At 34.2% G+C, this 144,179-nt stretch overlaps 5 protein-coding genes across 9 annotated transcripts; 3 read left to right on the forward strand and 2 right to left on the reverse strand.

The window, feature by feature from the left end:
* The first annotated feature begins 1,769 nt into the window (after positions 1–1,769).
* On the forward strand, positions 1,770–37,895 carry LOC128683783 (ras-related protein Rab-37-like). 5 transcript variants are annotated; one of them, XM_053769732.2, is made up of 6 exons: positions 1,770–2,145; positions 8,102–8,266; positions 9,860–9,970; positions 34,659–34,767; positions 35,696–35,806; positions 36,504–37,895. In XM_053769732.2, the coding sequence occupies exons 1-6, from the start codon at positions 2,140–2,142 to the stop codon at positions 36,743–36,745; spliced, it is 744 nt and encodes a 247-aa protein (XP_053625707.1). In that variant the 5' UTR covers positions 1,770–2,139; the 3' UTR covers positions 36,746–37,895. The 5 variants fall into 5 exon arrangements, with proteins under 5 accessions (XP_053625707.1, XP_053625704.1, XP_053625706.1 ...); XM_053769729.1 differs by lacking the exons at positions 1,770–2,145; positions 8,102–8,266; positions 9,860–9,970 and adding exons at positions 13,928–14,141; positions 32,452–32,783; positions 33,363–33,473; XM_053769731.1 differs by lacking the exons at positions 1,770–2,145; positions 8,102–8,266; positions 9,860–9,970 and adding exons at positions 13,928–14,141; positions 32,540–32,783; positions 33,363–33,473.
* A 1,931-nt stretch (positions 37,896–39,826) lies between these two features.
* On the forward strand, positions 39,827–48,635 carry LOC128683433 (zinc finger protein Xfin-like). The gene is made up of 5 exons (XM_053769073.2): positions 39,827–40,118; positions 40,757–40,903; positions 40,996–41,076; positions 41,494–41,574; positions 44,204–48,635. Exons 1-5 carry the CDS (start codon positions 39,978–39,980, stop codon positions 48,494–48,496), a joined length of 4,743 nt encoding a protein of 1,580 aa, XP_053625048.1. The 5' UTR covers positions 39,827–39,977; the 3' UTR covers positions 48,497–48,635.
* Positions 48,636–52,049: 3,414 nt separating this feature from the next.
* Positions 52,050–94,042, reverse strand: Tob (Transducer of ERBB2). The gene is made up of 4 exons (XM_053769336.2): positions 93,756–94,042; positions 57,751–58,049; positions 54,725–54,816; positions 52,050–54,036 (listed from the first exon to the last, which is right to left on the reverse strand). Exons 2-4 carry the CDS (start codon positions 58,037–58,039, stop codon positions 53,659–53,661), a joined length of 759 nt encoding a protein of 252 aa, XP_053625311.1. The 5' UTR covers positions 58,040–58,049; positions 93,756–94,042; the 3' UTR covers positions 52,050–53,658.
* On the reverse strand, positions 93,794–104,671 carry LOC128683971 (uncharacterized). The gene is made up of 3 exons (XM_053770102.1): positions 103,343–104,671; positions 93,925–94,321; positions 93,794–93,867 (listed from the first exon to the last, which is right to left on the reverse strand). The coding sequence occupies exons 1-3, from the start codon at positions 104,669–104,671 to the stop codon at positions 93,794–93,796; spliced, it is 1,800 nt and encodes a 599-aa protein (XP_053626077.1).
* A 29,418-nt stretch (positions 104,672–134,089) lies between these two features.
* LOC128683526 (dynein light chain Tctex-type protein 2B-like) lies at positions 134,090–136,497 on the forward strand. Its single transcript, XM_053769243.1, has 3 exons — positions 134,090–134,383; positions 134,900–135,046; positions 135,599–136,497. Exons 1-3 carry the CDS (start codon positions 134,198–134,200, stop codon positions 135,833–135,835), a joined length of 570 nt encoding a protein of 189 aa, XP_053625218.1. The 5' UTR covers positions 134,090–134,197; the 3' UTR covers positions 135,836–136,497.
* Positions 136,498–144,179: the final 7,682 nt, after the last annotated feature.

The following is a 144,179-nucleotide window of genomic DNA, read 5'->3' on the forward strand; positions in this document are numbered from 1 at the left end:
ATGCGGTCGACTGTACTTCTTGCGAGTTATATTAGTGCGAGCAATAGTTTGAATTACTAAATGATCTATGTGATGTATGCGATACTAAATGATCTATATGATATGATAGTATGCGACTACTTGCCACTAGATGTTAGCAGGCAGTCGTAAATGTCATGTCAGATGCCTTTAGGCGACTTGAATAAAATCTGCCATCAGCGTTAACAATAATACAGTGAATAAGAAAGAAAGAAGAAAACAATTTTGTATTCTAATTAATGTGTGACACTATACCGACATACAATATCAGTCCTGAGAGACGCAATTCCAATTAATCGTTCAGACAGCCGATAACAATGTAAAGATAGGTCACGCACAGAGATGTCGGTCGCAAACCCATCTTCTAGTTGGGTATGCGCCCGACTGTTTGGGAAGAAACTGGGCAAATGCTGGGCGTAAACCTATCTATGTCACGCATCTGTATCCACCACCCACACACGAGGCCCAGCTGATAATGCATTATCCACTAAGGTATATTCCATCTCTTTCCCACCGATACACAATTCAATACAGCTAACCCTTTCCCACATTTTCACTCACCCTAAAACAAACTGTTAAATAGAATTTCATATCAATTTGCAACTTTATTTCTATTGATCATAAGGATGATTTTCCCTAGATGTGGCATAAGGGAAACATTGACATTTTACTGAATTAATGTCCATGTGTGCGAATTGACCATTACACGCACACATTTCTACCACTACTACGGTCTTAGTGAAATTTTTCATGAGCTTTTCCTGATGTTCTGTCTCACTTTGTTCATCGAGATTAGAAAAAGAAAGAGATAATAGAGTCGACATTTGGTAAATGCGTTTCCGTGGTAGGGGCTTTTCTCAGTGGGTGAAGGAACGCGATCGATCTGCTACACACGTCGGCTGCACAAGGGATACAATTTCGACGATAGATTATCCTAGACATATTTTATTATGCATATCATACTCTCTCTTATCTGAACGTTTTCTCTTTTTCATCCTCGGCCTCAAAGTATTGAATCGGAGTCCAGGAATCAATCGGGGTGCACGGAAATAAGTACACCAATTAAAATTAATACAAAAAAATACATGTTCATACGGCGGACTTATCCCATGTAGTGATCTGTTACAGTCAACCGGCGATAGGTTGAGAGGACATGCACACAATAGCAGGAAAGTTCTAACTTCTAGAATAGTAATCACAAGTTAATTTGTTAGGCATATTAAAAAACCCCCGTTTTCAATATTCATTTCGCTAACTTTTGAACGAATGAACCGATATTGATCAAGCAATTCACTTTCGGTTATTTTTATTTGATAGCTAATTTTTATGCGGTGGTTCTTAGATAACCACCGCATAAAAATTAGCTATCAAATAAAAAAATCGAAAGTGAATTGTAAAAGTATCCAAATCGGTTCACCCGTTGATGAGCGATTATGCCACGTACACAGACAGACAGGCACATCTAGCTGTCAAACTTATATTACCCCTCTTTTTGCGTCGGGGGTTAAAAAGAGATCGCGCTTACAAGGTATTATACTTCATGTTTCAGTATATGGATTTACCAAGAATAATCTCAAGATACATTAATTTATAATGTGAAAACCTCAATCTCTTGTGTAGCTGTGCATCTCACACATACGAATCCAATCATTCACCCTACTCACACAATCAAACCCTATATCTACTATTCTCTTGGGATTTGTTCCTACAATGCTGGATGTCGCACACAAGCGTGAAAATTCGCGGGAAATTCAACCTTAAAACTATGGTGTACTTCTCAATGTGCCCTACATTTACCGATCCGAAAGATAACCTCAAAATTTGAGTTTTTGACCCGTAGAAATCATGTTACGTTGTGTTGATCGTTACAGTTGCGTTTTCAGGTTATAAAAAATGATATTGTGACGTGTTTCAATGGTTATTTATAGTTATTTATCGGATTAACTTGTAAGTGTTAATGTGTATCGAATTTAGGGAGGTTCTCTCGATTCTGTGTTGGATGTAGCCTTTGATCTTGGATTGAGGGATGTGTCAATTACATTGTGGACTACTTGTGGTTGGTTTATGATACTGTGGTGTATATTGTGACCGACGTGGGGGTGAGGCTGATCGAGACACGAAATGAGTGTAAGTTCCTTATTCCTTTAGCAAAATTTTAGGAACCCTAGGTAAATGCCTATACCTATACCCTAGGTAAGTACCCTAGGCACATATTGTAAAGTAAGTTCAAAAAAGTATTGTACATACTTATTTACTAATTTTAGTTTAACTTCGGAATTTTAAAAATAATATGATAAATCTTTTAAAGGCTCTATCTACACTTTTTGTCAGTTTGGTATTACTTTTTCAAGGCCGTTGTACCACTGTCGACTTTGACGTTAACTTTCACCTATGTAGATAAAAAGCAAAGTACGCCATTTTATTATATAAACGGCGGTGCGCAGAATAAAGTTAACGTCAAAGTTGATTGGTGCAATCCGCTCTTCAAGGAAGTCCAAGGAAATTGAATAGTTAAATTAATCGTGCGACTTGTTTTTCTAAACTTGTAAGAAGTTTATTCAATATTCCATTAAGTGAATAAGAGTATATATTTATTATTTTTTAATGAAAAAAAAATACAAAAGATGTCATTTAATATAGAAACTTTTGTACTTAGTAACTAGTATTTTCCCTTTAGGCTGTAAAAAAGAGAAAGTTTCTTTTCAAAAATTGCGTAACCAACAAGAATTATCCAAACATTTTAAATTCGCCCGTATTACAACCGGATAGAGTTCATGCAGGGAAACTAGGCATTCGGTCGATTGTACATACATATTGTATGACCAATTTATTGCAAATAAAATAAGCTTCTATCTTATCGATAGCTATGAAGGATAAGCTCCGAAACCATTCATATTTATTCATCTATGAATTTTTTTCATCTACTTTTATCGCAAAAATGTTGATACAACTACTAAACTACTCAACGTGAAAGTTTAGGCGATAACTGCCTTGATAATGGTACATTTTTAGGCGAATTAACTGGATTAATATCTTTGTCAGTTAGTAAGAGCCCGGCCCATTGCTTAGTTATGCTCCGTCGTCCTTTATTGCGTTGACGACGGAGAACAACGCAGAAATTGTATCTTTTCGACGTACGTCAATGTCAAAACCTATAGAAAGCAACGGAGCATAACGGAGCCGCAACCCGCATCAAGTAGCAGTAGTTCGTCTGTCACCTGGCTGTATCTCGAAAACTGCGAAAGTTGAAAAATTTACAGATGATTTATTTCTGTTGCCGCTATAACAACAAACATTAAAAACGGACTAGGTATAACGTGATGTTTTTGCCACGGTTTTGGTACGGAACCCTTCGTGCTCGAGTCTAACTCGCACTTGGCCGGATTTTTAATGAGCCTCAGAATATCGAGATATATTCCCTTTGAATTTATTCATTACATTATCATCTGTCTAATGAATGTCTAATTAATAAATTCAAGATGATAAGAATAATGTTTCCACCCGGATAAATTAATAAATCATAAAATATAAGACTGATTATCATGACTTTGCTTGTTTATGTTAACGATAAAAAAACATTATAATTAGCGTATTTGGTCAGAGGTCGAAAGTGGTTAGGACAGCACGGAGAAGAGGTGAGGTGTGGTGGTTTCTGTTACTGTGTTAGGTTAGAGCTATTTAATAGCTATTTAATTTCCGTATCTTGAAATATTGAAGCATGAATTGAAAAATATAAATGTGTTAACCATTAACGTAAAATAGTGTTAACCATACGTTAATAATACGAGAAGTTGAAAAATATATACGATTTGTATCTATTCTATTTTTATTAGTAATAGTATTAATTGATATTTGTATATCAGTGGTATTAATTATTAGTAATAAATAATAGTAATTCTCCGTCTTACTATTGGTAGAAGTATGTAAGTATTCATATTTTTCAAGCTGTTTTAGCAATACTACTTACAAGTCTGCATAATCACTGAGAGATAGCGACTTATTGAACTTTTGATTATTTACATGGAATGAGAGCTTCCTGATATTGGAATTTTCATAGCTTTAAACTTATGTCATTTGTTATTATTGATTTTATCGAAGATTGTTAAATCATCCCAAACAAAAATACGTGTGTAAAATATTGTATAATTCTAAAATAATCAAAGTATTATGAGAGACTTGTAAAATTTACCTATTTGATTGAATTTCGTATTGTGTAAGTTCAATATTGATTTCCGTTCAATTTTCCGTTACATGTCTCGGCATATTTCCCACAACGTATCCTGTTCTATTTCCTGCAATTTAACGTGTACCGCTTCCAGCCAAAATGTCCAATCCCGTGTTTTGTGTCTCACTTTAAAAATGACGAAGTTTCATACGAACTTACACCCTCTATTTCTTATTTATAAAAAGTGTTTAAATTAATTTAATTTGTATCTATGTATGTATGTATAGATTAAGTTTAATTTTAATTTGCTATTTTTCCCATTTCCACTGAAGAACTAAAGATGTAATCATATTTTTTTCATTAAATATATTTTGCATTTGAAATAAAATGTTTGAAATGTTTTTTTTTATAGATGATTATAAAGACCTAGTTTTCCAAATACATACTGTATATGTAGGTATTAGTAATATTAGAAAAATCTTTGACCATTTTATTTTCAGTGTACGAAACAATTATTGTGTCGAGATCCCTCACCCTACAGGCGGTGGTTTCAACCCTTGTCTGTATTAGGACGGCGCGCGGCGTCGTGACTGGAATAGACAGCGCTCACCAGTTGAATGAGGGGTGACATTGACCTATTTCACCCCCACATCCGGGGGTGAGATGTATACCCCAATCTTAAAATGCAAAATGTCGTAACTGCTTACTCTATATGCATATTAGATGTTGATGGAAAACATTCTCGTATGTTTTTCCAATTTGTTTTATATTTGAATAAAAATGATAACGTGTCGTTTCAGTTTTTATCTACTCATTTGCGACGTTGTCGGTGTATATAGTTATTCAATATATATTATATAAGAGGCCTATGTCCCATGACATGATGGGGGAAAACTCCAGCAATATTGCTTAATAATAATTTCAAAAAAGAATTAACGGCCCGTCTAATCAAAGAAAATCATTTATCGCGTGTGACACCTTTCCGCACGATTTAGAACTAGGGAAAACTTGGTGAAAATCAGTGCGTCGTCGTATGGCGCCACGCCGGCGACTTTCCCATAACTTTTCGTTGCTATTTGCTATATCACTTTCTGTTGACTGTGGACAGATGGCGCTAAACGACCACAAAAAGATGCAATGAATGTTTTACAAGCTTTTGTTCTTGCAATGTATACATGTAGTACGTATGAATGTTTGGGTTGAAACTTGCAACTAAATTTTGATTTTCAATCGATTAGACCGATTTATGTATAGTTGTTTTAATTGTATAGCAATGGATTATTATGAACTGCATGACTTGTATCTAAGATCAGCTCCTGACGAGGGGACTCCTCAATGGTCTTATGCATACTATAATAAGACAAAAATTAGCTATTCCCAGAATACGCAGAAATTAAATTTCCTTGCACTAAAATGGTAGACGTATCTAATTAAATAGATTGTAATTTCTTAAAGACAACAAATAAATCAACATAACTTTGATAAAGCCCCGTGATCATAGTTCGCTATGTAAAGTCCAACATACGTGTCACAATTCATACATAATCATAACGCGGCTGTCTGTCCGTCTGTCACGCACGCACGTCACGTGTCACGTCCTTTGTCCCTCCGCATATTGTGTTATGAATAGATAACACACTGGGTTGAATTTAACCTATATAATATAAAGGTGTTATTCAAACGGACTACATCATAAGTTAATCTGTGTTTCATAAACATCGACCTTTGCTAATGTAATACAACATATAAAAAATATTTCACCTTTCCATAACAGAGGATTGGTCAATTTGTAGGTTTAAAAATATTACTTTTTTTATGTACTACCAAACAGGCCGCATGCCCGTTTGGGCATGAAGAAGAAATGAGAGTGCTGTCCCACTTTTTAGGATTTGCAGTGAGAAGCAAGAAAATCGCCATTTTTTGTACTAAACTTAACTTTAGTGTCTAAACTAACGTTATTTGTAAATTAGGTCATTTAATTTTTCAATATTTAGCTATTGAGGTTTTATTAAAAGTACTTATGAAAAAAAACTAATTAAATATTTAATTTGCGTTTTATTTTCTATTGACATTGACGATAGAATCCCTTTTTACTCATTAGGTTGCAAAATCCCGCTTTGCCAAAAAAAATCTGGCAACATTGTCTTTAACCCTTCAATCAAACCGCAACACAACACTGCAAGCACTGCTGTTTAGCAATAGATGGGAGTGAGGTACCCATGCAGACGACCTTTAAGTTTGTAGCAAGGCCAACTGTGATGATTTCGTTCCATATTTTCCAAACCTTCTGCATAAAAACTCAGACTAAGTAAACAGGTCACCATAAAGTGATCTTTTCATCACTACATCTGCACTGCATAACATATATCAGATGTCTCTCTTTCCACGTGAGTCGTAAATTTTACGACTGTGCTGTATATGGGGTAAGCTCCAGTTATTCCATCCATTACAGTATAATATTGAAACGTTGACGACTTAGGTTGACGATAAGAATAGTCATAATTTCATTCATAGTTAAAATTTTGTGAGAATCATGATGATCTGACAGTTGGCACAATGCCAGGATTTTTATCAATTTTTGTAACTTGAAACAGGTATAGCAGGAAAACCCATATTGAAAATTAATCCGGTATACAAGTACTAAAATATCTCTTTGACGCATCTCGATGTTGCAGAATTTAATATCCTTTAGATTATACTCGCAGTGAAGTACATACAACATCATGTGACACTGTACATTTTATTTTGAAAGCTATTACTACGAGATAAAGGTTAGTGTTGGGTAGCTTTGTGTAGAGTTGATAGTACTTTCGAATATATCCCTTAATTGCTCAATATGATCGATAGAGCCTTTGAAGGTTCATTGTATCAGTGGAATTTGATTACACGGAAGTAATATGACGCTTACCTGGGGTTATAGGTGCGCGAAGTAATGCTGCAATACGATGCGACGACACAATACTTGCATGAGTGATAATTCCCGTGAATTAGTATTAAGGAGGATTTATATGAAATGCTGGAGGGTAATAAAACTTGAAATAACACATAAAGTACACATCTGTCTATACAAATATGTACAAGAATCTGTTTACCTGTTTTTAAACCCCAAAGGGCAAAAACAAGAAGCGAAAGTTTGTATGAATGACTCCAGATGAACGGACTTTATTCTTATTTAATTCTTATTTCTCTTTTTTTATTGTACCTAAAATAAAATTGATTCAGAATATGTTCTAATTGAAGTTTTTAACTAATTAAGAGCTAAAACTTTTCTGTTCTGTTCATGAGTTCTGTTCACGTATAAAATCAAAAATATTCTTACACATTTTGTAAACCAGATCACAATTTGTAAATAAGGAAACGCCTGTGAAAATCGAACGTAATTACGTTTTCTGGAGTGTGACGTTCAACAATTTTCCCCTGTTTGAACTTGTCTGCCTCCATAATGTTGGATAAAATGAAAGGAGTGCTTCAAAGAATATGCGTTATTTGACACTCAGGACCATCGGCACTCAAATAATTTAACAGACTTTAAATAACACAGAGACAAAGTACACCGTGGCACAGTAGCACCCTCTCAGGTTTACAGGTTGTTACAAAATAACTATATACATACGAAGTGGTAATACCTTGGATAGATCCTTCATGCGAAGTTTCAAGTTAATATTTACACTTCTACAAAGAGTGCTCGTAAGGAGGTTATCATATTCGTTATAGTGGATACGGTCACGCGACTGCTAGCTGTCTTTTAGAAGTTTTAATGTTAATTTAAAACTTTGCATGACGGAACTTCCCTAGATACCGTATCTTGCCACTTCATATGTATCTATTTTGTAACAGTATTTGTGAAGATTTCGATTTCGACAATTAGATTGTATTTCGGATCGTACAATTTTTAAATACTTTTAAATTTCTCTCCAGCAAATGGCCACAGATGACAGTATGAGCGATGACGTGTTTGAGGACGACACCCTGAGGGCTCCAGCTCAGAGGGGCACCCCCTCCCCCACCGGCTACAGAGACTACCAACCCCCCGCCGAGACTCCGGCGAAGACCTACAACGATGACGATGTTCCTATTCATAAGGTGATTTCATTATTTTATTTATTTTCTGTCTCCAGTTCTGTGTGTAAATACGTCAGATTGAATGAAAATGTGAAGAATAACGGACACAGTTAATTTGCAAATCGTACTTGAAAGTTCATTCGTAACTAATTTTTTTACGATGACTATTCTATCACGAATCTGTAAAATCCAATTTTTCAAATTTGAAGTTAAATTATAGTAGTATATTCAAAAATCTTTATTCATCACTTATTGACGTCGAAAATTTTAGTTAACTTAGTCTATTGCAAACTTTCAAAGCACATGTGAAGAAAAAGCGGCACAACAAACTTCACCGCAGCCTTTTCTCCAAAGACGGCAATTAACACAATTAAATGTAGGTCATATAAGCATGAAAGATAAACAAATGTCTGTCTTTAATTTTGTGATACTAACGAGGTTCGGTAACTTGGTGGAACCTATTAAAAATACAAATTGCTGTCGATAACTTCGCCTTGATTCTTGTTAAGAAAAGTTTAATAGAAGTAAAGTCAATTTCTTTCTTCCTTTTAGGGTTAAAGTCAATTTTTTGATCCAAGTGTTTGTGTAAATATTATAAGGTTTTTCTGTAAAATTCGGGTAATTTTAGATTTATTGTATTTTTTTATTATTTTTGTTTATTTCTGTAATTATTTTTAGTAGAAAGTAAAACCACATATTAAAATATCAACACCTAAATTATCTAAGCATCCGACATCTAAAATCAATAATCAATGAAGTAAAAAATCGTAAAGAGTTATTATTTCTATGGTAAAAACGTCCAGATTAAAAATGGTTTTACGATGAGTAAACCTGGCTACTTTTTAGCCCAATTTACCCCTGAGCTTTTGCTCGGGATAACCCATGATTAGACACGGATTTCTTGAAGAAAAAAACGGTTATTTTCACACACACCTTACCTATGGATCTAAGAGGCTGCAACCCCTCGATCACTAAAAGTGCCAATAAACTTGGCACGGAACCCATTGCGCATGAATCCAATTCGCACTCGAGGAATCTTTATTAACTTGTGAATCTTGTTAGTAAAAACTCTGTTATTGCAACTTTAGCCGGAGCTTATTATTTTTTATATCCTTAATTAACTTTCCTAATTAGTTATATCAAAATTAGGAACATAGTTAATTATTTATTGCGAGTATTTTGTAATGCTGGAAATACCTTTATGCATTTTTTGTAATATAATTTTACTGAGTAGTTATTTTTCAAAGTAATTTGTTTTGTGTCTATAAGAATTATAACAATTTCTTGTACACCGAAATACTAGAAACAAGCAGTTTTGCTAGTCGAACGACTTATAATATATTAATCACTTATACACCATAGTTTCACGACAAATGGTGCGAAATTTGTGGGCCACTATATACCTCCCTCTCGATTGACTTTTACAAGCTATTTAATTTTTTAAGTGAATACTTGTTTAGCGGCGTTGTGCATTTATTGTGATGGGTAAAAATTAAACTCGCGTCAAACACGTAATGATCTAAAATTCGTAAGACGTCAAAAATGCACAATGTTAATATTCAAGTTTTCACTTTTGCCGACACTCGCGCATTACAACCCGTTTTTTTTTTTCAGACGATCCTACTGGGCGATAGTGGCGTCGGCAAAACGTCCCTCCTTGTCCAATTCGAGACGGGAAAGTTTCAGTCCGGGAACTTCTCCGCTACAGTCGGAATAGGATTCACGGTGAGTGGACATTAAGGCTTAGTTCCATTGCATGCAAGTACTTTTTATGTTTCCACATTTAACATTCTACTATTTATTTTCTATTTATTTTCAACTTTGAATGAAGTACCTATATCTCTTATTAACGTCGAGTACCTATTTCATTTACTGCCCCTTGCGTAAGCGCAAGGTATCCTCGTCTTACTTCAAAATGCGGTCTATTTTTACAAGCTTTTTTTTAACTTGCAATGTACTATGTCTCTATGTATGATCTTAGACTATTACGGAATCTGTCAACTAAATTTTATACACATGTTTAGTGGATGATAATGTATTAATAAGATTGACCAAGACCAGAAGACCAGACATGGAAAATCTTTAACGATTTACTGCACGCATGGGCATGCATTTTTTTGACACACATTGAAGACTATAAGATCTCACTGACAACAATAAAAATGTATTTTTTTTTTATAAAAAACTTATTTAAATACTACCTCGGTCTAAACTATCGACATCTATACCTACTCGCTTTAAACCTGTGATTTAATTAATATACTTAAAAATCAATTGTGTGCGGATGCACACATTCTAAATAATGGTCTATCAGGTACCTACTACCTATGCGGTTGTGAAATGAAGCATTAACTTCGCATAGCTTCTGTAGTCCTAGTACTTTCGCCTATATTAATATTGACGCTGAACTACGCGGAGTAGGAAACTACTCCCATATAAGGAGTGGAGATCCTTTGCTGGTCAGTATCCATTATCGTAAGTGCTTCAGATGTTTACTGTAGCTTCAATCGAATGTATGTACGAATGTTTTTAAGTACTAATAAAAATTGTATGTTTTCGGTAAGTTAAATTATATATTTTTTTAACAAGAAAACCTTGCCAATAATATGTTATATTTATAAAATTGTACAAAACTCTGTTGGTGATCGAAATAAAAATAATTATAAAGAAAACTGTTTGTTTTTACTTAGTGTTATTATGTACTTACTTTTAGTCTGTTGCTATATTGTTACCTACTTACTATATATTTATACAGTCGAAGTGTGTTATTCAGGCTATATTCTATCCATGTAGGTGGGTACCAAATTTCATTGGTACCTAAGTTTTACGCGATTGACTAACAAAAAAAAATAACTTACATATACAAAACTTCATATATTTATGAAATTATATACTTAGCTATGTTTTATACAAAACTAGCAATTGCTCGAATATTCGCAGCACGTATTAATCTCTCTGTCTGTCTGTTCGTTAATTACTAACTGTTAGGTTATTTTTGCAAGCTATTTAAACCATCTCCAAGTGTCATTATAACGCTGTAATAACACGAGCTGAATCGTGTAAGGGTGAATCGCCGCTAAATATAGCTCAGCAAAGTCGGTCGTCTATAAACACCGATTCTGCTTAAGTGACCATGCATGTCACCCTCACCCGCTGGGCTTGAGAAAGGGTAGAAAATAAATTCAGTGGGCAAAATATTTGTATTGAAAAAGAAAAATACACTGCACACAAATACACTAATATATTCTAAAGCTGTGAGTGTACACAGCTAATAGCAATAGAGCGCGAAAGCTAGTATTATATAAATGCCCCGCCCTCGAGTCGGGACTTAATCTTAAAACTAATATTAAACATATTTTATTAACATATTCAAAAAAACCTAGGTATATTTTTAATACGATTTGCATTTCAGAAATAAACGGTTATCACATTAAACATAATAATTTTCTTTAATTTTATCGTTATTCCCAAATTTCGGCGAAAACCCATCTATAAATTTGGTATGCGCCAGACATTTTGGGAAGAAAATGGGGAAAACCTGGGCGAAAACCCATCTTTGTTTAAAAATATTGTAACTGGTCAACGACTGGTAAACACCATAGCTTTTTGTGGTAGTGCCAATATTTTTCTAAAGGGCATGGGGAACTCATCACAATCTCTTAAATTGAGAGATCCTTAAAAATCGATTTATTTTCATTACAGACTTTTCAAATCAGATTACAAGATGAAAAACGAAATTCGATCTTTCAAGAGGCCACTTGGCTAAGATTTCTTATTTACGTTACCCCCGGTCGCCAGGGAAAACTTTAATCTGCCGAATTAAATGGACCTCATCAATTTACTAAGTTGTACGGCCTTCGATGGCTCTTCAATCTAAATACTTGGTATTAATGGGATTGGATCAACATTTTATATTAAGTACATATTTTTTGATGACGATAAATCTACCTATCTCAGATTTCGTGCTGCTGTATGAATTTCAGGATAAATAATGTCATATCGTACAGTCAACCACATTTACTACACTAGAGTGTAACTAGAAATAAATAAAAATGTCAAGTTACCTTGCACGGATTTCTCTCTCTCTCATCATGGTATCTTCCCCAGGAGTTGAGCGTCGGAACTCAGGTTTCGTTTTCCAACAGTTTCGTCTCCAATTCGCACGGTCGTCGGCATCCTGCACGAATATCTATGTCATATTTCTACCAGCGAAATAGTATATGGTTATGTTTTAGTCGTAAATCGAATTGGGTCAATCTAAAGTCGACCTTAGATTTTGCTAGATTTAGTCAAAAGCATAGTGAACATACACATCTACACAGATTATTTATTATTTAATATTATTCTATAAAAAATTATCGAAATCTAGAGAAGCTTTTTCATTTTCACAGTCATTTTGAAACATAAATACAACCTCCATTTTAGTTGCCTTTGTGAGCAACTGGAGCACTTTACTCGGCCAAAAAGAAAAATTATCTAATATAATTTTCTTTGATGAACCAGAGAAAGTTCACGATTTGGATTTACTTTGGCTAAAGGCACAACCTTGTTAATTTTGTTCAAACAACTTCTACTTACCACACTTTACGAGGTGAATTAGCTGGTATAGACTATGTAGAATAGATTGCTATAATTGAATTAGAAAAAGGTATTGTGATGGTTGGGGAAAACACTAAAACTTCTCTGAATATATGACACAATTACAACACAATATGATAAAATTAAATAGTCTTTATTCTAAAAACAATTACACTGTGTTAATAACTATAGAATTGTCAAGGAAGGAAATTTCTAGAAGAGAATCGCACATCATCGCTTCCTAGGAGTATATTGTAATAATTCCGGAAATCCTATTTCCATGGTGCACAGTAACATACATACAAACCATATACTCTATCATGCTGTAAAATAAAATAATACATGCAAATGCATGCAGCGGTCGAGGCAAATTGGATCTACTTATATGTACTTGTATACAATCAGGGCGATTTCCCGCCAATTTAATGGAATATCGATTGGAAAGGCTCGTGCTACTTGTGCTCGTTACATCATATAATCGATAACAATAGTAATAGTGGAGTGATAGGTAGTTATCAAATCAGATTTCGATTTTTACGTCTGAATTATTAAAATATTTTAGAACACATTTTGTTTTGTCCAAATGTCCAAAACAAAATTTGGCTTAAAATATTTTCTATATTATTATTAATTCAGACGTAAACATCTTACTTAAAATGAATGGGTTTGCTTTTGAAACTCGGTTAAATTTTAAACTGACTTTAATCTGCATGCATTAACTTAACCGTTATTAATTATTCTGTACCTTAATGGAAAAGATAAGTTTTCATTATACGTATGTATAGTGTTTCCAATAATCGTCATTATTGTATATAAACTTATATTTATTGTATTACTTAAAAAAACACGATGATGAAATAAAATTTCATATTTAATTTTAACGTTTCATATTTTTTAAACCACATTTCAGACAAACATTTGTCAATTTTAGCCAAATATACGATCTGTATGTGAACGTTAGACGCAGATATAATGAATTTTGCAACAATTAATTCTGTTACAAACCACATCCAATTTGCGTCGAGCTGAGGCAATAGCTCAATGCCGTATCCAGAGAGACGGGCAGGAGCGGGGGGAGCCAGGAGCGGTCCAGCATCCAGGACCGCCAGTCATAGGACTACGCGAAGTCCCGACGCACATACCCGGGAAAACGCGGGAAGTTTCTATTTTCGCGCCCATTGTTTTCAAAAGTTGACGTTCTTTGTTTAATTGCGAACTCTGCTGTAAAAGCTTGTCTTTGATTAAATTACAGTTTTTAAAATTGGAATCTGACTTTAGTGATTTGTGCTCGTATTTGTGACATTAATTGGTGTTGTTGGTAAACCAAGATTATTTATAATCTCTTATTAGTCTTAATAAATAAATTGGTTGTTGAACATGAGACGCATAATTGGCATTTGGAATAGAAGTACTTAATTTAATTAATTAAGAAAAATAAACAATGTATACCTAAGACAATTAAATTTATTTGGTAATTAAATAGCAAAAACCTGTTTGATTTTTCACAAAGGTGACATCGTGTTAATTACATTGGCTATGCAAGACTGAGCTAATTGGTCAGAGGATCGATCTCATACGGCTTGTTACGAAAAACATTATTACTGCTAAGCGCTATTGCAAAAAAAGTATATTAAATATTAACATGTATTTTATTATTAGTATTTTATTCTTCAAAGAGTGTTCGACAAAATCACAATGCTAACATTTTTTATTAATATTAATTGTGCAACTGAAAATTATAATTTTTAATCCGTGAAATTCTAATTAATGCTTATTCATATTTTTCTAGTATGTTTTAGCTTATTTAAGTTTGTTATGTTACTTTTTTGCGCCGCACAATTTATTTATTCCGTTTATCCTAATGGTTAGCTGGGAGAGAATGCTTTTATTTGTTTATTTTTGCTTGGAACAATAAAGTTTTATAAATCAATACATAAAAAATAAATATAGTCATCCTTTGTGAAATATAACCGGACCAAAGTACCTACATCACTAGTGCATTAAAATTATAACAGCTTTCGCTATAATCCGTCTGAGCTGCCGTCCATGCTCAATAGTCTCATCGATTACCGATTTACCCGCGTACGTTCACATATGTAATGAACATGAGAGAAAAATATACATAATATTTATTTAAATATGATTCAATGGAGGTCTTGAAATTATTCTTATTATCCTTACATATTTAAAAACAAAATCCTAAGCCGCGTTTGTCTGTCGGTTCGCGTTAAACTGAAAAACTACTGCGCGGGTTTTTATGCGGTTTTCACCAATAGATAATGTAATTCCTGAGGAAGGTTTAGGTGTATAATTTACTATGTTTTACCCGAGCGAAGCCAGACGGCCGGGCCGCCAAGCGAGGCGGGCCGATAGTGATGTATATGGGAGAAAAATCATGACATTTACATAATAACGCCTCTTAAGCTCTACTCCTGATATTTCAAGATTTAAAATTGGGAGACTGATTATTTTTCATTTGATAAGAGACAAAATAATGTGAAGACTTATCTAATTGATAGTATTGAACCGCCTGACCACTGGGTATTTGACTAAACTATTTTCAAAGACTTGGCCAATAGACACAAAGGTCGGCCTGACCAAAAGCCACAAATCTTTCACGGCTTGAGAAATAAGCACAAAGATGAGCAGTTAAATAACGCTTGGTCAATTGTTACTCGCTTTGGTATTACAAGTTTAAAACAAGTGACTTCATTAGTAATCTTCGGAATTATCTTATTTATTATATTTACCGATATTCAAAATTCTTTCATCGGTAGGTAGTAACATTATTGGTGAGTGATGTAGAGTATTTACATCACTAGGGAACTTTTTATCCCGATATTTCCACAGGAACGAAGCCTGGGACGCAGCTTGTAAAAGTCAAAAACTATAATTTCAGTAAAATATTAAGACATAAACAAACTTCTTGATGTAAAATAATGAAGATGTTTGAACAAAAAAGCAAGTACTTTTACATAATAATTGTGCATTTTAGTTACAAAGCAACAAAATGTTGAAACAAAATTAATCTTTTAGGATAACCATTTTATTTGATTCTCTTTGACGTCGAGCGCAGTCTTTCAGGCTCAATATAAAATTACATGACGCTTTTAAAGTCTCGTGAACAAATTGCAAGTTGTAAAAAAGTCAATTACTTTCTGGGAAAAGAAGAAAATAACGTTAAAATTTATAGGGATTTTATTTTCCGAATGTTGTTAGTAGTTAGTTGACAAATTGATATTATTTATTATTTACATATATTTGAAAGCATTGTCATTATCACAGTATTTTTCACTAGTGTTTCTATTAACATAAGGCCTTTGAATAGTCATCAATACAAAAAATTTACAACTAGCCTATTTTGATTGCGTTAAATTAATTCCAAATAAAAAAACCACGATAAAAATCGCGGTTATATATAGCATATGTAAATAATATCATTATATATGATCAATATACTACCAAAATCCTGAGGTGGAACCCGCTATATTTAAAACGAAACATCAAATTTATCTATTCCCTCGGGTGAAACCCACCCTGGGTTGCTAGTATTTCACAAGCTCATGCTCAATAAACAATATAGACTCAGTCACCTGCGACGCATTGTCTGGGCTCATTCGTGCGGCCTATCTGACGATACACGCGCGGCGTCATCATACTGTCCAGTCTGCGTGTTTTATATTCATTCATCGATTTATTTAACAGTTGATGTACCTACACAGAGAAACACGAAAGAAAAGTAAATAGGTTTTTTAAATTGAATTTACAAAACAATCACGTTTAAAAATAAAAAAATCAAAATTTCCCAAAATTCTTTAGTCGGCTGCATATCAAGTTACCCGGATTTATGCCGCGGTAATAGGTCCGAGTTTGCAATGTATTTAATATATGATATAAATAACATATAGGTACAATATTTAACATCATTGTGATAATTCGGAGACTGTAACAATGTTGCTGGAAATAACAAAAATTGAAAATTTGGTTACTATTGTTATAAAGATGTAAGCGTTTGTGAATTTCTATGTATTCGGAACCGATTTCAAAAAATTTTTCGCCATTAGAAAGGTACATTATCCAAGATTATATTTCATCTCAAAATTCCCACGGGAGTGAAGCCCCGGGCAACATCTAGTAAAAGTAACTAAAATTTTTAAACAACTCTTATTAAGAAGTCATCAGTATAGTCGCAAGAAGATTTTTTTCTTATATATACTCACTTCGCCGGCTGGCAGAGATTTAATATCCGTTATACAGGAGCTCTTCATGCCTGCAGGAAGTCATTAACTGCCAGGGTGGTTATACTGGTTTTAATATTTAAATTGTGAATTTATCGGACTGAGAATACAAGCAGGAGAATGGAAACTTTATTTTTTTTTAATATTAAAATTATTGGTGGTGCAGAAATTATGTATGTACCTACATATTTTTTATTAAGTTCTTTCACTAGTGGATATTGGACTAGTCTTGGACGTTTATCTATATATGTATTTTTATATAATATATGTTGAATTAAACGTCCAACGAGTATCGTTGAGTTAGTATCCCATAACACAAGTCTCGAATTTACTTTTCTCCTAATATATTTATTCATGTTATTAGTTCTTTCCTAATTTAGTTCTTTCTCATCTTCGCGTGGTAGGTACGAGTTGGGAGACGGGACGCCCAAACCCATACTCAACGTACGTAAGGCTACATATATATCTCTTACACTGACCTATAGGACAGTGTTAGAGATATATGTGTAGCCTTATGTATATATGCCTTGCTATTTATATTTTTATTTTATATATGTAGTTATTATTGTATTTTAGTATGTGGTAGTATTTGTGTTTTAATTACTTTTTGCGCCGCACAACTTTTCTCTGTTTCTCCTAATGGTTAGCTGGGAGAGAATGCTTATAGCATTAAGTTCGCCATTTGTTTATAAGTATGTTTTTACTTGGAACAATAAAGTTTTATAAATAAATAAACCAAAAATGAATATTTCTATTCTATGGGGAAGCACACGTCCGGAAAATGTATATTTCTCTCTTTTACCTTTAATCAAATTACTAAAGCCGGTATTCATTTTGTAAACATAGTATTGCCTACAAAACATGTAACTGTTTACAAAGCATACAACTTTCTCTAAAATATAAACCGAACTGCGTTTTGCAGCGAGTGAGTTGACCATCCTTGATTGCATCAAATCTGAGCATTTCAGGTTTTCCTGAAACCCCTTTGAACACGAATGTCTAGCAAACAAACAGCCGGACTAAATAACACAACTCTGAATGCCGCCTTTGACGTTACCAGCATTTCCTCTATTTCCACTGCACATTTCCCTGTGTCGTTTATTGTTTATCAACTTGTTACCAAGTAATTGTTTTGAAACATTCAAGTAATACCAGTCTCATTGATAAAAGACAACAAATCGATAAAGAGATAATCATGGATTTAGTAAGTACTTCCTTGTACCGTAGTACCTATTAATTCCATGGTAGATAATAACTTAAAATTTTAAGAAACTTCCGACTCCGAAGTTTTTGGCATCCTCTCATCTGCTAGAAAAGAGCTTATAGATTCTAAACACACATTTTTCAAACATAGTTAAGAACACTCTCGATTAAATTGTCTTTCAAATGAAAAAATCTAGATCAAATTCGATTCATTCTTTTTCCTTCTATGATGCCACAGACAGGCATACAGATAGACAGTAAATTTATAACTCCCTTCCTTCTGTCGTCATGGGTTAAAAACAATTTTATCGACTAAATTTTTCTTTACTTCTATGTACGTTTTTCGATAGATACATTAACCTTGGTGGTCGGTTGATTTATAAAGTTGATCACTTTTATGAGTGTTAAACTTATGACATAGGTACTTTGGCTTGTTGGTTGTATGGTAACTAAGTTATTGTTAAGTTACTCGTGTCACTAATGTGAAAATGGTATTACCTAATGTAGAAGGAAAACACTGATATTTTTGAAATCCCACGTGACCATGCTTTGGGCCAAATTATTTCAAAATATTTACTTGGAAACGGAAATTTTGATCAGAATCAATAAATTATTTTGATTTTTGATATTTTTCATCGAACGACGGTTGAACTTTCAAAGAATTCTCATGCACTACGTGCCCACATAGGTATCTATTATGGTTTTGATTAAATCGAAATAAGTACACTTATTTATTGCAAACGAACTTTTTAGTAAAATTTATTGTTAATACACGTTATGTAGTCTTGTGTTGTTGTTTAAGTATAAAAAATATACAACACTCTATGGCGGTTTAAATCATGTAGCTAATACACATTTATTTTAACCACTGATAAAAGGGTAAAACTTTCTTTAGAATGTATTCACTGAGTTTAATTTACAATTGAGCAAAACGCCACAAATTGGTCATAGTTTGATTTCAAAAAACTGTGTACCGAACTGACAGTTGCAAAATGGTTGCAAAGTATTTTGACAGGGAAATTAATAATTGGAAAACAAAAGTTGTGCGGGAACGCGTGGCGAGCGGTCAAAAGTCAACAGCCAAATTCGATATTCAAATTCAATTCAAAATTGTTTACTTTTAACTCAAATATTTTCAGCCAGTGAACGCTTATTTTTATTGTTCCATGTAGATAAAATAATGCTGAAGAACCAAATAATTTAAAAAAAGGCTCCAGTTTTCGTTACTTACTATCGATTTTCATGTAGTAAATTATAAAAAATACAATTTTAAACTATACATTACTTATCCCATTTACATAACATGCAATTACTTCTATAGATCATTATTTACATAAAAAATGTTATCTCATCAAAATTCTCTGATCAGATTATATGAATTTCAAACTGCCTTGTTGAGTTTTTATTAGCTATCCGACCAAGTTATCTTTTTTAGAATGAAAAGGATTTTTCCTCGGATCGTTATTGAGAAATTATATCACATGCACAAACTTTATGTTTAAGTAATTTATGACGGAACTTTTGGTGGATTTTTAGTAATAAATCTTTAAAAAATTCTTGCTTTGAATTATTAGATAACGTTGTTGTTAAATTTTGTATCAAAAATGTAGCTTTTCATATCCAAAAATGCCGACTAGCTTCGAACTGCCATTGTTTCAAAACTTGCAAACAATTGACGCTGAGAGTAGAACAAAATTAGTTGTTGTTAATCGAGAAGTTACTAGTTGATGTTGATCAATGTTAGCCGCCGCCATGTTGCTTATTAATTTTAGAGAAAAGTTTATATATTGTGTTACCGTCACTCACTACGCGGGACTCTGTCTCTTAGTAATTTAAGACTTATAATCTTTTAAGATCCATTTAATGTTCAGAAACAAAATTCTCGTTGAGTTTAGGCCATATTGATGGATAGGTATCAATTATTACAAGGTAATATAATGTGCAAAATAAATTCGTCTGAAGCAGATTATCTTCAGCCGATTGAGCTGAAACATACGCGTTTATTTTGGATGAATCACGATGAGAATAGCAATTTCTCTGAAAATATTTTTTTTTAAACTTTATTTGCAAGCAAATAATGGTACCTGCACTGAAAGTATTACGGCTTACTAGCAAATGTTGTTACTATTCCATACTAAAAAAGATTAAGCTACTCGTATGTAAGTATCTACTTACAGGATTTGGTTAGAGGCACGGTTTGATTCTTGCATGATCATAAATGATCAAAGGAAAGCCACATGAGCTGTTCACGTAATCACACAGATGTTACCTATTGTTATTTAGATTAGTGTGTTAATTAATCCGCCAAATTTAGCTACAGTAACTTGATATTTGTTCGAATCCCTTCTAGTTTTTTTTTTAAATATTTGACACAACAATAATCGGCCAATTTTATGGGAGAATAAAAAAATATTTAGTTAGTGATATGTAGATATTTATTGGATATCATCAGTTTCATAGGCTACTACTATTAGAATTAATTAGTGCAGTGAAAAAAATGCGAAAAATGCGAATACTGAGAACATCGATTTTTCTGAAGCTTACAAAATAAGAATAGCTAAGAATTATTTTAGGTATATTTGACATAACTAAATTAGGTCTAAATTTTCTCATGTAATTAAACACATTCTCAACCCGCATGTAAATAAAGAAAGCTGAAGAAACATGAGACTCTGCTATTAAACAAACATCCGCTGTAATAGATCCCTAGTTGTTTGCTCAAAAGAATGGAAAACAAAAGGTAATAGGTATTTTCAAGTCGTTATTTGAGTTTCTTTTTGTTACCCACAAAAAAGCTCAGCATAGCGTGCTACAAAAACTAAGAAAGCTAAGCTTAATTAAAAGAAATTGCCTCTAAGAACGCTCTTTGCTAAAAATGGCTCATTAGGAGAAACATTTTCATTTAAATAAATTAATAAATCTATGAGCACAAAGTAGAAGTCTAGACAGAGTAACTTAACAAGCAACAGAATGTACTTGGTTTGTAAAAAATATGGTCCAGATACCATTCCAAAACCCCAAACTTGTGAATGATTATTCTTTAAAAGCGTAAGTAACCAATAATCGATTTTGAAGTTTCCACTTGGGGTGAAAAGCGTCATTTACACGTGGCGAATACTTAATCTCAGTTGCTCAAGTCAACTTTAACTTTAAATTTAACTTGCGTGCCGCCGCCGATTAGACAAAATGGCTTACTTTGCGTTGTTATGTGTAGTTTAAAGTTAACGTCAAAATTGCCTGGAGCAAGAGAGCCTTGTCAGTATTCAAATTTAATAGACAAAATAAACTGACGTGTTACCTTTAACTGATAACATTGATATTCTTGGTATTATTTAAATGTAACGCGTGATCAGATCGATGCTACCTCTGAGATGTGTCAAGCACAAACAAGTAATTCACTTTGATCGTGTGCACCCCGCCGGGTCTATTTGAACAGGCTTTTCGGGATCAACCCGGTAAACATTTCGATATACCCGTTAACATAATATTATCTGACGAAAATAATATAACCCTTCGAAGCGATCCAATGGTTAAAACGTCCGTCTGTGATTGAATCGACCCAAATTCGAATCCTACACGTACCACGTGAGTTTTTATTCCAAACCGTCTGATGCATATAGTTTTCTTACATATTTTTCCGGTGAAGCGTAAGTACAGACATAAAAATGAACTAAATAGTCTGATAGTGTCTGTACACTATCAGACTATTTAGTTCATATTTGTGTCGACTACTTGCCACTAGATGGCCATAGTCGTAAAAGTCATGACAAATGTCAAAGCTACTTGAATAAAATCTGACACCACCACGAATTACTTAGTAGGAAATGATTCTGTCTGCATAAGCGGCGGATTGGGCGGAACCCTACGCGACGCGATACTGGTATGAATGATCACAGGGTGTCACAATAACATGAGTTCACACAAATGTAAATATTATACTATACATTCAATGATATTAATGTTGACTTTACGCGTCACATCGTGCTGCTTTGTCGCGTTTGCCGCTCACCTAGGATGCCGGGCATGCAAAATGTTCCATAATCGAAGTAATTATATCTATTCACGCGGAATCAATAACGTTTTTTTTTAATGATATATCAGCTGCCAAATAAATTAAAGATGGACTTGTTAATCAGCGAAAAGGCCAAGTGACTCCCGCTAAGTGGTTTACAAATAAGGCTATTGTGTCGACATTTTGCTCTGCTGCCTTACATCATAAAATAGCGACTATACAGAAATAGTACCTAAGTATATAAAAGAATATTCTACATTTTCCATTAAAACAGTTGAAAACCGATATTCAAATGTAAAAATATTTGTGAGACCCAGAGTTATCAAATATTAGGTACTTAAAAAAATTATTTTCGATTTTATAAGGATCGAGGAAAAAGTAATTAATACAATCTCATCTAACGTGACCGGGGTCAATTATTTTATTTATATATATTACTCGCAAATGATGATATTACGCGATGTCTAACATATTTAAATATTTATACAACCAAGTAGGCAATATACTTATAATGTAAACGAGTTAAAATTAATTCATTAAAATATGGGTACAGCGAGCTCTCCGTTTATACTCGGGATATTTTGTACCCCTGTCTTTACCCGGCGACCCCACTCAACCCTCGTTGGGTAAAAATAGCCATAAAATCAGTGGGCCGAGGCAAATCGGGTGCGCGTGCTTATGTGTGTTAGTTATAGCTATGATATATAATAGTATAGACTACTAGCTATGACCCGCGGTCTCGCCCGCATGAATTTCTCTGCGCTAACGGTACATACACGATTTTCATACATTATAGTAATTAGGGGGTTAGTATTTGAATAAAAAGTAGCCTATGTTTGAACGGGTGTCTTTAACTACATGCATACCAAATATCATCAAAATCGGTCCATCGGTTTAGCCGAGAAAGCGGAACAGACAGACAGATAGACAGACAGACCGTATGGATTTCTTTTATCTTTTACACTCAAGAATTTTGTGATGAAAAGAAATTTAAAAAAAAAACTTGATATCTCTATCGTATTTTCATTTCATCATCGCCATAAAATCCAGCATTTTGCCTTTGTCTTTGTGAAATTGTCTTTTTTGAAACTGGAAAAGGTCAAGCAAAATCTTAAATTAAACAGTACTAAATAATAAAAAAATAAATAAATACAAGACTAGCTTTCACTTTTTATTTAATGATTAACATTATTACCATCTTTCAGTTATGTTTCACAATGAATTATGAAATTATAGCAACTGAAAATAATTACTCGAGAAACAACGCGCGTAATTATTTAAAAAACCTAGTAATATCTGTATGTAGCGTCATAATCTACTTTATAAACCGCCATTGAATATCTAACTTTTTGACCAAATCCTGGGGAATCGCGTACTTTCAGTACTAAAAGTACCCTATAAATGTTGTCAGCTATCTGAATACCAAATTTCATAAAAATTGGCTTGGCAATTTGAGTGAACTAACATTTCAGCAGCGGATTGCTTCCCGGTTCCTGGAATTGCGCGTGCTTTTAATGAGTTCGGGAAACAACTTCGCATTCTGATTCAGTGCAGAATAACTGGATTGTTTGAATTAGTTATAGCAAAATCTATAAGATGGTCTCATAATCGGTACATATTATTAGTATGTCTGTAACTAAATATTTAAAAAACCCGCGTTAAAATCCGTTGCTAAGTTTTAAAGATCTAATTACATAGGGACAGAGAGGCAAACAGAAAAAAAATTGTTTTATATCATGTAGTGATAGTGATAATCATCACTAGTGAACATTATCAGGGTAAAATTAAAAGAAGTTCTATTCAAAGCTTCAGAATATTCTTATTTTTTAATTAGCTTCGGCTTAATAAATCTCTCACCGAAGTCGGAATCGTGTTGGAATGAGAACCAACTCGTTTTGTTTTACGATTCTTACGGTTCGATCCTCTACTATACGACTACTGCCCTGATACTATTTTGTATCTATATGGTTTTAGCATCCTAAAGTATTAATTAATTGACGAAAAAGTAAGAAAGCGGACCCTGGGCTCCTACGCTCAATGGCTAAGGAAGGAACCGGACTGCAAGCAACCGGGAAGCAAGCTTACTAGCAGACTAACGCTTCAAACTTAACTATGATAGTCTTGGCTAAATTGATACGAACAATGTATGTCAATTCACATAATGAAACACGATAATAAAATGTCTTTCTAATTGATCAGTTTTATTTTATAGTTTTTTTATTCCTCATTATAAATGTAACGATTTTTGGCCCCATACTTATATTTTTTGTTTTTGAAACACGAAAAAAAGTATCTGATCTGATTTGATGGCAACTAGCCTATTAAATATAGCATTACTTATCTAAATAAAAAGCAAATGGAGGTTTTCAAATATCTTTGGTTTGTCAAACTTATCTTCTTTTAGAGTTCCTTGCCATAAAAGGAAACGGAACTCTTAATATCTTATCGATTCGTGTGGAAGAATTTATACAAAGTTCTTTACTGCAAGACCGGTGGCAATGCTCGGAAATAAATGCCAACTATCCATTGAACTAGTACATACATTATATCTTGATGCCAAGTATCCCTCAAGTCACTGGGGATTATTTAGTTCTCTAAGGCTCTAAATTTATTTATAAACCCCATTACCTGTTTAGTTTCCGTTTTAATGTATAATGACAAATAAATAACCCAAATTACATCAATACATATAATAAAATTGAAGAAAGGTCAAATTTGTTTAATATACTTAGTTGCTGATATAGATGACGAAAATATAGTTTTGGAAATTTTTGTCTGTCTGTCTGTCTGTATGTCTGTCTGAACGCGTATCACTCGAAATCTACTTGACCGATTTGCTTGAAATTTGGTATGTAGGTACCTTATATACCGGGTTAACATCTTAGATACATTTCATCCCGGTAAATGGTCAGGTTCCCGTAGGGTAATTGAAAAACTAATTATGAATAAAAAATGCCTTAAAATCCCGGGTAAACATCTTATAGACATTTCATCCCGGAAAATGAGGAGGGTCCTGTAGGAAAATTAGATACATTTCATCCCGGTAATGGTCAGGTTCCAGTAGGATAATTGAAAAACTAATTATGAATCAAAAATTCCTCGGAATCCCGGGTTAACATCTTATAGACATTTCATTCCGGAAAATGAGGGGGATCCTGTAGGAAAATTAAAATAACAATCCACGGAGCCGATTTACTTAAAATGTTTGTAGAAAGGTGTAAACAGAATATAAACAAATTGTTTTTATCTATTAAAGTCTGATATAGATATAATGGGCGCAATATGTATCAATATATCAGTATAAAACTCTTGACTGACTGACTGATTGACAGACAACGTACACCCGAAACTGATGGGCGGGAAGCTGAAATTTGACATGTAGGTGAGTGTAGGTGAGCACTAAGGGAGGATTTTTAGAAATTCTACTCCGAAGGGGGTGAAAGGGGTGAAAAACTGTAAATTTGAAATTTCTACACCGTTAAAGTTAGTGACTTGAAAGTTTTGATGTTGGTTGTTTACAACAAAGTAATGAATACGTGTTTCAGGTTTATCTAAAAACCCTCAACCCCTTTATAAGGGAAGTGAAAGATTTTATGGGACTTAATACAATTCAAGATAAAAAGCTGAAAATTGGCACACTTACTTATTGTAGTAAATAACAGTAATAGTAAATACAAAAAATGTTTAATTTACGTTTGTGGTTAATAAAAAACCGGGACGTAAAACGTCATGGAAAATGGGACGGCACGCGTTGCAGAAAGCGGGAGTGGGAGTAGAAGCGGGAAATGGGAAGGAGACACGTAGTGGGAAACAGGGCGGGACACATTGCAAAAAACATGATGGCAGGAAACGGTACGGGATATCTACTTTACATTACATAGGATTGGACAAGTTTACGGGACGAAACACGCAGCGGGAAACAGAAAATTGAACTAAAGATGAGAAAAAATGCGAATTTGAATCATATATGTTTACCAGTCTTACAGAGTACGCGATAAAAAAAATACTGAGATTGTGCTATGAAATTCACGCGGGCGAAGCTGTGGGCAAAAGCTAGTATATAATATGTATATATTTATGCGTTTTGGTTTTTTTTTGTTGTTTTGTGTGTCAATGATTTTTTAGAACAATGATTAGAATTCAAAGTTTTGTTCTAACCTAATCAACCAAATCATCAGCGATTTATCTTTCTTTCTATGAAAAAAAAAATCATATACGAAGCCAAAAATTCATTCATTCCAAAATAATGTTACGTTGTTTTGTAAATTCATTGGTCCAGACCTCGCTAGTGGAGTGCATTGAAACATTTCGTGTATAGTGTGTACAGTACAACCGCCTCTCCATCATTGATAATAAAATAATATTATATTCCAAAACAAACGATAAAAAAAATAATTCCACGGGAGAGTCTTGCAAGTCTAGTCGTTCGAATGATGCTATTGAAGCACGATACTATTTTTTTTTAAAGTAGTGATCCGTTTCGGCTTCGCTCAGGTAAATCAATACATATAATATACATAATAAAAAAGTAGCCTTTTGTTTCCTGAAGTTTTGGTCTCTGTGTCTGAGTTTATTCATTACAAACAAAAATACAAACATTTTCTCTTTGTAATATTAGAATGGATTACTTACAAGCCAACAAAAAAGCTTGGTAGAAGCTGTCCCGCATTGAATTTTCAGAAAAGTGGCCACCTCATTCGTGTACAACCTACCAATATCTATAGAAAGTCCCTTTGCAGTCGATATTGAAAGCCGATCAAGCTGAAACATTTCAGCACTGAATTTTATTTTGAAATTTTCGATGACTCTTTTATTTTTCTTTGCCACATTTGAAAGTTTTGGTCAATAAAGTACCTATTTGAAATACCTTTGTTTTTATACGTATCTAGAATTAACATAAAATACAAATTTAGAACTGTACAGGTATCTATGGTATTATTTTTGATACTTGCTCTGTGTCATCATCCAAAACTACGAAAATTTGGCTGATGTGTAACAAGCTACCTGTGTATCGTGTTTAATATTACCACTGACTCGCCGTAAAATAATATTTCGGTAGGATTACACATGACTGCGTAAAATAATTAATGAACATACGAAAAGTCTGTTCATTAATGAAGGTGGGGTTACTCAGGGTGTATCGATGAAACCTATGTAGGTAAGTATTTAATCATTTATACCGTGCACCACTACAAATCAGTAAAATCTTGGCTTTACAAAATTATACCATAATAAGAATAAGTGAGTAGGTACATAAATGTGTACTTACTATTTTTCCTCGTTCCTTTCAAAATGCCATATTCAACGTATTGCTAAAAAAATAAAGTTATTTCTTTAAAGATTTTTTTGGAGAAAAGAGAGATTTACATAAGTAATTTCATGATTATCTTCCGTAACAAAAATAGTTATAATTAAAATAACTATATAAAATCGATAAGTATTATATACTTATCGATTCAATTTTCCCATCCCTAGTAACTCAGTGTGACTAGTTAGTGCCTAGTAAACAGTTTATCTTCGCTAAGAGCCCATAATTCGGTTATCGACCAAACTGGACCGGTACACAGGGTGTCTGTCTGTCACGCTTTCTAGTTAATCCCTTATTAACCTCCAACGACAGAAGAAGGGGAGTTAGAAGTTGAACGTGTCTGTGTATTTGTAGGTCTGTCCATGGCATCGTAGCAGCCAAGCGGCTGAACGGATACTAATATTTTTTTTTTATTTCAAAGAAACTTTAATTGAAAATGTTCTTGCTATGTTTGAAAATTGTTTAGTTGCGCTTAACGCGGTTAACGCTTCGAACGTATCCAGGGACACGCAGAATATAAGAAAATAACGAAAACATCATTCTTTTTAAACAATTCTAAGCCGATGTAAGTACCAACTTTGTTGAAACCTTTCATACATATTTATATACACTCAATTCACGAAAGCTTATTACACAAACTCGAAGAGAGAATATCATATCACATCCTCTTTTCCACACTTTAACCTCGGAAACGAAATTCGCGCGTCAGTAATGCATTTCAGCGGGCATTTTGTGAACGAATAATTCAAATTCAATATTTGAGGACGATAAAAATAAAACGAATATTCCAGATCCTACATTCGAGATTTCATTTATCGTAGTATCAGTTTTGTATAATCTATAAGCTAGACTGGGGTTTTGTTCCCGTCAGAAAAATGGGATTAAGTGTCTATTTGTTACCGTTACGGCTTTTTCAACAGTAGAACCTAGTTTCGGTGTACCAAATTCCATGAAAATAAGCCTAGTAGATATTGGGTGACAAAGTATCGAAATTCAATACAATAATTAACCCTCGTAAATTTATAACATGAATAATGTTTTATTTGAGTAGCTATATGTAGATAGCTATAGTGTACCACAATCTGGGGGTTTAATTAAAATTTTGTTGTATTCAATCTGTATAATAATATGCCTAATACGAAGTATTTTGATTTGACCTTTTGTTGGAAAACCTTCGCTTTTTTCTTTACGGTGGCTTCATTTCCCAGGATTTACAGTATCTTTTGTGTCTCAGATTATTTTTCGCAAACGATTTTTTGAAATGTACAATGCTAAGTATTTCGAAACTCAGTTTAATATAAAGTATTTTTCCTTTGACAATGAAACCATTACAGGTTTATATTCCTGCTTCATATTTCATTTCGTTTCTTCTGCAAATAAAACCTAACTACGTTCACCTAAAGTTTAATTAACAATTGAGTAACCTAATTCTCAAATATTTTTAATTTTCCTATATTTTATCAAAAAATGTATAAAGAAAAATGTAGGGAAGGAAAATGTAATTGAGTACTCAGCTCGTTGGTCAAATGACATATATTCAACATCACGGGAAAGCGATAGATGAGACACAGGAACGAAAAAAGTGACGGGAAAAGAGGGAGACCTATACCCAGCAGTAGGTTGATATAGGCCAAAAATGAATCGTGTACACTAAAATAAATCAAAGAAAATTTTCCGTACATAAGTTACTCGTATACAAGTTACTTTTGGAGTGATATACAAATATCATTAACTAACTTACACTCTATATACTTATATCTCTCTATAATCTATACATTTCAGAGTGGCTACAAATGAAAATTTACGTAATAGAGGGGAGAAGCGGGGGATAGGAGGGGGTACTATTGTACAAAGTAAAGTATCTACGATACGCTCTCGAGATTTTAAACAGTTTAGCCTTCGAATATTGAGTTACTCTGAGTTGGAAGAAAAAATGTACCTCTCCAAGAAATATAATAATATCAGGGGTAAAAATGCAATTTTTCACGGTAACTGTCTTATTCCAAAACAATAATTGAAATTTGTTTCAATTTCCTTTATATCTATTTACAGAATTAGTACAAATTTTCGAAACATTTTAATTATTAAAATTATAAGCTTCTGTTTTCGTAAGTATTACGGTACTTGCACCTGCCAAAAACTTCAGCATGTTAAACCTAATGTAAATTTTAATACAAACGCAGAGCAAACTTCGAATCCCTTTGAAAACTCCCCAACACATTATTTAATAACATTACATTGTTATGAAAAGTAAACATAAACATCCCTAAAAATGACGTAAAGGTAATTAACAAAAGGGATCCGCCACAGGAAAATTTGCCGTTTTAAGGGTTTTGGGAGAGCCACTTGACTGCTCCGGGGTATTATTGAATACTCGTATCTCCTTTTGAAAAATGTTTTGTTATGTAATGGCGGGAAACACATATATTTCTGCAGCAGTCGTATACATTGTTGCGTTTGTTTTTTAAACAAATAGTCGTTTTTGGTGAAAAGGCATACAAAATTATTGCATAGTATAAAACAAAGTCGCTTCCCGCCGTCGCGCGTCTATCTGTCTCTATGTATGCAACTATGTATGTATGTCTCTATGTATGTATCTTTAAACTAGCAACGGATTTTAATGCGGGTTTTTTAGATAGAGTGATTCAAGAGGAAGGTTTATAGTATATGACATACGCATAATACTGCACCCAGACTAAACCGGGGCGGGTCGCTAGTTATCGAATGCTAGTATTTTATTTGTAAAAGCTACACTCATTGATGATGTCTGGTAAAAAATATGTCCCGTAATTTCGGTAAAAATGGACCGTGTACCTTTGTAGGAATGTAGCCTAACACCTCTTTCCAAGTCACTTCACAAAATTTCATTTAAATTAGACATGGTCTTCATGCTTGCAAGTTCGTCTATACTATTATTATAAATAGGTAAGCGTTTGTGAGTTTGTATGTTTGAGGCAGGATTATAAACAAACAAATAATTGAGTAACTAACCTGACTTTAATAAAACTGTCATTAACCGCTTTTATTTCTATAAAAAAATAAATATATTAGGACAAATCACACAGATTGAGCTAGCCCTAGCTAACTAAGTTCGAGACTTGTGTTATGGGATACTAACTCAACGATACTATATTTTATAACAAATACATATATAGATAAACATCCAAGAACCTATAGATAATGAAATATAGTAAGTAAGTATATTATAGAGAGAACCCAGATTTTGGTTTCCTTTTGCACTTCGAAACCCTAAAAATAATCATAAAACAGTTGGCAATGTCACTCCACATGTAACATTACGAGGAATTTCGCTTAACCAATATTTCGTCTATAATTTTCCTTATTTTCATTTCGATAGGGACGTAATTTGGAATTCCGTCAATTCCACTTAACATAGAACTTAATATTTTTTTAAATATTGGAATAGATTTAATATTTTCTGGGGACGAAGTTAAATTGAAACTCCATTAGGCCGCGTCTGCCACAGACCTCTCTAAAATGTCGAATAAATTTGCTCTTACATTTTTAAAGCAATTTGTTGCTAACTACGCAATTTCTAACTATCCCTTAGCTCTATTACATATTAATTTGGGTTAGGCCGAGATATAAGTTTATGTTTATTTGATACTAGCCGCCCGTCCCGGCTTCGCTCGGGTAAAACATAAATTATACACCTAAACCTACCTCAGGAATCACACTATCTATTGGTGAAAATCGCATGAAAATGTGTGATCTGTGTTTTTGAGTTTATCGTGAACAGACAGACAGACGAGGCAGAAGACTTTGTATTATAATATGTAAGGATAAGGATTATATATATTAGATAATGTACTTATTGATCAATTATAAATCAAATGAATAAAATCCAACATTTCCTTCATCATTTCCTTTTGATTTTTTGGATAATACACAGCAAAATTATTGTAAGATTCTTGGATGAAGGTACTAAATTTCTCCATTGCTAGGTAAGTACTTAAAGTTCCTAACTACTCAAGTTTACTTGTGTTTGCGTAGGTATATCTCCTACACTAAGTTTACCTTCAAAGTATAATTGAAATAGTTTGATTACGAGTTGAAACTTGGGATAACGACACTATAGCTTTTTATGTTTATCTCTCGAAGCCTTATTGATTTAAACGATATAGTAGTTGGGATTTGTTTTGCCCTGCGACACGGCTATTCTGGACAAGATATCGTGTATATGTAAAAGAATAACAAAGATCTTTAGCCTCGAAAATATAATGCAAATATGTATTTACAATTCACACCCATTGTTAGAGTATATAACTTTTAACATACATTCTTGTTACATATGTACATTTAACATGTGTTCTTTGCACAATAAAGATATTACAAACAAACATTATTACATTTACCGTTTACCTATTGCTACGTAAATCAATTTTGTTAGGTATCTACGTACTTTCCTACGTGTGTCTCGCCTAAACAGAATATCATATGAACTTAATTTATCTTTAAGCTGTTTCACCCTGATACTCTAAAGGTATTATACGATATGATATAAGTACCGTATTATACGATTTGATATAAGTACCGTTTAACCTCCTCGATCGCCCGAGGCAGGAATTTAAATTAACCCTTAATGGCTTGGAGCCTTAATTAGAGGTGAACCTTGTTACCTTTGCGAAACAAATACACAAGGAGTTTCCAAATCATTCCTTGTTGAGATTACAATGCCCACACATATAATTTTATAGTTGTTACAGTGTAGCTACACTAAAACCAAACAGAACATTTTACATGAATGGTGCGTCCTCTGCAAGTTCTACAACCAATATATAAGTTACATTACAAATTAAATTTTAATGATTTTGGTGCCATTTTTTTTTTCTGTCGAATTATCTAGATGTGATAAATAAGTATACGGATTATAAGTATTTAATTTGTATTTGTGTGACAAAAAAATATTCTAAAAATGAAAACGTTTTAAATAGATATAAATTTGAATTCGATTTCAAAATGTGGAATCCTAACGGCATGGAAAATAGGCAGTTGGAAAAGCGAGTAGTGGTTGGTAGAGTGCGGCCTACGTGGGCTCGGAACTTACCTGAAGCGAGGGAGGATGAAGACAAGAGTGACCAGGAAGCTGGTGTCATGCCTCACAGTGAGCCCCCGTCACCCACAGAACCCTGGGAACATCCTGTGAAGCAAGAAGATAAATACGATGTTTTTGGGAAGGTAAGTGTCTTTTACTGATAAGTAGTTTATTGATTTATGATAGATTATTTGGTTTCTATCTATTTATAAGATTAAAATCGAGACCGTATTTTTAGTCATGCCAATAATCGCGTGCGGTAGATAGGTACTATACGTAGCGCACGCCATCTAACATGGGAAGATTTTTTTTACAATGTTTCTACAAAAATCACTTTTTGAAAGCTATTGCCAGTGGACAGAAATATAAGTATTAGTAACAAATAATATTCAAATTATAAAAAAAACAGAAATAAAAGTAACAGCTGTGCAAATTATATAAAAATTAATTAATGATCATAAAGCTTAGTTATAATTTAGTGACATTTATTTTCGGCAAAGACCGCATTTTTGATCAGCTTTCAAACTTCTAAGCCAAGGTCCGATAATTTAAAAAATATAAATAATTAAAAGATGTTCCTGAATTCTATTTTAGTTTTAATGTATTAACAAAAATCTTACTTATTTAAATTTTTATATTATTTACCTCGAAAATTTACTAATAAATGATGTTTCTAATTTGTATATAAAAAATAGTTGCAAATAAATATATATGATTTCCAGGTGATGCTGCTAGGCGACAGCGGCGTCGGCAAGACCTGCATGCTCGTGCGTTTCCGTGATGGCACCTTCCTATCCGGAAACTACATATCCACCGTCGGCATCGACTTCCGGGTACAGCTCGCGTCGTTCGATTCAATTTTGAATATGGAAATCCGTTTCCCGATGGTTTTATTCAGTTTCTTTCTAATCGTATATTCGTCTGGTTAACGACATTTTTAACGTAGTTAAAACATTTAAATTTTAGATTAAATTTGGATGAAAAATAAGATAACCATCGACCTAAAAATAACATATCTCGTGCGGGCTACCCACGAGAGAAGAGGTATTTAAGTACTATTATTATGATCTGAAAATGTTGTGCAAACATTTAAATTGCCTAAAAATATTGGTTTCTGAATCAATTAAGTAAAATCTTTTGGCTTTGGCGGAGATGTTTCAGAGTCCATTAATGCGTTGGGTAGATTAAATTGATGTATATTATCCACTGATACGATATAGGTACTTACCTAAAAATGTACAATAAATATCTCTGCCTTACTAATGAGACTTATTGGACTAAGGACTAAGGACAATATTTTATGCAATTCGGTATAATTTCAAATATGCATTTGAAGTTATCATGCTAATAAGGCAATAAATGGCTGTATTGTTTGTGTTTTATTTTTAAAAGTTTAATGACTGGTAGGGTTCCAAGTTCAAACGAGCCAGTCACGTGTTCGACCAACTTGTCGAAACGGCATGCCATTGGTGTTTGAAGTTCGCGCGCTTTTTCTGTTCCCGCCCTCCGCCAGTGACAGCTGTGATTGAATCGCTCTTTTAGAATGAGTGATTTATTGCTGCAACCGCACCCAATTTTGTTTTGTTTTTTTTTTTGCACTTTGATTTATAGCAAGTTATGTTGGTCGGCAAGATAAATGCGCAAGAAAATGATTTTATTGAGTCTGCCATCGTCTCTGACTAACCAGAGCCTGACTAAAATGGATAGGGTCATCGAAATAATAATATAGGTAGTACTAACTGCTACTACTGGTCCTATTTTTCAACAAATTAGGTACCTACATTCACTATACCAAATATACATACTTTCTCAATGCCTACTACCTACTAATCATATTAGTACTAGGTACCTATATAACTACATTTTCTGTGATGTTTTCTTGTGTTTAAGACTTACGTACTCTGTAGTAGGTAGGTTGTGTGTTCCGTTCCATTGGTTTTCTTCAAATGAATACTACTTGAATTGATCCTTTGATAGTGATAAAAACTTTTGTAACAACTAGCGCCATCTATCCACAGAATAAGGTGGTAACTGTAGACGGCATCAAGGTGAAGCTCCAAATTTGGGACACAGCAGGGCAGGAGCGGTTTCGCAGCGTCACACACGCATACTACAGAGATGCACATGGTATAATATATTTTCAATTTGATGCTATCATAAATAAAAAATAAACCAATCGAAACCATCTCATAGCGCCATCTATACTCCTTGTGTACTAACTATAAGTGAAACATGACGTTGCTTGCATGTGCTGCGTTTGTTGTTGTCATCGTTACCATCTCCACACTGTCACCGAACTCCTCAGCACATCCGAGTCGAATGCGTGAATATTGCGTAGTTAGTAAGTTGTTTTCTGTGTCAAATAAAACCATTATTTGACACAAAGAAAAACCAGCAATGTATACCGAATCCGCCAAAATTTAACAAACTGTTTAGCGACAGTGTGGCTTAAGTAGGACTTTGAAATAGGAATGAGTGAACGACCCACTTCTCACTACTGACTGTGATACTGATAATATAGCATGGACTATGAAAGAACTACATGACATAAATTCCGTCTGTCAGTTAAATTAAAATTAAATCGCTTTTCTTTGTATTAGGTACCTACTCGTAATAGCCAGAATTGTATCCCTGTATGAATTGTGTTTTTGTATTGTAATCCCTCAAAGTTTGACGACCTATTCAGCGATATTGTAATGTATTCTCGGCAATTTTAATGATTAAGTATTTAAGAAAAATTAGAAAATACGTAGGTTGGAACCTACTTATTTTATATATTGGTACGTATAATAGTAGATTAAGTAGGTACCTACATAGATACCTGGTTATAGTTAACCACTGTCTTCAGTGGCGTATCTATGTAGGATGCAAACAGGCTATTGTTTCTGGGCCCTTTAACTTCTGGATTATTATAATAATGTAAATATCTGCAAAATTTAAATTTTGTCGTAAAAATGGGGAAAAGCTAATTAATTTTATTTCCCATCAAAGTCAAAGTGCCTACTTTTACTATGATATAGGTATTATATTAATGTAAAATATTAATAATTTACAGCTTTGCTGCTATTATACGATGTGACAAACAAGACTAGCTTCGACAATATACGCGCCTGGCTTGGGGAGATCCGGGAGTACGCCCAGGATGACGTCGTCATCATGCTTTTAGGTTAGTTTGCATGGGCAAATACCGGCTGCCTGCCTAGGCTCTCTTCGCGTGTTACAGTTGGAACTGTGGCGCCGTGAAGTCAGCGGTCTGCGTAAAAAATTTACCGTATAATTTTAAAGATTCGGCTGTTATTTATCCCCTTGGAAATGCTTTTGTTACCTACTAGAGCTAGACGAGGCAACGACAGACATATAGCTACTAGAGCTATATGTCTGTCGTTGCCTCGTCTAACATTCTAGGGTAAGTTCTAAGTACGGGCTACCAGCTACCTTTGGCTGTTCGCAGCATCGCAATGTTGGATGGATATTGATATCTATCAATATCCATCCAACACTGCGATCTATTCAACTTTAAGTTGTGAGATAAGTTTGAAAATCTTTTTAGATTTGTAGTCTACCTCGTTTGAACTTTCTGAAGTTTTAACAAGCTAAAGCTCATACACAACAAAATCACAACTCAACACTCTCTTTGCTGACTTTACAACGCAGTTAAAAATTTAGGATTTAACGTTAGATAGAATCGATATTATTGATAGAATCGTAGACGAAACCCATTTTTTTACAATTCAGATCTATTACATTATCAAGAGAACAGGAGGAGAGATACACAAGTAAAGTTTTTTATCAAACTCTTTTTGTAGGTAAGTGTATGCTTTCCTTTTTGTTTAGCCATTATTGACTTCCATTCCGTCTTCTAGGAAACAAATCCGATAGCGGCCTAGAGCGGGCGGTGAGGCGGGAGGAAGGACAGCGCTTGGCGAGAGAATATCAAGTCGCTTTTATGGAGACATCAGCCAAAACCGGACTAAATGTAGAAGCGGCCTTCGCTCATGTAGCACGCTCTCTAGTCGCGAAAGCGAACCCCATCGACTCAGCGCGTCTTGCCGTGCGCGCGCAGCCCACTCAGGAACAACGGTCTTCGTGTCCAACGTGCTCATAAAATTTGCGCGCGAAATTCAAACTTGAATGCGTAATATCAGAACGTGACATGAACGTGGACCAAATAAAAATAGATGTGTTGTTGTAAATTCAAAACAACGCCATCTATGTGAATTAAAGGTGGAAGCAGCAGAAAATGGAAGACAGGAAATGTACCTATTGTAAATACGTAGTATTTTATTTATGAACCTAATAATCATTTATCAGTCAGCCAGATATCCGCACAACAATAATTATTTATTGTGCTCAACCTAGAAGCCTAGTTACGCTACAATAGGATGGCTGTTTATTTTAGTAGCACATTACTAACTCTTATTATTTATATTTTATTCCATATTTTTATAAATTATTTTAAAGGATAGTCACAAAACCCGTAAGTAAACTAATGACCAGCTCAAATATCTTGAGAAGGGTGATATTTGTATTAACACTGCACTATTAATCAACAACAACTTTACATATCCATTTGTGTAAAGGCGTAAAATGCAATTTAAATTAATTCGATTCGATAAAGATGTACTGAATAGTATTTTACAAAAATAATGTTATTATATTTACCTTTGTCTTTAAGATAGTGTATCATTTAAATCTAGGTATTGTTATTGAAAAATAAATCTAAAATATGACATGATTCTAAACCCGAACTAGCCTCCATAATTTGCTACCCCTAATTTATTTTGCCCGGACTACGTCAATTTAAACTAGCGAATAATACGCCACTTGCTGAAATTGAATTCAGTCGAAAGAAAAGTGATTAAAAAGCATATCTTAGGAAGCAACAAAATAATTTTGCGATGTCAACAGAAAAGTATATATAATTAAACATATATGTGATTTGTCCCTAAACAATAATTTATTTGCTTTATCGTAATTGATTGATTTGAAAGTAGAATTATAAATACTTGATATAATAATGCAATGTAACAAAATAAATACACCAAACAATTCACCATTCCAATCAAATGTATTGCTATTTAATAAGATATTAAATAGGTATTGTTATAAAATTGTTTAATAAAATGTTTAAACTGCTATGGAAACAATAAAAATGTAAAAAAATGTCGCATCTGTGTGTATGTACATTATTATACTTCTCAATGTTGTAACACTTGATGTTGCTTGTGGAATAAATAAATTATACATTACAAGAACAAGTCTACTAAATTATTTTCATCTAATGTGAAAGTTTTTGTGTAATGTGTCACTATTTCGCGTAAAAACTATGTCGATAACGAGGATAAACGCAGATTTCTGTGTCAATTTGTAAACTCCCAGAAATATAAAATGTACCTAGGTACCTTATATTAGACCCAAGTAGGACCCAAGTAGGCTGTTGAGATGATGATGATAAGGTAAATTCTTCTTCTTCGTTGTTTACCCTTGAAGTCTTTAAAGAGTGGTTATGATTAAAGATCGCCCTTCGCGAGCTTGACTGCTGCTCTCGCTTGGGCTCTTCATTTATTCCAGTACATTACTCGAGTCCTATTTATATTATAACGATCATATTATAAATTATCCCTACTTTGCCTATTACTGGGACAAAACATTTTTTTTTCTGGATCTGGGCGGAAGTCCTGGACGGTGACATATTATTCGTAGTTAAGTAGATACGCATATGGTAGTTACATACCAATATTTTAATAATTAGAAAAAAAAAGTTCAATGCCTTTTGAATGATTAGCCCAGCTATATTTGATAGGTACGCCGCCGCGCCCGCTGTCTGCCCTGCTGCGCTGGTGGAAACTACCTAGTTAGTTATAGGTCGAAAACGCATAAATTTATACATAAACAATCATTCCTATTTTCGCCTGTTCACGTTCAGAATTTCTCACGGTCGAACAAAGCGGAGTAGGCCAGGAGGCACAGCTAGCTCGACTGATACAGAATGGAAATACAAGTACAGTAACGTAATTTTTCTGCTGAACTTAATTTGTAATACGTATTAATTACACTCTAAACTAAACTATAATACCCTATTTTAGAGTCGATTTTCGTATCAGTTTTTTTTACTCCATTCCATTAAATGTAATTTTTTACCATTTAATGTTGGTACTTCTATTCTACGGTACTTTACGAGTTGACGAGTCAAACTCATCAACTAAAAGCATAATTGTTTATTTCATCCATCTTAACTATCTCATGAATAGGTATAAACCACAACAGTATTGATGGAAAAAAAATGCAAACAAAAATTTGCTAAAATGGTAAATTAAAATTGAAATTGCCGCACTTTCAAAGCTGTCATTTTTACGAGATGTTTGAATTTGCCGCCATCGCTTGGCTTTCCAAGAAAGAGACAACGAGATATTTTTCAGATATAACAAACATTTTATAGTGTTCATCATATTCGTAAACAAACCTTTTTAAATAGCCACAATTTTATTATTCAAGCCCCGAGTTCTCGAATAATATAATGATGGCTACATATAAAAAGGTGGATTATGTATTTTGCGTTTTATTTGTCCTAGCGCGTGTTATTTTATTTGAACAATAAGCGCGACTTTTTTTGGTCAAGTATAATAAAAATGAATATGCATTTAATTTTATGTACATTGTACATATTTACGTAAACGTAATTGGTTAACATTAACAGTAATTACGTTGTACCTATATTATTATGACATCTACAACGCCACGTAACCAATTAAGTTATTTACTGGTTTATTTTTTAATAAGCCAGTGAATAACTTACGCAACAATTTATTTTGGATGCAATAAAAAAATCGTAACTATTTGAAATAATAATCGTATTTGATATAATAATATTATCAGTAGGTATAGAATATAAAATAGAGGGTCTTGTATTGGTAGCACCAGTTGATAGACGAACGGATAGATGGACAACAAAGTTATCCTATGATAATATAATTTTTGCGATATAAATTTGAAAAACAAAACCGACATTGTATTTTTAAAAGCAGTGCGTCATATATTTTTTTTTCAAATTTAGCTGAAAACTGTGCGTGACAACTGATTCCATTCACTGCTTTCGATCATTATGTTGGCTACCCTGACGCCGTTTTACGCGCACATGCGCAGAACGACAGGTGGTCGGCGACTCGAACCAGCCGTCCGTCCGCCGAACCTATCGACTTCTGCTCATCATCAGCCACTTTCGTGCTCAAGTAAGAGCGATGTGCAGTGCTTTGTGTTGAAGTGCTCGTGGTGACATGGCGTCTTTATTTTAAATTACGTGGAAGGTGTTATTACATCAGGAAATTTGTTTATTTACAATGAGTGTGAATTATGATAGTGTTTGTAGACTGTGCTTGTCATCCCGAGACGAATTACTGCCGATTTTTCCTACCACCAGTTCGGATGACTCGGAACCTCCCGTCCTTGCGAGGAAAATCAAGGATTGCGTCTCTGTACAGGTCAGTAATACCTTAAATAAATGATATTGTGCTGTTATGAGTGAAAGTAGACCCTTGGTGTATGTGAGAACTCGTCATCCGTCCCGGTTCGTGCAATGTCAGATAGTGCTGTGTGGAGATGTCGTAAGATCGTCCACCATTTTGTAATGTTCCACGGCTATCGCTCGGTTCGTGGTCGCGTCGCGTCGCATTCCGTGAAGCCGGCGAGGAATGGCGGGTATCATGAGGGTCGAGTTTGGTATTATTCCCGGGGGTCTGGCAGGGAGGGGGTCTGCGTGTTGTTAGGTAGGTCCGCGTTGGGCATCGAGGTATTGATTTATTGGAAGGACCAGGCCTTGCAGCTCGCTCGTCCCTCGTGCGGGACGGGCGTCATTGTCGGCGTGAGTGCGCTATAGCTGTGTGCGTATATTGAGCGGTAACCCTCGAGGGGCTCGCTGGATGCCACTCGACTCGCTTCTACTTATTCGGTCGAGGAGCCAGCCGCCCGGCAATACCTACGCCTACCTACTTAGTATCACGGCTCTTCGCGTATCTATGTTTCATGGCGCGATTTTGCCTCGCCCGACGTTGATTCTGATGAAATATGCGCAACTCACGTTCCCTTTACGAAGATTACGTATGATTGTTTTTTTTTTCAGATAAGCAAAAATGATGAGCTGCCAACTAATGTCTGCAGGAAATGCATGAACAATGTGAATAACTGGCACATATTTAAGTCAGTATGTGAAAGGACACAAAACAAACTAGAATCTCTGATAAAAAAAGATGGCAACCAACTAGAAGAGGTGGGTTTGTTTTGCTGGATATTTGAGCTTGGAACTGTCAATTGGGTATTTTTGTTTTACCATTTATTTATGTTTGAATGATGAATTTACAGGTGAAAATTAAAAGTGAACCGTTTTCTGATGAGGCTTATGAAGATGGAGTGGTTATTGATGGGTCATACCCTGATAGTGAGGTAAGCATCTAGCATTTATTATAGTTAGATAACAAACTGATTATTTCGAAGGAATATGTGTGTATAGCTATGTTGTATGATGATTAATCAATAAAAAGTAGCTATGGCACAGCCAGCCTTTTGATGTCAAGGACATTTGAACAGTTGGTCTGTTTTTGTTCCTGAGTATTTTCTTAGCTGGTGCTAGGTTTTCTTTAAGTTTACTGAACACTTATCCTAAAAGAACTTTTTACATCTAGCAAGTCATTTTGTCTTTTGGTGTTTCAGTATTGACCTCATTTTTTTTTATCTGGTTGGTATAAGCCAGTAAGAAACAGAAAATATCTTTTATTGATTTTGACCTTTTGGTCATAGGAGTACTACCATTTTTTATTTATCATAATATGTAATTAATCAGTATTATTGGGATAATTTCAGAATGTTGGAGGCTCTAGTAAAATACAACCGGAAGGCCCACCAATCTTGGCTTCATTGGGGCTCACACCAAGAAGTGATAAGGTAAGATTACTCATACAATATTGTCTTATCAAGTAGTGTCACACAACTACAAGTTTCACTGTTGATTATATGGGACACAGTATTATAGAAATATTTTAATGGACACTTCATTTAGCTATTATTTGTTTACTGAACAAAATTGTTAAATACTTCAGTTTTTTACAACTTTGTTTACAACTCCAGTGTGAGAATAGTTCAACTGAATTAATTTCATCCACAGAAATATATAGATCCTCGAATGGACTGGAGTCGGGTACATGCAATCTTGGACTTAGTGCAAGAGGATGATGTCATAGATTCTTTGCAGAACACCGAAGAAAGTGATATATTGCATCACTCTGATCACGATTCTGACTCAGAGCTTGACCTTTTGAAACCCTCTGACATTGCTGATATTTATGTTGACTGCAAATCTGGATATGTCTGTAAAGATGAGGAGCTTCTTTCTAAAACACCAAGATATTCCCTAACAAATAGATTGAACAAAATGAAAGAGGTCCATATAATGAGGAAAAGAAAACTGGAAAAGGCATCGTTCTGCCCTCAGCCAAAGTCAGCATGGCAAAAATTTTTCTCAGATGATTTATTGGAGCTTATTGTTACATCAACTAATTATGCAATAGAAAAACGTGGACATAGTATTTCATTGTGTACAAATATAAGTGAAATAAAAACTATGATTGGTCTATTGTACCTTCATGGTATACTGAGACCAACTCAACAGAAATTTGATGATCTTTGGAGCAGTGATTGTGGAGTTCCATGTATTAGAGCTGCTATAAAATATGACAGAGTTAAATTTCTCCTTCAAAACTTATGCTTTGATAAAGATGCAGATGATGATATAATGCAATTTGATATAATGAGGCGCATGAGGAAAGTGTTCGAAATATTTGCAATGAATTGCAGGACAGCATTCAGTACATATGGGAATTCTGTAGTTATTGATGAGATCCTTGTACCAGTTTATGGACCTTGCCCATTCAGATATAACATTGATAAGAAACCATTAAAGAACGGAATAAAGCTGGTTTTATTAGTGGACCCCTTGACATTTTATGTCAATAATTTAGATGTTATTACTGATCCTTATTTTGAATCTTTGGAGATTGTGAAAAAACTGGTTCAACACTTAGCTGGCACTGGCAAGACCATAATTATGGATAGCTGGTTTATGTCTTTGCCTTTGATTAATTATTTGAAGAATGAATATGAGTTATTTACTCTGGCAGGTGTCAATCCCAAAGACGATATGATACCACCTTTGTTTTTATCAGAATACAGAAAAAATCAGAAAGTATTGACTGGATTTAGAGAAGATGATTTAATACTCACTTCTTTTGTCACTATGGAATCTAAGTCAATAAATGTTGTTAGTAATGAGCCTCAGTATAACAGAAAAGGTCACACAAAACTCACAAGTGCAACATCTACATATTTGAAGTCCCAATCGGCTGTGGAAGTGATTGACGTTCTCATGAATTATTATACAACAATGCAGAATACAAATGATTGGTCCCTTTCTTTATTTTTTACTTTGCTTAATATAGCTGCCGTTAATGCTCAAGTAATGTGGAGTGCTCAAAATATTTCAAATATTATCAAGCGCCGAGAATTTTTAAAGCAATTGGGGCTTAGCCTCATTTCAAAGAAGGAGCCGTTGTCGCCAATGTTAATAGAATTTGCTCATGGCAACGCTTCGTTGATGGATCCTACAAAAACGACATACCAAAATAGAAGGAGGTGTAAAATTTGCATCAAAACCACTAAACGGGATAGGAGAACTAAACAAATGTGTTTGAAATGTGGCCAGTTCATATGTAAACAGCACACTAGTTCCATTTGTATTTATTGTTCTGGTTGAATAAATTTATTTCCCAAATTATAGTTTCCATTACTTTAAAATTTGTTACTTGTATGTGTTTCGTTTTTATTTTTAAATGAAGTGTCTATATTTCATTTAAGCAATCTATTACACTCTGGGCGTGTTTCACTGCTTGCTGATAAATTATCTGATAGCCTTTAAGTAACATATCAAACAGATAGTGTGAAATATTGTGTTTTACAAGTATTCGGTAGGGCTAACTGGCCAATCATACCGGGTTCTATAATCAGATTTACCTATCATTTAGTATATTTGTCAGATTACAGTACATACGGATAAATTATGAGAAAATTGTGAAACTGGCCCTTGATATGTTATTGTTCAGAACATAGGATTAATTGCTTTTTGTTATTCAATAAGAACACATTTGTTGTCTGATACATATTCATTAACTACATATGTTGCATACATTTTACTGACATGTAATACAGTACATTATTGATATACATTTTAACTGTAATTCGTTTTTATAACAGTTATAAAAATTTGTTAAGTCTATTTTGTTTCAATATTGATTTATACATTATCATTAATAAGATGCAGACTACAAAGTTTTTTATTAGTTTGATTGATTCGTTGAAAAATACAGTTCAATATTCAAGGAGTCTTATAAATTAAAATATTTTAATTTTATTTGTTAATAAATACAGTTCAATATTCATCTAATAGTTTTATTTAAAAAAAATGTTACTATTCAATTATTTCTAACGTCTCATCATTACATCATTTTGAATATATTTACAGGGAATGGAAAGCGACAAAGAGGAGGAGGAAGAAGACGAAGAGATGAACGAGTCCTCCCAGTCGTTCTCCACGGTGCCAGCGCCGGCAATTCCGGAGGTGTCGATCACTGTGATGCGGCCGTCGGGCGAGACTCTGCCGGCGCGGCAAGGCATCCAGGCGCTGGCGTCCAAGGAGTGCCTGGTCTGCGGCCGCGCCTACCGCTACTCGCACAACGCCCGCCGCCACGAGCTCACCGCCCACAGCTTCGACAGGTACACCAACAAGGTCTCCCATAAGAAGAAGCCCTTCTCCCACATGCAACCTAAACTTAGACCCAATCCGTTCAACCCTAAAGCGCGCCTGATGCCCAGCCACAAGATGCATCTGATACCCAAACCGGTCCCTAAGTTGATGCCGGTCAGAAATGCCAACCCCCCGAAACCGGTTCTGATCAAGAAGGGCCCGCAGAACAATTTGCCCTATCCCCTCCGCATCAAAGCCTTGAAAGATTTGCAAATAAAGAAAAAGGAACCCCAGATGCTGAAGACTTTGCTCACGTCGAAACCCGAGATTTTGACTTCCGAGATTGACATAGCTAATTCTGAACCGGAGAGTCCTGAAACTCTGGTATCTGAGCCCGAAATAGCTTCATTCCAAGTTGAGACTATACTATCGGAACCCGATGCTTTTGACCAGCCGCAAGGCGAGGAAGATGGAGAAGGAGAGGTCGAAGGCAATAATCAAAACCAGAATTATGACACTGTCGACATGGATTCAGAAAATGAAATCGAAATAGCTCGACAACAAGATAATGAACCGGAGGAGGATGATCATAATCCTGATAATGACAACGAAGATAACCTAAATCAAGATGAGGAGCACAATGCAGATGAAGCCCACAGTGAGACAGAAAAAGAGCAAAATGAAGAGAATTTAGAGCAGGATGAAATTATGGATAAAGAAAATTTTGAAAATAAAGCTGAAATTGAGGGAGATATTAAAGAAATGGATGAAGAGGAAGATAGGGAACATGACGACCAAGAGGTAAATCATGATGAAAATGAAGAAGATGATGATATGCCTCCCATGGCGCCAGTTGTCGAGATAAATGAGGACATGCAAACAAATTCATACAATAGCGAGATGAATGAAGAAGAAGAAGAACTTGATGAAACTGCCGATGATACTGCAGATCTCAATGAAACTGAAGAAGAACCGGTCAAAGAGTTAGACCCTGATAAAGTATATGTGACCAAAACTCAAAGAGATTTCATAGTCAAATACAGGGACATAATTCAACAAATCAACACAAAAGTATGTCTCTGCTGCGATCGGGAGCATCCTCGCCGAAAGGCAGTCATACAACATTTGCAGAAAAATGGACATAAGGTCCCAAAACATACATGTTACAATTGTGTGGTCACATTTTCACACATTGGTGCATTACTGAGTCACATGAGATCAAATACTTGCACAGATTTGTGGAAGATCATTTACAATGAAAACGGCATCACGGACGATATAGTAATCGATGACGAACCTAAGGAAGCCAAAGTACAATATAAAGATATTTTCAACGCTAGGTCTTATGCTTGCAAATTGTGCCCTGCTAAATTCCAACTCAAACAGTTTATTATGAAACACGTGTTGGATGTCCATGAAGATGGACAATCAAGAGTTCCAATGATTTGTGTCCATTGTCGAACAAGATTTAAGGACAAGAGTTTAATCAAGAAACATATACGTAATGGTGACTGCACAGTATACATATCTTGCGACTTATGTTCAGAAAAGTTTTCAAATATGCAGACTTTCAACGACCACGCGATGGCCGTGCATGCCGGCAACTTCGACCAGGCTGACAACCCGAGCAAATGTGTCGATGGCCGCCCGACCGATTGTCCCATTTGCGGGAAAAAGAACAGCGGTTATCCTAACCTGGTGAAACATTTGAAAATTATACACAATGAAGAAAAACCGCATTACTGCACACACTGCGATGAAAGATTCGAACAAGCTGCTGATCTTAATCAACATATTTACACTGTCCATTCTGACAGAGGCATGACCGAGCCTGACATGTCACTTGTGAAGGAAGAAGCTGAAGAATATCATTATTCCTGTACAGAATGCAACGCTATATTTGAGACGGTCGACGCGTGGACTGACCACCAGGTGGCCGAGCATAACCAAGTGGCTCACCATTGTGATCAGTGTGACAAGAAGTTCTTGCGACCATCAGAACTTGCTGAGCATAAAAATACTCATTTGCGCGTGAAGTTCTATCCATGCAATATATGCAGCAATTCATACAGTACTCCTCAAAAGCTGACGGAACATGTCCAACAAGCCCACCCCGGTGCTGGGTCCGGAGGAGGATCGCAGACCACAGATAATGAATTCTTCTGCGACATTTGTATAAGGTCCTTCAAGAGTCGCCAAGCTTACTCCAACCATATGCGTATTCATTCTCGGGTGCCCACCCCTAACAGGAAACCTGGCGACCCTAAAGGTTTCTCCCCTCAAATTATAGGGAAACCCATCAAACAGTTCCCATCTATTCAAGCTAACTTTGTTTACAAGCCAAATTGCAATGTTCCTAATGCTCCTTACTCGTGTGATATTTGTGGCAAAGGCTTTATGCACAAGAAGAATATATGGAAACATAAGAAGGTGTTACATGCAGATATACTCAATGATAGGAATGACAGTGAAGAAAATACAATGCAAGCTTCTACTGAGGAGGATGAATACAACGTAGACGAAAATGGTGCTTTGTTGTCGACTCCGCAATTTAACAGTTTTAACTTCGCCAACTTCGCTAACAATGTACAGCAGACGCCTCAGGAGGATCAGTTGCTTTACACCTGCGAGCTCTGCTTCAAGCGATTCCCGCTTAGGTCTAGTTTGTGGAAACACAAACGCGCTAAACATGGAATCATCAACGCGAGTGCGGGCGGGGAGGTTGCGACGCCGTCCTCGGCCGGACCGTCTGAAGGCAGCAGCAGGTCCAGTTGCACTATTTGTAAAATAACATTCTCCGACAAGAAGTCTTATTATCGTCATAGAAAGAACGTGCACAAGACTGCTACACAAATGTGTAAAATATGTGGCAAACCATTGAATTCGACATTGGAACTATATGAACATTTGAAAGCTGCTCACGCTCGTGAATTGTTAGGTTACAATGCCAGTCAGGGATCTAGTACTAAGCAGGAAATGAAACAGGAATTAGAAGTAGATTATGAGAATGATCAAGATTCGATAGACCCGACGGTGGATTATCAGGCGCGTTATCCGTGCGACACGTGCGGCAAGCAATTCGTCGGATTGTTGGCGTTACAAAACCACCAGTGTATAAATCAAGTCCAATCGCAGCCGCAGACTTTCGATTGTGAGATTTGCCACAAGAGTTACACCTCGATCGCCGCACTAAAGAGCCACCGCGGCTGGCACTTGCGTTCTCCCGACGGCAAGGCGGCCGCCAACAACACCGGGCTGTGGATGCCGCAGAACAAGGTCACCAACAAGGTCAGCAAGCACGAGGTGGTGGACCCGGTGCAGCTGGCGCGGGTGCAGCATACCACTGTGTCGTCCCCCGCCGCCGCCGTCGCGGCCAAGCGGAGGCTGCCGCCGGAAGTCGAGGTCACCGTCGTCAATCCCAATAAAAAATTGCGCTCCGACGACTCCATCGATTTGGAACAACAGACCGGCTCGATGGAAGACAGATATTGCACGCTCTGCGACAAGGAGTTCACGAAGCGGGCGGCGTACCAGCGCCACATGGAGGAGGTCCACATGCCGAACTCGGTGTTTTGTCCCGTCTGCGACAAGAGCTTCACTAGGAAGTCCACTTTGATCGTGCACATGAAGAAGCACTATGAGGGCGGGCAGGGCAGCTCCAGCGGCACCCAGATGGAGGAGGATTGCGCGTGCGAAGTGTGCGGCGTGCAGTTCGAGAGCGAGGCGGCGCTGCGGGCGCACGCGGCGCGGCACCACGGGGAGGAGGAGTCTGAGGAGTCGGAGGAGGAGGGAGGCGCGGCGCCGCTGCAGCCGGGGGAGTTCACGTGCGCGCAGTGCGGCGACGGCGTGGCGACGCCGCGCGACCTCATCGCGCACCGCACGATGCACGCGACGCCCACCAAGTTCTTCTGCAACATCTGCAAGGTGTACTTCGTGCGGGCGCTGGACCTGTCGTCGCACACGCGCGCGCGGCACGCGGACAACGAGAAAGTGTTTTTCCCCTGCGCCATGTGCGACCGCTTCTACATGAACAAGAAGAGCTTGCAGCGGCACATCGAGACCGCTCATTGATCCGAGGCCGAGGAGCTGGATCCTCGAAATGAATAATGAGTGTACTCGTCTCATCATGTGACATTGTGGCTGCGACATTGACAGTTTCTATACATTGTACCACAACTCGTGATACGGGAGTGATTCGCAATCGTTGCGATGATATTGTTCTTGGTACTGTCATTCCTCGGTTTAAACGATATTTTGTATCTTAATCTTTTATTCTTATTGTTTCCATTTTAATTTTCGCTAAGTCTCTGCTCACTAAAACTATTTATTGTATTTATGTGATTCTAAAGACTTAACTGTTTTCGATATATCATAGTTGTTGGTGTGAATTTACCTATATTTATTTGTCTATAGGTTTGTACTAAGTACTTACCATGATTTACTATAAATTATGATGTAACAATAAGTGAAATAACTTAATTTATATATTTAGTCTTATTATATTGGAATTACGGGCCAAAATTTTTAGTCAGAAAAAAGTCAAACCAGTGTTATGTATTAATTAATGAATCACTTGCATGTGTTTTATAATTCGCGAAATTGATTTTTGTTTTTTACGGAGTCTGATGTGATTTCGTTCTTATGTTAATATCAAGTAAATTTTAACTTAGTTACTTTTATGGTGTAAATATATTTTAGCATTATTATTATCATTACTTAGAAATAGATGATTTGCATTGGTAAGGAATGGTCATTTTTAAGTTTTATTAAAATGTACTGATTATTTTTAGTAATTCAAGTGTATATTTTATACAAAGTAAAGTAACCACTAAGGGCACACCCCTCATCTATGGAGATAGTTTGGCAATGCAAAAAATAAAAAATAATAATTCACATTTAATGTGGTTTGTATTTTGAAGTGGCCTATATCGAAATTTGTGCAATTTCCGTGACTCAAGTGTTTTGTGTAAAAGCGATTTGACTATCATATTCAATTATGAAATGAATTACATTTGATTGTTTTAAAATTGTTCTCACTTTAGTCCAGAGGGCTTAGTGCGGGTTAGCATTTCACTTCTCACCATCGAATCGATTCGAATTGAGACGCAACGAACCAATCAGTGTGGTTGTCGTTGCGTCACAATGGCATATGTGACTCGATGGTAAGATGTAAATAGCAAACCCGCACTAAGCCCGGTTTTGCTACAGTGGACCAATTTTGCATCGCTTTATTAAGGCATACAATTAAGCCTGATATTATAAATCTTCATATCAATGCAGGCATTGTAAGACGACTTGTGATTTTTTTGCGATATTGTCAGTCATGAAATCCTTTTTATGCCATTAAATAATGAAAATTAGGCTTTATTGTTATAGTCATATACATACATAATAATTTTGCATAAATGTTATCAAATTTTCATTCGGGTTCCATTCAAGCTGTATGCTGACACATGACAGTAATAGGTACTTTACGTATGCTTAAGAACAATTGAAAATACATTATCTGAATATTCAACTTAATAATGATATATGTAAATTAATAACTATACTATAAGTATCTTAGACTAAGAGGTACATTTTTAGGTGCCAAAATTTTATTTTTATATGAGAGTTGCCAAATAATAATTATATTGTAACTTATAACAAATGTTAATATAGTTCAATCAATATAATCCACAAAGCAGGATGATGCGAAATAAAAACAATAAAATCAGCGGACATCAATTTTTTATTTTATTTATTTAAAAACTTTATGGCACATAATTATGTAGAAAATCTATCCTGGCTGGTTTTTATGTTATTAAAGAAATTTTTTGTTCAACGTAATTGTCTGTACTTTGCCTAATTATGCGCTATAATTTTACGGTAACCTAATACATAATTTTTCGTTCCCACCGCAGTTGCTTCGCATTGTCCTGTTACCGTAGCTTGTCTAAAATACATTTTTACACTAACTCCCTACAATGGATTGCTGGTTCCATTATTTTAAGTCATTGTAATAAACAATAGAAATTAAATGTAAAAATGTAAATCATGTACAAATGAACTTGTGCTTTAATATAAACCAACGCATTTTAAATAATTATGTCTAATTATTGCTTATATTTCGTTGTCACAGTTTTTAAAAATAAATCTATTAAAACTTAATGTTATAATTCTCTATTAAATACTATCATTATTAGCGGAATCCAGTGAAAAATATTGTGAGCAAACTGAAATAACTCGAAAAATGAAATGTTTGGTGAAATAAGTCTTATCTCTGTCCATAGATGAGGTACTTTTGTCATCTTTGTGGTTTTGATAAATAAAGTGACTTAATGATTACAATTACTGCCTTTTTATTATTACTTTCTCGTTATTCCTTTCCTTTATTTTGTATCTCTGTAATGAATAATCCGTACTCTATCCGTAATCGTTTGACGACCTCGGTGGCGCAGTGGTAAGATTCTTACCACTGAACCGAGAGGTCCCGGGTTCGAACCCCGGTCGGGTCATGATGGAAAATGATCTTTTTCTGATTGGCCCGGGTCTTGGATGTTTATCTATATATGTATTTATTATAAAATATAGTATCGTTGAGTTAGTATCCCATAACACAAGTCTCGAACTTACTTTGGGGCTAACTCAATCTGTGTGATTTGTCCTAATATATTTATTTATTTATTTATTTATTTACTCTTGGATATATTATAATAACACAAGCTCATGATGTCAATTATACAGCTGGGCACAGACCTATTAGAAATATTTTTGACTACATACCCACTAACGTGTGCGTTACTCCAGCTAGAAGCTGGGAAAAGTTTTTATATATATCTACCTCAGTCATAAAATTAGTTTACTTACCTATAGATAATAGTTTTCTTTTCTTCAGTAGCCATATCTGATTACTGATAGAATGTTTCAAATGTGACTAGTAGATGCGATCAGACTTACAACTTACATTTTATCTTTTCGAGGCTTTTAAAAGATGGCGACTCCTTCACCAGATGTCAGGACCTACCTATCTCGTGTCTGTTTTTTCAATTGGTCATATCCGACCGGAAGCATATTATCGGAACTATCGAAACTACCGGAAGTCAGTACAAATTGGTGGAGAATTCCGAATATGAAATTGTATGCACAAGGAGAACGATACAATGCGGCTGATTATATTGGGGCTGGAAATTAAACGTAATAAGGAACTTGCAACTGTTATTACAACACAACCTTTACTCCGAACTCGAACAAATTCGGATACATCTCACCTACGAATAGTAAAATGCCAACTTGGGCCAAATAATTGTGTCTCATTAATTTTAATATCTCGTTATCAGTTTTTAAAAATACATCGATTGAAATATAATGTTATAACATTATCCAAACTAACAAATGCGAAAGTAAGATGTTTGTTACCTCTTTACGCATTATCTACTGGGCCGATTGTTGTGAAATTTGGTACACAGGTAGAAAATAACCTGGAATAACACATATGACCCGAAATTCCCACGGGAGTGAAGCCCCGGGGCGCCGCTGGTAATAAATAAAAGTTGTGAGGATGTATGGGTGTAGGTATGTTTTTCTTTCACGCAAAATCTACTTGACTTACATATTTCTCATCAATAAAAGCTTTTATAAAAAGTATATTTTGAAAATATTTGTCTTTATTTATGAATGAATAAATACAACTTTTAGATTGCACAAAACATTTTAATATAAACTTAAAAAGTCGTACAACAATATGAAAAATTATTATTGACTAATTATATTCGCGGCATGGAGAGCCACGTTTACTATATTATGCAAATATTATATTATCTTTAACACTTCCATCGAATATATCTTACAAAAAAAAAGAAAAAAAATAAAAAGTATCTTTATAATAAAAAATCTCATTACTCTAAGTTTTATTATTATTAAACTTACATTATAGATTTTATCTACAAAATACTGTAGCATTTTAGTCAGTTTTTCAATCGAGACACGATTATATTTTACATAATAATTTAATATAAGTAATAAGGTAACAATAAAGTACACATCAAGGTATTCAAATCATACAGCTAGACTTAATCTAAATCAAAAATATAAAAGTATTAAAAAATAGTTGCACATTTCTGTATAGGTACATAACAACTCGTCACAGTTGTGCTTCGAACTCGAAGTTCCGGGCACGGGATCGAACCCCAGACAAGCCAGACTCAGACTACCACACGCAGCTACCACTACACTAACTAACTCCATTGAAAAACTGAACCATCCGCCGAGTGAAATATAAAAAAGATAAATAACACATAATAGTATTTATTTCCATTTGCATGCACCCGTTATTTTATGAATTGAGAAATATTTTTTTTTACTATATCATTTATACCATATCCATGTCTTTTATATAACAATTTATGTATACGATACAGACTAAGCACCGGCCGGCGCGCGGCGTGCGCTCGGCCAGCAATGTACACGAGGACTAATATCTTCTTAAAAAAATACTGTTAGATTGAAACGTAGCTAGACCTATAATATATTATGTATATTATATTCATTATTATAAGGGTACAATCGTACGAGTGATGATTACACTAGGTGAGATCTCGACGCCTTCGGCCGGCCCGCCGCCGTCCGACCGCGTCCGAACGGATATGCAAACATTTATTACATTATATACGAATACGATAAGAGTACAATACATATCAGTACACTATTAGTAAGTTGAATTATCAATTTTCAATATTAAAAATACGTAATTTCTCTATTGGCCTTTCGTTTCCACGTGAAAAATTAGACGATTATCGCGTACGAATATATATAGATAAATATTATGTATACATATTTCAATATTAATATTTTCTTAGATCGGAGGACGTATGTATACAGGCTCGCTCTAGAAGGTACGTCGTCGTATGCGCACGCGGCCATCCGGCCTCTCGCTTCTTACCCTACTAAGTATAATATCGATATAATCGAACGAAGACATCAAAAACTTGACTCGGCATTAAATATTACGAAAATAAATCGCCGGCGAGTCGCGCGGCCGATTATTGCTCCTATATCGATAAATTACATCATTACACATCGACGTAACGAACGAGAATACAAAAAGTTATGGAAAATCGTACGGATATCACAAGCGGCGGGCGGCGCGGTACGCCCCCGCGGAAAATAAAAAAATAAATCGCGGCGCGCGTCTCTCTCGTAAAAAAGTAAAGACTCTATGAGCGGGTCGCGCGGGGCGGCTAGCGCGCGTAGGCTCAGTTGGCGAGCAGGAGATGCGCGGGCGCAGGCGGGTACGGCGGTGCGGAGGAGGGGGCAGGGTCGCGCCGCGCCACGAAGTAGGCAGCGGGATCGGCGGCCGGCGACAGGGCGCGCGCTGCCAGCTGCTGCTGCACCGCGCGCTGCTTGATGTAGTTGCTGAACTCTGTGGGAGACATGCGGTTGGCACGCTTGCTGCTGGTCTTGAGCTTGGTGCTGCCAAACTTAGTCTGCGCGAAGGTGGCCGTGGTGAAGGTGAGCGGCTGGGCGCGGAAGGGCGGGGCGGGGGAGAAGGCTGCCGGCGCGGGCGGGGACGGCGCGGCTGCGGGCTCCACGGGCCTGAAGCACTGCGCCTCGGGGTTGAAGGCGCGGGTCACCTGGATACGAGCACACCACACATATTATTTCTAGATAATGTTAGTTATATTATAATAGAAAAGAGAATTTGGCACAGAAATGAATGTTGAACTCTTTTTGGAAGCTACTCTCAGGTTATGAACTACGTTTTGCAGGACATCAAATTGGTCTATAATCTATAAGAACTCTGTTCCAAAACAATAAACATTGTCTTTAATCACTTCATTAATGTAGAATCGTAACAAAATGTCTGCTGCTTAGCCAGTGTGAACAGAGTAAATAGATGGTGACTGCCAAATCTAGTCTAAATTTATTTATTTATCAGTAATCTAAATTAGTATTGTCATCGTAACAATGACCCGCATCTCGCCTGATGATGTATTATGTCAATTTGGACTTCAGCCAATAATGACGAGACATGAGATTGTTCAATGTGAAATATCTTTTATTATGTCATAACTGACGGTCAACAACGGCCAACACATGGACTCAGTAACTAACACCGGTACCGATGAAACTAACATTCTTTTGAAGACAGACTAATATATTAACCTCATTTGAATGAAGTTTTAAATCCACCGCAGTACTAGAATACTATGTGCAGATTTTTATAATCGAATTTACAAATGCAAGATCTTATTGTAAGTAGTGTAAGTACTGAGAGCAATGTTGGTCAGAATGAAGAGTGTAATAATATAACATATTCACCTCTCTATCAGTCCTCTCGTCCGCAGCCCTCTCATCACTGCTGAATAGGACCTTCACTGCTCCCTTCTCTCCAATGCGGTATGACACTTCGCCTGAAAATAAATGAGAAGAATATTAGATATCTGGAAGTATATGGTATAGAAAGATACCAAGTTTGAACCCAAGGTTCATATTGGTATACCAATTTTTTTGGCTTTAAATCGTGCACCTGGTGAAGAAAACCGTTGTGAGGAAAGTAGTAACCAGATTGAATATTTACCCCAAAATCAACACTATTCTACTATTCGCCTTTCCTCTACTCTAGTCTTTAGTCGCACGCTAAACCGGACTGCGATATATTATTGCTGACATTACAAATGTGTCCCTACAATGGCATAAACTGATGAAGGTCTAGGTATATCCGCGTGTTAGAAAAAGGCTGAAAATAAATTAGAAGAGAAGGTGCTGAAATTTAAGTAAAATGAGTTCTAAAGAAGCTCCAATGTGGCTCAAATTCTACCCAAGTAGGTCACCTCAGTATAGATAGTTATGTCATGAGCACTTTACTGCTAACAAAGAGATTAACTGCCCAACTATTGTCGTTAACTCCTCGCCTCGAGATTGCGGCTCACCTAATAATACAACTAAGTACCGTTATTTAACTTTATTGCGATTTTACCCAATGAATTATAGATATAATTTGGTACAGTATGTTCAGGGCCCTATTGAAGGAGATATTTAAGTATACATTTCTTGAGGAGTAATTGGATTTAAAAGTGCTACATCTTCTAGATTTCTAGAACAGAGATAGTCTCGTTACACTTTAATAAACGTTGTGTCATTGAAGAAGGCAATTACCTCATTTGACATAAGGATCACATTGTTAGGTATGTACGCTACGTAGGCTAGGGCTCCAATATAGTGCTTGCTCATATGTTGCTCATGTACTTAGAAGTAAGTATAAGTATAACACAGGTAGTTGATATAACAAGTTTGGAGCAATAATAGCGTTTTATGAATTTCTTATCGATAACGATCTTTCCGAGCACTGTAGTTTGTAGTTTTGGACAAATGCAAAATATTTTGTAATACCTAAGTTATTTTGCCAAAATCTACTTGTATGCTATTATATTTAATCCACATATATTTTATAACAGAAATCGAATAGTCGAATAATCTTACTTGAATTGGTTTGAATTTAATTTGTACCTAGTTACTACACTTAGTAGGTACACTTTTATAATCAGAAATTAAGATTGATTGTTTGTCCACGAGATCGGTGGAAATCGAATCGGAAATGATCGCAGGAAATAGTGATGGACAATAAACTGAGACAACTATCACCGTGCCACTAGTAAATAAAACATTGCTTTCGCGGAAATTGAATCACAATGTTCCGCGAAAAACATGTCGGTTCCCATGGCTTAAGGAAGATGGTACCTACACAGGCCTCTTGTTGTGGATTTATAAGAAGGGATTGTCGTCTTCACATTTTGAATAAATATTAAATATTTGAAGATCCTAGTGTAGGTGCCTAGTAAGAAACCTGTCTAACAAATTACCTACATTATTTAATTTGGTAGTTCTATGAGTACTAATTACCAATTTATTTCTTTCCGTTTTACATAATACTAAGTAAGTACCAAATTAAATATGTAAGTAATTTGTTAGACAGGTTTCTTACTAGAAAACTATAAAAAAGTAATGAAGATTTTTTTCTTGTCCTTTCCCAAATCCCAATTCTAATGGGGTTGGAACGTAATATCTTATTCCATATAAGTACATTTAATTGTCTATTTACCACACACCATAAGTACCAACATTTATATAAAAGCAAAAAAGAATATGAAATTCTTAAAACATTACTTTCATACCTTACCATACAATACACTTACCAACATTACCATATCTTACGATTTATATCATTGTAAAATGTATGTGGATAAGTTGTGACTTGTGGACTTATTTTAATAGACTCGTAAACAATTCATAGGTGGATAATGCTTGTTGCGTTTGAATAACACAACCTTAGAAACATAGGTACCATCCAGAGCGTTGGTAGTCTATTAGCTAACCTGTTTTGACCCATTCTCATCCAGATTGCGACCAGTTCAGCAAGGATAGCCATCGCATAATGATCGCCCTCGCACGTGGCCTCGCCTATTTAGCGAGTTATGCAACTGAGACTAGGCTGAGACTTTGTCTGTATTATAGAGTGTACGTTTAGATTTGTGTTTTTATTTCCAACTAGCATATGGACGACAAGAATAAACTAGCTACTTACTAGATGAGAGAGAAGAATTCTAAGAAGTTTAGGAATTTATTTACAGTGACTTGTGTGATTGATCAGTCTACGTTAATCCTTATTTTGTCGAAATAGTCATTTTTATCTTATCTTTTATTTTCTTACCTTTTGCCTTTAACATAGAAAATAATATACATTTAAGGCCTCAAATGGAAGACTTCCATTTCGAGACCACAGTCCTCAAACAGATTGTTTTATCGCTATATTTACTTTGATTGGCCACGTTTCGGACTCTTTTGGAATTCTGAATTACGCTGTCTACTGTAAGTTCAACCAACGCTTTATCAGCAAAAACGTCACATCTACGTATGAATACCAAGCTGTTTGTTATTGGAGTTGTGTCATCTTTCACTTAGCACTCCTTTTCGGAAAAATATAGGCGCCTAATAATGTTGTTATGTTTTGTTAGCACATTGTAAGGTTGCATTATTGTCGAGTGAAGTTGTTTTGTTATTGATCAGTTAAGTTTTGTTTTGATAGATTGTAAATGACCATATTCATGGTCAGATTGATCTTGGAAAATATGTGGAAGGAGAGGTAAAGTCCCATACACAGAACCTATGTTTTCTGGCTTCTTCTCCTGGGCTAACGTGATAAACCTTTTCGCTATATTGTTATTTTTGTGAGTTCAATTACGTAAATGTCGCTCAGAAATATGTACATACCCTTTAATAACAGCTAAACGTTTAAGCAAGAAAAGGTCAAGCCCTTATTTAAAAAATATGTTTAAGTGATTTCTTACCTGGATCGACCCACACGGCCAGGTCCCTAGGCAGGTGTTCCAGTACATCCCTGACGGGTACTCCCGATTCCCTCGCGGCCCTCTCTAGCACGGGGTCCAGGGGGCCTCCAGTCTTCAGGCACCGGAATGCCGACCCTCGGCAGGGCCGGTCCGGGTACCAGTGACCCCGGAACTTGTCCTTAAGCGCCTTTTCCAACTCCTCCCCGAAGATGTTGACCCTTCGCCTCGGCAGTTTGTTGTAAAGGTAGGATATCACAAAGTTGAGGGCGACTTGCACTTCAATATGCATTTTTAGCTCACTGCGGACAAAAAGAAAAAGTATCGTTAGTTTCACTAGTTTTTATATTATTATTGCCAGTTGCACCGAAGTCGTAAATGCTATAATTAAGCCTTTCGTTCGATTTGGAATTAAGTACCAACAAAATATGATTGATAGAAACAAGTGTTTCTATCAGTTCCGACTCTAAAATATACTGAAAAGTATGTATCTACACAACTATGCAAAGAAAGAACGCATACCAAAATTAAGTTTTGAGCATGTGTTGAATATTTATTTACCTATATACTTAGGTAGTATTTGTTTATTCACGCAAAAAATTTAGGAGCTTGAACTGTTTATTGTATTACTATTATATATATTATCTTTATTTAAAAATCAAATAATTACTTTCGAATTAAAGCCACACGAAATTATCTATAGACTACTGCCCTTGATAATGTAACACAAATGGACACTGTAAATTAAATTTCATGTACCGTTAACCAATATTAGAAAAAAAAAACTAGCGTAACGTAGTCCCTGACATTGAGAATCGCTTAGCCGTGACATTCCCAATGAAATATTTATAAAAACAGTTTCCGTAAGCGGTAACGTTGCGTCAAGAATGGACACAAATCGATTTAGTTACGCGGCGGTAATCAAGACGAATCGATGGAATCGCATCGATCGATTCTTAGAAGGCATAGATTGACGATTTGCTAATCTAATATTAAAATGTCGATTACTTTGGACAAGATTCTGAGTAACATTTGCATATTCAATAATTTGACGAGTGAGTTTATTTGGAGTTAAATCGAACATCGATGACCTATATTATAGACAATGGCGTGTTTTATGAGGAAAACCGATCAAGTGCGAGTTGGACTCGCGTTCTAATGGTTCTATAAAATTTGCTATTCATAAACATGTGCTGTAAGACCTTGACTCTTGCTAGATTCCCTTGTGAAATCGCAAAAACGTACGTTATGTGGTCAAAGATCGTGTTGTCTCACAAGTGAGGAAGTCTTGACAGACAAACGGACCGAGCAACATGCAGAAAACGAAGTGATCCTGTCAGGGTATTTACCATTTGAGATACGGAACTCTAAAATGGCAAAGTATGAATATGATATTGTGATATCTAGCATAGATTTGTTTTACTTAGATAAAACCACTAAAGAAGTCCTGCATAATCTGGGGGCACTGCCGTGCCCCCCGCAAGTCGAGTAAAAAGAGCGGCACGGCCGTACCATCCTTTTCCCGAAGCTATTTAGGCCAATTTCGAACCCCAATAACTTCGTTGTAGATAAAACAGGACGCCTGAATTTTTCAGTAACTAAGCAAGTATTTACTTTACAAATAAAGAACGTTACTATCGTGCTAAAAGCCAAACAAACGTCATTAATTTGAGGTAGGTTTTAGAACCATTATCTAATTATAAAAAGTTGTTGTTACATCCGGTCGTCGCTCCCGTCGGTCGCGCTGGCGACGCTTCCTACAAAATTAACTTCGGCCTTCCGCCTATGAGTGGATGATTGGTACTCACAAATAGATCTAACAATGTTTTGTTTATCATTTTATTTGTCGTTTATTCCGCATTCCACAATTTGGACGATATCCTACTAATATTCTAAATGCGAAAGTTTGTGAGTATAGTATGTGTGTTACTCTTTCACGCAAAATATACTGGACGTATTGTTATGAAATTTGGTGTACGGATAGAATATATCTTGGAATAATACATAAGGTACTTTTTAAGTCGAAATCGCCATGGGAGCGAAGCCCCGGGGCGCAGTTAGTATTTTGCAAATTAGACATTCAACATTACTACTTAGTGCACGTTTTACCTATAATATCATTGTCATTAATATTTTACACAATGAAATGTTTTGGTTAAGACTTTTTGATTGTGTATTTTAGTGAGCACAATCAAATAATGATAAACGTAAAGTCTATTATGACTTCTACGTTTATCATTATTTGATTCGAGCGGCTATCTATCAGTTAACGAATCTTTTTGTATTTTGACAAAAAGTGCATTTGAAATCTCTGAGTTATTAATTAAAAGGTTATCATATTTGATCAAGTTTTTAATGACATGTATGCGATAAAATGTAGCTCTTAATGCAACTGATATCACCATTTGTTCTTAGTTTCATTGAGACATCACAGAGAGTTGCTTAATTAACTTATCGTTTCCCACGACTTGCGTGACATAACCTTATTTTAGTCACGTGCCGTCCGTATTTGTTTTCCACGAAGACAAGATATGTATTTATATTCTTTCACAAAAGCATGGCGGATCAAAAAATACTTAATCTTGTAACGAAATTCGGTTTGCTTGCCGAATATTTATGCAAGTAGGAACTTCTAAAATATAAAACAAGATTGCGTAAAGATAAGATAAACGATTTCGCTGAAAGACTGGATGTCAACGCACAAAATATTCTCCAGTTATTTGGTGAAGTGTGGAAGTCTATAAAATTTTACCATCTACCCACATGATTTCAATTATTTTTACCTGCTTCATACATTTATGTTAGAAACAAGATGATAGATTAGAGTGATAAAACGGTAACATTATTTTTAGAAAATCCTTATATAAGAACCTATAATTAAAAAGGCATCATTTTCATCATTTTTTAGAAAATTATAGAACTGAAGTAAGTAATGCATGTTAATAGAGATGGGAGATGAAGGTCTTTTTTCTATTTATTATTTTTAAAAAATTTTATAACATATTATTTAAATATGTAGCTATCAGCGTTTATTTCTTGCTTCAATATGATAAATAGTTTTTGTTTCTTCAACAAACTACATGCTGATTAAAAAAATTAAAAACCCAGTCATGTTCTACCATTATTTTAATAAACAAAATGGCGTCGTAACAACTAAAGTTCTACCAGTACTATCCAGCGGGAACATCCGCGTATTTCTGTTAGTCACGTGTTGCCTTGACCATGACTCTGACAGTACCAGTTTTCCGATTTATATTTTCGTTTCGACTATACTTTCGTTCTAGAACGTAAATATAGTCGGAACTTCATAAAATGTTTTATTGTTTACACTTTTAAAATCTTTCGTAAACTTCGCAGGTCGTACAATTCGCACATGAATGAGAGAGACAAAGAACAGGAGAGTGGTGCGAGAAGAAAGGCCTATGATCATCAGCCTTGGGCAGACTTTAAAATTCAACGAAGTTATGGTTGTTTGTGTTCAGTATTAGTTTTTTTGGCGTTTGTGACATTGAATCCAGTCTATGTGTTGAGATTCTGGATTAAAATCATTATGATCAACTTTAAAAGATAGTTACACTTCAATAATTTGTTTTATCATTTTACTATTGAATATTCTACATCCGCCATTTAAGTAAGTAGTTCTTATAAATCCGGTCGTTTCCCCTAGAGGAACAGAGAGAAGAAATAATCAGAAAAATACCACATTTTATTGATTTGTGAACAACGAACTACTAATCCTACAATGTTATAAGAGCATACGTTTATTTTGTAGCCTACATTCCTCTTTAGGGAAAGTACTTTACTGCCAATCTTCCCAATGATGTAAAAACATGCTTCAACACAGCATCCCCAGTTTCCTATCACCTTAAACTTAAGGATCAAAATTGAACAACGTTGTATCTGGAATGTTGACCGTACTTACATCAGATATTGCAATTTTACGAGTGAGTAGAGTGGAGTCCCGAAATTGGCACAGTCTTTTTAGGGCAAACACACGCTTGGGAATTCGAATACATATATTTAATAATAAATTTACGTTCGTTTTTATTCTTTGGGACCATTTTAATATAAGTTCATACTTAATTCACATTAAAGCTTGACAATTTCACGTAGAAGATTGGAAAGTATTTAAAACCTTACACTATTTTATCAAAACTCATTCAAAACTGTTTGATGGCACATATAACACAAAAATATTTATGTTTATACTTTTGGTTTACATCACACGGCTTGTGGCTTACCTCTAGATACCAAAACAAGTTTTCCTAAACAATATAAAGTAACATGTCACAAAGTGATTGTAGTTCGAAACATATAGGTACTGCACTGTATTCCACAGCCGTAACTATATATTGGCTATAAAACTCAATTCAGTTTATTTATCGTGTCAGCGCTGTACCAATAACTTGGGCTACGTGTGGATATTCCAGACCTGACTTGTAACGTAGTTTCTAATAAAAACTTATAGAGGGTTCCAGTTTGAACTCCACTGAAAGATTTATTCAATGGTTTGTTTCGTTAGCTTTAACCCTTGGTCGCACGGGCGTATAAAATTTTTTATCGCTTTCAACATTAAATCCGCGTCGACATTAAACGCACGGCGGCGCTCGAAATGAGACAAAGAATATTTTCGATAAAAAACAATGTCCACCAGTACAAAAGCATTTTTAATGCACGTGGAAAATGCGCCTGTGCGAACGCACGCTTAACTAACTAAGAGTCATTTACTAACTTGCCAATACCTAATACAATGTAAATCAAAGACAAATAAGTACTACTTAACAGAAATAACATTCATCCATTTCCTTCATCTTGATTTATGCGATCCGCGACGTACACGTCTGCTCTCGTATAAAGTAAAGTTATTTGCGCTGCAGAAAGCCAGCATTGTATTGCCATTGTTGGACTCTAGAACTTCAAGAGTTTCATTTCACTTCACTGGAGTTATATCTTTGGGACGTGACTGGTGTACACATGGTGAGAAAGCAAATCCTTTAAGTAACATAAATACGTTTGGTATACTTCGTACAGAGGGGTTAGTGCGGGTTTGCATTTCACTTCTCACCATCGAATTGATTCGAAGTGAGAGGCAGCGAACCAATCAGAATGCAGTGTGGTTGTTGTTACGTCACAATGGTGCAATGTGATAGGTTCGCTGCGTCTCACTTCAAATTGATTGATGAAATGAGTGTACCAATGATACCATTAAGATAAGAAATAATAATTATATGTAATTTAAAAGATATTTAAATCAAACAAATTTTTTAATTATAGTTTTAATTACTATTCGTGTGAAATAAAAATAAAAATTGGGAAAGCGGACTCAGACCAATAATAGCTAAGGAAGTAGCCGGTCAGATAAGAGATAGATATTTACACAATTTATATTCTATTCAGAAACAGAAAAGTCGACGAAAATTGTCTTCAACATTGAAATGCAGACAAACTGCGAGACAGGTAAAACTAAATAAGAGTTTCTTGTATTTTCCCTTTAAATTTGATATTATCTTATTTCTACGATGTACTAAGTTATTTGTTTAGTACGTGTCTCGCTCACTCACTGGTATGTTGTACAAATGATAAGCTTGTAATGTTTCTTGTTTAGAGTGTTTAGTTAGAGTAGGTAGCGTCTAAAACACTACATTTTCAGGCGATATAAAGGCGACGTCGATATTTTCTCATAGAATAATTATTTATTTGTTCTTTTACACCAGGCATATTATTATTTACATAATCAAATTTTTAGTTTGCTGAAAACCCATTTAAATGTCTACTGGATCAAGTCAACTTTCAAGTCTGTACGTATAGAAATCTCAAGTTTGGATTGAGATAGAGATACCTTTATGATAAACAGATATACGTTTACAAATAATCTCGATTTCCATTCTGTTTTCGTATCTCAAGATTCAATGTGATAGGTTTATCGAAGAAACGGTATTAAGAATAACATTTGAAGATAAATTCGTCGGACTGTGTGGATCCTTCAAAAAATATTTTCTCTGCAGAGGCCCAATGACAGGTCTGGTGGCTTGGGCCCGATGGGAGCACAAATATTTGTCCGCGAAACGAAAATAACGAACGGAAACTGACTTCTGTTTGTCGCCATTTTATTTTTGATCGATGCTGAAACGAAATTTGTACGTATTTTTGTCCGATATTCAATGTAAGGCCTAAAGATACTGTTTGCTACTTATGGACTGAGCTAGATTTTTTTTTTATATCAAAGTCGATTTTACACGAGCGAAGCCAGGGCTGCTGATATTTAATAAACAAGGTATAAATTTTCTATTTCTATTTATTTATTTATTCATACAACTACCATTACAGGTATACACCTAATGCGATAGTGCAGACTTATATACTATTAATTAAAACACATAACAAATGACAAATAAAGTAACTTTTGTGAATTTTGTTAATTGAAAGAATTTTAATATAACTATGTAATTCACATTTAAGCTTGAAAATTTCACATTGAAAAAAAAAATTACAGCCATTTTACCAAAACTTATTATAATAATTCCAGTCATAAGTGAAAATGAGGTCGCCCGTTTCACTTAGAGAATTTACTTTGATTCGTTTTTTTGGTAGGGAAATCAACGCGCGTGAAACCGCGGGCAAAAGCTTGTGTTGTTATAATATCTGAATAACAAACAATATTTAACGTCGTCAAGCTTCCGATTCATCCTATCTAAGATACTTAAGATAAGAGTCAAATAAGGTTTTGCAAATGTAAGGTACAAACTCTTTGAAGACGCGCAGGAAAGTCCAAAGATAAGTTTGTATGATATGAAATAGCTTTTGTCAGAAGTTGGAGACGACAAGCGTTTTAATGTTAACTTAGTTCCGAAGGTATTTTGCGCCAAAGTAAACTTGGCCGCAATTCAAATGCTACCGTTTGGATTCGCTATGCTCTTATACCATTGTAATACAGGCTTTTTTAAAGCTGTGTCGATGTGTGCCTCTTAGCTTAACAAATTGTTCAACAACGAAGGGAAACGAGTTTACATAGGAAAGAAAGGAATGTACAAAATTACTTCAAGAAGTTTATTTGTGATTGTGACTTCTCCTATATAGGATATGGAACTAGCTTCGCCCCGAGGATTCGCACAAAAGGTACCCCATGTGTTATTCCAGGTTATATTCTACCCGTGTACCAAATTTCATAACAATCGGTCTAGTAGATTTTGCGTGAAAGAGTAACATACATACACTCATCCTCACAAACATTTGCATGTGTAATATAAAAATTTGTAGGATTATTTAGAATTCTGTAAATATGTCTAGAAAATTGCAGTCACCTATAAAAATATACCTATAGTATATTTTTGATATGATTAAGTTAAATGTAGTTTATGTGGATTGTATAAATCGTTTTTCTCAAAACTAGAGAGTAAATAAACGAGAAGCTACTTTTCTTAGTCCTCATCGGGGATGTAATTATCTACACAGGAGTATTATTCATTACAAAAGATAAAATACTCGTACATATATATATATATATATATATATATATATATATGTAAGGCCTAAAGATACTGTTTGCTACTTATGGACTGAGCTAGATTTTTTTTTATATCAAAGTCGATTTTACACGAGCGAAGCCAGGGCTGCTGATATTTAATAAACAAGGTATAAATTTTCTATTTCTATTTATTTATTTATTCATACAACTACCATTACAGGTATACACCTAATGCGATAGTGCAGACTTATATACTATTAATTAAAACACATAACAAATGACAAATAAAGTAACTTTTGTGAATTTTGTTAATTGAAAGAATTTTAATATAACTATGTAATTCACATTTAAGCTTGAAAATTTCACATTGAAAAAAAAAATTACAGCCATTTTACCAAAACTTATTATAATAATTCCAGTCATAAGTGAAAATGAGGTCGCCCGTTTCACTTAGAGAATTTACTTTGATTCGTTTTTTTGGTAGGGAAATCAACGCGCGTGAAACCGCGGGCAAAAGCTTGTGTTGTTATAATATCTGAATAACAAACAATATTTAACGTCGTCAAGCTTCCGATTCATCCTATCTAAGATACTTAAGATAAGAGTCAAATAAGGTTTTGCAAATGTAAGGTACAAACTCTTTGAAGACGTGCGAAACTCTTTGAACCGCGGGCAAAAGCTTGTGTTGTTATAATATCTGAATAACAAACATATATATATATATATATATATATATATATATATATATATATATATATATATATATATATATATATATATATATATATATATATATATATATATGTATATATATATATATATATATATATATATATATATATTACGTGACAGAAATAGGATAAAGGAAAAGCCAAAAGGAAAATCTAATAAATAAAAATGTATTACAAAAGGAAACATCGCAACGGAATGGCGGAGGTAACGAAAATGCGTATATTTGTGTACATAGATATAATTATAGGAGAGAACTATCAGAACCATCCAGAATTTTCCAGGTAAATGGTTCCCACCATTATATCTCGAACAAAGCCACCCTTGTCACCGGGAAGGTCATGATGAGAAATGGCACTCGTCGCGTGTGGTCCAAGTCATTACATAAAGCGATGATTAAGCAATTTACATAATTTTATTAATTTTATTAACATATGCCATTCACATTTGTTGGACTTTGTTCAATCATTACGAATTTCTAATTATTTCTTTTTTGTTATTCGATTTATGTTTTTCATAAATGGAAATGAAAATAAGTGGTGGCTAGCACATATTCAGCATTTTTTTTGTATGGAATTATATGTAAAATTTACACGTAAAATATAAGAAAACAATATCTTATTTTTGGCTAAGTGCACTTATCCCTGTATTGACATATAAAGAAATGCATAACGCATATTATTGTATTACAAAAAATCTTTCAAATATTGTACTTTGTTTAATATTCAATCTTCTTAAAAATAAGGAGCAGTTTTTTCACTATCAACACGAGTATACTAAAATAGCTGCCGCATAAGAGTTGACCCACCAGGCTGAGCGGTTTGCCTAAACACGTGAGCCGTGAAGTATGAAGGTCGGGGAATTAATTTAGTTAAGGATTAATAACGTTAACTTGTATTCGCTTTCAGTCAACACGATGATGTGAGAGCCACGTAGATGAGGGTATTGGCATTGGATATATCATCGATGTTTTATTAAGACCTCTGAAATGGGATAATGGATAATGGATAATGGGATAAATCTGAAATAGATAATGATCTAATCATATTTTACATACGTATAGGTACACCGTTTTACCGCGCGTGAGGAACTCGCGCATACGAGACCATTGCTGATAAACTCCAGAACTGCCGCTTTCGCTAGTACGGCTACGTTTTCCGTAAACCAGCAAGTTATGTAAGGGACAAAGGTCTGGACATGCCGTTTAGGCCTAGCCCTGCCAGAAGGGGCGAATCCAAGAAGCACTGGCTCGATATCGTCAAGGATGAGATGCCAATGGTCTGACAACTAAGAATGCCGGGGACCATGCGAAGTGGAGGAGTAAACGTAGGAAAGTGGACCCTGGCCCGGCTCCGATGCTTTTTGGCTTGAAACGGTCAGAAAAGTTTTACCTACATCCATACTAATCCATACTATTTATATTTTTACAATCTGTGCGGGAGAAGGAGCTGAGCCATTCTATATATTCGTTTACGCCTGGATATATACGTTACGTAAAACTGGGTATATACGTTTTACCCAGCGTAAATAGCTTGTGGGCTGTAGGTGTAGGCATGGCTGCGCTGTTTTTAATTATTGTTTTCTGATAACAGGCGTCCTTCGAACTAATTGAAAACACAAAGCTAGGAAACAAATTATGTTTTCATAAGAGCACTGGATTTTCTAACCACGCATTATTTGATTAAAGATATTTTGTTCTAGTATAGAGACTAAACTACCAATAATAAGATATGTATATACCCGCGACTTTGTCAGAGAATAATAGCATTAATTTTCATACTAATTTTCAATTCCATTACAGTAATTTGGGGATTGATTTTGGAAAAAAAAATAAATGAAGAACTTTCTGCGTAAGAATATATGACAAGCCAAACATCGTGTGTTTCCTAACAGCAGTGTGGAGATTGTTACACATTGCGGATTCAGCTTCCGACCAGAATCGATGCTCAAACGAAACCGAGTGTTCGGCAGGCCTTTGGGAGTGGTCCCACTGTCAGCGAAATTGTGGTTTGTAAAGCTAAATACTGTCGACCTGATCTGCATCAAGCTACTCAGTAAGAAATTAAAATTGCATAAATATATATTTATGCCGATTTAATTGGGTACATCGAAGCGCTGTACAAATCGACTTTCAAAGCGCAAGGGAAGAAGAAGCGGCGGGGTGCAACAAACTAATGTTGACTATTGGTATATTTTTTCACTTATGACTGTTGACTTTACATAAATCTAAGTGTTGGTTGCGAGTATGTCTCAAAAATTAATACAATATTCTCACATATTAAAAAAAGAACAAATGAAACGATGTCTGTATGAACGCGATAAACACAAAAAATATTATTGATCGGATATTTTTACGGTTTTTGTATGATTTCTGAGAAAGGTTTAAGTGTATTGTTTATCGTGGTTTTAACCGAGCGAAGCCGCTGGTAATAGGTGATTTTTTTAACACTGCACATATAATGTGCTCTGAAATACGTAACAAATTTACAGTTATATAAAAACATAAAATTTCGACTTTCCATATTAAGTTCAATCGGCTGATTTAGGTAATTTTTATGGGGGAACAGAAAATGATTGTCGTTTATTGGCATAGTTAGATTTATTTCATTGAAACCAACTTTAAACCTGCTCATTAAAGTGCAAAATATTACCCTGTAATTACCTTACTAAATAATTACTTTATTAAATTACCTTACTAATAAAATTTTATGATGATTAAAATGCAACTAGAGATATTAATTAACGCTCATCGCGCACAGTGGGACAATACCCTTAAGTTCCTCTGTCCTATTTATATCTGTTACCCGTATCGATCTGGCGCCCCACTGCCCCACAACCCCTATCCACGCACATTCGATATCATTACTTATTCCAATAGCAACAAAGACGAAAATATCTTGACTGCACATCGTCTGGATTTATATAGTTGGACGAATTTGACTTCTGTGTTTAAGAATGGTGTAAAAACGGTCCCATGCGATGTGGGCGTGTCGAGGCTTTGTGTTGCGAATCTAACAAATTAAGGCTGCCGAAGACGAAAAAAGCGGGAAAGTTAAGGAACGTTCTATAGCAGTGAAAGATACTGGGAAATCGTCCATGTGAGAAAGAAACAGGTTTTTATATAATTTAACTAGCGGGTGCGGCTTTGGACGAGATTTATAAACTTTTGGAAATAAACTATTTAAATAACAGTGTAAACTGTATCAAAATCCATTGCGTGGTTTATAAGAAACAGACAAACGCGGACGGTGACTTTATTTTATAATGTGTAATAATGTTAAAAGAGATACATAGTATCATATTTGAGAAACGATCGGCGTTTACTTTAATCTTTCAATAATCCCTTACGCGAGAATTTGTTGAGCTTCAGAGTATTTAATTAGATTTAAGATAAATTAATATAACACTTATGTAATGCGACCATATGATATCAAATTTAATTTTATTTGGAAATTAATTTATCGCGTAAATTATGTGTTATTATAAATTGTAAGTGTATAAAAATATACGTATAAAAATAATAAAAAAAACATTATTCAGTTAAATAATATGAAAATATAAGAAATGTTATCCTATGTAGCGGTCATATTTTTCAATAAACTGACTGATTGAGATAAAATCGGAGAAAATACTACACTTAAAGTTTAAATTAGGCATACCTACATAACATTATAATGCTATATGCATTACATGCATGTTTCTGAACACAAGACACATAGGTAAGCGGGCTAAAGGCCATTAAGTTTTGAATAAAAAGGTAACTACATAATTTATATAAGGATGCATTAAGGTCAGTTGCACTACAGTTGTCAGTTGACTTTAACCTGCGCGCCGCTGTCGTTTAGACAAAATGGCGTCCTTTGCGTTTTCTGCGCAGGTTAACGTCAAAGTTGACGATGCAACCGACTCTTAAAATTAAAATTAGATTCGAATTTTGAAAATAATATTTATACCACTAATTTTTCTTCCGTAAATTGTGCAAAGAGTTGCATCTATCTCCTTCACACAATGGTCAAATTTACATTTCATGTAGTACCTACACGGATATTTTCAAAAATCTGTAAAGGTTTTACCAAATGAATCACACAAAAGCCTCAAAGGATCTAATGGAAGGAAATGTATATAGAAATACGTAGTACCTTTGTATATAAGTTTTCTAATTGTAAGTTTTATTTACAGTGTATGTATTATTATCTAATAGGTAAGTAAATAAAAGAATGTGGGACCTAGAGGCTTACATTTTCCTCTTTAGAATTCTTTTGGATATTGTGTACTTTGCCATAAAGTGTTGAGCTAAGTAAGCGAGCAATAAATAAGGCCCGGGGCTAATTTATAAGCGTTAGCGGGTGACACAGTAGATGTAATAAAACGTAAGTTATTACTATCATTAGGAAATGGGTCGAATGACTTTTACGCGCGATTTTTTGTTAGTGTAATATAGGCCTTGCAAAGGTTGTGGAAGATGTATTTTTTTTTCAGGAAAAGAAAAGTAATGCTCAAGCGTTCAGTTTTTTAAATGATTGTGTTTACGTAGCTACGTTATATTAAAGAACTCATATTTCAAGTAAATCAATAAATGTGAGACAGTAATGCAGGGCGACTTTTTATTCTTTGGCAAAATTTTGTGTAGACAAAATATTGCATGCAGATGCTCAGTCCACGATTCTGAAAAACTTTTAGTATGGGAGTATTTTTGAGATTTTGGGAGTATTTTGTCCAAAATTAACGAATGAAATGTTTATTCTGGATAAATCCATCTTAGTTCTTGCCCTTAAAATAGTTATTTATAAAAATAATTTTAATAACAAATAGGCATCTAAATGCATTCGCCATAGAGGCGAGGAAAAAGGTTCTCATGTAAACACAGTGTTTCGCTCTTTTCTCATGTCTCGGGTTGTTACGAATGGGTTGCATTCGTCTACGTTACAGAGCTCTCTGCAACTAATAGACTGATATATTGTTATGGCTTAATGATCTTTTCTATCTCTTAGAAGAGAAAAGTATATTTTTAGTTTTTTTTTACAGACCCCGTAACATAGTGTTTGAAAGTTCTTACGTAAAAAATAGTTTCATCTCGAGAAATGAAGTGCCATTTTAATTATGACTTTCGGTATTGTAATTCGGAATTGGAATAGTTAGTTTCAACATTATATATATATGTTTTTAAGATTTAGATCTATCACATTCCTCTTAGAATTTTGTATCCAGCGGTGTAGAAAATTTATATAGAAGAATGAGTGAAAATCGGCATGGGGAATGACTAGCTTTGATGTCTCCTTAAGTAATTTTTCTGTCATTTTCGCCTCTTCTAAGCTTTTGTATATTTCTCTCTCGGAACGGGGAGGAAATGGATGCCAAATGATAATGATATTGCTTATATATTCTTTTATATACCGAGATCACCCTCCCCAAATGTACTGGAAGCGGTGGAGATAAATTCAAACGAAAATGGTTTCGTACTAAGATTAAATCTAAATCTTTGTTTGTGTTTCTATGTAAAGTATTTTTAATCCCTAAAACTTTAATAGGTATATTTTTTCGAAATTGAAAAACCCTACATGGTTGAAAAACCCTGCAAAATAATACGCAGTAATATTATTGTTTCAAAGTTTCTATTATGTTTATATTCTTTTTAGAGACCTTTATAAATAAAAATACTACTTAAATATCACGACACAAAAAGTTGGCGTTATATCTTATAGCACTCATTTAATTTTCATTTTCACAAAAGTTAGCGTCGGCAAACAAAAGTTTTAGTTAAAATTGTTATTTGGCTACACTTTAATAATTTCTTGGCGCGTCCGCTGGTTTACTTCTCCCACTAAGTGCTCAAATGTAAGCACCGGGACGTCTCGCCAAGCTATACTTGATTAATACTTAAGCAAACAGATTAAAATATTACCGAAAAATGTGCCCTACTTTGCCAATAAGCAAATCTGAAAACATTGAAAAATTGTCTCACGAACGAACGATTCGATCAATGAAAATCAAATTTTCTTTCACATAAAAAAACCTACACAGCCAGTGTAAAGGCCAGGGAACATACCATATAGAACTAAAAAAAAAGACATCGACAAATAAATAAATGTAAAGTTTAATTTACAACATTCCATCTTTGACAGAAACAGATGGAATTTTAGGTATTGTCCGTACAGGAGAAAAGCGTGTGGAATTTCTCTCTATGACCTTTTATAGATGCAAAATAGAGGAAATACATACAGCCTTTGAAATCATGAATATGCATGTACCATGCCCTGATTGCGCGCTGATTGTAAACAATCCGGACACGTACCTATATGTAAATCCGTTGTATGAAGGATTCAACCTTCGACGGATTTGCGTTAATGCTTTCCTATTGATTCCTTTGAAAGTTTTTTATGATGGCGTGTTTCCTACTCAATCACGTTTCGCTGAGCGTGACGCGTGGATATACGAGTACAGGCTGTTGATCTTTATCACAGGCTTAGATGATTTCCAAATAAAATATTATTTCTATTCAACTTATTTTCGTACTATGTACTATGTATGAATTTATTTTAAATTTCATTTTTTTTGTATTAAATAATATTACTCCTTATTATAGTAATTTTTTTAATATAGTAGCTCAAGTTTGAGCAAGGTTCTTTAGTCATATGCATACAAAATTTCATCATAATCAGTCGAGCAGTTTAGCCGTGAAAGCGGACAGACAGACACGACTTTCGCATTTATAATATTAGTATGGAGTATGGAATATCTGTTATCTTCTGCCAAGTATGTGATGTATGTACTTACGTACATTAACATATTTTGTCTATTATTTTAAATCGTAAACGTATAATAAAATAAAACTTTACAACTTCTACCTTCATGGTTATCTAGGTGAAGGAGGATAAGTAATATTTTTATATTTATCGATGTACCTATATCTACAAGGTTTACAGTACATATATATGGAAATTTATAATTTTATGTGTCAATAATTATATTCTTGTGTGTGAATTTGAAGTGTTCGAACATTGAAATCAAATATTAATCTTCATATGTACTTACACATACTTTCTTTGCCCACTAAAAATGTTTAACTCTCAACGTTTGACAAAAGTATCGAACGTTTGATAGTTACATTGTTATACTAAAATAAATTGTTGGTATTAAAAAGAACAATTTTTCTATTAATGAATCATTAATTGTTCTGTAATATCATGTTTGTTCAGTTTTCAAGTTTGTGTTAGTATAATGTAGACCATCGGAACTTTTAGTTCCATGTCTTACTAATCCTTCCTACTAATATTATAAATACGAAAGTTTGTGAGGATATATGTGTGTATTTTATGAAATTTGGTACACGGAATATATTTGACGACCTCGGTGGCGCAGTGGTAAAGTGCTTGCCTCTGAACCGAGAGGTCCTGGGTTCGATCCCCGGTCGGGTCATGATGGAAAATGATATTTTTCTGATTGGCCCGGGTCTTGGATGTTTATCTATATATGTATATGTTATAAATATAGTATCGTTGAGTTAGTATCCCATAACACAAGTCTAGAACTTACTTTGGGGCTAGGTCAAAATGTGTAATTTGTCCTAATATATTTATTTATAATATAACCTGGAATACTTATCCTGAATTCCCGCGGGAGCGAAGCCTCAGGGCGCGCGCTGTTATACATAAAAGGAAAAACTCAACAACCTGAATTCTTTCATATATGATACTCGCATTCGTGTAACTCAAGGTATCTTACTGTTATCACTTTGCGTCACTAACACGAATTTTATCAGCTATGCAAATTTCACCTAGTTCCCGATGCTTTCACACGGCTGTACCAGATAACGATGTGGGTTATCGTTGTTTTGCAACTACCCGTATCTGAATTCCAAATTCTGTGGTCCTGGTACAGTTACCATCGATTCGACATCCATTAAGATTTCAAATCGAAGCCCTTTTTGTTTTAGCTAAAACTGTTAAAGCAATCGTGCCAGGAAGAACTGAACGTTAAATTTAAAAATTGAAATGTTTTCAATAAGTTCAATTTATAAATATTTATATTAGACCTGACCCGTATTCTCTGTAGAGAGCTGGAGTAGGAACGTAAGGGTAGTTATGCTTATAGCTTTATTTACTTTTCCTAAGACAGAATGTTTCATAATTTTAGAGTTTCACCAATAACTAGCTAGTTGTGGTTTCCGACTTCTGTAACTCTTGGCTCTATTTAGCACGTAAGGGATAAAGACGTGATGCTGAGTTATATATATATATGTATAGGTTAGGTATCTATGCGTTTTGTAATCAATTCTAATAAAAGTTTTATATGAGGATATATATTCTAGGGTTTGATATATAAATTGGACCAAATCAAGATGGACGTCACTCTCGGGAAATACATTCTATATAATATGAATTGTTTGCTATTCTCTCTGTTCGTACCTCGAGTGTAACGTCTGACGGGAGGGGTCCTCACCCTTGATAAATATAATTCTTCCCTTATAAATGTATTCTGTACCTACCAGTAACTAATCTTTTACAGTTGGAGAATACCGATATTTTATACACAACAGCCAGAATTTTGAAATCCAGTCTAGGTATATAATGTCATAAATTTATTAGGTATATGGTGTCGTCAAATTTAGAAGGCAATCAATCATCTTTGTGATATAATTAAAAGTATGCATAGCAGGGTTTAAGTAATTAAGCTTATTTCAAAATATATATTGATGTGAAATTGATTTTAGATAAAATATAATTGTAACAAAAAATCGTCATTTAAATAAAATTACCTACATCTATTTTGGTTTTAGAATATTCCGTCTTTTTTGTTACACAATAAAAGATATGAATGAATAAAAGAAATATTAAAAAATCACAAAAGAAAAAGGTACGACTGTAACAGATGTATTACAAAAAGTGATGCTTTCATAATACGCAATTTACTTTATAAAAGGCATTCATCAATTTACTCACAAATGATTCTACGAAAAATGTGTGAAATAAATAATAGTATAAAAGACTTCATCTGAAGATTCTTGAAATTAATGATAACATTTGAGATTTGATGGACCGTTTAGTTATTAAAAGTTTAGCATATTATATTTTATTACAATTTTTTCCTTTTAATAAAGAAAGTGTGAAAATTAAGGCGCGATTCTCAAAAAAATTTCGTAAAATTTGCTCAATACATAATATATTAACAATAACATTTTGACTATTGAGTCAAAATGTTATTGTTAATATATTATGTAAAAATAGTAAGTTTGTTTCAATGTTATTGAACATTGAAACAAACTTACTATTTTTTGATACTTACCATATCGTACTTGTATGAATTGCTTAACATGGGTATAAACGCGCACGTACTTTTTATACGTGCGCCTTTAATATCCGTATAAAAATGAAATACGAAAGTTTAAAATTAATTAACTACTTGTATCGTTTCAACTTCTTACTTTTCAGTTGAATTTATCATTAGCTTTAGCATTTAACTACAGTAATCTACATAGTTAGATCTGCTTTATCTGTTTACATGAGATTAGAGAAAAAATGTTGAATTTAAAATCAAAGTAAATTTATCACAAAAATATTTTTACAGAATTCTAAAAGTAAACTTTATTTACAGTTGCTGTCTACTCATTGGATTTTTTTTAACCTTTTCTATTTCATCAATACAGTTTTAGGAAAATTGGTACCTAGTGAATAATTACTCCAAGTATACATTTTAGTCATATAAACGAATACATACTTGTAATTAGGTTATAGCGTTGAATTGAAAATCTTTCAGTTGATAAAATCACCAGATCATTTCTACGTTGCGATTTGTATGAGGATGCTAAACATATGATAACGAGTGTTGCACGATCATCACAGCTGAAGGCCGAGGTAATCTCTGTTCTATAGGATAAATATGTCGTCGTCACGGAAGTAAAAAATATTTGTAAGTTATAGACATGGTATAACAACTAGGGAAGCCGACGACCGTGCGAAGTTGAGACGAAAATGTAGGAAAGCGGATTCTGGGTTCCGACGCTCAACAAAAGTAACTGTGAAAGCGCTTAGATTAGAGAGAGTGAGTGAGAATTAAAATATTCGCACTCAATAAGAAGAAAAAGAAGAAGATTTTTGCTAACTCTCCCGTCAGATTTTATTATTGTTTATTTTATACAAGTCGCCTAAGGCATCTGACATGACCACGACTACCCACCGAGACATCTAGTAGTAGCAAGTAGTCGCAGACACACAACTGAGCTAAACTGTTCACCAGTGTGCAGGACGCAGGTTTCCTCACGCTGTTTTTTTATGAATGAATATAAGTATACTGTTCTTACTTAATTATATTTAACAGAAACGGAATTAAACTCCCTCGGATAAACAGATACCTACCTATATGATTTCTAACAGCGTTTTCCGCAACTTAAAAATACTTGAAATGCTTGAGAATCTTACCGCAACGTAAAAATCCTTTACTTCAGAATGTAACGTACCTGCAAGTAAATGAAACAATTATTTATACTATGAAATATTTCAACCAGAGTTTCCTTTATGTAAACTTTATGATTATTATGAATTTAAATAAGTTTATATTTCTTGTTATTCTTCTTTAAAACCATAAAATATTACACTGGGTTGCACCGTTAACTTTGACGTTAACATAAACGTGCGCAAAAAAGCGTAAAGTAGGTACGTCATTTTGTCTAAACGACAGCAGCGCGCCGCCGCCGGTTAAAATCAACGTCAAATTTGACAGTGCAACTCACCCTCAAAGTTACGAGCGAACACATATTTACATCTAAACTTTCCACGCAATCCATCACAACAATCTGATTTTGTATAGGTACAGCTAAAATAGCCTTGTGATGATTAATGTACTTTATTTTACATAGAAAGTATTTTTACCAAAGGAGTAAGTAACATTGTCCTATTTATTTTCATTTTCTACCTAATACGTATACATAGTAGGTAATCTTGTCAGATTCGGAATCGAAAATTGCGAAAGAAAATTATATAATTTATTCGACATTTAGTTTTGAAATTACGATAAATGTTATTTTATTTTTAGGTTCAATTAATTACCTATGAAATTTAATTAAAATGACCAAAGAGATCGCTTCGCTATTCAGCCTTGTCTTCGTATAAATATAATACTTATCAATTTTAAATAGGTTCGAACGGCGAAGCTCAATTTCGTTCTTAAAAAAAAAAGATACAATAAGAACTTTTTGTTCTTTACTTGGTCCTTTTTAATTAAAAAAGGCGGGAAAACTTTTACTTTAAATATTGTTTGTTTTTGGGATTTTTTATAATTACGTTTTTTTCTACTTACCTCACAATCGAGATGTAAAGCAGAGTAGTTAGCTCGGGTGTAAGCATCAATTGCACTCTCGAACTACAGGCGCCTTCGCTACGCTCATGCGTAGCGAGGGCGCACACTCTAAATCTCGGGTTGCAATTGATGCCTTTCAGCCCTTGGCTAATCTACAATTAGTGACTGAATGAAGGAGATTCGCGCGCCACGAGCGACGCGACGCGCGACGAGACTAACCTAATTTATTGCAAACTCGCCGTTATTACCGCGGCATAACGATCACGGCAGGGTAACTCGACATGCGGTCGACTGTACTCGAACTAATTGGACCGTTATATACTATAGTAGTTTTGACCCTGTACAGACTTCTACGACGTCGTGGCAATAAATTTGCAATTAATTTCAGTAGGTTCATGTACTGGCGATTGTACTCGTATATACAAGTTATGTTGACGTAGGCTTTTTTCACTTAAATCATAGTAACTTCTAAAGTCGTGTCTCGCGATCGCATTCAATATTTTTGTCGTATTTTGTCATATACGTAATTCTCAGTAATGTAGGGTGTCCAGCTTTTTTATCCAAATGTCCGGCCAAGCTGGCTGGTATGTCCGGTTATGAGGCGATCTGGCAACCCTAGTGGCATCGTGTCATGTAGCACGATTTCTCTATGATAGTATATATTTTCGAGTGAATAGGCACCGAAATAACCAACTATGACAAACATAAACTTCAAAATAATAGACGACAAACGGCTGACATAAAGGCCGTTACGTAAATTACTGAACAATACAACAGGGGTGACAATAGAGCCTCCCGAATAACGGTGTCAAGGTATTTCCCTATTAATATTTTGATATGGAGGTTTCTATACAAATTGTACGGCTAATCTATGGTGGTATCGGAGATAACCAACATTTGTGTATTTAGTTTTGTTATACTATACGTTACTAGGCCAGGTTTAGTACGGAGAGTGCACATGTAAGTTAGCTATTATGAAATTAATTAATTGAATTAACATAGTGCAACCTCTGTGGCTTATATAGTTCGGAATTCCAAGCCCATTTCAGGTCAAAAAAAATAATTTTGATCTAGGTAAATGTGAATTTAACACAAGTCTTTAGCTTGGGGGTTAATTCAATGTGTGATTTGTCCCAATTTTATATTTATATTAGTAACAAGAATATATTTAAAAAATATAGCAATAAAGTATTATAAAAAAGATACATACTAAAAGTCACAAGTCGTATAGTTCGTAAAATCCAAAAATGGAAATAGTTTACAGAAGTAATTCGAATCATTTCACCTTGAACCGAGCACATTGTATATGGCTATGTGAGCTAAGTCTACAAATGTCCGATCCAGCCAACCCATTTGGTAGCGTTCCAAAAAGGTCAAACCGTGAATCTAGACGAGTTTTAACCCTGTTATTTATTGCGTCGAACCAGTTTCCTTTACAAGTTAGGTATATAGATTTTGATTTAGTCACAATATATATTCAAGTAGTATTAGGACAATTTTTTCTGTTGATTCTGTTCAAACCACTTCAGTGGCGGTGGACAGGGCATACGACGCGGGAATGTAGAGAAGAGTGGATCAAAAAAGTCGCAGAATGGTGGCCCCGTGAGGATAAAAGAAGGAGAGGAAGATAAATAAAAATATGAGAAGCAAGGAAAGGATAGACAGCAATGGAACATGCTGAAGCCAATGTGTGTTTGACGCGCTGGGAGAAGACTCCAGCAATATGGCTTAATCAAAGGTATACCTACTTATATTTTATCATGTAATTAAAAAAGATTACAATATATTTTGAGTTAAAATTCGTTTTGTCCCTGTCGCACTTAACTATTCTTGACGTTGACACCCATATTTGAACTTCAAGTTGGTTATTTATAATTTATAATTAAGAATGTTCGTTTCTACCTAATACTTATTACTTGAAAGTGCTAAAATAAAAGTATTAATTATTCAAAAAACCATGCTGATTATGATCTAACAGAATACCTTGACTTGCCATTGTTCGTCTGTCGAAACCTAATTAGTGACTGCGAATTTTTAATTTACATTGTAACGTATAAAATGTAACAGATTTTGAATTTATTTTGTTTACAATACTATTGTTTTCAAAAGTTACGTGTAAAGGTCGTTAACATGCGCAGGAAAACAAAAAAGTACGTCATTTTGTCTAAAAGTTAACGGCGCACCGGTTAAAGTTAACGGTCAAATTTGACGGTGCAACTCACCGTCTGTATATTGAGAACGACCAAATTGAGAACCCCAATTTTTTGATGTCAGTTAAAAAGTGCAAAAATGACGCGGGTCTTACAAAAGTTTCATAATATCGATCAAAACTAGTATAGTTCGGTAATTTTTGAGGAAAGAAGTTTACAGAATTGTTGACAACTGTTATGGAAATAGTAGATTGTTTACTAAATTATGTTAGCTTATCGTAATATGTATGTTGACGTAATGACGTCACGCGCTGAAACTTTCGGTCTAAATATGAGCATATGTATGTTGTGTACTGAAGGCCTACCACGAAACATACAAACACGTAGCACGTTACTACGCTCACATGCTGTCTCTTTTTCCCATATCGTGTACGCATCGTGTAAAAAAAAGACAGAACGTGTGGACGCAATGACTTGCTACTTACGTGGTTTTTTGTTTTATGGTAGCTCCACTGTATTAGGCGTGATGTATGTGTACTATAATGGCGTTTAAATATTTTTAATGTCTGTCTCGTTAACTGGTTATCGTGACCCTGTTTATTAGCTATGTTATAGTCGTGAATAACATGTAATGTATTTTAATTTAGGTAAGAGGTAATTCGGCTCGCTTATTTGTCAAGTCAGATAACACGTTAACACTTTGGCAGACACAGGTCCACTATAGCAGTGGTAATAATAAAAACTATTTTGTGTCTGTGTGTAAAAAATCTGCTCATCGGTTAGAATTTTGAAATATAAAGTATCCTATTTAATATCCCAGGTTATTACTTTGCATTTCTCATCTCCTGAATATGATTTGTTCCCAGGGTTGTGAAGCCGCGAGCCCCGCTTGCGGCGTAAAAAAACTTAAAATTTTGAAGATTCAGCTGTGATTTCTCTACCGGCCGCTAACCTGACGTCAACCCTTCTTGGGAATGCTATTGTTGCATATCAGTTGCCTAGGCTGCGTGTCCCTTAGTCGCCTTGTACGACATCCACGGTGGGACATGGCGTGGCCCTATTCTAGGGTGGAACCACACGCCACCAATATACGTGTGACTGAGTGTAATTAAAATCACAAATATCCTTAGTCACATACAACGAAACTTTATTACTTATGCATATAACAGAAGCAGGATATAGCATTTAGGATGAGGCCAATGATGAACGTTTGCAACCGCCACTTATTTGGTCAATTGGATGAAAGTTAAGAAGATTAAATTGAAAATTGTATTTGTATATGTATAGCTGTGCCTACTATTTTGCATGCGATTCCAAATAAGTAACCTTTTTAGCAGCTGTAATTATTGTTATTTATATTTATTATTATTATATATTTAGTAGTATTAGTAGTATATATTCATTGTACACGTGTACACACACAATAACTTTCTTGGTATGAGTCAGACTTGTATAGAAACTCATGTGGCACGAGTAGGATTCGAACCTGGGAACTTTCGATCCACCACCACCGCTTCGGAAAAACATGTAGGTAGCTTTTTCAACAGCAATTTGTTAATAATATAATAATCATGTTTTCTATCTCTCTTTGTTGCTAAACAGACACTTGAGAAAAAATTTAACCTTTTCTTGACGTGTCCCATTTCCGGCCGAATATTTATCTAAAAACCAAAAATTAACCTATTAAATAAAAAAAACACAGCATCGGTTATCAAACCTCCGGCACAAAAGTAGGGCGGTGACGTCAAAGTTTTCGCATTAGGAAAGCTACTGGGTCTCGGTCGAGGGGAGGCGGGGATGGGAGGGTGGCGTTTTACGCTCATCCCCCGTAGGCTATGGTGAACCGTTTTAGCTACAGTTTCGGGAAAAAATAGTATTGTATTACCTTGCGGGAATAGTAAGACACGATGATATTTTCATCTCATCATTGTATTCAAAAATAGTATTCCGTTTTTAAATGGATTTATTTTTAAATATTGCCTTAGAGTTTTCCTAATTAATCTATTTAATTATATGCTTTGTGAAAAGGACCATTATACTATGAAGGTCTGGTTCTTGTAGGTTTTATAAACGAAAATAAAAATGTCATGCTAATTAGATTTCTAAATGTATTTTCTGATTTATAATTGTCTTATCACAGATTCTTATAATATTAACATGTCCTGACTTAGCTTATACAAGTAATAAGTTACCTCAAATATTAGACAAAATAATCTAAATCATATAAGTACTCAAAATAGACAATTCATGAGATAAAATGTAACTGTTTGTTTAATCACAGTCACTTGTTTAGCAACCATTGACATGGCATGTTGGCGTACAAATAAAGAAAATTCATTGTTGTGTATATGATTATGTTACAAACAAAAAAATATTGGGTACAAATGAATAAATACAGAGATAATAATAAAACCGCCAAAACTGTGGTGACGCTTTTCTTTTTGATATTTCTTGGAAAAACATTTTTCTCTTGTTCATTTATGAGTTTATGTACATTTTACTAATAGGTCAAAAATTCCAAAAGATAAAATAACCAAAATAAAATAGCCCTAGACACAGAAATACTACCTAATAAAAAGTGTTCTTTGTTTTACAATAAAATATACAAAGTACATAAGTCCGGTCCTGTTATAACCGAGAAATTATTGAAGTACTTTAAGCGGTACTTATTCAAATGATGGAATTTTTTAAATTAAGAAACTTTTCCGCAAATTCTCCTCTTGTAATTTATTTGGCATTATATAACTGAAGTGCCACAGAGATATTTATTAATTAGGATTAGGTGTAGACAATGTTGTTCTGTGAAAAAAATAGACTATTTTTGTAAAGTACTTTTTTATTTTGAATGAAGGAAACCTTAACAACAAGCTTTGTAACTTGACTTTTTGATTTTATTGTAAAAAATTATATTGATGCCTACGGGAAGCAGATAGAAGTCGGTTAAAAAAACAAATAACTGTATTCCAAGCATAACCAGATTATATATCAATCATCGATTGATTCCCAAATAAATGAAGTCTACAAATTTCGGAACACGAGGCATTGTCTACCCCGTAAGTGATAAAGACGTGAAACTTGATCACTATAAATCAACAGCATGGGCATAACATTTTACCACAAAATGAAAACTAGCCATAAAATTAAATATGATTTCTACCACAGAAATTGATCGAGATCAATTCTGTGGTTTTTACATTTAAAAAATAAATCTATTTTGAAACGTGTTTGGTCACCAGTACCTACGAAGGATCGATTTACAATATCTTTTCTTCCCAGCACATACAATAGCAACCGGAAAAAGTTTTATTATACCACGAAAATCCGTATTTGACACTTTTTTCAAAGAGCTCCGATAGATGGGGCGATTATCCGGCCAGATAGAAGAGACACCCATCTCTGAACGAAACTACGCCGCGAGGACGTCCATCCATAATGATTAATGTTGCCCATTTATTTCATATGGTCCCTGGACGCCACAGAAACTGGGTTAATATCGGTTCGTGCGACAGTTTTGAAAGGACTTTGAATATTTCTATAGGATTTTTCTTTGCTTTTACATGATAAAAAAATATGGATGGGATCGATGTTTATTTAGTATATATTTTTATATAAAAATAGTTTTTAATATATAATAGATAAATTGGTCTTTTCCTAAAAGCAAATTTGCAATAGCTATAAGGTCGCCTGAAATATGAAATTATTCAGTGCCATTACATTAGCAATATATATATATATATATAATATCGAACTTCACTAGCGTGACGTCATTTACTAGAAGCGTGACCTGTTATTGGTTATTTATATCTCACCCTTATATTCAGTATCACCCCTATTATTATGGGGGAAGTGATTAACGTGATTACTCGTTGTTTTTGTGTGAACAGTCTACCTGCTGAACTGGCACACTGAACGAATACCAAGGTCAAATGTAATACATTAATTTACCTCATTTTAAATTTCACATAATTTATTAGTATTTTTATTTTTTTTGTTTTGCTTCTTTTGCACTTTCTGTCTGTGATTAGTTTGGTAATTCTTTACAATTGGTGAACTGATTTCGATTGTAAATGTTAAAAAACCAATCAAAAATTTGATAAATTAGCACAGATTAAATTATTCTTCAATTTAATTTATTTATTTTAGACAGGATAATATTAATAATTCTCGTGAAATAATTAAGAGCTATAAAAATTGCACACGATTATAAAACACGAATACGCTGAATTATTTATTAGGCTTATGTTATTGTGTGTTCTTATGAAAATATTTTCAAAATTCATTCAGTAATTCATAAATAGGTACTACTTCTCAAGTTTTATTTTTGGCCAATTCCTATAATAAAAATGATGGTACCCTGAATAAGTCATTAAGACACAAATTTAAGCTCTTAAAACTTTTAAGTTTAAAAGTAAATTCCGAAGTTTATTATTTTAAATATTTAATAAGTAGATAAACACTCTTCAGCCAATTGCACGTCTCATCGATTCGTAAAACGCATTCGGAATTTAATTAAAGAAGTTCTAATAGCGACCTTACTCCGACCTCAGTGTGCAGAGGTTACTCCAATTCTCATGCAGATTAATGAGCCTTATCTCAATCACATAGGGTTTAAAATTAATTGGCTCGGTTCGCGACCTTGTACCAAAGTCGCGTCCGTCAATTGCGTGACGAGTTGCAAGCGATGCGTCTGTCACTTCACTTGTCTTGGTACGATGGTGGACTTGGCAATGTCACGGACACACCGATCGAGCGCGACTATCACGGCTGTCAATTGTTTCTGTTCCCTTATTATTTTATTTTTTCACGGCTCTGTAAGTAGTGTTTTGTTTTCAGTGGCCAGGATTAATTTAACCCTAAAAAATAAACATATATATAAGCTGACTTGATTTAAAATTACCATGGTTTGAATAGTTGCCCAATCACAAATTCAAAATCAGCTTCTAGTTCTTCTAAAAGATTCAGGTTTAGAAAGGTTTAAAAAATCCTGATCAACTGAAATCCTATTCGACTTTAATTTTATTGAGACTAGAGTGCTCCATTGAAATGAAGTCACAAGTTTTCCTTTGAGAGAATATAGAACGGGCTGTTCAGACCCGTATCGATTTACCCTGAAAGACTTGGTTCGTTTCCAACAAAAATACCAAAACAAGATGCCTTCAAGTCTTGGATTATGATGATACAGAGCTATTACAGTATACAATTTGGTAGACTTCATTCATCAGTTTCTTTTTTTTTATTGTAGGCGATTTAAGTTGACAGATGAGAGGTAACAACATCATTCTCAAAGAGGGTAGGCTGGCGGCCGAATCTTCAAGTTCTAAGATATATTTTTAAATCATTCTCGACTGTGAGGTCTGGAAACTCGGACCGGTGTTTACAGGTGTCACTGTCGAATATCAATTGAATTATCTCCAACGGGTAATGCGGCCAGCTGTTCCCACCTGGGTCTTACAGAAGGGGCAAACATAAAAAGTGCTATCTTGATGTTGTCAAGGAGGATATACGTGCTACTGGTCTGACTACTAAGGATGCCGAAGGTCATGCGAAGTGGAAAAGAATAATTAGGAAAGCGGACTCTGGGCTCTGACGCTTGGCAGCGAAAAGAAATTGGAAAAACGCTGAAATGAGAGAAAAAGAGAGAAGTAGATAGTGCATGTACAAATAGCAAACCCATGCGTCACTTCTATAGTGATGCACTTTCAATGCCACTCCATGGTTAGGTTGGCAATGCACGCTTGGTCGACGATGCGTGACTTTTTCACAGACGTGACTAGTATGTCGTATTATGGGAGCCTTCACACGAAGCACCTTTATGTAGGCGTAATGATATGACCTTGAACTTAACCTTCGAAGTAACAGATTCTAGATATTAAAAAAATTAATGTGCGTGACTAATCCTTATATTTTACATTCTGTAGGGTTTATTCTTTTTAACAAGACACTAATTTTATTTACCTAATAGAATTCAATTGAGATTTATCTATGAAATAATAAGACGTAGATTCCAAATACGTTTAAAATTGTGTTTATGTGTGTACGTACCTATTATGTATTTTTTAAATTTGTTTTAATGTATGCCTATTCAGATACAGGAAACCATTCCTTTTTTAAATAAAAAAAAATAAGTAATAAACACTTTCTTCGTAAGGTACGTTCTATGGAAAGTGTCGATGTTGCTGCATTTTTTTATTTAATGAATTAAAGGTTGCCAGTATTTGAATTGGAACATTTCCATTTCCATTCCATTGTGACGTCTACAAAACTCGTGAGATCTACAAAACATAATGTTTACTCAACTGCGTGTGCCCTCTATACGGATACATTCCATCCAATGCCAGGCTTCATCATTTAATATCCTCAAGTACAGTCAACGCATAAACCCACTTCATTGTAAATTCGCCTTTATCACCACCGCACAAAGTATAAATGACCATTCAGGATAAATTGACAGTCGTACACACACCAGCGCATCAAGGTTCCGAATTAGAGCATTCTAGCACGTATTACTATGAATAAAAGGTGCATTTTGTAACATAATGCTATGTAGTTTGGGCATAGAGTAGTTGCGTCTAGTTCTATCGAGTTTTTTGCACCCGTCCAATTCAATAAACAGGTCATAGACCGACTTTTGGCTCTCTGGCTACAGTTTGAGGAAGTTCTTCAATCTGTGAGATAACGGGTTATAATATTTTAACATGTGGCATCCATAAAATACACTCAAATTGACGAATTTATTTATAGAGTAGAGAACTGAACCAGGTTAATTAATATCATCAGTCGATTTTCACAATTTTCTTTAAAATTGTTGCGTTTGCTACTAATATATATAAAATTCATCAAAAACGCACCAGTTCTGTCAAAACACAAAAACACAAAAATGTTTTCATTTATTTGTATAAATTACTATTTTTGTATATTTCCAGATCACATTCGTTCAATTTCACCAAATCTTCCTGTCTTGCACATTTATTTTCCATTACTCATATCGGAAATAACAGACAAATAGATATTCTATTTTTACGTAAGCCTTGATCTTTCCAATGCGTAAGATGGCAACGTTTCTGTTGGGATTACGTTGGCGTGAAAAATGATTACCGAGTTGCAAGTTTATTGATCTCTGTGTTGGGGTGTAGAGACATCAGGTTATGAAAATTAACTCTTGTAAAATAGATATTTATTTTTTTAATGCAAGTCCTCTTATAGATGACAATCATTGTGGAACTTACATTTTTTTTGTTAAAGAAATGCGTCTTAAATCAAGTAAATTATATTTTTAAGGCTGTCAAAGAATAAATAAATATTGTCAAAAATTAAACGCAAAAAAGATCACTACTGCCGTTTATTTTTGTTTCCTTATTTTTAGCCATTTTATAATCAAGATTAGTCTATTTTAAGTTTTGTTGCTATAGATTGTTTAAACACGTGAAGTGTGACCAAGATGAAGCGGAAGTTATGACAGGGAGATGAACTGGTGCCAGCAAGCGGGAGCTACTGACATCTCACACTCACATCCACTGAATATATTGAGGTTAATAGAAGCGCTGTGCAGATATTTTCATTATCACTAACACTAATATTACTTCTTAATATATAATTCTTAGTATGATGTAAGATCTATGTTACTGTTTAGTGTTAAAAGTCAATATATTTAAAAATAATAATATTTTAATAACTTTTTTTTTAGATCAGACGCGATCGACGAAATATTTACATTTTAGTTTTAATGTTGCAAATTACATTTCAATGTTTCGTTTTATTATTGTAAGTATTCTCGTACCGTATTAATTAGAAATTAATAAATTTAAAAAAGAATCATATATTCGCAAAAAAATGTACCCTGTCTACGTAGACAGTCCTTAGAATTGTAGTATACGTACTCGTATATAAAAATAAATTTAATAAAATTCTACAACGTATTTGATTTGAAATTCGAATAAATATTCGATTCGATTGAGTAAGTGTGAGTGAGCTCAATGCGTGTATGCCACTTCTACTTGACTTATAACGATATTCTAAATTCTGTTGTGTCAGATGACATGCGTATACGTCGGTCTCCGCGGAATATTCCTAGTGGAAGTGACATTATGTCGACATTTCATAATTTCATTTATATTACACTACATGCAGCGCCCGGGTCTTTCATAGGATTTTGTGTTTAAATTGAAGTAGGCTTCTTAATTTATTTTATTATTTACCCAATGTTTCAGTATATATTCTTCCACTGCATCAAAATGTAATCGAAATCAGATCAATAGAGTTAGCGTGATTGTAGCAAACATACTCACATGTAATACATTGCATATGATGATTTATTTTAGAAAATTGAGAAAATAACTGAAATAAATAAAGGAATTACCTTACATTATTTTGGCGTTTGAAAACTAATAAATTAACAAAATCACATGATTTCAAAAAATGATAAAATAGATAAAAAAAGAAAAAAAACACTCAGTAAAATATAGTTGTTATTTAGACAAGAACATTTTAAAAATAGATTTTTATTTTCAATTCTCGACGCAATCATAGTGCTCGACTTGTTTCATTCATTTAAATTTATAATTATAAAATCAGAAACACGGAGATCGTAAAAAGTTGTTTATAAATTAGAATTTACGATTGACTTTTAATTAAGTACCTATAATTGTTAACAATGACTTTAACTATCAAGAAAACTAATTCTAGACGAATAAAAAAATCTAAAAAGGAAAATAGGATCAAGGAAAGGTCATTAAAAAAATATGACGCTACAAGGCAAACAGAAAAGAAAAGGGCGCACTATTACAAAACGTCACTAACTAAATGCCTTTATAAAATCTCTTCCTTTACACCCATACTGTCAGAAAAGACTTATTTAAAATTATTATTTGTATTTTTCATTAGCTGTGTAATCAGTTTTTAATAATTGTTTTGGACAAATGAAGAAAATTGAGGAATTGCCTTTCATAATTTAGGAGTTTGAAATTAAAATAAATATAATTAGCAAAATCATAAGTCTGTGGCGAAATCACATAATATCAAAATAATATTTAATAAATAAAAATGACAAAAATACTCAGCAAAATAGGGCATTTATAATTAGACAAGAACATTTTAAAAATAGAACACGAAGCAGGTAGTAGAGTTGTAAAAATAGAAGACGCTATCGGGAATTGTGAAAATTGAATACAAAAATAGAATTTTAATTTACACATTTACAAAATAAAATAAAGGAATCTGATCTTCCAGTTAATTAGAATCACCACTAACATTAACTACTGCAATGGTAACATTTGTTTTTATTAACGAAAAACATTGTTTTTTTATTAAAAAGTACACGTTGTTAATTAACTTAGAGTATTTTGTTAAAGTTCAGGTTAAGGATGTTAATTAAAAACAGATATTTTTCAACAAAATAGATAAATTGAGAAATATTTCCTAATTAACCAGAGATATTAATTGGAAGATATCATCATTGTATCTGACTTATCATCATTTTAACATGATAAGATAAGGCATGACCTGTAAGCCACTGAAGTAGTATATTCATATAGTTCATATTTATGATAAAAAATCACAATTTTTGATATTTCGAAAATTGCTTCCTTATATTTAAAAATAACGATTGAATTTGTCAACCTAACAATAAGACCTGGAGTAGAAGAGATTAATTACTTATGTAACAGAGTAAAATCAGTACTATAACTAGTATAGTAATTTTGTTATACCATACTCCTATGGTACCTAAAACACCCGAACTTTTAAATTGCGTTTATGTAACATGTATAGCTACTAACATACGAAATTTAGTTACATTACGTGTTTAACTACACTTTATGTAACTTTACAGTCAATTTACACTGACCGCCAGCCACATCACTAAATATTTGCTTGTCATGACAAGATAAAACAATATAATTTTCCAACAAAACCTTGAAAGTTTGAGAAAGATCCTTATTTAAAGCATGTCATTCAACATGGTTATACTGTGTCGTCACTTATTATCACCAATTATGCGTGTTGTGTGCACAGACGTAATGCCGGCTCCACACCGTCGTCGAACAGTTTGCCAAACTTTAGCGGATTCGGTTAACATTGTTGGTTTTTGATTGCGGTAAATAAAAGCACTCATACTAACTGCGCAATGTTCACGCATTCGCGCCGGCATGTGTCTGTCGGCGGCATAACATTCTACACTTTGCACGGTTCCATTTGTCCTAATGTTGTTAGCGTCTCCGCCATTAGTTTATTTGACATGCAAATTATTGTCGATTTCATTTTATCTATTATTCATTCAGTCCTTCTCTGTCTTTGACATTGAATTTTTTCTTTCTCGGTCGTTTATTTTTTTCTATTGCGTATAGACAATGGCACTTTAGTCATAAATCTCGACTGAATTATTATATCTCTTTTGAAAACAGTTTCACTGCTTTCGTATTACAAAATTTGATGTTTATTCTTCCATATAAATCAAATGCAAGATTATTATAAATAAATATATCATGTAACATTTACTAAAAATCATTATCATCGATTTCGAAATCCTTACAGAAGTTGCCAGTAATTTTCCGACAATATGTATTTACTGTTATTTACACATACCTATTAATTTAAGTAATAAAAATATTATTATAGATATCAAGTTCAACGGAGATTTGGTTCAACAGCAAGTCGTAACGGCGAGCCAGTCATATCGAGTCATTGTCGTATAGATATAACTATCAACTAGTTATTTAATTAATTTAAAACCTGGCCTTGACTTTCGCTCTGGTTGGTACCTGGGTCAAAGGATATCCAAAGACTATTCAAAGAGGAAATGCGGCAAGGTGTAATCGGAAACTTTGAGCCAAGGTGGTATTTTTCATTAAATTATTGTCATTGTATTTATTTGTAATCTGTTGAATTGAATAAATGAATTTATTTTCATTTTAAAAAATTAACTAATCCGTCTCACGTGAACAAACGTTTAGTATCTTTGCACGTAATGTTACGGACGTCACCTGGCGACAGATGTAACTCCTCTGCCATCAAGCATCCAAATTTGACGTGTTTTGGCGACAGCGGCAACCTGATGATGCCAGATGACCGCGACGTCATAATATTACCTTGACACCAATATATGGATTTTACGACCTTTGTAGCCTAATGGTACGTAAGAAATGGCGACCTGAACCGGGATCTTAATATATAGTTCATCTATACAGTAATCAAATATGCAGAAGCATATGAGAGCAGGCTGTTTCATTATGTAAACATTGAGACCATCCAGCCCCTCGACAATACAGATATAGTGGCTCAATTGAACAAAACCGATTGAACCATTGCAGTAGTCTAGTCTAGTGTAATGAAAATGCGAGTATAGATACAACTAAAGTGCCTCCCCTTAACAGAGACATTAAAAAAAGTTACCGATGACATATTAATATTAAATTAATTTATTAAACTATGTAACCTACATAAATATTACTAATTAGCTTGTTGACCGTAATAATTTAACGGTACTTAATAATTTATTTAATTAAAGTAGACTAACTAAAAAAAACGACCTTTGTAGCCTAATCATCCGGTGATCATGCCGGACACTTGAGGTCCCGGGTTCGACCCAGTCAGGTCAAGATGGAAAATTATCTTTTTCCGATCGAAATGGGTCTTGGACGTTTAGATACTTATATCATAAGTCTCGAATTTACTTTAACTCAATCTGTTTGATTTGTCCTTATATATATACCTACCTAGATATACAGATTTGTATTTGTGACTTCGTGTGCTTCAAGGTCAATTTTCTCCAATTTTACCTAGACTTGTTCATTATACATATATACGTAATTTTAAAGCCTCTCTACGGTTTTGATATTATTTATCACATTCAAACCATATTTTAGAAACTGCTAGTTCTGCGTAATCAGTTTTAATAAATTTTGAAATAATATTTCGAAAATTTCATTTTGTCATATCCAATTATACTCCCAGTGCAAATCAGGAAGTATTTTATTAGTTCAAATTCACATTAATTACGTTAAAAAAAAAACAAAATAATATTACAGTACAAAATGGAATGATAACATTTTAACAGTGGAGTACAAACAACACACCGACCTACTCAAATACATTACAAACTCGCCTCTATTACTGTGGCGTAAATATTCATGTAGGGAGGTAATTCGATATGCGGTCGACTATACACGTGAAAAGTGCCTACCAACCGGGCACAGCGTTGCACGTGTAAATTCAACCAATCAGAAAATAGTGATAAGAATCCAATAACTTTTACTGCTTCGAACCAAACCAATTTTAACTAACGAGTTAATAGTGATGTACTTCCTTTTGTCCAACAACAATAGACAACTTAGTAACATGACATTGAGATGTGTATACAGTGAGAATCTATATTTATGGTATTGTCTGCAATTTATATTTTTTATCCCCCGACTAATTGAGAGGTGTTATCTTCTTAATTCTTATTAACCATTACATGTCATTACGTTTACATCGATGCGACAATGCAAGGTTACTACTAAAACTTTAAATGTAAATTTGTGAATTACGCTAGCGTACAATTAAATATTTTCAGTAATAAGTTTGATGTGTTTGTGTGTTGCCACGAAGCGTCTAAATGTCTGAACTATTCGATCTATGGTTTTTTTCTTAAATTAATTGTTATTGATCATTATTTTTACTTTAATACATTTAAAATTACATTAAACTGTGTTTCCCAGTCACTTGTAATTTTCGGATATTGTCGAATATACATCGTACGTGCCGATGTTTCGACTTGTAAAAATCGTTGTCTCCTTCATCCACTACCATATACCCGGTCACATTCTTGGCTGTGACGCCCCGATTCCCAGGGTACGTGTACAAAATAAACTGGCCGTCAGTCTGTTGACAGCCCTCTTTGGGAATGCTGTTGTTATGTATTAGCTGTCCGGTATTTCATAACTTCGTCATCACATACGATAACCACGCAAGGATATGGTGTAGTGCTAATAAGAAGCCATAAAGCAGAAACCACGTGCAAGAACTGTTTTTTCATTATGATTTGATAAAAATACATTTTACAATGAGTTCTTTTTCTGTTCAAACAATTGAATAATGTTATCTGTCTTCCATGAATGCGCATGATTGTCGATGGTTATTGTTTTTGCTGCAATCAATCTTATGTTCTGGTCTAATTATCCAGTAATCATCCATTTGTCAATCACAATTTTAATTTATCTCCTGTATTTACAGCTAAGACAGATAAAACAATCATTTTGCTGACTAGTAACTAAGTTTCTAGTGATCTTCAATATTGACATTAATTTTAACATGACATAAACAATGAAGGATATACGAAACAGCCAATTAGAATTAATTTGAATAAAATGAATGTGAATATGCTGTATGCTGACCTTAATTTTGTTAAACGTATAATATTTTCAATAATTTACTAGCGTAACAAAAATCCGTACATTTCAAAATTTGTAATAAACGAATATTTACGATATATATTAAATTGATTAAAAATAAAAATTAAGTATACAGGATGTTACAGAGCACCTATGTACAATGTACATACGAAGTGCTAAGCTTCATTACATTAGGCATAACGTATATAGTTAGTTGGTATATAGTTCTCACTTTAATAAACTTCTAAATAAAACACTGGTCGTCATTCGCGTCCTCTGTAACGAATACGAAAACTTCTTAGAAGCCTTTATAGAAGTGTTTATATTAATTTGAAAATTCTTATGATATCTTAACACTTCGTATGTACATATATAGTACCTAACACCCTCTATAAAGTTTTATGTTTAAATAGCCATGAGTCTGTTCTGCAATTTACGATACAAGAACAAACAAATACAGGTATAGTTCGCGTGAATGAATCCCTGTCTGATCGCTTGCCAGGACGTCCATCACACAGATTTAGATCACGATCTGTAGGTCATGACCACACTATCATACTAGACCACCGCACACCTGGCCAATCGATGTTATAATTACGCAAAACCACTTAAATTCTCCATTATGTTATATAAAATATCGGTTATAGTTACGAAATTCGATTAAATTTTTACGAGCAGAAACAAAATGAGAATTGTAGATCGTATATATTTACATAAAAGCAATAGGTAAATAATACCGACGTCAACTTATATTGTCTTGTTTTAACGCTAGCGTCATTACTTATTCTACGCACGATTTTGAGATCATACAGCCGTGAAAATGATTTGTTTCCCGCCGACTCCCGCGTGACTTATAATAATAAATAATACATAATAGGATCTAAACAATCGGAGCTAGTACACATCCGAACGCAAACAGGCGCGGCCTTGAACGCTAAGCAGATCGCCTGAAAATACTCGCGCGTGGAAATAGCCGTGTTGGAAATACGAGCACGTGATGTTACGTACCTCTCGTACCGCCGTATGGAGAAAATCGATGGTGCTTGTCACTCGGCGACCGGCGGCTGACTGAGCCACTGTGTCAGCGGAACGCGCCCCACCCGAGCCTCAGCCCGCTTGACTATCACAGTTTGGAATTAAAAAAAATAATTCACCGTTTTTGTCACTAAAAAATTACGGGGCACATAAAAAAAATTGGTAGATTGTCCCGGGGGGCGTCGTGTCGATGATCCGCGCTGAGCGTGTGACGCGTGCGAGCTCTTCGGAGTGGGGCGGTGGACTGGTAGCTGAACAGGCAGCCAGCGAGGAGTCGAGGTTCGCCCCCCCTGCCCTCCGCACCGCCGTGACGTAGGCAGGCGCTGGTGGAAATTAGCAGCTTCCCGCGCGAGGGTCGCCGGATGTAGGTCACGGGGACTGCCTGCACTTGCCCACTCTACCGTTCTGATACACTTGACAAGTTTAAGGACGTAACTAGTTGTCATTAGATGTGAGCCGATTTCTTCGGGGCTACGAGGCTGTAACACTCCTTGTAGTGCTACGACATACTTTAACAGTTCCTTCTGCTCAGTTACTTTCTTTAAATCAATACGGAGTAGATTAAATATTCGAAAAGGCACACTATTAATTTTCATTAAAAATGCAAATGATAAATAACATTGAATTTGAAGTGACAATATAAAACTACATATTATTTTAAGTTGTAGTTTCGTAGATACATTTATTATAATTCGCATTTTAAAAATCAACAAATAAAAATGTTTTTTATTGACACAACTTATCCTACATTGCTACTACGAAAAGTGATTAATTTGTAAGAGATATCGTAGAGCGTCGTAGAGGGTGCTACGAGCTACGAATTCTATAATAAGATTCACTTCATTTCTAGTCCTTACAAATATCTATTTTAGAGAGTATGTATAGTTTATATTTTACATTGTCGTTATAGGTATGCCTTTAAACATCTATAGTAATAGATAAAATACATTACGTTTCACATACACAGTTTATTTCAAAATGTACGTACAAATTTGGAAAAGGTCAAATGTTTATCCTGTTAGTGAAGCGAACGTAACGCAATACCAAGGTAATGTTATTAATATGTTTTCCTGTGAAAAATTATTTTTAGGGTATTTTAGTGAGATAAAATTGTGAAAATATTAAATTGTATCGTTTTGTTTCCCAACTTTAAGCCACAAGAGAGAAAAATTTAAAGAATATTTCTCTATAAAATTGTTATATCTGTGTCTTTAATTTTTTTTTGTTATTTTATATATTCAGAATAATAGAGATAATTATCTAATGCATCTACATCGATTTATCTGCACGTTAGATTAATCATAGCATATTATTTCTCTTGCAAATCATATTCTCTTTGTATGTTGATTTAAATGAATGAGTTTCTTGGAATTCTCATTTTATAGCGATATAATTAAATTTGTTTCAGATATTTAAACAAGATTAATTTTGATTGTGTAAGTCAAACTTCTAATTTGAAAGTTAATTACTAATAAAAACGAATTAGTTACTTAATAATTAAATGAGTTTTTGATATCTCTTCTTGTGCTATTTTCTGTCGCCGGTGTCATTACGTGTCATTACTTAGCCTAGGCTAGACCTTAAAGTTAATAAGCAGCCATAATGGTAAATTCTCATTCTGTTCTAAGCATTTTTCCGGTTTTTTACTCAGCCATAAAACAACGCCAAGGGTTCGCATTTCTATTTTTCTGCTCCACTTCGAACGGTCTTGGTACCAATATAATCTTGGTACCAGTACCAATGGTACGCATAACTTTCTTGACGACATCGAGCAAGGATTTCTTTGGTTTGCCCCTTCTGTCAGGAAGGCGTTTCTTCTACTTCTAGGTGGAAGCAGCCAGTCATTTGTATTCTACGCACGTGACATTAATCTGCACTGAAAAACCTAAAATACACATTTTTGTTTCAATGACCAAAATCCTTAATTTTCTTAAATAGGTACACGTTACACTATTAATTAAAATTATAGTAAACTCAACTCTATTAACTTCAAAACTCATTTACACAATAAGAAAATTTTCAACTGAACAAAAATAAATGGACAGATACTTTTCATTTGTAAAATTCATCACACTATCTGGAAAGTTGTGTTATTTCGGAGCATTAGAGCTGCAACGTTGATGCACTCCGTATGAAGTTTCGTCACAAGAGCTTCATTCGGAAGTTTTTGTTCGACAAGTTCATTGAACCCTTATTTGCTGTTTTTTCCATTATTGTTTATCATAAAATGAAATATATTCCCACTTTGTATTTGTTTTGATGTCAGAATAGACTAGTTACATATTCGAAGCTTTGTGTGATGTGAAAGTGATTGTTTTTGTTTAAATAAGAGAAATAGTAGATTTTTTTGTTCAGAATCTTTGCACGTTTAGAAATCGGATATAAGAGAGAAAGAAACATATAGTAAAACCAATTTGATTTGCAAAAGACGTGACTATTTTTTTTTTATAACATAGCATAAGTAATTCTTTCAAATATGTAAACGAAAGAGAAACAAGTACAACCTACTAATTCCATTCCTAAAAATTAGTACAATAGAAATATTTTTTTCTAAAATAATCCTTACATATTATACATACCTAGTCCTCTGCCGCGTCTGTCTGTCTGTTCGCGATAAATTCAAAAACTACTGCACGGATTACTGAGTAAGTTTTAGAACTTTATTATGTTTTTACCCGAGCGAAGCCGGGACGGGCCGCTAGTATAATATAATAATCACAACTCTAATCCTCAACATCATACATAAATATACATTTTTATGAATCATGACATCTTTGTGAAGTCTGAATATTATCATACATTTCTACTGTGTAAAAACCCAAATTTATGTATTTATATGTGCTCGATTGTTTCAAAATTCCTGGAATCATCTCATTTGCTAGAAAAAATTTCCAAACAACTGAACGTAATAGCTAAAGAACATTTTTGATTAAATTCTCTTTCAAATTAAAAAAAGTATAACAAAATCGGTTTAGCCGTTTGGCTGTTACGAGGCCACGAACCAGGGGGCCGAATCTCACACAATCGTAGTTCATTTCATCAATTTTCCTCAATTTTTGTTTTTGTAATAGTTTTATGAAAAATTTCGATCGATCGACGCGTTCGCTCGATCTTTTTACAGTTGATTTTTTGTAAATGCAGAAACAGTAGCAGAACCATCAGAAAAAACTGATGAAGTGAACTTCGATTGCGCGAGAATCGGACAGAACATAGACATAACTCCCCTCCTATTATGATAGGGGTTAAAAATAAAACAACTATGTATTTTTACATCATCTAGTAATAGTATCTATGTAAGTTATTATCAGAGCGTATATTCTAGGGTCAGACAAGGTAAACTACGACGTTAAGGTTCAGAAACGAAAATAACAAAGTAGTAAACGGCCTCCAATAATCTTCAATAAGCATAACACAATACATTCCTGGTCTGACTATAATAGTAGGACCTTGTTTTTGTTGACGAGCGGTAGCGGATTGATTTTTATCTTCGCTCATTCGTTATATTCGTTTAGACGCCGTGAAGCCCGGGTTTAACGACAAAAAAGTCTTAAAATTTTCAAGATTTGGTTCTGGTAACTAATCCTTCTTTAGTAATGTTATTGATGTCTATTAACTGTCAAGGCTAAGTATCCCTTGATCACCTCGCACGTCTTATGTTAAGATATGATGTGCTTCTATTTTATGGACCACACAGAATCACACGGCACAAATGAAAATACGACAACTTTTTGTAGGTATAATAAATAGTTATTATTATAATTAGTTTTCATGAAGTTTTTTTGTTAAGTGTAAAATTATTTGACATAAATAAAAGTTTACCAAAAAAAAAGAAACTTTCAAATTCAATACTGGTTATAATGGAATACGTTTTTAGTAATTAATTTAGGTCAAGTCAATAAATCTTAAGCGTACCTATTTATCTGCGATTTTGCTGTAACAAAGCCTCAACCTTCATTTGTTACAGCCATGTAGAGCATGGTGAATTGCTGTATTCAGAAGGAGTCAATGGTGACATGCACTAATGTTCGTGTGAGGGAGAGCGTAAAAGGAAACAAAAAATACAAAACAACAGAATGGAAACATAGGAAAATATTAACGTAGGACGTTAATATTTTACTTGCATGTCAGCAAGTTTTTCGGGTAACTCAATTTTGAAGTAAATATTTTCTTGTTATCGCTTGATATTTTGTAACACGTTTAGCATGGATGTCAATGCATTATTATGTTAAGCGTGACCTGCTTATGCACCTAGAAACGGCTTCCGACGAGGGAACTCCTCAACGGTTTAATGTACGCACATATTTTTTGTCGTATATTGCTTGATGCAATAAGCATGGAATTAATAGGTACACTAAGTACTTACTAAATCCATGACAATAAGATCTCTCTGACATCGATAAAAGCTTGCATAAAAAATGTCGTTTTTGTAGAAACTTTTTTATTTTTAATTTATATGTGATTTGACAATCATTTTGACGCTTCTGTTACATGCTGTTACAATATTTTTTCAAAATATAATAGGGCTTTAAACATATATACGAAAAGTCTTTCAGCATACAAATTAACAAAATAACCTACTTATAAAAACATATTTATTGTGTTACAAATAACGATGGTAAATATAAAGAAATATATTTATTTATTTTCATTGTTAACTTTGCTAGTTTTAAGATATTTATTTAACCTTTGGTAACCCAAATAAATAAATAAAAATCGTCTGCTATGCCTTTTCCCATATGGGGTAAGTACTCAATTATATAATAAATAAATAACAATATAAACTTATATGTATCCAGCACACGCAAGACAAGAAACGAGGTCATGGAGTAAGACAATTCATGACCCGTATCATATGCATCCAAAATCAATTGTCAGATCACAAAGAAATTGGACCAGTTTACAATAATGGCTGTAGCCTAGGTCTAAACAATTTACGATGTGTCTATTTCCTTTCTTTACTTCTTCGTAATTATGTACGTCTAATTTATTTTTATTTTTTATTAGTGTTGCCCGCGGTGGAACATACTTTATTAGTGTTGCCCGCGGTGGAACATACTTTATTAGTGTTGTCCGCGGTGGAACATACTTTATTAGTGTTGCCCGCGGTGGAACATACTTTATTAGTGTTGTCCGCGGTAGAACATACTTAATTAGTGTTGCCCGCGGTGGAATATACTTTATTAGTGTTGCCCGCCGTGGAACATACTTTACCTTCGATGATAAAAAAAAACTAATAATTATTCATATACATAACGAATTTTCTCAAAATCTGTTATGCAATGGTGTAACTTTTAATTGAATTTTAATATACACATAACGACATTCTCCATTCACACAAGTGGACAATCAACCACGTGAGTCAGATAGATACACAAACTCATGTGGCACGAGTAGTATTCGAACCTGGGACCTTTCGGTTCCCAGGTTGGCTGAGTCTTAACAATTACACCATCAGCACTTTTTATTTAATTTTGCAATATAAATGTAAATAATGTAAAACTGGCAGGTTTATCTTTTGGGAATACGTTTCATTATATTCGGTAGGCGGAATCAATCCCGATTTTCGTCAAAAATTCTGAACAATACCCGCAATTTTTCCGGGAAAATTGTTTGCCGGGATGAAAGGAATATTGCTTTTTAGGTTTAGGCGGTTTTGGTCGGTATTCAGCGAATGATTGCGAGGTATATATATAATTTTTTGTATACAAATAGCTGATTTGTAAATCAATTTGTGTTCCATCAAAATGTCCTTGACATTTTTTTAGAATTTTGAATATTACTTCTGATCTATACTTATCGTGCACAGATTAATCAATAATATCTACAACGAAATTATGATGGTATTAAACATTAAAAAGGGACGCCAACAAAAAAAATCTTGAGCAAAGTCCTAAATTACCGCATAGTATGAGAGAATAACTTCTTGCTAAAGTATTAAATAAAGGCAACTTAACATGGAATTCGTAATTGCGTAGGCGTAACCCGGTCTGGGATTCTTTCCAGGTTTGGAGGGCGAACTCCTCGCGACTTACCCGTTGTCCTAGCTAAGCTATAAACCCGGCAAGGCAACGCGATGTGTTTATGAGTGGAATAACCACTGCTGAGGAGAAACGTTGGCAGAAACTAATTGAAATAATGTTATTCAAATTCAATGTGTGTGTGCTGTGATTTTTCATACGGCAATTCTCACACGATACTATTCTGTTATTATGCGCCAATGTGCGATGTACGCGTGTAATGCCAGCTCCACACTGTCGCCGAACTCGCCGACGCGAATGCGTGAACATTGCGCAGTTAGTATGAATGCTTTTATTAACCGCATTGAAAAACCAGCAATGTATAGCAAATCCGCCAAAGTTTGGCAAACTGTTCGACGACAGTGTGGAGTCAGCATAAGGTGGGGTCCACGCTGTCTGAGTATCGCCTGACTGCAAAGTGTCGTACAGCATTCTGTCATTCAGTGAGGACGTCGGATAATGTTCGTGATACGCAGCTTGTGTATTTCATGTCAACGTTATGTCCTGAACTGCCTAGTGTCAAGCAACGAAAACATGTTGTGTAATGTGTTGGCCTAGATTCGTAACATTCTATTGGGGTAGTCAGTATTATGTACATACTTTTCTCTTATTTGTTACATACTTGCTTTCTTAATAGTTTTTGTTAAAACTGTTAGGTACTACATTTATTGGAATGAAATAAAAAATCAAATATACTATAATCGGCAACAAGCTTCGTCATCATAAAATACTAGCTGCGCTTCTGGGCGTCGCTTCCGTGATAATCTCAGAATAAGAGATAATATGTGTGTTATTTCAGCTTATGTATGTACCAAATATAACAATCCGTCCAGTAGATTTTGCGTGAAAAAGTAACAAACATCCTCACAAACTTTCGAATATATAATATTATAGGATTACTAGGATATATATACACACTTTTAACGTGCTTTCATTTGTTTAATTGTAAGATTAGTATTGAGGGAAGACCGAAATAAATGGTGTCATCCCAAAATTCATTTTGAGTATTAAAGTAATCGTGTGGCACGGTCAAAGCTTTAATTTTTTTATGATTCGACTGTCTAAATGACATCAACCCTATCGGCGACATTCATAGTAGAATAGTAATGGTTAATGGTAATGGTTTAACCCACACACATCATAATCCTTCCATCATCTTGTATTCAAATTAATATATTAAAAATAGCATTTTCATCAATTACAGAAGGTAGGTAATAAAGTAGTTTGACCTCGTCACCTGGCAACACAAATATAATTATGGTCATAAATATAAAAGTCATTACATAAATCAAAGTGGAGTGGTAAATTATTGATTTTCCATTGTCGGGGCGCGTGATGGATTGTGCTCCAGTGACGGCTGCAAATCGTAGCCTTTCGAGCCAAGGGCTCAGATCATGGAGGGTTTAGATATAAATCCATGTGCCTATAAATATATAAATAACTTGGTTTAAATGGCTTCGCTCCCGTATGAATTTTGAGATAAAATATAGCCTATAGCAATCTTGGATAATGCACCTTTTTTATGGTGAAAGAATTTTTGAAATCGGTCGGTAGTTTCGGAGATTGGTTTAAGACATTTATTCTCAAAAAGAATTACAAAAAAAAATTCACTTACATGAGAACATACATAATTTAACATAAGTAGTGATACGCGTACATAGACATCGAGAACACAAGTAGTTGTCGCACGGTACCCTCACAAATTTATAAAAATGTCAATCCACTGCACCGCCGGGCGTAGATAGGTAAGTAGATGGCCGGTAAACAAGATGCGTACAAAGATGTACGACTGCGACTCCGTACTAGATGAGACATCGTCGCATCGTGTTTGGAACTGCGTGAGGTTTATGTTTTATGAACATTTAGATATATAAAACCTAACCAAAAAATTATACATGTGTTTAATATTATAAATGAAAATGATATGTTTTATTTTAATTTTACTTTTAGGCAAGTATATTATTAAGTAGGGTTTTTTTTTTTTTTTAATCAAACAATACGCACAAAACTTGATATATATACATAGATATATACACATATATACATACATATATATACACATTATTTAGCATTTAAGTAATTAGTAATTAGTGGGTTAAAAGTTGTTACTGATGTATTGTTTTAATAGTTTTTTAAATGAATACATTGATTTGGCTTCTTTGATATTTTTAGGAAGTTTATTATATAGTTGCCCTCCTTCGAACAAAATAGTTTTCTTGCCATAATTTGTTCTAGGCGCTCTTAAAACAATGTCATTTGCACTTCTTAATGTCATTTTATGTATCTGCCTTTTTTTGTAAATTTTATTTCGCTGTGAATATCATTAGTTAGTATTTTTCGGATTAAAAGGCATGTAAAATATATGTACGATTGAGTAATATTTAGTAAATTGGTTTCTTTGTATATCTTTTTTGTAGAAGTTAGAAATGGATAGTGAAAAAGCACTTTGACTAATTTGTTTTGAGCTCTTTGGATAACATCTAAATGGGATTTGGCTGCTGTACCCCAGATTTGAATAAGGTAATCAATGTGAGGCTTCACCAGGGCGTTGTAGATACAGTATCGCGTATTTTTAGGTAGGCATTTTACAATTACACGCAAAGCTCCTGTAAGGGATGATAGTTTGGACTTTATCTTTTCTAGATGTGGTTTCCAGGTGAGTTGGTTATCAAGCAGAAGGCCGAGATAAATTTGTTGGTTTGTCTTACTGATAGGTTTTCCATTTATTTTTAGAGGTTGATGATTGTCAATTTTTTTATTTTTAGCTTTAAATATGATGTAGTTGGTTTTCAGAACATTTATTGTCAATAGGTTGAACTGGAACCATTGATTTAATAAGTCAAGATCACTTTGAGCGTCCGAGATCACAGAGTCAACTGAGTTTCCAAAATAAAAAAGACTTGTATCATCAGCGTAAAGCGTGACGTCACCCTTCAAGCCTATTTCATGAATATTATTTATATATATGAGGAATAGCAGTGGACCTAAGATTGATCCCTGCGGAACACCGTATGTGATAGATTTAGCTTGGCTATGTTGGTTTCCAATTCTGACTACTTGACGCCGATTAGATAGGTAAGATTTGAACATACTGAGCGCAGTTCCAGTAATACCTATGGAATTTAACTTTTTTAAAAGTATTTTATGACTTACGGTATCAAAAGCCTTTTTCAGGTCTATGAATACTCCCATGGCTATTTGTTTCTGATCTATATTTGTTTTTATTTTTGTAATTATATCAACCGTTGCAGAAAGCGTATTAGATTTTGGTCTAAAACCGTACTGTTTACTAGATATAATGTTTTTTGTTGCAAGGTAAGATTCAAGACGGTTATATAAGACTTTTTCAAAGATTTTTGACATAGTTGGCAGGACTGAGATAGGGCGGTAATTACTAGGGTCTGTTTTCTTTCCTGTTTTGAATATTGGGGTAACTTTTGCTATCTTTAGACTATCGGGAAATAAGCCCAGTTCCAAACATTTATTTATACTGTTGGTCAAATTTTCCAATATGAGATTTTTTAGACATTTAATTGTTCTTACAGTTAAGCCATCTATGCCCGAGGCAGTGTTACTTTTTAAATTATCTATAATTTTTCCGACTTCTTCAGTTGATGCAGGTGTAAAATTCGAGAGATCGTGCAAGTCTGGGTTCGGAGGGCGGCTAGCAGCGTTAAAGATGTTGTCTTTGTGGTATTTTTGTGGTATTTCATTAGCCAAAGTTTCACCTATTGTAGAAAAATAGTCGTTGAAGAACTCGCACATCTCTTTTTCATCTGTAATGATTCCATTGTCAGATACAAGTTTATTTGGTGAGGTCGTGTTGGAATCTTTTACTTTATTTAGATATAGGCTGTTAATAAGTGTCCACATTTTCGCTGGTTTATTTACACAGTTTTTGAGGGCATTGTGATAGTAGGTTGCTTTTGTTTTCTGAATTTGACTTGTGACTTCTTTTCTTTCTTTGATCAACGCTTCTTGTATTGATTTGTCTTTTGGATATTTTCTATTCATAAGTCCTAGTTCATTTCTTTTATTGATCATGTCCATAATGTTTTGGTTAATCCAATCTTGTCTCGGAGGATTAAGCTTTTTAGTTTTGGTAAATTTACATTTTGATACGCACGAAGTTAAGATCTCTTCTAATTTGGTATATTCCGCATCTGTATTGTTAAAATCCACGCCTTTGACTGTTTCCAGTAGTTTATCATAATTAATTGCTTCATATTGGGTTGATTTAATAGCCGCTGGTATATGTTTATCAATTTCCAAATATATATGTTTGTGGTCTGACAAGTTTGATTCTATAATTGCAAAGTGAAACTTGTTGTTATTTACGTTTGTACATACGTGATCTAATATTGATTTTGTCGAGTCCGTTTCACGAGTAATGTATAATGGATCAATTTTGTTGAGAATGTTGAAACCACTTTCTTCCATAGCATATTTGTAGTCAGCAGATTTTTCGTGACTTAATAAGTCATAGTTAAAATCACCGAAGACAACAGCTCGTTTTTGCTTCTCTAACTGCGACGTGTATTCTTCTAGAAAACTTATGCTATTTGTGCGACCAGGTTTATAAATTGCACCTATGTCTAATGAAAATTTGTCTATGTGTATCCAGAGGTAATGGTTATCATCAACAGTTTTTTCTTCAACGAGGCTGTGTTTCAGCGTGTTATGAGTGAATATGGAAACTCCACCACCCTTTGAGTCGTATCTATGATTATAATAGTGAGTATATTCGGGTATTTGCGCGGTTTTCACATCCTCTTCGGATTTTATCCAGGTCTCAGAGATCACTATAATTTGGATAGTTTCGTGCAGTGATTGTAGAATACACTTTAGCTCGTCCAATTTACCGGCCTTCATTATACTTCGAGCATTTGCGTACAGAAATTTCAGAGATTTTCTATTCATAGTAATGTCGCCATACTTGATGCAGTACTGATGAGAGACGTTGTTTATCTCGTTTTTGCTTGGTAAACTGCTCGTGGCAGTTATTGCTGGTAGTTTTTTGAATTTGCAGGTACGACGATCTTGGGTATGCCTTTGATATATTTGATGATAAGATTGGGTTCACCATTTTTGATACGACGATCGAGTTCTTCTTTAACAATTTTCATGTATGATTGTTGTTGAGGTGTTTGATCGGAGAAGATTTTTATGCCCTCATCTTTAAGGTTTTCTTTCTGCCGAAGTATTTGTAAAGCCTGCTCTTGCGACGTAAAGATAACTTTGATTAGGCGTTTTTTGTCGGTATAGTATTTTCCGAGTCTGAACAATTTCATGGGTTCTGCGCTGTCAGGACAAATAGATTTGATAATGTTACAAACTGCCTTTCGGTCTTGTTCTTGCCTGTCTTTGATGTTATTCGTTGTAGGTTCAGGTACACCAGATATTAAAATGTTTTTGCATCTTATCTGGCGTTCGTTCAGCTCAGCCACTATATTTTCCTGTGTTTGAATTGAGTTATGTGACGTTGGTGCTGGCATTTCTTTCAGACTTGATTCAATGGTGGCAATTTTTTCTTCATTTCTGATATTAGAATTTTTTAAATCTGAAATTTCTATCTTTATACACTTTTGTTCTTCCGCCAGGTGGTCTGTTGCTAATTTCATACTACTGGCTTGTTCCTTAATAATAGATATGTCTTCACATAATTTATTAAAGTTTTCTAATTGTATGCTATTATTTGTCATTAAATGAGACATCATTTCCTGCATTTGGGCTTGCAAACCAGACATTTGCTTCTTCATTTCAGCGAGTTCTGAGTTAGTCTTAGACGTTTCTGTATCCATATGGCCACACTCACAAGGCAGTCTGCGTTTGTTACGAAAGGTGATTTGCGCTGAATCAGAAGATGGAGATGCAGTAGAGAGTTCTGGGAAAGAGCCACATCGGCCAGCGCTTAGGCCACTTCCAGTCGGAGATCGTTGAACACTCATAGTTAATCTTTGTTCCTAGTGCGAGTGGAAGGTGCGTGAGTCAGTCGTAAAGATTACCTGTCCTTTTCGTGCAAGACGCAGTGGCGGCAGCTCGGGAGTCGCTGGTAGTATGTCACTTTAACTGTATTAGACAATTACGGATTTAAATTCCTTTGAGATAAGGTTTATAATTGCGTGCAGTGGATTTATTTATTTGAGGAAAGAATTGTGAACACGTCTGCTCTGTACGCGCATGCGGCGATGAATTGATGACCATACAAACTCACAAACGCTTACCTCTTTATAATAATACTATAGATATATACGGATAAATAACACAGATTGAGTTAGCCCCAAAGTAAGTTCTAAACTTGTGTTTGGATACTAACTCAACGATACTATATTCTATGACGTACTTATTCAGATATATAGATAAACATCCAAGACCTAGGTTAATCTGAAAAAGATCATTTTTCCTATTGACCTGACCGGGGATCGAACTCGAGACCTCCAGTGTAGCAGCCCGGCATGATGAGAAAGGATACAAGGGTACAGTAACAGTACAACAATCCATGCACAAGGGCGTATATATCCTCAAATACCGTGTTACAAGAATAGTTTATACTATTATATTTCGATGCGTACTAGAAAGTAGGAAAACCTTTGAGAGAGCTATTGATTTTTTGTGTGCCTATTCAAGTTTGACATTGAGTAACCTTGAATTAAAAAAAAAAAACTAACATAACGAAAACATAATAACTTCGTACGAAATAATTGTTATTAAAAATATTATATTAAAAAATCATTAAAAAATGTATCTCTTTTCTCACCATGTTTTATACTCCGGAAATATAGGAAGAATGTATGGAAGCGCTATTTTACATTTTTCATCGGAAATTTATAGGTTTAGATTTATTTTCATGTTTTGTATTGGTAATGTAATACATATATTTTGAATAAAAAAAATCTTGCACTGTAAAAAATCACACTCAATTAAAAAAATATATATATATATTTCATTTTTCACTCGTTAGATTGATAACATTTCAAAGGATATTAAGTAACTCACTGTCACATTGTTGTGCATTTACTATTGTTGTTTTGTTGGCACTATTTATAATGAAGGGCATTGTATATCCTTGAAGAGTAAATTAAAAGGAGACGTTTCTGACTTTAAAATTAATTGTCTTTTTGTTGTCGTTACCTATAGGTACTCTGTGTAATGAAGCCAGTTCCATAGTCACGTTATAAAGACCTCTATAAGCGGCAATAACATCTAATCCATACTAATATTATAAAGAGAAAATATTTGTATTTATATTTGTAAGATTAAACTCAAAAATCACTGGGCAGATTTTGATTAAAGTTGGTAAAGTGACAGATGAAACGTTCAGCAGTAACATAGGCCATTTTTTTATCAGTTTTTACCCGAGCGAAGCCGGGGTGGGCCTCTAGTTTCCAATAAAATAGGGTACGCTTATTGACTTATCCAACAATGTACATAAGGAAACATGAAAGAAACAGATAAGTGGCAATGGAAAGCAAATGTACCGCTTACATCAAAGATATTTCATAAATCAGACGAGTCTTGTTCTGTTGACGGTACTTACCTTACTAAGTAAGTTTTTTGTAATTTAACTCTTTAGTCATCTCTTTTCTTGAGTCATGAAGAGTACTACAGATAAGTAGATTAAAAAATTCATATAATGATTACTTATCTAAAAATGCTTCATGAGTCACATACACTGTACTTTCAAAGGTCTATCTAAGGCGCTTGATTATCTGGTCTGTTTTGCATGAGTACTTTCTCTGTGTAGAGTATTTTCTCAATCCTAATAGATATTTTTCTGACCACTTGCTTGCGGTGAAGGAAAAACATCGTGAGGAAACCTGTACACTGGTTGATTATTAACTCGTGTGTGAAATGGAGTAGGCAATGGCAAACCACTCCATTAATAATGCCAAGAAAGTTGTTACGAATGTTTCATTTCATGTAATGACCACGACCCTCAGTCATGAGGAATACGACTATGAAGAAGAATAGTTACTTAAGCAAAAATTTAGGCAAAAATGTGAAAAAGCGCGTTCTCCTTGTTGCTCTCCTTGCTCTTAACTTCTTGGGTTTGTTGCTTCTATGTCAGCTAATTTTTGGCAATACTGACTATCTTGGCAACACAACTAGAAATTTACTCCTTCATAATTTGCCGTTTCAAATCCAAGGCTGTACCAGGTCACCCATGTTCCATAATATGCCATAATGGGTAAAAAGATGTAACATTCGGGTTTATTCAATTCACAAAACAACGGCTGAGTTAACTTTTACATTTAGTGTTTGTTGAAGCCTTTGTGAGGAATCCGAGAGGTTAAACGAAATTGCTTTTGTTTTATTATTGGGGCTCCGACGTCATAGTGCGTTGTTGGAATCAAATAGATCTTCTCTTCATAGTTGTATTTCCTCATGGCTGAGAATGTAATATATAATAAATATGAAACACACAACTTTTTTGGCACTATTAATGGAATGCCATTGCCTTTTTTTCATTTCACACACAAGTTTATAATCAACTAGTGTGCTGGTATACTCACGATGTTTTCCATCGCCGAAAGCAGGTGCTGGTCATGCGGCACGAGTAGAATTTGAACCTGGGACTTTTCGATCCACAATGAGATCCTAACCATTACACCAACAAAAAGGAAACAAATGGCAAAAGTACTGAAATGGTGACTAAGAGAAAAAATACTACATTTCTCTCTCTCATCTGTTTTCTGTTACATTTGGGCCGTGAAACCGTGAAGCTTAAAAACCATGGACCATTCATCTGTGATGAACCTGCGCCTGCGTCCTGCCTGACATGAAGCCTCCTTGGGAATGCCATTGTTTCCTATTAGTTGCCAAGGTACCTTGGTCCTGTCCCTTAGTCGCATATATATTACGTACGTACGTAATTCGTTGGATGTGGAGTAACCTTTCGTAGGATGGAACAACACGCCACAAAAAACATCTGTAAACTTTCATTAAACTTCCTATCACTTCAATCGTTCGAATCAAGGACAAAAATATATCGAGGGCAAAAATTCAAGAATTTACGTAGGTACGTTGACATTCAAACTCTCATACGATATATATAGAAGTGTAAATAAAACATTTATTTATATCTTGTTTGTGCACTAGCCTTTATCTCACCTTTGATATTCCCAAGCACGAGATTAGGTCTACATAGCAACAAGTTATTCACGCCTTCATACAATATTCAATAGAAACACACTGTATGTTTTCATAACTCCACTCTGAAAATCTGGTACGCTTTGTATTTTTTTCTGCGTAGTTTAGGAATTTGAATAGACTGTATTTTCGTTGAATGTCATTTTCCTTATACAATATTATGTTTTTTTTTTCTACCTCGTTGTATTGATCTGTCAATCTTGAGGTAATTTTTCATTTGTGAGCTTTGAGACGTCGCTCAGCGGGATTCCTCAATAAAACGTCATGTTTTGTACTAACCTTGGCTTTTTTCATTCCTATCAACTATTTTTAAAGAGAAAATATCTAAATAGTCTATTCAGAAAACATACAGCTAATGAATGTAGTCGTTTACATAATAATATTACATTATTAAGTATCTCTCGTAACTAAGGTAGGTACATAAAGGTAAATGAATTATTTACTATCTATATATGTAAATATCTTTCTTCTTTTTAGCCTTGCACAACCATATAGTGTCTCAGTTCCCGCCATTTTAATATTATGTCGGCTATACATTACAGTTCGTCAATCCACGGCGGATTCGGACATTGTTGATAAATAAATGATATATAAATAAATTTGGATAAATCACACAGATTGAGGTAGCTTCAAAGTAAATTTGTGATTTTGTTATGGGTTACTATAACTCAATGATACTATATTCCATCATGACCCGACCGGGGATCGAACCCGGTATCTCTCGATTCAAAGGCAAGCACTTCACCAATGCGCCACAGAGGTCGTTACTAGATGTTTCATTGCTGTAAATAAATAAAAGCTCTCAAACAAATTACGCAATGTCGCAATCGCGTCGGCATCGGTTGGAGTTTGGTAATAGTATCTTATTTTCCGAGATAAATTAGTTATACGTTAATTTAGCTCTGAGGCCATGATTACCTAATTTAGAGGTCAAACATCTGCATTTCTTCCTTACTTGCCCAGTATAAAAAAAAAACATAAAGACGCAAAGGGTCTGGTGTCCAAGATCCGTAAAATTACTTTTAAGGTTAAGGGTTTTTAGAACAAATAAAGGTAAAAGTCAGTTAAGCTATGAAAGGGCAAAACATTGTTTTTGTTGGACAATTTACTAGCTTCGCCTTAAAAGGTACTTGAAATTAAATAAATAAAAACTAAAAATAAGATAAAAACTTATTTGAAATTATGTAATTTCAAGTAAGTTTTTATCTTTATGTCTAAGTTCTAATAGTTTTAGCGCCCGTTCTTGTGCGTTATCTCCAGAAGCATAATTAAGCTAAGCTTATTATCACAGCACCAGGCATATTTAAAAAGACAAGAAGACAAAAAAACATACAGCGAAATTTTTGGTAATTTTGTTTTTATAAATGTATGACAGCAAAATCAGTCAGATGTTATTTGGATCTCAAATAGTAGACTGCTTTGAAAAATTTATGAAAATATGTAGAACAAGGGTGACTGATAGAAATGACCACCTCTGGTCTTGACGTTCAGACTACATTCATTGTATGTAACCAAATAAGTTTAAATTTTCTCTCAATTTAACAACGCAATACCAAATTGTTTGTCGATTTTCGAGCAGCATTCACAGTGCGCCTCGAGCGGAACTAAATCAATGCATTCGAGGCCGAGCCTGCATTTCCTCATTCCCAATTCGATTCCGGGATAAAAAAAAACGGGAAAAAAAGGAATAAATTGCTCGAAGGCCCTCGAAGGCGCTCGCGCGAGAAATCTAATAGGAAATCATTTCCGCAGCCCCGGGATATTAGGACATCTTTGTCCCTTTTGTTGATAAAAATGAATAATTTATGTTTTAACAGATTATATTTTGATTGTTTTTTCTTATCATTTTTCTATATTTATTTCAAAGGTGAGTGAAAACAGATGTACAGACATGTTGAATTAATTTTTTCACTGAATAAGGCTATCTTCTTCTATTATTTTCGACTAGATTTTGCCCGCTGCTTCACCCGCGTTTACCTGCGTCCGATCATAACTTATTATTGTAAATATCTGGGGTTCTAAGTAACGTATGGCAATGAAACCAATATTGTGGAAACCACAAACATATAGACACACAACAGACATATACGAGTATATAGATAGACAGACAGCCATAAATTAAAAAAAAAGTTATTATTTTTATAAACTCCATAATTACTTTTCTTTAATATCTCTTATGTACACTAAAGTTTTATTATATGTATAGATTTCTATTTAGATTCAGTGTTGCGTTTCCAAACAGTGTCACAATATCAGCTGTTTTGTAACAAGATCTCGGAACGTTCGAATTTATCTGTTTATCACAATTTATCACTTTTATCACATGTGCTCGATAATATTGATCTCTGATATCGGCAGATAAATTTTGAGATACTAATAAAGACATGATCATTTTATGTACCTAGAATTGGTGTAGAATTAACTGGTATATCTGGAATAATAAATGAAAGAGACAAATATGATTTTAAATCGGTTTGGATTCTGAAATAACTCTGAAAACTGACTGACAAATTTTCACTCAACTTGAATAGAGTGTGGTTGCTGCGCAGAATGTTCAAGATTCCGTGTACTAGTTTTATATACAACGTCAAGGTACTGCAACGAACAAAGTGTCAACGCGAACTGATGAACATTATTCGGAAGAGGAAAGTTGGTTTCTTTGGCCACATTCAAAGGGTTTGAATTTCTAAGACTGATTCTTGAAGGCAAAATCCCTGGCAAAAGACCTCCAGGCCGCCCCCGACGAAAGTAGTTTGATGACATAAAAGATTGGACCGGACATAGATACAACCAACTGAAAATAGCGGCCCAAAGTGAGGGTTTCCGTATGTTGACCTCCAAACTTCAATTCGAAGATGGTACCCCATGATGATGATGATGAATAGAGTGTGTCGCATGACACACTCTATTCAAGTTGGGTGAAAATGTGATTATGTGTACTTGAAACCTCTTCTTGAAATCTTCATTTACGGAAATATACTTAAGTAGAAAGTACTTACTTTTACTGCCCACGAATGTAGTAATATGAAAGCGGATTATGTCCGTCTAACCTTTTATGTACTTAGTCGATGTCTGTTTTAAGAGATTAGATATAATCTGACGTCTTGGGAGAAATGAGACAAAAATCACATCTTATGATTTGATGAGTTATTCTGAAAATAAGTTGATATAATCCTCTATGTAGAATTCTTATAAAAAGCTTAATAATGTAAATCCAGATTGAAAGATGGCTGGAAATAAACCAGTTAGTTTTGCCGCTGATTGGATCTTGATCTGCGCAGGTTTAAGTTAACGACACAGAGTTAACTGATGCAACTTAGTTGATCACCCTAAGAAAACATTTATTCATTTCAATTATATTAAGCCCCTTAAAGTGTACGTTTTCTATTCCGTTCCCTACCTAGAGTAGGATTTGTGTTGCCTCCATACACTAAATAAAGGATATCCTTCTGGAAGCAATCAAATAAATGCAAATAATATAAGTATTACTTTTTGAAACTAGATCCGACAAAATGGGTAAAAAAAGCTATTCAGCTTTTTTTACCCATCCAGTGGCATACTTTGCCCGCGCATAAGACATCTCTGAATCTGTCCGGACCTGTTTAAAAAACTTACTTATCTAATATTTGTTATATTTTTATGATTTTTTTATATTAAAAACACCCCATCAATAAATCTGAGATTCACAAAATTTACATACAAACAGCATCAAAGCTCCAGTCCCTAATTTGTTTGTAAACAAAGCTTAATGAATTCCAGACAAAATAGAAATGTAAATATTTAATACTTCTAACCACAGCTTTACGTTGCGTCATCAAAACAAGCCAGGAGCTTTTGTTACAAAAACACAGAGAACTCAAATATAAAGTTTCCTGAATGAGAACCTACTCTGTAAAACTACGCCTTGCAGCATAACCATCTGTTGATGTCGTACCTACGAGGCAAATAAGAACAGCATAGAATAATAGGAGGGTTGACGTCGGGAAGGTGGCTGGTTGTAAAATCACAGGCGAGTCTTCAAAACTTTAGTGTTTATTTTTTTCTCTGAATGACTCCAGGCTTTACGATGATAGGCCCTAATGAAACTGAAAACACGTTAGAATTACAAAGAAGCCTTTGTAGATCGATGAAAAGCCTTCGAAATAAAAACAATTGGACCAATAAAATATTTGTTATGTTGATGTTATAAATATTCAGCGCTTTGATTAATACAGTATTGCCTCTGTCCGTACATTATTTTCAACAGGAGTCTACTTTATTATGTATGATTCCCGATAGAGACAAGGGCTGGTATTAAAATTCCATCTAGCAAAACAGATACGCAATTAAAAGAGGGTTGAAATAGACCTTTGATTGAGATGCATCATCTTTTCGAATATCTACTACTTAAACGTAAACTGCTTCGTCAAGTTGGATACAAAACCTAAAATCAGCTGGGGATACGTAAACTCGAAAATCGTGCAAAGTTTTGATCACAAACTCAATTTGTGCCTCTATCCACAGTCAAAGACGTAATTATGTTAAGTATACCTAAGTCGTGTATTAGGTACTCTTAACTAAGGCTCAAATCCAGAATATAATTTCTCCTTTCACATATTCAGTCCTTTTACGTTTTATGATGATTCCAAATTACGGCCTTTATTTTATTTCAAACGTTAAATTTAATAATTTTCGTTAACATTCTGGATAACTCTTGATGACAGTATGAGATAACAAAATGAGTAGGAAGCAAGATCGATCAAAGTACAAAGAAAGAATTTTAATTAATTCGTTCAGGCAGGAATTTATCCACGGGCCAAAAATAGCTGTTTCCCATACATAGGTAGGTCGTCAATTATTCTTTTCCCAGTTTGGAAATATGTCGTAATAAAGCTTCGATTAACTGTTTCTCAAACGAGCGGAAAATTAACGTCCATGTCATAAGCAGACGCTTCAGGGTCTTTTTCGCGTGAACATCATCTTAGATTACTTTTCCCATTTACTTTACCAAATATAGACATCGAAATATATGAACCTTAACAAAAAAAAATAGAAATAAATAAAAAAAGGAGTTATAAACAGTATACAGTGAACTTTGTTTTATGTCGTCTGAAGCAAAGACTTATGGGACTTATATTATTTTTAACTTTAGCAATTAGAATGGTCGACTCGACGAGAAGAAATCTTACAATTTTTGCGAAGATAGATCTAGAAAGAAGACAAAACGCTTATAACTTGAGCCACAGAGTAAACACGCGTTCATGTTTACATTTCTCCTGGCTTATCACCTCGTTATTCATACTTGTGCAACATTCGACTGTTGACGTTATCGTAGCTTTACGTAATGCTAACTGTTGTATTTCAAAGGTAATTAAAAAACTTTCCACAATGCATGCCGTATAAAACAATCTTCTTCGGATTCTTAACTGTGTTGGTGCAAGTACATGTTGGGCCAATTTTTGTGATTAAAAAAGAAAAATATTTGAGATTTAAAGAGAAAAAAAATTGTATTTTATGCTTTTTTGTTTGGACAGGAATAGAAGAACTACACAATCACACATAACATTGTGTGTACTTAGGTACATTCTTCAGAATCGTTTGATCATGAAACCTCGACATCAAAGTTTCCTCGTTTACCTCGAAATCTGAACACAGCCGGACAAGATCATTTTACTTTGCATTCGTCTCCAAACTTCTGTTTCGCACCCATTCCTACCTAATATTTAAAACTGAACGAACCGAATGTATTTTGCAAATAATTTAAATTATTCATGTAATGTAAATAGTTGACAAATTAATCTATTGATCGAATGAACTTTTGATATACATATTTTTTACTTAAATGTTTGAAATAGTGTTGTTGATATAATAAATGATGATCTAAAGATTAGTGATTTAACGGACCAATTCCGTTTTAAAATGTCATAATCATCATAATTGCCTGTTTTGGCTATGCGTCATCGATCAATCAGTTAATTTGTACGTTTACAACGTTGATTTACTAATGGAAGTTTTGATGTAATATCAGCTGCGGAGTTGCAAATGATATAATTAATAAGTATCAAAATCAAACTCTGTTTACGTGATAGAATAACAAACATACATTTTCAATAATCCCTGTTTTGTTTTTGAGTAGTGAGCAAACGAGCATGCAGGTAGGCAGATGGTAAGCAAATACCGCAATATGGGTCACCGCACCACCACCGGTGCGTTGCGGACGTTTTCAGAAAGCGATAGACTCTTTTCCAGTAAGACCCAATGTCGAAACTATTAGGGAACACCGATGAGGAAAGTTTAGATTTAATTTAGTTAATGTAATAGGTTTTAAAATTCCTAATATGAGTATTAGGTGTCGAGTGGGTGCGACATCAAACTTCGTCAGCCAGAGCATAACTTAAGCACCTTGTTCTTAATTACAAAGAGGGATCTCTGCAAATTCTTAACTAGACACCGAGATTCCAACTACATAAACTTATATAACTACAAGTGATTGCCGTAGTTTGAGGGATGGATAATAGTGATTTGATTAAAGTTAACATAGTATTAACGTTATACACAAATCTTGGTTAACAGTCGTAGAAGTAAAATTAAAAAAATAATCTTTGTTTATTCAAATGGTATATGCTTCAGTTATCCATTAAGGAATGGATATAGCTCAATTTGGAAATAAAGCTAACGTGAACAAATCTAGCTTATCAACACAAAAAAATTGTTAAAAATATATTTGTATATAATATTTTTATTTTGGGATACAATATATTTTCCTCAAACCTTTTCTTAGATATCAAGTCCACTACATGGTCTTCGAAGTAACGTTTTCTTGTTTTTTCAAAAAGAAAATGACAGATCGTGCCCTTAATTAGATTCTGTTCTCCATTTGTGTGGTTTATGTTCTCCAATCACCTTTATCCCGAAGCTTGTGTTATGAACCATATAACGTCAATACACGTGCCGGAGGCAACTTGACTTGAACGGTTTCCTAGAAGCTGTTAGATTACAGTAATTGCTGTGTTTGATATTCATTTGAGCGGAAATAGATTGAAGTGTGGCCTAGGGTTTAAGACCACCTACCTGTTATCGAAAGGTCTTAGGTTCGAATCCAACTCGTGCCACATTAGTTTGTAAATCAATCTGACTTATGTTTAGTACTTAGTTATAAGATACAAACACTTGATTCCGGTGAAGGAAAACGTCGTGAGGAAACCAGCACGGGACAGTTTTTAGTTCATTAGTGAACATACGACTACTTGGGACTAGATGGCGTTAGGTAGTCGTAAAAAGTCATGTCAGATGCCTATAGGCGACTTGAATAAAGTCTGACACCAGTGTTAGCAAAAACACACTCAATATAAATGAATGTATGAGCGGAGATAAAAGAGAAATTCAATCAACAGGTAATTTGAATTTCTTCAAATTGTAGAAACGATTTACACAAGAAGGTAGGAGGATAATGTCCAATTAAACTAAACAGTGCGCTATCAGATTTGGTTTGTATTGTAAACTATTATGGCATGAGTACTTACTCATATATATATACTTATATACAATCTCGGTCAAAATATTATGCTTTTGCTCGCTCACTTCATATGCGAAATGTAACTTATAATATCCTAGAATGGCTGTAAATTATTGTCCTAAAACAAAGGTGTTTTACGCTTCTATCGCCCCTCCAAATCTAACATTACGGCGTATTTGCTTATAAATTGGTAAGGGATTATATGGGTCTGCGCGGCCTTTGGATATTGGCACATTTGGCGTTATCTTTATTACTGTGAGGCCTTAAACCCACAATCATACACAGATATATAATATGTAAATTTATAAAAACGATTTGTCATTAAAATTTAAAGTTGCTTTGTGTCAGAACTACTTATGTGAAAATGGTTGTTATGTTGTTGATATAGTGATAGTGAAATTTATTCTGAGTTTTTTTAAGTAATTGTATTTAAGTAATTAGTTAGTTCAAACATTTTTTTTCACAAATTTTACAAATCAGAAACGATTGCAAGAAATAAACACTCGATACATTTTGCCGCCGAGACGAAGCTGCGTTAATTAAACAGCTAGTATACAATGATTTTAAGACATTGATAATTAAAAACTGCTATTACCTTGCAGGTTACTACTAATACTAGCTAAGGTATAGTAAATTCAGGATTTTCACGACTTCTGTCTGGCGTGAGAACAGGTTTATGAACTTTATGAGTATTTCAAAAATATGAATTGTTTGCCAAATTTAAATTTAAAATAACATAAAGCTGGACAGGAAGACATGAGTATCTATGTAAATATGAGAATGATGTTGCAAATAAAAGAAAAAAATTACAAAACGGACTTATTAGGGATTAGAAATGAATTACAACACATTAGGTATATTAAGAAACCACGAGTAAGCAGGTAGCTATGGAAAAATAAAGTGAAAATCTTACGTACTGTCTTTATCCTATTAATTAATCATGTACTCACGAGACTGGACTAGGATGGCGTATTTAAATAAAATGCTTTGGAAAGTTCTTCATTTCCAAATATCAAAAAAATATGGTGTAAAAAATTTTATACAAGTTAGTGTTTTTGAGTGTTTTCCGAAGACAGTTTCACCACTTTCTGATAAAATATCACAATATAATCTCACAGATAAAGTCAGCTGTTAGATAAATCTGCCTAAAATTATTTGCCACCTAGCTCTACCCAATACCTGTGAAATACCATTTTCAACTCTATCAGTTCGATATGTTACATATAGGAGTATATACGTAAGCTATCATATATGTTAACAGCAAGCAGTAAAACAGGCTCAACATTGTATTGTCGTTGACGATTATATTTATATCCGCCAGTTAAATCTGGTTGTTGTCTGTACCTGACTGATCTAGGAAAATCTGATTGAAGAGAAAACTCTGAAGCCCTCTTTCTGCTTTAAAAGTACGTAAAACCACCCAAAAAAATGCAATAACCGTAATAACCCGGCCAAATATAATCGATATTTTTTAAAGACGTAATCTTCTTCCGATCAATTCATCTTATACCGATTGTCTTTATCGGCCACAAGGCCGGTGCACGCTGGTGACGCGACAGTGACAGATGGCTCGCTTGATGAATAGTCCCGATAATACAGGCGATTATGTAACCAGATGGAAACAAGATAAAGGCTATTTTCGCACTCGATAATTAGAGGAATTATTTACTGGAATCTTTATTTTTCGCTTCCGCAAAAACGTTGTTTGATTTCGGGAAGGTTCCATAGAGTTGTCCAACGAATGGTTCGCTAAATATATCTGTTGCAAATGTTGGGCTACATTACCGTTAACTATATGTGCAACCTACGTAAATCATCATCATCATCATATAATTAGAACGTGGCTCTTGTCGGTGAAGTTTCTTTCTTTGCTCTTTCTCCATAGCTAATTCCTTCACTTCATAAGAATGATGATATGTAAACATGAGATGCAATAATTGATTGTGTTTGAGTTTGTGAGCTACATCCTGAAAGAACTTGTGTCTGATTAAAATAAACATTTATTCAGGCTAACTGGGATGTACCAGGCTGAATAGGTATATCTTGTGGTCTTTAGTATGGGAGTAATGCAATTAAAACTTAAGTTTGAGCATATATAATGACAGCTTATTAGAGTGACGCTGAATCTAGATCACTAACAATGTTAAGAATTAATTAAAACTGTGTTCATCTTCATATTAATGCTTCTTAGAAACTTAGAAATCAGTAATTTTAAATTGCGTCACGAGTTTACATTTATTTTTATTGGACTTAATATTCATCTTTATTAATTTCATAAACTCATCTTTTCACTTTAAATATGTTATTCGTCTAACCTACTAAACAATTATAATGAAACAGGTTTAATATTGCATACAATTTTGTTTTGTATGCATATAGCAGAGGAAGTCACTCGGTGTTTTGAGTGGAGAAAATAAAAAAAATGTTTTAATACAAAAATTGTGAATAAAGAATGGTTAGTATATACATCCGTATTTGGTGTTGCCACTCTTAGGCCGCAAAAACAATCGTAAAGTGTAACTGAGAAAAATCAAAATGATCACAAAAATATAATAAATAATAGTTTTAAAAAAGTTAGGTTTAGTGGCAAGCAGAATGTACTTAAAATATTCTTTAACACCCAATTGACTTGAGTAGAAGATCGATTGCGAGGATTCCCTCATCTGCAAATAATTTAATAACGTGGAATTTATTCCAAAAATTGAAATATCGATCGTAGCCAGGGACACTTTCATTTCCTTGGATGATATTAAAGAAAATTATTCTCCATTTGGAGCACCTCAGGCGGGAGCTAACAATCTACATAAATTACAAACTCTTCACCTCCCAAACTCGAATTGAGATAGCGCGGGAAAGATGATTTTATTAAATTTTCCAAGTGTTTAATGTGTGTCGTTGATTTTGAGAAACATTCCTTATTTATAACAGCCGACATTACATTAACATCCAACTTTGTAAGAAAAGTAGTACTATAATAAAAATAATTTCTAATAGAAAAAAATTGTGAGATTATAATCTTAGACCAGTGTTACTGAGTCAATTTTAATTTTCCTTTTTAATTTGATGCTTAGCTGCTATATATATAAAATTAATTTTATTTACACTTTGATACAATATTTCAAAATACACTGAATTATAAGCAATAAGGTCTTAGATGAATAAAAATGGTCTCCAAAAAAAAATTTGAAAAACCATGAAACACAAAATCATGAAATAAGAAATTAAGGCAAGTGCTACCTAATGCTTGAATAGATTTCTTTTTTTTTAGGAAGTCGGTTAATAAAACAACAAAGGATACCTATTTAAATGTGCTGCTGTAAAGTTTGAAATGCTTGTTGCAAAATTGGGCAAAATTTTTACATAGCCAATTAAATAAGAACTCTGTTTGTATAGAAATAAGTGCAATTTCAATGCAATATACGAAATTCAAGTATCAAGTTGTGTTCGTTGTGTATGCGTGCCACAGATTCAATATCTGGTGAACACTTTGATCGACAGTTTTCATTATTCTTTACGTCAGAAAGAATGGCTTTTAGTTCGATGTGTTCTCGTTGGAATTGTACAGACAAAGTTAAAGCGTATTAAGGTACAATAATCTCAAATGTGGCATAAAGATACTTTAATTACTTTAATGTGTCAAATTTGATCGAAATCGGTCCAGTGATAATGATGTTGTTTTAAGTACTTACTCGTAATAAATTACACAAATATAGAGTTGATTATGAGTGACATGTTTATTATGTATAAATTTATCGGTCTTAGGTACTTGAAATAAACTTATTTTATTCATTTATTTAACTAGCTATCGCTCGCGGCTTCGCCCGCAATTATTACGTGAGTCCGCTCATAAGTTACTTTTGTCAATATCTCGGGTTCTAAGTAATGTATCGCGATGAAATCTATATCAGATTTTAAGTCAGGTCACCTTCTGTATAACAAATTCTATCCAGTAATATTTGCGTGACGCGCGAACAAACAAAAATACGGACACACAAAAATACAGAGAGACAGACAAATATTCTAAAAAAGTGTTTTGGTTTCTATGAGTCCCAAAAACACTCCCATATTTATTTTTCTAAATTATATGTATGTATAGACATCACTAAAATTGTCAAAGCGATCGCAATAAATTCCATGATTGTTATGCAATAAATATTTTGGGCTCAGTTTTCCTCGTATTTCATTCCAACGATGTTCTCAAAATACCCCCATCATAATATATATATATATATATATATATATTATGATTATATATATATATATACTTATTTATACAGGCAGTTTTTTTCACACTATCAAAAATTTTCATAAAATTCTCAATAAAGTAGTATAATACGGTAGTATATGACGACCTCGGTGGCGCAGTGGTAAAGTTCTTGCCACTGAACCGAGAGGTCCCGGGTTCGATCCCCAGTCGGGTCATGATGGAAAATGATCTTTTTCTGATTGGCCCGGGTCTTGGATGTTTATCTATATATGTATATGTTATAAAATATAGTATCGTTGAGTTAGTATCCCATAACACAAGTCTCGAACTTACTTTGGGGCTGGCTCAATCTGTGTGATTTGTCCCAATATATTTATTTATTTATTTATAATAATGGAACAAGTTCAAACATAAAATATGGAAAGAAGCGTACAATATCGTCAATTTGATTGGCGAGCCTATTCAGGATTGATGTTGCACTGGCAACCAACAAAATAAATAAAACTCATATATAATTCAAAGTGAATTATATTATAAATTATATAATTCACTTTGAATTATATATGAGTTTTATTTATTATCTACCAACTATCTGGTAAGAGCCAAAATAATTGTATTTATTTTTATTTTGGTATCCAATCAAATAGAATAATAAAAAAAAATCATCCTGTTCGAGTACCTACATTTGAATATATCTGAATACAAAAGTTACGGTGACAACATAAATCGAATATTTTGACGGTTATGGCCCATCTTCAGTCTCCGGTGACCCCAATAGGGATGATATTGTGAAAATTGCTGGTTGCCTTTGTGAAGGGATGTTTTTGCGATGGGAAATGGACGCCCAATGATGGATTGTTGCTTATTCGGAAACGTTATTTATATTGATTCTTTATAATTAACTATTATATAGTGGAAAATAAACTAAAACTATAGACGAAGTCTTGATACCAATCTGGCCTTAGTTGTAATAATTTATAATTATCTTACAGATATTTGATAATATGTTTAAAATATATTTAATACGAGCATTTCAGTAATCTAGTTATTATTTATAATTGAAATGAGATAATACAGTAGGGTAAAGTTTATAACTTAGATAAACAATAAGCCACCATTTTCGTGATGGTTCTTACATTCTTACAGGCACATCAACCCAGATTCATTATAAATTCGCCCCTACGATCTTGTTATAAAGATCCATGCAAGGGTAACTTCACGTGCGGTCGACTGTACCAGGAAAATCAAAGGAAATAAAATATTCCGCGAGTACCTGACGGATTTATATGAAAGTGCCGTTTCGGCATCCGCGCGTGCCTTCCTTCCAAATGCGCGAATATTCCGAGTTCCCGCGAAAAAATCTTATTCATTGTCACCGTAGGGCTTAGTTCACATTGATCGAGTAAATTTTATTATCTAGTCAACTTTGTTATTTTTAGTGATGCCTATGTACTTTTTCAAGTTCCTTTTTCATGTTTTTAGAGAATCCTACTCATGTCACATTGAGTTTGTATGCCAAACTGACTTACGTGTTTTGCACCACTTGGTTCAGTGAAGGAAAACATCGTAAAGAAACCTGCACATTAAAATCCTACGCATGAAACTCATACGAGATAGATTTAAACGCAAATAAAAATGGAATGTAAATATGTAGCTGATACCTACTTCTATGAATTGTAAATAATATAATAATAAATATATAAGGACAAATCACACAGATTGAGCTAGCTATTGTACATCTAATAAAATATCTATTCGCTACCAAAAACATGAATATTATTAATCTTTCGATTGTGTCAATACTGTAAATATTCTCTCTAGATTTCTAGACTGATTTTGATAACTTGCTTACCCAACTTGACCAATGTAAACAAAATCTTCTAGAATAAGGTCAGACAATTGTTCCACAAAGATATGTCTCCGAGGTTAAATATTCAGTGCATTGAACTCAAATTGTAGGTTGCATGAGCCCCAGCCGTTTTAGGACATGACATTTTATTATAGTCGGATAGTTTTCTCTATTATGTCGACTCTGGTTATTTATATCTATACTCACATCAGTAGCAATATTTTTATTTATACATATAGATAAGTGTAGCAGAGCAGGTTAGGTCTCTCTTAGGGAAAACTGAAAGGGATGCTTATTTTAGACGTGGGTCCGTAAAACATAATGGTCTCATTCAAAATTATATTATTAAGTTGGCTCTAAAACTCTTATGATTTAATAAAAAAATGTTTTTTTATAATTAAAGTTGAAAAATCATTGTAATGGAAACTGAAATTGAGGCCCGTATCGCCATCTCGGTAAGCTTTATTAATACCATGTTTTTTTCAATAAGGAAGTAGCAATAAAATACCTGGCATTCAAAATGTTCTTCTGAAATACAGACTAATATTTATTTAAGAATTTATTTTAAGAAATAATGAACATTACTTACATACATTTAAATCTAAGATGTACTTAAGATGTACTTGTCTAAAAGGTACTTAGTTTAAAACTAAAGAGACTTCTTCTTATCTAACGGGTATCAGAATTCATTCAAGCCTTAAGGCATCTGACACATCAAAACATAACACTTCCCTTTGGACAATCGGCTAATAATAGTGCGAATATCGAGCAGGGTTTACGACGTCGCCGCTAGACACAGGAAGGCTTCTGTAAATATATCATTCGGTTTATTGCCGGAGGCCAAACCAACTTATTTTCTTATTTCGATCACGAATACGGAGCGTCATTAGGATATAAAAACAAAATCATTATTTTCATGAAATTATCCAACTACCTACCACGACTGAATATGGATGTATTTTATATGTTTTACGGCTAAAGCGGCTACTTCTAGGTTCGGCATCAGGCAAATATAATAGTCGGCATCGTGTCATATCAAGAAGTGAAGCATTTAGCTATGGATAAAGAGAGAGAAAGCAATGCACAGCACTCCGACAAGAGCCTCGCTCGTAAATTAGATGATGATGATAATGATGAATTAAGACACCAATTTGAAGACATCACGAATGTCTTGATGCCTAATGGTCATTACATTGGAGGTTCCGGGTTCGATCCCCGGTTAGGTAAAGATAGAAAATGATTTTTCAGATTGACCTGGGTTTTGTATGATTATATATATAGAATATGTTATAGAATATAGTATCGTTGTATTCCATAACACAAGTCTTTGGGGGTAACTCAACCTGTGTGATTTGTCCCTAGATATTTATTTATAGTTAGGATTAAAATTATTACAGCTTGCGGAGCTTGTGTTTAATGACCTCTGTTTTACGAACAGATTCTAACATAACTGTCCATTATATCGATAGTCTAGCTCTAATTACCACAGGCTATTATTAACTAAATAACAGGTTGCAGATTCCAGTGATTATATTTCATCCTGTTGTGCGACTAATTGAAGAGGTTGTTATGAAAGGTCGATGGTAGGATCTTATTAGAGAGCACTTTTGAGTCTGATATTATTTCTATTGTGTCTTTCTTTTTTTATTTTAAAAGATTGAGAATGTCTGTGCTGAGGCACCATGGTCCATGATAATATTGTCTGTCTCATGATATGAAGGCACTTACTCGTAGCTTTGGACAATAAACTCCGTAGGAATGGGGTCTATTCTATTAATAAATAAGCGTAGGTAGGTACATAAATTTAAAGATAGTTCTTCAATATTTTTTAATTTTATTCTTCACAGAAATTCTGAGCTATGCTTTATATTATGTATTTTCTTTTTATAAAAGTCTTATTCATTGAAACCAGAAGTTTATTGAAAATGTTTTTATTGAAATATGACCCACATTTCAATTAAGTTATATACGCGATTGGACTGTGACCTAATATATAACTTAGGATATTATGTCCCAGAATTTGTACAAGAGAACAGCATCTATATGGGCGGTCAATAAAGAACGTTGATTAGGACCCGACACCATTTTGGAAGCTGACCTGGTTTCCGAGAGCCCTCGCCCATGAAATCTGTATTCAGTGAGCAGAAAAATCAATGACGCAAAAACACAAGAATTGCCGACGAAAACGCGTCCCGGGTCCGAATGGCATTGATTAAAGGAAATGAAGCAAATATTTAAAGAGAAAAAACAAAGAAAAAGTTTCTCTGATCCATTACTTTGCCGATGTAGGTTTGTATTATGAGTATTATAAAAATCTGTAGCTATTGGTTCAAACGATTGTGATTCAAACTGTGGAGTGCGGACGGAGCTAGCTTGTACTTTTTCCAATAATTGGGCGCTCAAACGCAAAACAGAATATTTCCAATCCACCTGGGATGAAGATTTTTAGAATTGAAATCATTTTTATGGTAGCGACAGCATGTGGCTTCATCCTAAAAGAGGATCACTTCATATCCTCCCGTGGATATCGTACAAGCCGATCACGATAAAAGTTTTGACAGGCAGAAGGCCGGTCGTAAAATCACGGCTTTTTTTTAAATTTATGGGTTTATTTTCATGCGGACACGGGGTTTCGTGACATCATGTACGTCTATAGAACATACTGGAACTAGCGAGTATGAGAGACACATAAAATCAGTAATAAAAGTGATCAAAATCCATATCAATCAATTTCTCGAACTAATTAAAATACTTGACCATCATTTGTTTAGATATTAGGGCGACTTGCACCGATTAAATTTAACGATGACTTTAACCTGCTCGCCGCCGTCGACGTTTAGACAAAATGGCGTACTTAGCGCTATAACATAAACAAAGTATAATAAACATGCTTCGTGGAGACGTAATTCGAATCTACATCATTGCGCTCTATTTGCATACTAAATTGGAGCAAACCAAGAGTAAACTTGGGTTAATACTACCGTACCGTAACTAACTAGTGTATTAATACAAACACATAACAACAATTTGTGATTATTATTTACATGCTAACTGCCGTGGAAATTCAAAACCCACATAACGCGTGGGGGCTCCTTATGCATTTCCTTTTTAAGAAAATCCAATTAGGTAAAATAATTAAACATATTTGCTGAACGATAATTGAAAATGGTGAACATTTCTTCGTAATGTTCATTGACGTTCGACGAATGGTCTTAGAAATAAATAACACCTACATAGCTGCATTTTATAAATGAAAGTGTTTACATTTCTTTTCAAAGAAATAGCAAAGCAAGAGAATAAAAATCTTGTATATCAGTGCAAGATTACCAGGGATGCAGAGGAGCGTGAAATGTCACTTTTAAATTGGATGGTGGCTCGGTGACCGCTCTTGGAAACTGGTAATTAGTCTCGACTGAGCAACGGGGTGATTCACCAACAAAGTGATATTATAAGACCACATAGCGCTAACCACGCGTTTGGTCAAATGGCATGTGGTTAGTATTGGAAAAAGTAAAAACATTCATTCAGAAATTAGATCACAGGGACTTCAATTTTAAATTACATATAGCTCAGTCGTTAAGAGCATTGTCCTGGTTAGGTTCGATTCCCGTTCGAGTCTTGAAATTTTTTCATCTCCTATTTAAATTTATGTTAACATAATAGAAAACATTCTCAAAGCTTTAAACTACTAGCATTTATCATAAGCCAAACATTGCTTTCAGCCGAGTAAACGTGAACGTAAGTGAAGTTTCAAATAATCTTAACTAAGAAACATTTTTTTAATACTTTCATGTTTTATATGTTGTGTACTCATGTTAAATACTAAAAAGATTTTAACCATTTGGCTACACATGTGACGAGCGTGTGGTCAGCTCCGTGTGGTCACATAGCGAATAACCCAAGAAACGTAGTTTATGTGATACTACTTAGTACTAACTTTTATCATTCCATGAGTACCTAGATGACAAATTACATTATTTCAGCTGATATCTGTTTTGTAAAACATGAAGTTGAGTTTTTGTTTTTATTAAAACTTCTTTGTGAGAAAGAAAGATTTATAGTTAAAACTTTGGTGTTATAATATAGTCGACTTTAATTTTAAGAAACGTATTTTGAATTCAAATTATGTCAAGGTATTACATTAATATAGAATTAAAGACTTTTTAAATTTTATTTTTATAAAATCAAGTAGACAAACAGGCATGCGGCTCAGCTAATAGTAGCGCGTTGCAATTTAGTTGAAAAATTTCAAATTTTTATTACTAAGTAGTTAGGTGTTAAAAATCGCAAATTTAATTAATTAATAACTACCTACACTAAACTAAAAAAAAAATCTTGAATAGAAATCCTCACCATTGTGTACAGCTGATATGAATAAAGCTGAGCGAAATTTTTCGTTGATCCACTTGATCTTTCTTGACTTTAATTTAACTTTTTATTCAACAGCAGCGACGCCCTTTACCAACTATACATACATTAATATATTATTATCAATAAAATGCCAAGTATACAAATCAAGCGACGTGTAAAATCAAGTCGTTGAAGGGTGTAATCTGTCGAAAGGTCGTTGAACACGACACAGACGGTAGCGAATTTATTTTCGCTCTAATGAACATTCATACCTGAGGAAAACCTGAATAAATAATAAGTTACGGAGTACATTTGATCTCTATGGAGCTGTAACTCAGCGACGGGCTCAGTAGCGGTACAGGGGTGGGCGAGTTGGGCGACTGCCCCGGGCACTTGATACAAAAGGGGGCTTTAGGTTCAGTCAACACTACAAACGGACACACTAGAATTTCAGATATTTTTAACATAATGAGTTTTTAGGCCGCGATCCCTAATAGTGCTGCTATTTAGTTAATTTAGTTATTTTTTATTTATTCGATTTTGTTTTGTGGGATGATAGAATGCTCTCCACTTAAATTTGCATTCCCGTGGACGGTGAAACATGTTGGAATATGTTTTTCTTTTAACACCATATTGTAAAAAAAACACACCAAATTGCAAAAACATGAGTTATAATATATTGTAAAAAAATGCGTATTAAAATTATTTATTTAAGATTGTACTAAGATTATTTATTTGCAAAAATTATTATTAGAGGGCGCGCCTTAAAAATCGCCCGAAAACCTAGTATTTGCTCTGTCGTCTTCCATATTTAACTATGATGTACTGCATCCCATTTCTGCGGAACGAATATAGAAACTTCAAAGATTTTACGATCACTGTCGTGTCTGAGGAGTAAGGGAAGATTAACAACTGCACCCTTCCCACCTCTTGAGTGCCGACCGCAGATCAACAAAAAAAAGAAAAAAATTACGTACAGACAGAGCAGAGATGAACCATGGTGTTTATGGTGAGTCCATGTTCTACGTGTCGCTTTCTTTACGTTGGGTGTGGGAAGCGAAGCGGTATAAAAAATATATAGAAATTGCGCCCAGGGCCCTGTTAATCCTACAACCGGCACTGGGTGTGCTCCCGGATTTGGCTTGGTCCTGCAATAGTAATGACGATTAGGTTACAACCTCTGTTCTGTCTGTCTGATATAATTTACTTTCGTGGGTCGTAAAATGGTCGAGTATAGTTCGTTTCTCAAACTGAAATATGCTGTGGCCAATGAGACTTGTATTTGGACAGCGTTGTTTATTAAGATTGTAAAATGTGTAAACTCGTTAGTGTTATTTAGAAAAATTATTTTTTCATCCTTTTTTTAGGGTTGTTATCTCAAAAGTTAAAAACGGAACCCTTATAGGATTTCTTCGTTGTCCGCCGGTCTGTCTGTTTTCCAGAACCCAGTTTCCCAACCCTCGAAGAATTTCTTCATGCGTTACTTTATCTATCCTTTTTTTTAAACAAAAAATCGTTGCATAGTTTAAAAGATCTAAGCATACTTATTATATCCTTTGTATCAATTTGGTAAATAGGTAACCATATCTGCGAATGTTCTAGAGTACAAAGAACATGTCAGGTACCTATTGTTATTAGAACGAAATCAATCGATAATAGGTACTTAATTTTCAACATTTTGTTTTATTTCGCAAAAGTTGCATGAACATAACATTTGTGAATATATTGAAATATTGAAATGTAGTCATATAGACTGCAACGTTCTGCCGACGACGACACGACGCAGCAACGTCGGCGACACAAGAGTAGACGTTCCAAGCTGTCGTAGAACAATGCATACTTGATGTTTTATTGTATGTATGCATTACAAAGCATTTCCGATTTCCTATAATTTATTGCGAAGTATGAAGAAAAGCCGAAAATGTGGTTAATAATGCCTGTGACTCCGTTCCCGTGAAAACCGATGACTTGTGAATGTAAAAGCTAAGAAAAAGCCAATCAAATTTATCCCATAAATATCACAAATACATAAATTTATTAATTTTACAACGAATTTTTGGAATAAATTTAAACATACAATTGCACACCAGTAGCGACTGGTAATTTTTAGTGAAAAATAAATGCGTATGTTACATAGCCGTTATAACATGAATCAAAATTGTGTTTCGACGCTTTATTTCTTATAATTCCTTTACCATACTCGTTTGGTCACTACACTATAAATAAAAACAAAACAAATTTGCAATTACATTAAAGCATACTTAAAACAAAATCGTTCTTGACTCTGCTGTTAAGAGTAAGAACGATTAACAATGTATGTATTCTACTAGTAAATAAAGTTATACATTTAAATTAAATAAACCATGGAAGACGTACAGGTAACAAAGACGTGAGCGAATAATCTCATCGTTACGTGCATAGTGCGGTTGAATGCAGTTGAACGCTCCTCAGATGCAGTTGAAGGAGTCATTGCCCTTGAACTTTTACCAACTTTTCGCTATGCACTATGTTGACGTTGGTATATAATTGCATTTTAATTCAATATTTCAACGTATGCTGCGGTGGACTCAGGAGATGTAAAGAGAAAATAAATTATTTTTTATTTATCAAAATATTTTGAAAATTTCTAATCTTAAATGATTACAAGTCAACATTTTTACAATATAAATATACAGCTGCATCCCGCGGTGTTACCCGCGGTTTATCATTCTATATCATAAAAATACTTCCATTTTTAATTTTATGCACAGTATCACCATCAAATTTATAAAGCACCATTGAGTACTACTACACAGACTAGGTCTAACCAAATCCTACGGAAAACGCGTACTTTTAAACACGATAAAAAGTACCCTACGTATTAATCCAAGTACCTTTCACCCAAAAATAACTCTTCCCTACTAAAATAATACATTTTAGATGCACACTAGATGTTAAACATACTTTTTTTTATAAATTGTCAAATAATATACATACAGTTATTATTGTAATTCGTACATATCAAGATGTATTTTAAGATAATCGATGTAGATATAATGTATTCTTACATTAGAATGCAGCAGAATGCACCGAGCTCAATGCACCCTTACGTCATTGCCCTGTGAGGCGATTGCACTTTCAAGTTTAATAGAAAAATATTACAGAACTTTTCTTTTTCACTTGGCTCTGCATTGCTTCGTAATTTATGTTTTGTAACAACAAATGCTTTCAGGAAGCAAGAGTACGATATTGTAAAAAAGTATTTTCTTGTCTTTATTTATTTACATTGATGTTTTTATTTCACAGCCTGTAAATAGTCCATTATTTTATGTACAGGAAGCTATTAGCAGGCTTGACTCATATCAATTAGAATAGTATGCACGGAGACTATCTTCTAATACTATTTCTGAGAAAATAGAGGAAGATAAAGGCTATGCAGTTACATAAAAAAAATAATTTTACGATTCTGATAATAGTTCGCTTTCAATTTAGTTTCAGTTAGCCATTTAGTTTGAAGTAAGTAATTGTACAATTGTTAAAATAGTGATACCTTTCAACTATGGTGCAGTCAACAGCACACCAATCTATCCATATTCATTACAAACTCGCCGCTATTACCACGCCATAGAGGTTCGTGTTGGGTAACTTGATGTGCTGTTGACTGTACCAGTACATCTGCTATGTTAAGGTCCTAAACTAACAAGTCTTCGAATTAAAGTTTTGTTTCAATGACCCTAGTTATTATAACGAAATAACACAGGTATTTTAGCTGTGTAAATTTATTATTCTTGATGTATTTAATTAAAAGTCCGATGTTATTCCACGAAGTTATCTTTCAACATCAAAGCTGCGGGAATGTTTTCAGTTTTTTAGCAGTTAAGCAAGTAACTATGTATACATGTGTGAACTTTTAGATAAAAATAAAAGTACCAACGGATAACATTTATACTCGTATCAAAATAATTTCTTTTGGAAAATAATGGATTTTGAGCGTTCTTCTTGAATGACAACAACATTTACAAAATAACATTTTTTTATTTGGACACAACTTTTTTATATATTTATTTTCTGAATTCAATACACGGTATAATCCATGTGCCCACTCAATCACATAGACATAATATGATTGATAGTGGGTACATGGATATACCTATAAATATATATAATATATATAAATATATTATCTCCGTGTTAAAATGCCCATGGAGTTAAAAATAATGGAATTACCAAGAATTACAACAAGCTTAACATCGTTGGCAGCCATTAGACATATAAATGCAAAATTATCAACTTTATCAATATAAGAAAGGAGTAGCACTTTTTTATTATTTACCGGCAAAAGGGCATAGGATCGATAGAAACCGCTAGAAGAGTTCTATACATACAAGTTCTATACGTCAAGAAAACATACACTTTTTGTAAAGTCGGATAAAACCAATCACCCGTTTAGTCCAGCTTTTCTTTCACAATCTAGACTAAATCCGTCTACATTGCCAGCCCTACCTTACTTCAGCGCACTATCCTTACAAAATATACTCATGTTTTCAAATTCTGTTTTAAAAAATTAGCACCCTTAGACTGAATACACACAGGGAAAATGTTATAATAGATTTTATATACTACGTCAGATTTTGGTATCAAAGTTAGTAAGCTCTTGTAACTATTTGTTATTCTGTTTGACAATATTGAACTACCGAATAGGACAGGCAGTAATGCAGTTCGCTCCACAGAATTTTGTATTTATTTATTTTATTTATCAAAAGGCGGAGTTAATGCTAAAGCTAATGCTTTAGCATTAACTCCGCCAATCAATCATCCTTCAGTCATTCTTTTGGAAAAACTGAAGAAATTTGTAATTTAATTTGATAATTTAAAACTATGTGGAATTATCAATTACATAGGTCGTTCATGGTTCGTGGTCGTCAGCGGTTTTGAGTCGGATACATATATATATACATATATTATCGGATCGATATCACTGATCGTGACAGAAAACAATTATTTGTAACTATTTTTGTGGTACGTTGATTTTTTCATCCCTTCTTCGTTATAGCACAAATGCCTTTTTTCTTGGACATACAAGAAAATAAATGAACCTTTTGTGTTCCAACCCTTAATCCGACTATCGGTCACATCTCGTCCCACCCCGTACCACGACGGGGGTGAACATTCGTTTAACTGACCCATAAGAATAGTGACGTACTTATCACTGCTATCTACGATGCACTGCCAATGCATTTCGATGTTTCATTTTTCGTTGCGGAGGGTCGTCGCGTGATTTAATTTAAGTGAATTCCAGCGTTCTATGTTTATGTTTGATTTGTTTAGGAATTTTGTATATGTATCGCCCTGCGGATTAGGATTTAAAAATTGTCCTTGCCCGCGACAGCAATATAGTACTAGTATGTTATAATAGATTTTGGTATCAAAGTTAGTACGCTATTGTGACTAAGTATTAAGTAGGTATTATTTGTGTAATATGTACCATGTAGTTTGAAATTTGAGATGAAAAAGTAACTGTGACGGTTTTATTATTAAATAAATGATCTGACTTTGACATATAATGAGGCTTTTTCAAAATTAAAGATTCTTTAACTTCACTTATTGACATTAAAAATTCGCTTAAAACTAAAGTTATTATTTACATTTTTTTAAAATTATATATATTTTTTATATAGTAAATTCATATATCAATAAAAACGAAAAACAACTGGAGGAAAGACATGAGATAATGATGATTAAAGTGTAGTCACACAATTTACGTAAAATTCTCTACATATTTTTGTTTCTTTATAGCAGAAAAAACATTTTATTTTACATCACGAAGAAACATCAGTTGGGCAAAAATAAACAATTTATCTTATGTAACCACTTCAGGTAACAAGGCCGCAGTGTGAAAAATAAAACGTGAGGCGAATACAAAAAGATGTGCTCCCAAAAATGTGAACGAAAGTACGTCAGCTTTAACCGAAAAACCTTTTGTCACCGGGGACACGAATTTTTACGTGAAAAACTGGGCTGTAAAAGGTACTATTTTGTACCTATCTTGTCTGATAAAGAGTTATAGCTTTAAAAATACTTGCGTTCATTGTAATCCAAAAAATCTTTCATATTAGGTAGGTACTAGGTACTTTTTTTCTGTCACACACATGGCATAAATATAATAATGCGAAAATTTGATGTATGTAAGTTGCTTTTGTGAACGGATTTCGACCATTTATCAATGATTTCGACGAAGCTATATTATGACCCTTTTTCTCCTGAAATTCAAGTATTGTCAATTCAAGTATTACAACTGATTAGTAGTGACTGTTTACAGAATTTTACAATTTAAATTTACATTTCGTTCGATAGTTAACAGCTATAATATAATAGTGAGTTGTACAGACAAATTTGACGATGACTTTGACCGACGCGCCGCTGACGTGTAGACAAAATGGCGCATGGTACTTTGCGTTTTTCTGCGCAGGTTAAAGTTGATGGAGCAACCCACCCAATACTATCCATAATATCAAAAATAAACTATTCACAGTATCGATCCTATCAATACGATTAATTACATAATAGGTACTATCGATAGTATGTAGTCTAAAATGATCGATATAATATTATCTTTTATCTATACTATGGCTCTAGCGACAACTATCGATAGAACAACACTTCTTTCTGCAATATGAATAGTTTTATATGCAACGAATCGAATAACATCAAGCCATACCGTCTGCTGGCCACATTACATTTTATCTTTATTATACAGTAATAGTTCGGACGACCAATAAGCTCTTCGTGCTGTTCACAAAGTGCATAGAGGGTTGTATACTTGGTAAGGTTAGTTTGGGGAATATATTAAATATGCATCGTATTTATACTACAAATGAAGTAGAGATATACTAGCTAGGTAACTGACTAAATGTCTTCAGGTACCTTTAAAACGACAACGTCGTAAGTTTTTGCGTGTAGAATCACTTTGGTCCTTTAAAGACTTCTCACGCTTTTGAAAAAATATCACCTCTCCTACTCAAAGGACGGTTTTATACAATTAAAATAATTGCTGTAAGTAATAATGTTAGACAATTATGTATTTATTATTTCGATATCAATGATGTAAAACACTTTTTAATGCCTTTATACCATTCATTTAATGGAAGTTACGTAATAAACTAAAGTTATTCGAAGAAGGATCTCATATTTTTGATAGTTTGTAGGAACAAACTCTTTCAAAACTCAGTCAATTCTAGAACAGTGGTAATGAATAAAAAACTCGGTGACATCTCTCATGACAATTACAAAAACTAATTCGTCATCGATTTATTGTTTTTCAAAAACACAAAATCTAGTCTAATTTTGTTATTATAAATTTAGAAAATCATGGCTGACTTGAGGTCGAAATCGGAGGGGAAGTATGTTTCCGTGGTGGGCCTTGACAAGTCTCATTCCACCACCAAGTCGGTGGTCAACTTCAGCAAGAAGAGTCTCAGCAGGTTGAAGGTCCGGCGGGCGTCGTATGGCTTCTCCGGAGTACCCGGGATCCGGCCCGTGGAGAGGACTTCACAGGTATGAGATTCAACTTTAGTGTTTTTTCAAACCGGTATTTCGTGCCTAGAGGCAACCCTAAATTAAACTATTGATTCCAGGAGACTAGGTTGATCAAACACCGAACATACTATATGATTGTTTGAGTGTTGCTTTTGAACACAGAAACCTGAAAAAAGAAAATAACCGGCCAAGTGCAGGCCACTCACAATATATGGTCCCGTAGTTTACTACAACAACAGTTGGTCGACAATTGCTCGTAAACTTATAAAGCCAATTTAGGTCAGATAGGTTTACTTCTAATGTCGTTAATATATGATGCTGTAACGTGTGAATTCTTAACAACGACCGTTTCGTTCATTTCTTTTTTATTATTTTGTCTAGGCACTAAGTACAGAATAGTGTTTAGAGATCCTTTCGATCTGAATCAGCGATACATAACCGAGCTTTATTCTCGTGTTGCTTACCAAGCGCTCAATTTTAAAACTCATTCTTTGTCATATTCTTTAAAAAAAATTGTTGATATTGTTTTTTCAGTTGGCTATTGAATTCAAACGACCGCCGATGGTGTACCTGCCTACGTATCAACTGGACCCCAACGTGCCTTTCCACATTCCATCTGTACGGGACGCCATCAACGAATCCTTGGATGAACATTTTACTGGCCACAAATACACCGCTGGGGTAAGTTTTTAGTGAATAGTACCATGTATCATTTCTTCTACTCAAATATTTAAATATGTGCTCGATAGAGCCTAGATTTGGAATCTATATCGGGTGCTTCCGAGTGTTGCTGTGTTACAGCTATACTACAGGCGTCGTCAGATAAATTATCATTTTTCTAAGTGTCATTTAGTTTATCAGTCATTTTATTAAATAGTGTCGTTATACAAGATAAGATTTATCGTTCTTCGAAAAGATTCTGCCTAGTAAATTTCCCGGAGTATCGTCTCCGCCACTGAGCTGTGTTAAACGGTGCAAACCTAACACCGCTTAATTAATAAGAAATTAATGAAATTAGCACAGAGACGAATCGTTCAAGAGTAACATCTTTATGTTTTTACCTAAGCGAAGCCAGGCTGCGAGTATTTGATAATTTCGTATCCCGTCGCGTCGCATTTTCAAGAGGATTACGTTTTTCATTTGCACCTATAATGTAAGGGCATCTTTAGGCACCTTATCGATATGACTTATCGACTTATATCTAGGTATCGATCGACTATGTTTGATTTTTAGGAATCTCCAGGATTAACCTTGCGTTTGGCCGGAGAGATTATGAGGAAGGTGAAGAATATGCCGTTCAATCGCTACAGGATCATATCTATCGTGACCCTGGCCCAGAAGAGGGCCCAGAGTTACAACAACGCTGTCACCTTCCTCTGGGATCACGAGAGAGACAGCTATGTTGACATCACCAGGGAGACCACCAGTGCTTTCATACAAGTCACTGTTTTTGGTATATATCTTGATTAGATAACTACATATATTATATTAACAGGACGTGGCACGGCCCTTTTTTATTAATATTACCGACTAAATAAATTAATTGATCAAATTAAGGTTCGTTATAAGTCCCGTTTATATAATATATGAAGTTGTGTTACGCGAAAGTTTAAAATACGATATAGGTATCTCGATTACATTAAAGTATGTGTTCTTCCTGTAGAATATCGAGGTGAGTATTAGTAATGAGATCTGTTTATTTGTTTTGAAGAATTTAAACAAAATATATTCTAAATGATTTAAATTCTATAAATCTCTACTAGATTTATAGAATTTAAATCATTTAGACGAATACAATAAAAGTTATTACCTACCGGAAAAATGTTGTGAAAACGTGCCTTTCGAATGAATGCGCTGAACGGCATACCTCCGATTTGTTAAAATTGAGACGTGTTTCTGTCACTTAAGGTTTTTGAAAAGTGATATTTTATTAGTATTCCTGTCAGCTACGAGTAGCGTTATTTTTCTCAAATTTTGCATTGGCACTAGTTGTATATTTGACACTTTGTTATCCTTTAACATTGTCGAATTATACTGACGTATTGTCATTATAATTAATTAGATTTAATCATGATTACCTATATGTATAATTTTATAATTTAAAGTTATTATTTAAATACATAATTGATATTAAATATAGTTCCTTTGCATCTAGTTATTTGCATTTTATTTAAATTTAAAGCGAAAATGATAAACCTGTTTATTCAATGGGATGTTTTAAAAATTATATTTGTATACTCTAAAAGGTGCTTTGTGTATGTTGACTCAGATTTAAAATATAAATGGTGCCAAATCCTAGTTTAGGCACAAAGGTACCACAAGGCAGCGAGACGCAGCGCGGTTTGACAATAAGATAAGATAAAACATAAAAAATATATTAATTTTCTCCAACAATCAAATATTACAAACGTAAATACCAGATTGGAGTAGACTGGAGCCTGTAGAAGGCAAGGCCTGTACGTACTTGCCACGAAATGAAACGAATATATTTTGTACTGTGTAGTCAATAGTTTCCAATATTATGATTATTAAAGTCAACAACATATTAAGCTACCCATAGTCATTGCAAATTCGCCCTTATTACATTTGCTACTGGATTTATAATATGTGTCTTTGCATAGAGTTCCAGCCCCACAACTTGACGTGCGCTCAACTGTACATGTGGACGGTGCGATCTCATGTTATCACTGAATCTTTTAAACGCGCGTTGCTTTCAATCGCTAGTTCAGCACTCACTCTCAGTTAGGACACCGGGTGAGTACATAATAAGTGACTTCAAAAGCCTAAACCTAAGCTTCAAGAATCACTGATTCGTGACTAAGAAGATGAATCCTTTGTTCTGCCAGATGAATCTGTTAATGGAAATATTTAGTCTGTTGTGGATTTACTTTGTCTTTAAGAGCTTGAGTTCAATGATCATTTGACATATATAGTAAAATTTATAAAAACAAAAAAGCTTAAATTAGTTTCAAGGAATTTTGTTTTTGACATAATAATGCTGATTTTTTGCTTCACTGCACTCGAAACACCAATAGTTTCTATTGTTCATTTTTTTACTGATAAAGTTGATAACTAGTTTATATATATAAGTATGTAGTTACTTGCTTTTCCAAATTAAATTCTACCATTATACAAAATTTCATTGAAATCCGTCTAGTAAATTTTGCATGACTGTGTAACAACAACCAATACGCAAATATTTTTAGGACGGAACATAACATCAATACTTACATTCTTTTTGTAGCCTGTATTGTGTGTCCCATTGCTGGGCAAAGGTCTCCCCTTTTGTCTTCCAAAGGTCTCTATCCTGAGCCGTTTTAAAGCTCAGGATAGAGACCTTTGCAAGCACGCTGAAAAATATAATACTTCCATTCAATATTTATAAATTGCACCAGAATTGACGTCATGATATGTTTCCAACTTGGATCGCTTCCAATGGATTAGGGTGCCACTGGTACGTGTAGTAATTTGTCTACCCTCAGTTGCAGAACTTGTCCAAGGTTGTTATAAGTTGTTTGATTGCGGAGGGCATTACGCGTCTAACGGTCGGTCTGTTATGTTTACATTTTATCTATAACTAGCGACGTGGGCCGGCCTCGTATGAGTATATATGTATGTGTATATCTTCAAGGAATAAATTGTTTATATAACAGTGAAAACTGCATAAAAATCCGATGGTAATTCAATAGTTGGTGATTCAATTTCAAACCCATAACCCTTCTTACGTTACGAGTATTCTCCTCTCTTCTGATAACGTGACCATACCATACTTTCCAATTTCCCTGTAATCTGTGCAATAAGAGAAGATATAAGATTTTAAGTATCAAACTGTATCATACATAAAACAATTTGCGATTGGATTCATTTGTCGGAAATGAAAGCTATTATATTTTCCAGACAGTAATAAATTGTATGGGGAAGGAAATGTTATATAACTGATTCTTCGCGAAGCACTGTTAGAGGAGTAAAAAGGTGAAAATAATGATTTGTTTTTGATAGTTTAATTCATATGGCATTTATATTTAAGTAGTAATTTTGTTTCGAATATTTTAAACCATAAGACGAAACAAGTACACCAATTTTAACTTTTCGAATCAACCTCAACCTTTTTCCTATCAATATTTTTCAGTGCCGGTAGAATACCTTCCTTTTTCATGTATAGGCACTTTAAAACAACATTTCCACTATACCTTAGTTATTGTCCCTTTATTGGCTTTCAGGTGATTGCACTGTGGTTATAAAACTTACATGCAGCAATATTCCGCGGCACGATCTCTTGCCTCTAACATTTTTATCGCAGCCAACAGTAGTCTCGTACAGAACACCTATGATATATTTACCTAGTGTAAGGGTACATACACATTGCAGTTATTTTTTATCACGTAACATTTCCACGGACAGGCAATATGATATGTACCTATTAATTTATTCTGCATGGACTATAATATATAAACATAACAGTATGTTGTTTGTTCATTGCACGAAACAACCGCATTCTTTAACATTTCATCACACAAGTGTTAGACAGATATTTTGTTTTATAGTTACCTGTGCACAATTGAGATTTTTTATATGATGTGACAAGTAAGTCACACCAGATACATGTATCATGGTTGTACATAGTGTCAATATTAATAGAACGAAGAATTTATTTCTCCACCTCAAAACTGTGTTAATTAAGGCTCAGTGTGAAGGTGTAAGTCGTGGTTTTATATTACACATTCATCTACGTTGATAGTAATAAAAAATTACAGAATGGTTAGGTTAGGGAAACGATACGAGGGAAACAACCATTTAGTTTAATAATCGTTTCAATACAAGTGATCGATTAGAAACAAATATGTGTTGTCTCTTACCCAATATAAGACGCTTTGTAGTCACTGTAAATGTTTGCTGGAAGACCAATTCAATAGAAACAAAATTTTATTCAAACTATTTAATTCATGCAAATCTAACACAAGCAATATCGTAAATTCATTTATGGATGAACAAACAGACGTCCCGACAAATTCCAATTAGATAGAAACACGCTACTCTCTTTGAATTGTGTGCGCGTCAAAATCTAAACGAAAGCAAATATATATACTCGTTCAATTCGATGCAAAATGTCGGATACCGCTGCGATGTGCATCGAAGCATTTGCATAGAAAATATGCAAACGATGACTTCTTTTTCAACTATACTGGACCAACTTGCCGACTCAAGGCGGTAGCACGGCATCGTGTAGTTACTAAAACCGAGAACATATTCTCTTCCCGTATTATATGTGTTGACATTTTAATTAATTTTAATTCATATTATAGTCTGTAATGCGAGGATAATATTCTACGAGGAGATAGGATAACAGCACATTGGCATAAAACCAAGAGACCTAAAGAGAGCTCGAGTCAAAAGAGGATTGACTTCAAGCAGTAAACCAGTCGTCAAATCACAGTCTAGATTTGGAGGTTCATTATAAGCCGAGTTGGGCGTAATAGCAATATAATATCATAAATAAAATAAATATATTAGGAGTAATCACACAGCTTGAGCTAGCCCCAAAGTAAGTTTGAGACTTGTGTTATGGGATACTAACTGAACGATACTATATTTTATAATACATACATAGATAAACATCCAGGACCCGGGCTAATCAGAAAAAGTTTATTTTCCATCATGAGCCGACCGGGGATCGAACCCACCGAGCTCGTCAAATACAATAATGGTTATAACACAAAAATAAATATGAGATGTGATTCTAAAAACTTTGCAATAGTCTAGTAAGTAATTGATATAGAAATCGTTACCACAGACCAAAACAATGGCTAGACGTGGAAAAGACTGAATAAGAAATGGCCGATAGTTAATAACAATACATAAACAAAGCTTGATTAAAAACCCAAGAGTAGTAGTATTTTTTATTAATATTTTAATCGTATTCAAAAAGTGTGCAGTCAACATAAAACATATAGCTATACTTTATACACTTGCTTCCCATTCAGATACATATCGTATACAAATTGATTCTACCAAAGTCATTAATTTAATGATGCTTGGAGAATTTTTATGGGTCTCCTCTTATGAGCGTGTTCTTAGTTGCATTTTCGGCTATGACGCCTAGGAGTACAGGGTCTGCTTAAAGGTGAACCATAAAAAACTTGAAGATTCGGCTGTGGTTTTACAATCAGCCGTCGGTCTGACATCAATTCTCCCTGAGAATTTGTTGCCTTCCCTCTATCAAGGCTTTTTATCCCTAGTCAGCCCTTACGACATTCACTCGAAATTTAGCTTAAGCTTAGATGAAGTAGTACTGCAGAGGTTTTGGATAACGAAGATCGTGATTAAAATGGTCAATTTTTGTAAAGAATTATATTTTTCAGAAGACATATTTAAAAAGTGTAGCAATTTAAAGTATTTTCAGACTACAACAATTACTGAGTCCCGGGAGGCATATTTGTGACAGAATAGAAACAAAAAATATACATCAATAATATTGATGCAAATAACTTGAAATTGCTCACGATTTATTTATTATTTACTTTCAACATGGCAAGAATTTATTCTTTGCTAATTGATTGAGTCCATAAATCTATACTCATAATAAAACTGTAAGTAGGCTTTGTCTTTGTAAGTACATAGGGGATATTAATGAAAAATAATTATGGAGGATCTTTATAGGAATAATAGAAACCAACTCTTGTTTTTTTAATTTTTGTCTTTAGTCTATATATTGGTTCGCGCATCACGCAAAAACTGCGAGATGGAATTTAATACGGTTTTCACTCGTATAGCAAATGGTCTAACTAAAAATCGGCTATAGGTTTCATCGCGATACGATGTTTACAACCAGATATATTGAGAATAATAAGTTAAGGGTAATAAGTTAATGATCACAATGATCATACGTCTAGATATTTTATCTACAGCATAAATATTTTTTACAATTTTCTGACCTAGATTTAAAAAAATAAATAAATCTATTGCCGCGCTCACCGTAGCCTTTTAAATAAGTAATATACTTAATCGCACCCTTGTGACTAGTGCTTAAAAGGCCAGACCTAGGTTCAATGGTACGTGACAAGTTCAATGGCAAGCGTTGCCCTAAATTAGTAATATACTTGTACAATTTGACATTTAGTCACGGTATCGAATATAGGGCAAATAAATAAAATGGTTGTTGTTGAAACAAAATAGTCTGAAAATAAATGTAGTAGTTAAGGTAAATCCACTGAGAAATAAATTGGCTCTCTCTTCGACTACTAAAGTCGAAAAGAGAGCCAATTTATTTTAATAATTTGAAAGAAAATTACATTGAGTCGTTTAAAATAAAATTGGATTTTAGGCACAGTAAACATCACAAAAAAAACCACTGAGTCATGTAAGGTTAGGGTTTCACATATAATTTCACAGAAGGCAGAAATATAATCCCGAGTTATATTATCCCCAAGTCAATAACGAGGTAATTTCGTAGTCCACCGCATGCCAATGGGATTGTGTTGAATGGGAGACCGGTTGGCTTAACCAGGGGTCCTAGGTGAGCCACAAAAGGCAGCGTAACGCAGCGCGAAATTCGATCGTCAGTACATAATTTGCTTGCGGTCTATGATGTCGCTTGATCACTCTACAGGGCATCGCGCTGTATTGTGCTGCGATCTCACACTCAGTTTGGATGCCGGGTAAGCCAAGAGTTTGTGGTCGAGTGGAAAGTTAAGTCATTGTGTAAGCCATTGTCAATTTTCTAGATTTAATTTATTGATACTTTTTAAGTTTCCGATATAAACATGGAGTTTATACAGGGTACTTAAGTTATTTTATGACCTAAAAGATTTTCGATATAAAGAAGCCAACACACAGCCACAAATGGAATCAAGACAAAGTTCAGGAGTTCATTAAAGATCGTGAATTGGCGTTGACTTCCATTCAAGCAGTAGGTATTAGCGCATCCCTTATTTTATTAATTTTACTATTTTGTGTGTTGGAACTGGGAGTCTGTTATTGTTTTTAAAAACAGAATTTTGAAATAAACTCAAATTCACCATGAATTTGACTACGTGATACTCAGTATATTGAAGGTCAGATTTAAATACACCGACCTTGACCTTCGAAGGTTGTTGCGTGTCAGCACTCAGTTGATGAGGTCTGTCATCAATAGCTCTATTACATAATTCATATTACGTCCTTTACCTGTGTCCTTTACCCATTAATTAGTAGGTACAATTTTTGGATATAACATGAAACCAATTTAGCGTTCAATGTACCGAACAGTTTGTTGATATGAAGTTAATATTAGTTCTGTTTTAAAACTATTTTCTTAACAAATTATATATATGTGTTTTTCATAAATAACTGTGTGAAAAAGACAGAAGAAATATTACGTGGAAGCCGTACGAGGCAATTGAGACACACAAAGTAATTTTGAAGTCAATTGACATCTGATAGGCTACAATAGGATTCCCAATAAAGTCTGATGTTAGGAAGGAGGCCAGTTATATAATCATAGCTGAATCTTAAAAAATTAAAAAATCTTTAAAACAATCTAATAACATTAAAAGTTTTAAGTATTCAATTGATAACCGTCACTTACCGGGATTCATGCCTTACGAACACCTGAGATAGAGCAATGATCATAAAAAAACAGATGCCACGGAAGTGAAGTTAAACCACAGGGTACTGACAATATTTCTAATAAAATATCCTTCAATATGTTATGGGCCGAGTGAATAATGGATGCTATCAAAATTGATATAATGTGATAAATAAAATGGTTCGATTTATTCCGTCCGAAGTGGCTTGTCCATAATCAAAGTGCCCGGGAATTATTACTAATGTTTTAATTAATCACCTGGTCTATAACATATACATATATCCCAGAATATAATAAAATATATTTTGCATGCCTAGATTAGTCTAATATGTTGGACTCTACTATGCATAAGTTAATAACTAATACCTTTTTTGCAAATAAAGCATTGAATTTAATTGAATGAGGCAACCCTAGAGATGGTACCTACCAGATTGCCACAGAATCTCGAATGTGTATCGTTGTGTATTCCAATTTCGCCGGCAAATAGAATGTCTGAGTTGCGAATGTCTTGGAATGTGTCTGTCAACGTATCGTCTCAGGGGACCCTTGTTCAATTACTGATAACAATGTATGTAGGTATTTATTTAATGTGTTTGATTTTGTGAAGAGAACATTACGAAGGTAATATTAAAGAGTGAGCCTTGGGCACGTATGTATGTAAATAAATTATAAATAAATAAAGTGATGTTTAACAATGATGTCAGTTCAGTCAGTTGTCTTTTCTTGAAAAATGCTATTAAGTTGTGAACTCATGATTACCAAACAACACGAAGTCGTCTGTATCCGATTTCACAGAACGGCTAAATGGCATTCAAAAAATTTGCCGCATCCGTCAAAATTCGGCGAATATTCCGCGATAGTTTGGAGCCGGCATAACCTTTATCATTTTCCTAAAACTTACACCTCGAGAACTAGCACTTCCGTAACATATCTACTGAATTCATTCATATTAAAACATATATATATATATATATATATGTACCACAGAATGCCTTTTAGAATATTAAAAGCCATTTAATAAATTACTCCAATTTGCGACCCATTTTCATTTAGGTAAAATTTTTTGTGCGTTACATTTTTTGTCACGTGTACTGTGTAACATCTACATGTTTTTGATATGGGTGGCTTTTGGGTTGACACGTGGCGATTTTGGACGATTAATTTAGTTTCTTTAGTAATTTTCTGCTGTTGAAATATATTTCTGCTGTCTGTGAATACAGAAAACACTATGAAAATTTAAAATGTGTGCAT

The sequence above is a fragment of the Plodia interpunctella genome, chromosome 3 (assembly GCF_027563975.2).
Source record: "Plodia interpunctella isolate USDA-ARS_2022_Savannah chromosome 3, ilPloInte3.2, whole genome shotgun sequence".
NCBI lineage: Eukaryota > Metazoa > Arthropoda > Insecta > Lepidoptera > Pyralidae > Plodia > Plodia interpunctella.

Excerpts from the sequence above, each read along its gene's own strand:
- LOC128683526 (XM_053769243.1), top strand. The coding sequence starts at position 134,198 with ATGGCTGACTTGAGGTCGAAATCGGAGGGGAAGTATGTTTCCGTGGTG. Across the intron at positions 134,384-134,899 it reads CCGTGGAGAGGACTTCACAG|TTGGCTATTGAATTCAAACG; the intron begins GTATGAGATTCA and ends TTGTTTTTTCAG. Across the intron at positions 135,047-135,598 it reads GCCACAAATACACCGCTGGG|GAATCTCCAGGATTAACCTT; the intron begins GTAAGTTTTTAG and ends TTTGATTTTTAG.
- LOC128683971 (XM_053770102.1), bottom strand. The coding sequence starts at position 104,671 with ATGAAGGCCGGTAAATTGGACGAGCTAAAGTGTATTCTACAATCACTG. Across the intron at positions 94,322-103,342 it reads CGGGCATAGATGGCTTAACT|AAAGTAACTGAGCAGAAGGA; the intron begins GTAAGAACAATT and ends ATTGATTTAAAG. Across the intron at positions 93,868-93,924 it reads CAATTTTTTTTATGTGCCCC|TCAAGCGGGCTGAGGCTCGG; the intron begins GTAATTTTTTAG and ends AAACTGTGATAG.
- LOC128683783 (XM_053769729.1), top strand. The coding sequence starts at position 32,565 with ATGTGGAATCCTAACGGCATGGAAAATAGGCAGTTGGAAAAGCGAGTA. Across the intron at positions 32,784-33,362 it reads AATACGATGTTTTTGGGAAG|GTGATGCTGCTAGGCGACAG; the intron begins GTAAGTGTCTTT and ends TATGATTTCCAG. Across the intron at positions 35,807-36,503 it reads CGTCGTCATCATGCTTTTAG|GAAACAAATCCGATAGCGGC; the intron begins GTTAGTTTGCAT and ends TCCGTCTTCTAG.
- Tob (XM_053769336.2), bottom strand. The coding sequence starts at position 58,039 with ATGCATATTGAAGTGCAAGTCGCCCTCAACTTTGTGATATCCTACCTT. Across the intron at positions 54,817-57,750 it reads GGCCGTGTGGGTCGATCCAG|GCGAAGTGTCATACCGCATT; the intron begins GTAAGAAATCAC and ends ATTTATTTTCAG. Across the intron at positions 54,037-54,724 it reads ACGAGAGGACTGATAGAGAG|GTGACCCGCGCCTTCAACCC; the intron begins GTGAATATGTTA and ends GCTCGTATCCAG.
- LOC128683433 (XM_053769073.2), top strand. The coding sequence starts at position 39,978 with ATGAGTGTGAATTATGATAGTGTTTGTAGACTGTGCTTGTCATCCCGA. Across the intron at positions 41,077-41,493 it reads GGTCATACCCTGATAGTGAG|AATGTTGGAGGCTCTAGTAA; the intron begins GTAAGCATCTAG and ends GGATAATTTCAG. Across the intron at positions 41,575-44,203 it reads TCACACCAAGAAGTGATAAG|GGAATGGAAAGCGACAAAGA; the intron begins GTAAGATTACTC and ends ATATATTTACAG.